The following is a 140,811-nucleotide window of genomic DNA, read 5'->3' as shown; positions in this document are numbered from 1 at the left end:
CATCGAAGACACTCTGTATGGAGTTTATCTTCACCTTGGCAAAGATGGCCATTCGGGCAAGAAACTGTTCTTGCCTGGACTGCTTGATCGACTGGACATGCAAGACCCATGGAAGGATGACCACTGAACTTTGTTTGACAAGATGGTCCTTCAGGTTCCTGCATTGCAGAGAAAACTGCCAGACATTCTATGGGACACTAAAAAAAAAAAAAAAAAGACGGAGAGACTCTAGCCCTGTAAACTAAAGACAGATGCCACAACTTTACAAAGAACATTAGGTGACTGTCCAGGCTGTCAGCTGTCGCTCTCTACCCTGCAAAACTCCCAAAAGTTACATACATCCTTCTCCCATTTCTCAGGTAATATTATATCCTTCTGAGGTCTTTGATGTGGTTAAAGACTAGATAGTTGTAATTTCCTCAGTTATAATAAAAGATAAGTTAGATATAAAACCTTAAACTCGCAAATATAAGATAGATAGGACATCTTCTTTAATACTGTAACTGTAATTCTTGCTCAATAATTTTGTTATATGTAATTTTACCATGTTAAAGTTAAAACCTTCCTTTTTAAAAAAAAGAAGAAAAGGGGAAGGGCTATGGATATTGCTCTATGTAAAGAAAACACTGATGGCCAATGACCAGGCAGGAAGTATAGGTGGGACAAGGAGAGAGGAGAATTGGGGAAACAGGAAGAAGGAGGAAGAGACACTGCAGCCACCGCCGGGACAAGTAGCATGTAAAGACGCTGGTAAGCCACCAGCCACATGGCAAGGTATAGATTTATAAAAATGGGTTAATTTAAGATAAAAGAACAGTTAGCAAGAAGCCTGCCATGGCCATACAGTTTATAAGTAATATAAGCGTCTGAGTGATTATTTTATACGTGGATTGTGGGACAGCGGGGCTTGGTGGAACCTGGAGAGAAGCCCTCCAGCAACAATTCCTCTCTAAGTTTTGCTTCTGCCCATTCAGGGGAAAAGGTTAAAGATGTAAATAATCATTGTCTTCATGCTTTTGCTTACATGGGAGTGCCAAAATGCATAAAGACTGATAATGGTCCCGCCTACAGCAGTACCGGATTTTCAAAATTCTGCCAAGATTTTTCTATCATTAATAAGACTGGTATTTTTTATAATCCTCAAGGGCAGGCTATAGCAGAACGCTGCCACAGTACCTTAAAAACATATATTGCTAAAGTAAAAAGGGGGGAGCTAAGGGCTCATCTCTCCTATCCACATTCTATTCTTTCCCTTGTTTTATATATTTTAAATTTTTTATTGGTGGATTCTACTGGAGTATCTGCTGCAGATAAGCACTGGAGGGCTCCTGCTGCAAATCATCCTCTGGTGCGATGGAAGGATCTTTCTACTGGCACTTAGAGGGGACCCGATCCAGTGTTGGTGCAGGCCCAGGGATCTGTTTGTGTTTTCCTGCAGGACAATGAGGTTCCTCTTTAGGTTCCTGAGTGCTGTGTGGGCCCTGTGGCTGCTGCTGAATCCCAACATGGCAGAGACCTATTGAGCCTTCGTGAAGAACTCTCCCCTTCTGATGCTAATGGGGATTAAGAGCCCAATATCACCAGCCTTGGCAAGCATTAACGTAAGCCTAGGAACTGTAGCCATGCGGTTGGGTTCTCCAGAAGGTAATGTATGGTAACTGCTTTTTCAAGTATATTTGAGAACCTGTCACCCAGACACCTTGGAGATTAAGGATAGCCCTGAAGGTCACTGACCTCCATTTGTTAACAGTAGCATGCCAGCTAAGCCTTTTCACATTTTGCAACCCTCTTCAAGCTAGTGTAGATTCTACTTTTCAGGAGTGGCTCTGTGCAACATTTATTGGCCTCCTGAAATTCATCTAGCCTCCTTTGAAGATACCTTTAAAATTTATGAGCCTAAACATAGCCATTATTGAGACCATTAGTTATGCTCCTTGTGAGCTGCCTGTTTTTTCTTTATGGTTCTTAGTAGTTCTTTTGCAGAGCTGCCAGCTTAAGTCGTGCTTGGATCAAGAAAAATGGGCCTTGGTGGTTCCTGTTCCTGGAGTTGTGTCCATGCCAATGGATGTTCACATGCTCCAGAAGAGAATTTGACATCGCTTCTTCCTTGTTGCTGTTATAGCAGTGGTGGCCACTGCTGCTACTGTTTCTGGTATTGTTATTTCATAATTGGTTACTACAGCTAGGACAGTGGAGACCCTGGCAGCAAGAGTAGCTACCACAGTTAATCTTTCATTCTATTTGGCATGATAAATCTAATTGAGTAGTTATATACATTTCAATTGGCTTTGAAAGTTATAAAATTTATAAAACTCAAGTTCCATTTGCTTTTGGGATACCATCTTACAAGGACTCCAATTTGCAGTAAGGCTTGAAGGAAGGGAATGGCTCAGTTGCCTTTAGTCTACTGGCTATGGGTTGGTTAGGACTTCTGTTGGTCTTTTCTGTGTCAAACCCACAGATTGCAAGCCCAGCGCCACTTTGAGATCTTTGGCAGTACTTAACTTTACAGCTCACGTGGTTGAGCCTGTATGATAATGAGTATTCAGAGACGGGTAATGCTTGGGGAGCACTCACTAAACTAAGACAGAGTGCCTGTGTGGCCTGTGCTGTGGGATGGTCTGGATGTCAAATTACTCTGGTCAATAAATAAAACACTGATTGGCCAGTGGCTAGGCAGGAAGTATAGGCCAGACTAACAGAGAAAAGAAAGAACAGGAAGGCAGAAGGAGTCACTGCCAGCCACCGCCATGACACACAGCATGTGAAGATGCCGGCAAGCCACGAGCCATGTGGCAAGGTATAGATTTATGGAAATGGACTAATTTAAGCTATAAGAACAGTTAGGAAGAAGCTTGCCACGGCCATACAGTTTGTAAGCAATATAAGTCTCTGTGTTTACTTGGTTGGGTCTGAGCGGCTGTGGGACTGATGGGTGACAGAGACTTGTCTTGACTGTGGGCAAGGCAGGAAAACTCTAGCTACAAATGGTGCCCAACATGTTGGCAAGTGTTTCCATTTAAAACCTGAGTAAAAAGATTCTAAAATGGAGCTAAAAACAGTTCCTAGTTTTCTCTTTCAAGTTAGCGGCAGCCTGTGTGTTTAAGCTACTACGGTGGGTTCCTGGCGTGTGCGCTCAACCTGCAGTTTGGCGGGAATGAGGCCTCTGCAAGTGGCACATTAAGCTGCATGGTGGATTTAGCCTTTGCTAGTACAAAACAAAAAGAGGTTTCTGGGCTACATGCTGCTTTGATAGAAGCATAGACCCACTATTTCTGAGAGTTGATGGCTCTCAGAGCTGGCAGAAAACATACCACCGCCATGTTGGGAAGCTGAAGTGGGCAGAGCCAGCAGCCACAGCACCAGCACTGTTTTAGACTTAGAAGGCTGCAGTTTAAAACAATAGGCTAAGCTAATATAAAAAAATAAGCCACGGAAAGATGGTTACCACACAGAGAATCTGGATTATGTTCTCTTTGATATTCGTAACTGAAGAAAAACATTTGATTGCAAAAGCCATTGAATTAAGCCAAAATGTATATTTTAAAGGTACCTTGACTTCAAAATTTGGATGTAAGGATATGTTGCTTTGGAAAGGAGGCTCTGCTTTTGTTTCCACAGAAAGACAGAGGCTATGGATGTGTTCCAGATTAAGATACATCAGGTTTGACCAGCCAGGACCCCCTGAAAGGTCTCTGATGACACCAAGGCTCAGATGATCTAACATCCAGAACTGTTTCAAGGCAACTGGCTCAGACGATACACATCACAGACTACTCCATGATCCTAAAATTTTCTTTGTGTTCCCATAAGATACAGCGCCCCACTCCAGCAGGAAGTAGTAGGAGAAGCTACACCCAAATTCCCAAATTATATGTAATTTTACTATGTTAAGGTTAAAACCTTCCTTTTTATAAAAAGAAAGAAAAGGGGAAATGCTGTGGGTTGGTCTGTATGTCAAATTACTCTGATTGGTCAATAACACTGGTTGGCCAGTGGCTAGGCAGGAAGTATAGGCCGGACTAACAGAGAGGAGAAAAGAAAGAACAGGAAGGCAGAAGGAGTCACTGCCAGCTACCACCATGACACACAGCATATGAAGATGCCGATAAGCCACATGCCACGTGGCAAGGTATAGATTTATAGAAATGGGTTAATTTAAGCTATAAGAACAGTTAGCAAGAAGCCTGCCACGGCCATACAGTTTGTAAGCAATATAAGCCTCTGTGCTTACTTGGTTGGGTCTGAGCGGCTGTGGGACTGGTGGATGACAGAGATATGTCCTGACTGTGGGCAAGGCAGGAAAACTCTAGCTACAAAGGCCTGGGCAGGTGTCTCCACGAATGGTAAGGTGACCTACTGATGTCCCACACAACCAAAGTCAGAAGCTCATTTTTTAGTAAAAAGGGGGACCTGTAGGGCCCTGACACCATTTGGGTAGCTGCTGCCTTGCTTGCCGACCTTGATCTTGATGTCTTCCCCATGCGAATTCCCTCCCGGTTTCCACCCTCCTGAATGCTTAAGGGAATTTCCTTGTTTGTGTATCCTGCATATTGGGCATTAACAACTTAGATGCAAGATTGTAAACATCAGTAGCAAACTTCTGCCCTCTGGGGTTCTCCCATTGTCCTATAAGCCTATATTTAAGATTTCCTCCCTCTTTCAATAAACAGAATTCAGAATTCTGTTAATATGAATGACCGGATATCATTTGTCTGTTTTTCGATCCACATTCCCTCACTCAGACATGGTGAATGGATGGTGGTAGCACTGAGTTATCACTACAACTGCTGGGGCAAGGGACCAGCAGCTGGAGACACCTGTGCTGTCTTGTCACCTAGGCTCCTGTGAGTCCCCTTCCCCACAGCTCCCTAGTTCCCTAAGACAGAACGGGTGGACCTGTTCCTTTACTCTGGCCTTGGCACCCTTTTTGGGCTAAACAACTGTTTGGCAATATCTTCCCTGGAGAAGACACCCAAATGTTCCCATCCCCTGTGACTGAGAAGCCCTACCCAGGGGCAAGTGTGGTCACATCAAACCTAAGGATAAGGAGATCTGAACTCCACTGGGTTGACTTCCATGGGCCAGCAAACAGCATTCTAGGTTTGGAGCAAGACTCAACACGGCTTCCTGGAAGGCACGGAGAGCCTGCCAGAAGTCTATGTCTTCTCCGAAATCTGGGGTGCTTAGAAGGAGAGGTGTGTCCAACTACTTGGGAACTGAAACCCTGATCACTATCTCCCTCCTAGAGGGCTGGCAGCGGGCCACCCTGCGGTCTGGGGGCTACATGGGTGGTGGCAGCCCAGACCAAGACCAGATGGAGAAGGCTTGTGAGCAGCTTTAGCAGGGATTTAGGACAGGACTTTCTTTTCTTTTCTGTCCTTTTTTTCATCTTTTTTAAAGTTGTGACCTGAAAGACCTAGGTGGGGAGAGGAATTCATCCAATTGTACTAGTTCCAATGGCTGGAGGGGAGGCAGGAAAAGTCAAGTCCCTTAGTTTCCTCAGAGCTCCTCCACATAAAAGGGGCTGATACAGCTGGTCCCGATTTACAGCTTAATGGCTGTTCAGGTCTGGGCCACTCATTTCTGCCACTCTGGGGTCCACTGCTCTGGGGTCCGAGTTTTCTGCTCAAAGGCGTGGATGTGCGGGAGCTCTTCAGCTGGGCACTCATTCACCCGCCCTTTAACATTTCACAGATTCAGAGAAGATACTCCATCATTTATCCTATTTCTGTGAGTCCAAAATGCTGCACTTCATTCACTTTCTCTCCTAACTTGTATTCCAACCGAAAACTATCTCTTGATGTCTCCAAAGTTATACACTTTACACATCTTCAGTGAGGTTCTTTTCTGGATTTGATAACAAGGAAAACAATAACTATAACTATCTAATCTTCAACTCCCTCAGAGACCCGAGAAGGAAATAATATTACCTAAGTAAGCAAGAAGTTCAAACAAGTTTTGACTTCCAAAAACTGTGAGAAATAACAGAAACAACTGGCTGCCTGGGACACTCACCCAAGATTTCTTTGCAAAGTTGGGCATCCATCTTTGTCTACAGGCCTAACATATCTGACAGACTCATCTGTGAAGCAGGATTTTCTAAAGGGCTTCCCTACCTTGTCTTGGCAAGGTTTGGCATCCTCTCTTTTCTGTCCTATTTTGGACAGCATACTGTCAGCAGGTAAGGCAAGGGCACTTTCTTGCCAGTGACTAACTTTTGCCACAAAGAAAATGAACTCCATATAAAGTTTCTTTGATGCCCATCATCTTCCCTGAAGTGGATTGGTGCTGCTGAGAGCAGACAAGTCTCAAAGTCATATAAAAAAAAAAGAATCTAGGTTATTAAACCATCTTAAAAGCCATATTCTGTAGATCTCTGAAGTGTTTGAAGATGACCTGCTTATCTACAATATAACTCTTTTTGACCTTAAACACATACCTAACCTAACTACATGTTCGATTGTAATAGGTGACTAAATACTAACTTGGGTTCTTTTATATCCTAATTAGTAATAACTTTCAAGGAATAGCAATTTGCATTACATTGTTAAATGAGCTATAAAGGTACAGTACCTTGAATGACATTAGAAGTATACATACTGTATTTTTTAACAAAATTAATCTCAAATTTGTATCAATATACAAAATCTGTATACAATATACAAAAATCCAACCCAATGTAAAGTCTTTAAAACTAGTAGTTGCTATCTAAAGGTAGATGCGATAATCTACCTTTTTGTCTTCTCATATCTATACCTTCATTTTCTTTCTTTTCCTTTTTTTTCAGACAAGAATCCTGAATCTAACCTCCTCAGTTTAGCTTTTTTCCTGACCATCACCAATAACAACTTCCATCAACCACCAAAACAATGACAAATATCCATAACTCATCAAACAACCAACAACCACCCACCCCGCCTCTCAGCAATGTGTGGGTCCTGTTTTCAATTTACTTCCTGCCATGTGAGGGCGAAGGCATCTTTGATGGATCCTGAATAGAAAAATTTGGGGTTAATCGTCAAATCACAGGAGAGGTGGCTGTATCATTTGTTGTCTAGTCTCTGCATAATGGGGAAGTACAGGGCTTGTCTCAAGTCCTGGCTATAGTAGTGTGTGAGCGTTGATCATTTCAGCTAGATGTCTCAAAATTGTCCTGAGCAGTTTATAGTCCAGAGCCAATCTTTAAGCAGCGTTGGTCAGCTTGATGTCATTATCATAGTCCATGTGCAATCTTCGTCATTGGATCTCATGATCTTTTTGGAGACTTCAGAGATCTCATTAGGTCAGATTATCCCTTTTCTTGCTGATTTTTTTGAGGTAGTTTTCCCTTCTTCTTTGGATGCTTATTTGTCCTAATGTCTTTAAATTCTTTAATATGGTTGTTTTTATTTTTCCTGAAAAGATGAAAAAAAAAATCCTTCCCCAACCCTAACTCTGGAGAGTTACTAAATCAAATCTTTATTAATTTTGATTTATGGTTTCTCCTGATTTTCTGTTTTCTCTTCTATAGATGTTCTATTATCCATAGCAGTGTGGTTTTTCATAATAGGTATAAGGTCCCTTAATTGCTCTGGGAAGGAGTTTCTTCCATGATGGCAGGAAAGGACTGAACAGAATTTGACATGGGGGACTCCAGGAGGACCTTGGAACGTTTCCCTACAACAAAAGCAAGGGATTACCTTGTCTGTCTGTCCATTGCTGATCTCCATTCATTAGTCCAATGTTTGCCTTTGCCACACCTTCGGCATAATCCAGAAAAGTGGGGGGGTGTTTGGTTGGAAATTATTCCTTGAAAAGTCATTGTTTCTAACCCTTAGCTGTTGGCACATGCTTATAATCCCAGCACTCAGGAGGCAGAGGCAGGCAAATCTCTGTGAATTTGTGCCCAGCCTCGTCTACAGAACAAGTTCCGGGACAGTCAGGGCTACACAGAAAAACCCTGTCTGGAAAAGCAAACAATAACAAAAGATAAGGAAAATCCAGGTTGGGATCAACTGGGGAAGGAAGGGAACTGGTTGTGGGGGAGACACAGGAGGGGAATACGAGAGAGAACCATGTGAGAAAAATGTTTAAGGACATCACTGTGACAACGCAGGAGGAAACTTACGGCTGTATACCAGTCATAAATCAATGAAGCTGGGCATGGGGGTCCATACCTGTAATCTTAGCACTTGGGATATCAGGGCAGGAGGATCCATGTTCAAAGTCATCCTCAACGGCAGAGCCATATGAGGCCAGTCTGGGCTAAATGAAACTGTGTCTTGAAATTCCCTTCTGAAGGGAAGATTGAAGCTCCTAAGACTCAGAACATTAGTGAAGCTTAACAGGGGCAGGAGGCTCAAACCCTAAACGGCACCAGGCCTCCATGATGCTATCCACAGTACCTGCTGCTGGGCAAGGGACCAGCAGCTAGAGACACCTGTGCTGCCTTGTCACCTAGGCTCCTGTGAGTCCCCTTCCCCACAGCTCCCTAGTTCCCTAAGACAGAACGGGTGGACCTGTTCCTTTACTCTGGCCTTGGCACCCTTTTTGGGCTAAACAACTGTGTGGCAACATCTTCCCTGGAGAAGACACCCAAATGTTCCCATCCCCTGTGACTGAGAAGCCCTACCCAGGGGCAAGTATGGTCACATCAAACCTAAGGATAAGGAGATCTGAACTCCACTGGGTTGGCTTCCATGGGCCAGCAAACAGCATTCTAGGTTTGGAGCAAGACTCAACACGGCTTCCCGGGACGCATGTAGAACCTGCCCGAAGTCTGTATCTTGTCTGAAATCTGGGGTGCTTAGAAGGAGGAGAGGTGTGTCCAACTACTTGGGAACTGAAACCCTGATCACTATCTCCCTCCTAGAGGGCTGGCAGCAGGCTACCCTGCGGTCTGGGGGCTACATGGGTGGTGGCAGCCCAGACCAAGAGCAAATGGAGAAGGCTTGTGAGCAGCCTTAGCAGGGATTTAGGACAGGACTTTCTTTTCTGTTATGTTCTTTTTTTTTTTTTAAACTGGGACCTGGAAGACCTAGGTGGGGAGAGGAATCCATCCAAGTGTACTGACACCAATGGCTGGAAGGGAGGCAGGAAAAGCCAAGTCCCTTAGTTTCCTCAGAGCCCCTCCACATAAAAGGGGCTGATACAGCTGGTCCCACTAACTTCGTCCATTTTTAATTATTTTCTTAATTTGTCTCTTTGTGTTCTCTTTGAAGTCATTAATTTTACAAGTAAACTTAATTCTTTAATTAAATACACTATATAGCCACCACTCCCAACTTTTTAATTCATATATATATATATATATATATATATATATTTTAAAGATTAAAAACAATTATGTGTAGGAATGTATGTTTTCATGAGTGCAAGTGTCCACAGAGAACAAAACATCACACCTCCTGAGCAAATTGTAAGTGCTGGGAATTGAACTCAGATCCTCCAGAAAAAAATCAAGTGTTGTTATCCACTCAGCCATTGCTATACTCAATTCTAAATTCTTCCTCCAGCTCTTTACCAGTTTCAGTATCTTGGATCTGACAGTTAAGGTGTTATAATCCTTTCAGGGACCATGCTACCTAGTTTTTGAAATTCCTTTGTTATGATCTGTGAGTCTGTTGGGACAGATGCGACCTCCATCTGAAGACTCAATTTCCCATATTCCACAGAAAAATAATAAACAGCTGAACACCCAATCAACAACAGTAGGAAGTCAAACCAGATATACAAACACATTTTAGCCAGGCCTTGTAGCCTATGCCTTTAATCCCATCACCTGGGAGGCAGAAGCAGGTGGATTTCTAAGAATTTGAGGTCAGTCTGGTCTACAGAGAGAGTTCCAGGACATCTAGGGCTGATACACAGAGAAACCCTGTCTCTGGGGAAAAGAGAAAGCACTTTAAATCTACTGAAGTCAACTATGATACCACCAATAAGTAGAGAAAATAACCTACCAAAAATGTGTAATTGAGTATGGTGTTATTTGCTTTAATCCCAGCACTCAGGAGGCGGAGGTGGGCAGATCTCAGTTTGAGACCGACCTGCACTGCATATCTAGTTCCAGGACAGCCAGGAACACATAATAGAGAGATTGTCTCAAAACACCACAAAATAATTGGGTAAAGGTTGAAACAAGAATTGAGTGAAATAAAGGAAGGAGGCACAGAAAAAAGAAAGTAGATTCTATAGTTAAACAAAGAAACAAGAGAAGCTTGTTAGGGAGCAGGAGAGGAGATAGCAAACTATAAAATAAACGTACAATAAGGAAGAGTACATGAGCAGAATTAGAATCGTAAGGAACAACAAAAATCCCTATACTTTAAAAAACAAGATCAAACTGGGGGTGGTATCACAGGCCTCGATCCCAGCACTTGGTAGTGGCAGAAGGATCAAGACCTCAGTACATGCTGGGGGGTGGTGGCGCACGCCTTTAATCCCAGCACTCGGGAGGCAGAGGCAGGCGGATCTCTGTGAGTTCGAGGCCAGCCTGGACTACCAAGTGAGTCCCAGGAAAGGCACAAAGCTACACAGAGAAACCCTGTCTCGAAAAACCAAAAAAAAAAAAAAAAAAAAAAAAAAAGAACTCAGTACCATCCTCGACCCATGCTACACAACACCTCTCAAAAATAAAATAAACTTATCAGGAGTACAGAAAGAGGGAAACACAGGGGCCGGGGGAAAGAAAATGCAGGAAAATGTCCTGGGTTTGGAATGAAGCCCACCAGACAGGAGAGCAGGCAGTTACTTGGAGATTTTCCTGTTTTATCCTGTTTAAACTGGTGCTGAGCCCAGAGTATGCAAAGGTCAACTGCTCAGCAGAGCTAATGCTCCTCAGAGACCTCCCTTCTTCGTGTACTAGGAGAGACTGGAGTCTCATCCCATCCCAGACTCCCCCGTTTGTATACTTCAGGGTTGCTGGGGTCTAAGCCCAAGTGTGTTCCCCAGTGACTGAAACATTATCAGAGGACCCATCTTAGCCCTCTCTACTCTCCCTGAGCATGAAACACTCCTGCAGGAAGGAGAGACTCCATAATGTGACCTAGAAATCTGCATGGCTGAGGCCATCCTGGAGTTTACACCACCTGCTGCCTCTGTCCTGGAGCTTCTGCCCTCAGAAGTACCCAGCCCCCTTTCCTACAAAACTGCATGTGAAGAAAAAGGTGGGTGATGTCCCTGACCTCTGTCTCAGAGTTGCCAGTGTTGAGTTACCTTCCTCTAAGGAGGGCGGGGCCACCACTGCCAAGCTTCTCATGGAATCTGTCCAGCCTTCCCCTAAACCACAACTCCTGATACAGCCACCCTGTTCCAGGAGCTGAGGCTGGGGAAATCCAGGGACAATTGACTGTGATCATTTCCTGTTTCCAGGCCCCAAGCAATATGCCCCTTCCAAGACAGAACCTGCCAGGATGGACTTCTCAGTTTTGCCTTGTCACACAGGAGTTCTCCCACACAAAATGCTACAGCTGGATTTAAGGTTTAAACTTGTTCTGGGGCTAGGAGAGATTACCTTCAAATAAAAAAAAAACACATACACAACACACATATGTTGTGTGTACCTGTGTATACACATGTGCATTCATGCTGTGCGGGGGCGGGGGCGGGGGGGGGGCGGTCCAGAATACAACCTGTAGGAGTCATTTCTCTCTTCTCACTGTAAGGGTCCTGGGAATGATCTCAGATTATCAAGCTTTGGCAGCAAGTGTCTTTTTACTCTGAGCCATGTTGCTGGCCCAAACTACCCTTTGGGTCTCCAGTCTTCTTTCTCCCCGTTCACTGGCTGCAGGTGCGCTGGCAAAGAGACTTTCCAGAGGCAGTGACCTGTAAGCACACTGTTGGGACTGCTACAGCTCTGAGTTGCAACTAGACACTGTCCCTCCAGAGATGCTGCTCTGTTTGTGACCCTTTCCACAGGTGCCGAGTTCTGAGATGGATCCCCTCTGCATAGACACCAAGTTCAGGGAGTGGATCCCCCCTCTATAGGAGCCAACTTCTGTGAGTGGATCCCCTCTCCATAGATGCCAAGTTTTGTGAGTGGATCCCAATCTCCATACGTGCCTGTTAGTAGATCTCATGTCTCTAAGGCCTGGCATTGGATCCTAATGCCCACCCATAAGATAAAAAAGACATAATTCATGGAGAAATGAATTTATAGTTTTCTTAAAAACTGAGAAATGCTCTATAGCTTGCCTAGAGAAACTTCTCACAACTACCGAATCCTCAAGCTGAATAGAAGTTGAGATTCTATCTTGAGGAATCTCTGATTGAAAGCCTCTGAGTCCTCAGCTGAAAAAGCATCTAGCTCTTGTCTCCTCACGCCTTATTGCCTTTCTCTGTCCAGCTATTTCACCTCCTTTCTATACAGGGATTAATGGTGTCTGTGATCCCAAATACTGGTAGGAAAGGCATGAGATCTCAAGTGCTGGGATTAAAGGTGTGTGCCACCACTGCCTGGCCTGTGTTTAATCTAGTGGCAGGCTCTGTCCTCTGCTCCTCAGGCAAGCTTTATTTGATACACAATACATCACCACAGAGTTCCACCCCATCTCCACCCCCATCCACACCCCTTGATTTTGGAGAACAGTCAGTCCTAGTACTGATGCCACTCCCTCCCACTTGGGACCTACAAAATCTTCAGCTCAAGGACAATTCTGCATTCCCCACATTGCAACATCTACACAAAGATCCCCACCACTGTGCACCGGGGAGGAGAGGCTCAGAAACTCAGAATCAGGTGAGTGGCAGAGTGGGGTGGCCACCGTTGCCCTGCCTGGCTACAGACGGGTTCCAATATTCTCCCAAGGCCAGCTACTTCCTACACCTTGATTAATCTGTCTGACCACTGCCTGGGCCTCTAGCCTCTCTGTTCTTCCCGCCCCAACACACACTCCACTTCAGAAAAGCTTGTCTGAATCCCCCTCCACCCCGCCCCTCTTTCCTGGGTGGTTTTAGAATACTTTTTAGTAGAAAATCTCTCCCCGGCCTAAAACAGGCTTAGTAACCAAACTGGTTATGCTTGACTCAGAGCAAGAAAGGCATCAGGTCTGGATGGTGTGGGGCTCGAGGAAAATTGAAGAGAGGCTCCGATGTGCCATGGGCTGACCTTCCAGTTGCACCAGGGAGGTATAAGAGACACATGGCCAGTGCTCAAAGTTTCCTGAGGTGCTGGAATCTTCCTCCAAAATGTCAAACCCTGTATTGATTCTACCTCAGAGTGCTTTAATGTCTGGACTATGCTTGGGCACCAGGGACATGCAAAGTTCTGCAGGTGAGCAGTGATGTAGCCACAGTAGTGACCTTTGCTGGAGTTAGACTTGCTTCTGATCCCAGGTCTACCTGCCACCTCAGTGACCTGCCAGAGCCTCAGGATCCCAATCTTAAAGCAAGAATTCAGCACAGTATTGTGAACTTGTTGGAAAAGTGAGTCTTATATTCTGTTCTCAATGCAGCAACATGGAATTGATTGAGGATTTCTTCCGTCCACCACTTGTGCCTGTGAAGGGCATCCCACTCATCAAATACTTTGCAGAGGCTATTGGGCCATTGCAGAACATGACAGTGTGGCCTGATGACTTGCTTATCAGCACATACCCAAAGTCTGGTGAGCAGTGGTTCCCCTAAAGTCTTGAAGACCTTACTTTGGCAAGCAGGTCCAGACACTGAGACCTCCACAATTTCTGTTTGTTTTTTTGAGACAGACTTTCTCTGTGTGGCTTTGGAGCCTGTAATGGACCTCACTCTGTAGACCAGGCTGGCCTCAAACTCAGAGATCCACCTGCCTCTGCCTCCCAAGTGCTAGGATTAAAGGTGTGCACGGAACAAGACCAACCAGCTCCTCCTCAGCTCTTGTTCCCTTCTTTCCAGGTACTACCTGGGTAAGTGAGATACTGGACATGATCTACCAGGATGGCCAGCTAGAAAAGTGTCGCCGGGCCCCCATCTATGCCCGAGTGCCCTTCCTTGAGTTCAGTTGCCCAGGAGTTCCCTCAGGTATGATCACCAGAGTGTGAGACACAAGTGGAGAGAGGTAGGTCCTTTTAACAAAGTTCTTTGTTCAATTGTAGGTCTTGAATCTTTGGAAGAGACACCAGCCCCACGGCTCATTAAGACGCATCTGCCCCTGTCCTTGCTTCCTCAGAGTCTGCTGGATCAGAAGATCAAGGTAAAAACGAAAAACAAGAAACCCCAGTTATGGTGGTACCTTCCAGCATTTGAGAAGTAGAGGCAGAAGGATCAGTTTAGGGCCAGTCTTTGCTACACAGTAAGTTCAAGACCAGTCTGAGCTGTATCTCACCCTGTTTCAGGAAGACAGAGGAAAAGAAAGGAAAGGAGGGAGGAAGGGAAACAGGGGGACACAGGGGAAAAGGGGGGCTAGGGGAGAGAATTCAAGGGCTCCTGGGATCATCCTACCCTTGATCTGTTCTGCTGGGAATTGTGGGACTACTCAAGCCCGGTTTCATCTTGGATGGAGGATCTCTGGCTGTCACTCTGGCAGGGCTCAGGTAACAAGGAAAATGAATTCTTCAGTGTGAGCTACAGAAGCAGAGTCCAGGTGCTCACAGGACAGAGATGGAGGGGCGGATGGAACTCTGACCTACTAGGTGGATGTGTTGATAATAAAGGAGTCAGATAAAATATAGTTTATGGAACAGACAGAACTGTAGCATCAAAAGTGTAATCTTAAGTAAGTGGTGCTCATACCATGAAGTCTCAACAACTCAACTTCTAGTCCTGTGTTCTCTTCTGCCATCCCCAAAAGAAGTGCTGAGAGTCCCCATTGCTAGAAAGTATGGCACCTCACTGGGTCCTGTGAAGGGTAACAGGACAGCAGAAGGGACCAGAACAATGGATCCTCTGCCCTTGCAGGTGATTTACTTTGCTCGAAATCCAAAAGATGTGGCTGTCTCCTATTATAATTTCTACAACATGGCCAAGGTGCACCCTGATCCAGGCACCTGGGAGAACTTCCTGGAGAACTTCATGGACGGGAAAGGTGAATCTGAGTCTGTAGCCAGGAGGGGGCTGGGCCCAGGGGCAGAGCTGGAGCTGACAGGCCTGTGTCTGTGCCGTCTTGTCCCCAGTGTCCTATGGGTCGTGGTTCCAGCACGTGAAGGAGTGGTGGGAGCTGACACACACCCACCCTGTCCTCTATCTCTTCTATGAAGACATGAAGGAGGTGAGGCTGCCTGCAACCACCTCCTTCTGGGTCCCACAGGCAGGACCCTCAGGAACCTGGTCCTGTCCTGGCCCTGAGCCCCATCCCTATCCCAGCCCCACCCCAGACAGCACCTCCCATCTTACCTCCTGGCTCAGGACCCCAGCACAGCTCAGCAGAGAGCATGCTCAGCCCTTATCTTGGAGTAGGTGTCAGTCATGTGCCAGGACTGACCTGGTGGCTTGCTGCTCTTGCTTCTCCCTGCTCCAGAGGTGCCAAGTCTGGGCACCAGTGATCAAAGTCTGTCCCTGTCCTCTCCCAGAATGAACCCAGAGATTATGCCAAGACAGCAGGGTAGGAAACTACCTACTTTGCATCAGGGCAAGAGGCTGAGTCAAGGAATTAGTTCTGAGAGTTCCTTGGTAGAAGTGGCCAGCTCCCTGTGGGTCACACCCCAAACTCATCCCAGTGAGCAATCAGAGATCCTCTCTACACTCTAGAACCCCAAACGGGAGATCAAGAAGGTCCTAGAGTTTTTGGGGCGCTCTCTACATGAGGAGACTGTGGATCTCATTGTTCATCACACATCATTCAAGAAAATGAAAGAGAACCCGATGACTAACTACACTACCCTCCCCTCTGAAATCATGGACCATGGTGTTTCTCCCTTCATGAGGAAAGGTAGGTAGTGGCCTGGATGGTCATTTGGAGTATTTGGGGGAGGGAGGTTGGATGCACCAACAATACTGTAGTCACGTGGTCCTGTGGCTGTGACTCAACAGTCTCTCTCTTCCTCTCTCCCTCTGCAGGTACCACTGGGGACTGGAAAAACACCTTCACTGTAGCCCAGAATGAACGCTTCGATGCCCATTATGCTAAGATGATGAAAGGCTGCAACCTCAAGTTCCGTTGCATCTGTAAGTGGGGGTGGCTATATTGGGAATGAAGGCAAACTGACATAACCCATTATGGCCTCAAGACTAAAACATGACGCATCCTGCTGTATTCCTACAGGAAATCTGAGCTAGGAGAATGAACAGGACTGAGGACGTGTCTGAACGAAGATGGTTTTATCAACGTGTGTCAGGAAAGCAATGGATCCGAGCCCTGAAGAGGAACCAAACATTCAAGAACGGAAGACAAACTGTATTTTACCTGAAAGAATAAATGCCCTGCGAGCTGACTGGGCCTTCTCCCTTCTGCGGCCATCAATCCCATGTGTCTGATGGAGGAGGGCAAGAAGGTCTGAAGCATTGAGGCCCAGGAGACGTGGTGAGAGGGAAGAGTATTTATTTCATTACAGGACTCCTTTGTTGCCTTCTCCCGTGAGGTCGGCAGGGGCAGACTCTAGCCTGCCCCCAGCTTCACTTTTTCTTGGGCTCCTTACAAGCCACCACGTACCTCTGGGCCACATTGAGAGGAGGGGAGTAGCCATCTGCATAGGAGGTGTCTTCAAACAGGACTGAGTAGTCATCCTGAGGCTGTAGGACACACAGGAAGGGCTGGTCAAGACATTTCTAGGTCAGGGCAGCCTCTCCTTGCCCAGAGTCCCAGCTGATCTCCTTGTCTATCCTGCTTCCCTCTCTACTCTGGAGACAAGGGATCTGGTGCTACCAGGAAAGCCTATGTTTAGGGGATGAAGGACAAGAAGATAGCAAGAAGGAATCCTGAAGAACGATTAATGGGACCAACCCTTAAGGTTCTGGTGCCATCAAAGGCTTTCTATGGCGGCTCCTTACCCGCTGTGGGGGGGTGTGGATCAGGGCACGGTAGAAGCAGGTGGTCTGGGGATATAGGGCCAGCACCAGCTGCTCCTTCTGAAACAAGGCCTCGGGGTCTGTCTCGGGGTTAGCTTTCCACTGGGGCAGTGGGATGATGCGCCGCCGGCTCAGGGTGTGTCTCCTGGGGGAACAATATAGGCCGTGACCAATGGAGGCTTCTTCTCCCCCAAGCTTGGTGACCCCACTGCTCCCCATCTGGACACTCACTCTTTCCCTTCTTCATCAATGTCGTCTACCTCATACCTGCGGGCAAACAAAAGGGAGACAGTGCTGGGACAAGGGGCACAGTCTGCATCCAGGAGGAAGGATGAGAGGATGAAAAGAGCCTGAAGCAGCTTGAGGGAGCACCCCCCCACAGCCTTTGCAAGGGTGGGGGGGTCCTCCCCCAGGCGGCAGAAGCCAGAGTGGTGAGAAGGCAAAGTCAGGCACACACTCACTTGTTGGTAGCATGGCTGTAACTGACTACTTCAGCCAGGATCCACTGCTCATCCCCATCCACAGCCTTCACTCTAGCAGCCACCTTGTCTCCAGGTTTGGCCACATAGTCCCCTGAGGCTGGAATGGCTCCACAGAGCGGTGGGGGCCTAGGAGAGAAAGCCTGTTAGTCTGGCCCCCTGACACCAGCCCTCTCTGGCTAGTTCCTGCCCTCACTTGTCACCAGGCTTCCCGATCCAGAGGGGCAGGGTCATGGCTGACTGCTGCAGCAGCGTCATCAGCACCCCTCTGCGCATGGTCTTCCGTGGGGGCTCCGAGTCATTGTAGAGACCTGCGATCTTGGCCGCTGTGGGAAGCAAGTGAACCCCTGAGGCCACGTGGATGGTACCTGACCCAGTCACACCCCAGCAACTGCTCTGAGCTGGAGCACTTGATACCAGCATCCCAACACCATCCACGCCCCTTCTTAACAGACATCTAAGGGTGGGAACTGACAGGCCTAACTCTCAAACGGGTGAGATGTCAGGACAGTGGCCACCATCATGGAGAAGAACTAAAAAGGAGGGTTCCCAGGAAGCAGGCTACATTCCATTTCCTGATCAGGGTGCTGGATATGTGAATGTGCTGGGTCAATGAAAATCCTGGAATGAGGTGCTTAGGTTGATCTCCTTTCTACTAGTGTATGTAATTTCAGTGAAAGGGGCACAAATTATCTCGTGGGGATCACTGGACCCACCAGCCATGGCTCACCACACTCTTCAACTGAAAACAAACAAAAATGGTCCCGTGATGACGCTAAAGGGTGAAGAGTTGCATCTGGGGCAAGACAGAAGTCAGGAAGCCAAGGAGGTGGCACCTGAGGGGACCCACAAGGCAGGGAGCCAAGCCAGATTCACATGTGTGGCTGGCTTTGGGGCACAAAGAGTGACAGATTGTCACCAAAGCATGTCACACAGGGAGCAGTGGTAGGAAGGAGAGAGATGACCAGTCCTGGATAGAGTGAGCAAGGGCAGTGGGAAGGCTGGGGCAAAATGACTGGGTCTGGGCAGAGAACTAGGCACACTCTTGGCCTCTGAGTCTGTCTCCGACAACTGTTGGGTGACCCCACCAGATCATGTGCCATGCTCCCTGCTGGGCCGTGACTGCTTCCCCGGGCCCCCACCATGTCTGGTCAAGAAATGCCCTGCATTTCTCCCACTCACCGATCCGCCTCTCTTCCAACAGAGACTTGATCTCAGCTATCTTATCCAGCGCTTTGCGGAGGATGCTAGGCAGGGAAGGGAGAAAAGAGTGCTCGGTGAGGAGCCAGCATAGGTTCTTGGCCACTGGGCTCCCCAGACCAAGTCTATGCTGCAGACTACAGATCCTGTTGTATGTGGTGGCTGGCACCTGTAATCCTGCCACTTAGGAGGCTGCAGCAATCCTGTAGTGAGTTTGATGACACCTTAGCTACACAATGAGCTCCAGGTCTGCCTAGGCTAGAGAGAGACCTCGCTTCAAACAAAAAAGGAGAAGCTATGGATATGGCTCAGTGAATTAAGTACCTGTTGCCCAAGCTTGAGGATCTGAGTTAGATTACCAACACCCATCTGAGAGTCAGACATGGTGGCATGTGCCTGCAATCCCGGCACCGGGTTAACGTGGAGACACCTGGATCCTCGGGGCTCATTGGCCAAACAGCCTAGCCTAGTCAGTTCCAGGTTCAGTGAGAGACCCTGTCTCAAAAACTAAGGGAAACAATAATCAAAGAAGACAACAAATATCAACCACTAGCTTACATATTCACTCTCTCCCATGTACATGCACACTCACATGCCTGGGAACCTACACAAACATATATACATACTGCATAAACATATATACCACATATACACACAAAATATTAATAAAAAACAAAGAGAAAATATGAGACCATAGACCCTAAGTAGAAATAGGAATTACCCCAGATATCTCAGTCAACAAGTCTGTATATGTCACAATCCTGGGACAGTGGCCCCACAGGATTATAATGGACTTGAACAACTTTTAATGCCTCATGGCACCACTGCCATTTAATGTCATAGTGCACATATTACATTCTCTGCAGTGACAGTCACATACAAGCAGGGCACATACAATCATATACACTCAATAACATTTGATTATAGTATTGACTATGCTACTGATTTAGAAATTTACTGAGGCTGGAGGGATGGCTTAGTAGTTAACAGCACTGGCTGCTCTTGCAGAGGTCTCAAGTTCAATTCCCAGCACCCACATGGTGACTCACAAACACCTATAATGGGATTTGATGCCCTCTTCTAGCATTCAGGTGTATATGCAGATAGAACACTCACATACACAAAATAAACAAACAAAAAACCAAGTATTTATCTGGATAGTGATGGTGCAGGGCTTTAATCCCAGCATTTGGAAGGTAGAGGCAGGCAGATCTCTTGAGTTCTAGGTCAACCTGGACCACAGAGCAAGTTCCAGGACACTCAAGGTTACACAGAGAAACCCAGTCTTGAAAAACCAGAGCAAACAAAACAAACATTTACTAAATTATACTTTTGAGAAAACACATGAAACACTGGTGGCTACATCACACATCTCATGTTCAGAGAATGTCTTTATTGTGTAAGAGGCCACAGTGAGTGGTCAATACTCCAAGTTTGTGTCAATGCTCTGTGATGTTCACGGTGGGATTCATCAACGACAGGGCTCAGAATGTTAACTAACCAATGATTATAAATTTTAGTCAGTGCTCGGGATGGAGCCAAGTGCCACGTGAAAGCCTGGCAACTGCTCCCACGCTGTTTTCCACTGTGAAAGCGTAAGGGCAATGCAGGAGAGAGTGGCAGGACAAGCCCCTGAGAGAGCAGGTGCATGAGGTCCCGGATACTGCTTTGGCCAGTTCTGTAGAGATCCTGCCAAAGCTCTGACCCCGTCCTGAGATGACAGGAACGGAAGCTCGGATCTGAGTATGCCACGTCCCTAATAGGCTCCTGTGTTTGAGCAGGTGGTCCTGAGTTGGTGGAGCTTTATGCAGGGTTGTGGATCCTTTAGGAGGGGGGCCTGGCTAAAGGAAGGGGGCTGGTGAGGTGCAGACCTAATTTAGTGTCCTGCCTGAGCTCTCTGCTTCCTCAGTACAACGCAGGGCAACCAGCAGCCTGGATGGAGCTCCTGGTGCTGTGCCTTCCCTTCCACGACAGACAACCTTCTCACCATGAAGCCAAAGGAACCCCTCTCCCTTAAGCTGCTTTCTTGTGGGACTTTCATGACAGTAAGGAGCAATAACAGGGAAGCTCCAGGGGCGGGGCCAGGTAGCAGAGGGGGAAGCAGAACCCCAGAGGTGGGGGTGGGGGTAGGCGTGGGCCTAGGGAGGCCAGGCAAGGTCAGGGCAGCCCCAGTGGCAGGGACTCATTCCTCCAGGACTGAAGCCTGGGTAGGCCTGTACCCTGAGCCTCCAGAAGTCAGTGGACAGGGGTTCCGGGCTGGCAGGCAGGCCAGCAGTGGACATCACTGTACAGGTTCTCCAGAAGCCTCTTCTCTCAGATCTTGTGACATCTTCCAGAGAAGGCTTCACCCTTAGTCAACAGGAACAACTCGACTGTGGGCCACTTTTTCTGTTTCCTCAGCAAACCCTGAGCAAAGCTGTAGCTTGGGAGTGTTGGGACTCAGACAGTGAGGGACCCAGAAAGCTGACAAAGAATGATGGTCAGGAGGCCAGAGATACTGTGAAAGGCTGATATTGCTGCTGGGCCTCTTTGGAGAACATAGTTTTCTGTCCTACATTCAAAGTTGCAGTCTACATAACATCAAAGGAACAGCAAAACCCACCAAGAACCAGCCCAGTGATTTGGGAACAAACAGAAAGGGATACTAATCGGTGATGTGAAGTGGGATATTCAAAGAGTCGCAAGACCTTGCAGATGACACAGTGGGAAACACACCTGAGAGATCCCACATCAAGTAAGGAGACATAGCATCTTGGGCCTTCTAATAGAAAGCTACTACTGTGTTACCACTGCCTGAGGTGCCAAGCCTGAGTCTAGAAGCCAGGAAGTACTAAACACTCCCATGGGAGGGACATGCCACAGAATAAGTAACCTATAACCTTCCCAACGTCAAGTCATAAACGGCTAAGAGATTGAAAAGTGGTCCAGATCAAAGCCTGGAGACTTGAGCAATGGAGATCTGCACCAGAACAGGCCTCTTTCATGAGGAAATAGGAATAAGCCCTCTGGGTCACAGTTTTATATCTGCACTGATATCCTAATTTAAATGCTGTATAAAAACGCTATGGTGTTTATTACTAATCACCCAGATGGATTCAGTAACCCCGGTGGCATGGGTTTGTCTGATCTAGATGGAGAGTAGCTTCATCTCTCTTGCTTCCTTTCTCTCTCCCAGCTACTGAGTTGGGAAGGTCTGGTTGGGTATCTGTAGGGTGATGAAAATCTAAATTAGCAAAAGCATTTCAATGCAAGCCCATGTTTACCAAACAGGCTCCTAAGTGTTGAATGCTGGGTAAGTTGTGCCAGAGTCATTCCATACCAAACTCGTTTGAGTCTTCACTCTGTCAGCAGTTAGGACAGAAAGGGCAGTTGACTTTTTACTGCCAATGAAGATCTGGAGTCTGCAAAGGCGCTGGGTCCCATCCCCAGCACTACAAAAGGAAAAACCCACAAACCAGAAAAACAAACTTGAGCAGCCATCTGACCTACAGGAGCCACTCCAGTCCAGAGTGGGCGGGCTCGGCTCTCAGAAGAACTCATGTGTTTCTTCTGTAGGAGCAGAGCCCACTCCTCTTTCTGTTCTGTGCTCCAGCCTCACATGGGGAGCCACACCAGACGCTTCTGTCTAAACTAGAAACTTTGCCATCTTGAAACTCCCTTCTGACAACTATCTCCCTAAATAGATCTCAAAAACTGCTCTATTGAACTGGCTTTTGCTCTCTACCCTTCTACCACGGTCCACTGACCTCCATCGCCACCATGGACTTGGTCTCTAACTGGCTTTGAAGTCTTCCCCAACTCTTCTTTTTTATTGCAACTTTAAGTCTTATTGTTTCCCGAGGCCTCTGGAGTGAGGCCTGTGGCACTCGAGGCCCTTATGGACCACCTCCCCTGCTTCTGAGCCATGTAGGCTTCTCTGGTCCTTACCCCACAGCTGGCATTCTGAGGGTCCCTCAACATACAGCCACTATTAAAAACAGCAGAGTAAGACTTATTAGGAAGGCTTAAGATTATCTGCCTACAACTTGCATTAAAAAGTGAAGAGGCTGGGCAGTGGTAGCACACATCTTTAATCCCAGCACTTGGGAGCCAGAGCCAGATGATCTCTGTGAGTTCGAGGCCAGCCTGGTCTACAGAGAGAGTTCCAGGACAGGCACCAAAACTACACAGAGAAACCCTATCTCGAAAAAAGAAAATAGAAACAAACAACAACAACAAAACTGAAGAGAATTGGCTACACATAAGAACACATTAACTTCTGTCAGAATCCTGTGAGATGTGTTCATTTAAAATAAGTTGAGCTGTAAAAAGGCCCTGTTCAGCAACCTAGCAGAGTACTAACTGTGGACTTCTGCCTTAGAAACCAGACTTTCCCACTTACTAGCTCAATGAGTTTTAAAGATTCATTATCCCTCTATGATTCAGCTTCCTTAACAGTAAATTGGTACAATACTAAAAACTACATCAAAGGAATGCTTTGAGGACCAAGTGGAGTAAAGAAATATATAAAGTGTTTGGACCAGGTACGGTGCAGCACGTCTTTAATCCTAGTACTAGGGAGGCATGGGCAGGCCAATCTGGGAGTTGGAGGCCAGCCCGCTCTACACAGTGAGTTCCAGGACAAGAGCTACATTGTGTGACTCTGTTTCAAAAAATAAAAAATATTAAAAAAAAAAAAATACTTGGAATGGTAACATGAGCACAGCAGTACCATACAGTGGTCCTGGTTCCCATTACAGGCACAGCAGCGCCATACAGTGGTCCTGGTTCCCATTACAGGCACAGCAGCGCCATACAGTGGTCCTGGTTCCCATTACAGGCTGCAACAATCAGCATATTCCCACTGGGGAAGAATAGTTTATAGAATCCAGCATTCTCTCCACATTATCCCACAGTCTGTTCACAATCCAGTAGGAGTTACCACCCAGATTTTAATGGCAAGGCAACAGAGTTTCAACTGAATTGACTGCAGGGTCACATGACTAGGAAATGGTATGCAGGGACATGACACTGATTACTGCATCTATAAAGTAGTGAACTAAAGGGGGAGAATGGGTAATAAAGGTAGGGCTTGGGAAGGTTCAAGCAATGGGAGAGGCAGAGCAGGAGGACCCTCTTCACAGACAGAAGGCAGGCTGGGGCTGTGGCCTCCAGTCACGTGTGGTCCAGAACAGAGGTCAGGGATGGGACGGCAGCCCCGGGGATGGTACTCACTTGCACTCAGCCTCCGCATCAGCCTTGGCAGTTGTGTAGAGACCACGCAGCTTTGTCCGGTAATAAGGAGAGACTACAAACACAGGAGGAGGAGGCGTGAGCAAGAGGAAGTGGCAGCGTGGGACCCCAACCCAGGACATCAGAATCAGCTTGAAGAGGCTCAGAGGCCAGGGCCTGGATTCTAAGCTTCAGGAGTTCAAACATGCTCCCAGGAGGTTAGTAAGAAGGCTCAGGATGGAAAGTACTTGCCTTGCAAGGACCAGGAACCAAGCTCAATCACCAGAACCCAAGAAAAGAAAAGCCAGGCACCTCACATGTGGCAGCATTTGTTTTAATCAGCACTTTCAGAGGAAGGTCAATATCAGCAACCTGAAGGCCAGTCTGGCTTACACACTGAGTTCTAGGCCAGCCAGGGATATATAGTGGACCATTTCAAAAACAAAAACAAAAACAACAAAAAAGTGCAAGATACCTGAGGAATGAAACTTGAGGTTGACCTCTGCACACATGCACATGTGCATATACGCCCCCTTACAACACACATTAAAAAGGTGTTCCCTGATCATCAGGGTCACATTTCCATGTGGTGAAGACACCACCATCATTCTTTTTTTAAAAAAAAAAATAATAATTTATTCCTGCTTTAGATGCATTGTGTATGAGTATGTCAGACGCCCAGGAACTGGAGTTGCAGATAGTTGTGAGCTACCATGTGGCATGTGGGTGTTGGGAATTGAACCTGGGTCCTGGAAGAGCATCCAGTGCTCTTAATCATTGAGTCACCTCTTTAGCCCCCGCCATTCTTAGAAAGCACTTCTAACCTGACACCTGTCCATACCAAGACAGGTACAGAGAACCAAGGAGAAGCTAGTACTGTCCAAAGTTACTCTGAGTTAGAAAGCACCAAGCACAGGGTGGGGTGAGCTGCTTTCCTGCACATGCAGAGGCCATGGGGGAATTCTGCTCCAGAAAAGCCCTGTGCCCATGAGCTCTAAGGTAAGGGTGAGTTTTCCTGCACACAAGGCTGCCTTTCCAGTCCTGAGCTGAGAGACTCTGAGGTCCTTTAGTGCAAGGCAGTCAGTCATCAGTCCCTGTCACTTTAGGTCCTTCAGCCAAAGGAACAACAACCCTGAAGAGCAACTTTGGACTATGCAGATACAAGCAAAAGTCCCTTGGAAGACACAGTAAGGCCATGCTCCTGGTCTCAGCCCTTCCCACCTCCTTTCTCTCCTGCCTCATTTACTCACTCTTGTTCTCAGTCTGCATTCGCTCATGGGTTTTCTGGATGTTCACCAAGTTGTGCTCGCTCCTCGAACGCTCTTCCTGTAAAGTTGAGGTCAAGAGGCCATGAAGTTGACCCTTTACCCTAACGACAGCCCACTGTTTACATTACGGCTCCCTCTGCGTTGTGCTGCCCTATGGTTGAACAGCCACTGCAGTTGTAGACCTCTCATTACAGCATCCTACACAAGAGTCCTACCTCCCTAAACCTCCTCCACGGCCCTCCTAGCCTTTCATCCCACCCCAGGTCTCCCAAGGCTCTGCCATTCACATCTCTTTACTTTCTCTAATGCGTCTTTTCTGGAATTTGTCACACAGTTTGAATGACGCATATAGTATATAACATACTGGGATCTTTCACTTAGCAAACATGCACCAGTATTTTATGATTCTTATTTTTCAGGGTACACCAACTAAGGGTAGGTTCTGAAGAGGAATTTCTTGGAATTGCTCCCTACTGGCTCACTGGACCATGTGGTCCAGAACAACTAGTGTGTAGCTATAAACATCAATAAGCCATATGTGGTGGCACATGACTTTAATACCAGCACTCGGGAGGCAGAGGCAGATAGGTCTCTGAGTTCTAGGCCAGCCTGGTTTAGAGAGCAAGTTCCAGGCCAGCCAGGACTACACAGAGAGACCCTGTCTCAGAAAAACAAAACAACCACACATACACACACACAATCTTCAGTGAGCAAATACTTGGGAAATCGTAGTGGACAAACAGAGCAATGGCATGCTCAATATGCTACGAGTATGCTATAGGAACAAACACATAAGACTCTTTATTTGTGAATGAGAGAAAAGCTATTTGAATATATAGGAGGAAATGGGATTTCAAGCACCCCATGGGGCTGGAGAGATGGCTCAGTAGTTAAGTGCTGCTCTTCCAGAGGACCCAGGTTCTAGCCCTCGCACCCATGTGGCAGCTCACAATTGTCTATAACTACAGTTCCAGGGGATCTGATGACCTCTTCAGGCCTCCAGGGACACCATGTATGCATGTAGTAAACAAACATACATGAGGGTACTCACCCATAATCATAAAGTAAAAATAAGTCTGAAAACAAAAAGATTAGAGTAGTAGATATCATCTGGCAGATGCAATTCCTTGGTACTATACTCAGGACAAATAAATGTGCATGTGACTGTGACCGGTTTAGTCCTAGAATGGCCACTGTACATATTCTGGAATGAAACATGTACCCTGACTACACCTAGGTCATCAGTATATATCTGCAATGTGAGTGGCAGGTCAACACTGACCCACAGACAGAAAAGGGCTTTGGAAGAGGCAGGTGACAGCCTATGCCTTGTGGGACAAGACAAATACATGATGAATGAGGAGCTGCATTCAGAGGAAAAGTATTTGTTAATTAGGATAAGATGATCGACGTGAGTTCTCTTATAGGAAAAAAGCCAAGAATGGAAGTCAATTAGAAATGGGGAGGGACTCTAGAGTCAGGCAGGACCAGCACAAATGCTAGGCAACTCCAAAACCATCCATCGTGGGGAAAGAAGGGGTTCAACACTGAACCAACAGAGCAGGTTTGGTACTGTGAACAGACAGAGGCCAGAGAAGCCACAAGACAAAGGCCTTCCACCCTCATTCCTGTAGCCTATGGACATCTCCAGGGTACTTGTAACACAGTGACGTATCATGACTACACAGTAACAGAGCAACCTAAGCTATGTCCTGAAGCACTGTCAATACCGGTAAGAATTATGCTAAATACCACCTGTGTCTATCTCAGAAGAAGGTGGTAGACTCTAGTACATAATGCCATGGTAATCTGTCTGGACTGAGGCAAGGTGACTGGCTTTATTTTCAGCTGAGCTGCAGCCCAGAAATATATGGTCATGGGCCAGGGTAGTAATCTGGGCAGCAGAAGGTGAACAGGGTTAACTCAGTAGACCTGGCTTGTCTAAACCCCACACATTCTAAAGTGCTTTGTCCTTTGACCAGATCCTGGAAGTTATCTCTAAATCCTTTGACTACCTTACCTCGTAATAACATCTGTGTTTACTTGGAGTTTGGGGATAGAGGAAGAAGAGTTTGGGGGTGGAGGAAGAGGACTTTGGGGGTGGAGGAAGAGGACTTTGGGGGTGGAGGAGGAGGAGTTGGGGTGGAGGAGGAGGAGTTGGGGGAGGAGGAGGAGTTGGGGAGGAGGAGGAGTTGGGGAGGAGGAGTTGGGGAGGAGGAGGAGTTGGGGTGGAGGAGGAGGAGTTGGGGTGGAGGAGGAGGAGTTGGTGGAGGAGGAGGAGTTGGGGTGGAGGAGGAGTTGGGGTGGAGGAGGAGGAGTTTGGGGTGGAGGAGGAGGAGTTGGGATGGTGGAGGAGGAGTTGGGGTGGAGGAGGAGGAGTTGGGGAGGAGGAGGAGGAGTTGGGGAGGAGGAGGAGGAGTTTGGGGTGGAGGAGGAGGAGTTGGGGTGGAGGAGGAGGAGGAGTTGGGGTGGAGGAGGAGGAGTTTGGAGTGGAGGAGGAGGAGGAGGAGGAGTGATCACCTTGAGTACGGCTCTAGAACTGACTGTGGTGACAGTTATACAACTGAATTCTAAAAATCACTGAATTGTGCACTTTCAATAGGACCCTGTGTGGTCTGCGATCTGTCTTCAAAGCGCTGTTAAACAACGGTGAGATCTGTACTGGACAGAAACCCCACAGGAATGGCAGTCAGACTCGAGTCTCCTCCCCCCGCCTCTTCTATGGTATCTTAGCTCATGGAGGGCTCTGAACATAAGCCCCTCCTCCTCACAGCGTAACACCACAGCCCATGCTTCACTTCGCCCCTACCTGGGTTTGCTTGATCAGCTGATGGAGCTCTGTGAGAAGCTCTGCAATTCGGGAATCAGCAGAAACGAGGGCCATGGGACGAGCCTGTGACGGGCATCTGGTGAGAGAAAAGAAAGGCAGGAAAGCCGTCACTGTCTGCTGTGGGTTGAACTGTATTTCTGACTCACGGAGTCCTGATCCTTGGTGCATGTAGATGATGTCATTGGAAACAGGATCTTTGCAGACGTAAGTCAAAAGTAAGACGAGACGGTCACCTGGAGCGACTGTGTCCTTATAAGAAGAGACAAACGTACACAAAGGAAAGACAACCAGAGAGGCAGAGATGGAGGGATGCAGCAAGCAAGCGACAGTTGGCCTTACACTTGAAAGCTTTTGCCTTTGCCTGCAGAATGGCCAGAATGATAGCCAAGTACTACCACTCTGCTTCAAATAAGACTTTACATGAAGATGATTTCCAAGTCAAAGAGATAATTATTTTCTCACTAGAGAAGAGAAATCACTAAAAAAAAAAAAAAAAAAAAAAAAAAACCTTTTTCAAGATAAATTCATTATAATAAAATGTTTTTGCATAACAAAAATTAGAAAAAATGACAATAAAGGGTAAAAAGAGAAAGTGATGACTAGTTGAAGACAGATACATCTAAAATAAAGGTTTACTTGAGATGAGGAACATTCTTTTTGGAGGGGTGCTGGAATTTTGTATAATAGCCGCCTCTTAGAAGGGTTGATCTGGTGCCAGCGATGGTGGTAGATACCTGCAATTCCACCTACTCAGGAAGCACAGGGGAAAATTCCACATTCCAGGCCAGACTAAGCTACATGAAAACTTATTTCAAAAGAGGAAAGAAAACAAATACTGGGTGTGTAGCTCAGTGGTAGTGTTTGCCTAGTGTGCACAGCCTAGGTTCCATCCTAGCACTGGGACAGGGAAGAAAAGGGAGAAAAAGGCTTTCACGGGACAGGACCCTGAGGGTGCACAACGGGGATCCTAAGGAGGCAAGGGACACATGGCCTCATGCCCACTCTTTGTATAACCTCACCCAGAGGAATATAAGCAGAAGCTCAGTGTTTTCTAAGAAAGGCTCAAAGAGGTAGAAGACCATGTGGGATGAAGACAAGAGACAAGGTTTACCATGAGAAATGATCTGGTACCAGAGGAGCCCCCTTCTGAGTGTGAGCAAAATACACACCGAAGAACATCTTCCTAGGCATTGGGGGTGTAACAAAGAAACAGAGAGAGCTGGGGAACAACCCACTGAGGTGACAAGCAGCCTCTTGAAAAACAAGATGTTGAGCTCAAAGAATAATACAGGTATATTACTGCCGACTGGGCTCTATAGGAAAACACTATGCAAAAGGGGTGTGCAGCATGTGAGTGAGTGCATGGGTGCGTGCATGTAGGTTTAAAAAAAATAAACAAAAATGTCTTGTGGGGCTGGAGAGATGGCTTAGAGGTTTAGAGCATTGACTGCTCTTCCAGAGGTTCTGCGTTCAATTCCCTGCAACCTAATGGTGGCTCAGAGGCATCTATAATGAGATCTGATGCCCTCTTCTGGTGTGTAGGCCAACATGCAGACATAATGCTGTATACATAATACATCTTTTATATATTATATTTTGTTGGTTGTCTTCTAAGTAGAGATTTAAGAGTGCTTCTCATTATTTGACAATGCTGGAGACAATCCTACAGATTCTACAGACAGTAACATTATTAACCTGGAAGGAAACCCAAGGCAGCGGTGCTTTCAAGAGATTCCTACACTGGCAAAGCTACTGATCATTTTTGGTCTTAATTGGCACACCACCAACTTACAAACATTTGAAGGTCATGCCGGGGTCACTACATTCCCTTCTCAGTGTGACTCTGTACCCTCTGTGACCAATCTCTTTTTGGTGATGAATTTAATGTCTCATTTGATGTTGAGTTGTTTGAGATGTTGTACAAAGAGCTGTGCAACCATCATGATCAAACTGCAGTGAAACTCAAAACACCATCTAGAACACTGAAGAGGTCTCCAGATACACAGAAGGACATCAAGAAATTCCTTGACTTAATTATTCTGATGCGCCAAACAAGAAAATATAGCTTGGGAGACTATTGGTCAACAGATCCTTTGATATGCACCCTTATATTTCCACAGACAATGAGTCGCCATAGATTTGAGCAAATATAGACATTCTGGCATTTCAATTAGAATGCCAAAAAGGACAGTCTCTTGGGGATACTTTTTAAGTTCCAACAGGATTATTTCCTGCATAAATTTCCAACAATATACAAACCAAAGCAACAGTTGTCTTTGGATAAGGGAGTGATTCCAGGGAGAGGGCGTTTATAATTTCCCACACACAACGTAATGGAAATTGATATTGAGGCCATTTGGATTATACTTCCTGCTCTAACTTATCCTTCTCAGATGTGATGATGCTGATGACTAACTGTGGCTTTATCAGTTTAACAGATGTAAGCAAACCAGTTCCTCCTCCCAAGGCTACAGTTTCTTGGTCAGTCCATGTGGTGGTTTGAAACAAAATAACCCCCAAAGGGAGGGGCACTATTAGGAGGTGTGGCCTTGTTGGAGTAAGTGTGGTTTTGTTGGAGGAAGGGTGTCACTGTGGAGGCAGGCTTTGAGGACTCCACTCATATGCTCAAGTCATGCTCATGAGACAGTTCACTTCCTGTTGCCTTTGGATCAAGATACAGAATTCTCCAGCACCATGTCTGCCTGCATGCCACCACACTCCCAGCCATTGTGCTCCCCACCATGATGCTAATGGACTGAACCTCTGAAACTGTAAGCCGTCACCGGAATTAAATGTTTTCCTTTATAAGGGTTGCCATTGCCATGGTCATGGTGTCTCTTCACAGCAACGGAAACTCTAAGACAGTTCAGTTCAGTTCATATGTAAAAATTAGGCCTCCCTTTTCTACAGCTGTAGGTCTCCTACTAAGAAAGGCAGAAAGTTTACCTTGCTTCACACTAAAAGAGAGAAACTCACAAAACAGGTTTCAGTGTAAACTTTTATTATTCCTTTATTTAATGAACTTGCTTCATTTACAATGCTCTCAATAATCCACCACCTGTGTTTCATGGTGTTTGATTGGATGGAAAGAAAAGGTTTGAAATGTATGTAAGTTGTGAGAATCTAAGAAAGTAAATGAGAGTTGTGAAGGTCTAAGAATGTGAACGTTTAAGTAAGTTCTGAGGGTATAGGAAAGTGACATAAAGCATGTAAATGCAAGCTATAAAGGTCTGAGGAACTGATTTAGGGTATGTGAAAATGAGAAAGGTTTCAGATTTCTTCTCCTCTTTGCTACTGTTATATTAAGATTTCTAAAGTTCAGAGTTTTAATATTAATCAGTGGAGTTCTGATAGGCTATTTATCCAGCCCTGGTAAAGCAATGACTGTTACCAAGTCACAAGCTCAAAACTGTAAATGTTCTTGGTTGTCTTCTAAGTAGAGATTTAAAAGTGCTTCTCACTATGCTGAAAACATCTCTGTCCAATCTACACATCCAGCCCTCTGGAGAGAGGAAAGTGTGTTCGCGCTTTAAACCCCAAACCACAGCTTTTGCTATGACTCAACTCTTTACAAACACAATGAGGATCTCAGTACAGATCACTAACAGTGGTAATGCTAATACATCAAAAACTTGTACCCCTTTTTGTAAACATTAAAAAAAAAGCTCATGTAAACTTCAGTGAGCTATGACTTGTACCTACCTGTCACAGGTCAAACTGACTCCAGGTGAGTACTCTTGTCAACCAACAGCCTAAGCCTCCCTGCCTACTGCCTATTCCTAAGGGTGGGATATCTATCTCTTCCCTCACCCTACACACACCCAATGCCTGCCTTGGGACTACTTCCACATCCCCAACTACCAGGACTATGGGCCTGAAAGTTTCAAAAGTACACCTGAGATAAAACACTTTCCCCTACACTTAACTTCTGTCCCTACTCTGTATCTGTCCCATCTGTTTCCATCACCTGGAGAGTGCAAACTGTTCCCAGACTGCCTGCAATGCTCCAGCTGTCCAATCGTTCATTCAGAACCTGCATCCCAGACTGCTCCAAAGGGCCTGCACTTCACTAGCCCCAGGTGGTCCCTCAGGATCTGGGCAGTGATGGAAACAGATGTGACCCCAGCATGCACTTCTCTCTCCCTTCTGGGCCTTGACCAGCACTCCAACCTCCCTGGGCTCCTACTACCACACCCCAATTTCAGCTAAGAATCAGGTACACAGGAGATTATGTCACTTTTTATTATCAACAAAAAGGCTGCAAGGTTAGGTCCTAAAGAAACTCAGGACAAATGGCTAACTGTGTTGTCTATTAGCACACAAAGTGTCTGCCTGGACTCCAGGCTCACTCAGCACCTGTGGCTTCTCAGCACTTCTCACTTTGGCCCTCCCTAAACCTCTCTAGCCCAGGAGACTTCTCTTCCCTCTCCCAGCTTCTTGTACCTATATAACCATGCCATTTTGGTCACGTGCTCTTTTGGTTCTCTCTTAATCCTCTTGGCCCTCTCCCCCCATCCCACACCCATCTCCTCTCATGACCCAGTTCAGTCTGGATCCTTCCGGATGCCCCTGGCGTATTCTCTCTCCTATCAACACTACAATCCTTCTCCTCAGCCCTACACTGGGGTGCCATGTCCTCATTTCCATTCACAGCTGTCTCTCCAGTCCTGTCCTTCACAGAACACAGCTTGTTGCAAAGGCTCAGGACAGCCCCATTCCAGAGCTGCTGCTGTCCTTGGCAATCATCCCATGATCATGGCACCTCCAAATAAGCTGGTGTCTCTACTACACTGGGTGGCACCGCACCAATAGCCTCTCCTGGGCTCTCTTCAGGGCCCCTGCCACACGGTGCCAAGCCTCAGCCGCCCTCCAAGACCCCTTCCATCCCAGAGTTTCCACTGCAGCTGAGGCTGCACTTAACCAATGGCTTCTCACATGCCAGGCCTCAGCTGCTCTCCAGGATCCCTTCAAATCCTGAAGCTCTCATGCCACCACAACCAGTGATGCAGGGAGATTCTTACATAGTATCAAGTTCGGTTGCCGGCTGGAGATGCAGCCTTGGCTCTCTCTGGATCACAGTTTCTGAAGCTGGTCTCTTATCAACCACTGCTTATTTCTCAACTCCAGCTCACCAGCACTGATTGTCCCACTTTAGTGGGTTGGTCTCTGACTCTTCAGCTCCAGCTGACCAGACACCGTAGATTCTTAATTCAAATATATTACACAAACTGTCTATATTACACTATACAAACTGAAAGGCTTTGAGGGACTCTCAAGCTTTACAAGCCAGGCCTCCATCATTGGCATCTCTCCAGAACGCCTTGTCTCCCAAGCTCCACAGAACAAACAGCCCATGAAGCTCTAAGCACCCAACTGCTTTTCCAGCCCCAAAGTTCCTAAGTCCATAATTCTCCTGAAGACATATATGTAGGTCTGTCACAGCAATATTCCACTCCTAACACCAATCTCTCTTAGTTAGGGTTCCTTTTATTTTTTTCTTTTTATTTATTTGTTTATTCATATATTTTATGTATACGAGTGCTCTACCTGCATGTACGCCTGCATACCAGAAGAGGGCATCAGATCGCACCATGTGGTTGCTGGGAACTGCACTCAGGACCTCTGGGAGAGCAGCAGGTTCTCTTAACTGCCTTGCCCTTTCTCCAGCCCCATTAGTTAGAGTTTCAATTGCTAGGATTAAAAACACCCTCATCAAAAACAACTAAGGGGCCAGGCGGTGGTAATGCACACTTTTAATCACAGCACTCAGAGATAGAGGCAGGTGGAGCTCTGGTCTACAAAGTGAGTTCTAGGACAGGCTCCAAAGCTACACAGAGAAACCCTGTCTCAAAAAAAGAAAAAAGAAAGAAAGGAAGAAAAACAAAAACAAAGAAACAACTTAGGGAGCTGGGCGGTGGTGGCGCACGCCTTTAATCCCAGCACTAGGGAGGCAGAGGCAGGTGGATCTCTGTGAGTTCGAGACTAGCCTGGTCTCCAAAGCGAGTTCCAGGAAAAGTGCAAAGCTACACAAAGAAACTCTGTCTTGAAGGAAAAAAAAAAAAAAAAAAAAAGCAGTCACAACAGATTTATTTTATTTTGTATTATTACTATTATTATTTTTTTTTTTTTTTTTTTGGTTTTTCGAGACAGGGTTTCTCTGTGTAGCTTTGCACCTTTCCTGGAACTTGCTCTGTAGCCCAGGCTGGCCTCGAACTCACAGAGATCCACCTGGCTCTGCCTCCCGAGTGCTGGGATAAAGGCGTGCGCCACCACCGCCCGGCGATAATTATTATTATTATTTTTTTTTGAGACAAAGTCTTCTCATGTAGCCCAGACTAGCTTCACTCTCATGATCCTTCTGCCTTAAGCTCCAGGGTGCTAAGATTACAGGCATGTATACCATGTCCGGCTGTTTGTTTCCATTTATAAGAAATATCCAGAATATGCAAATCTGAGTAGGGAATGAATAGTGAGAACAGAAAGAGACTATTAAAAGGGTACATGGCTTTTTCTGTTGGGTGAGAAATTGTGCTAAAAAGATGCATAACCACTGGGTGTTGGTCGCCCACACCTTTAATCCCAGCATTCGTAGGCAAAGGCAGGAGGATTTCTTTGAGTTCCAGGCAAACCTGGGCTACAGAGTGAGTTCCAGGAAAGTTGCCAAAGCTACACAGAGAAACTCTGTCTTGAAAAACCATTTTAAAAAAAAAGTATAACCCTGAATATACAAACAACACTGACCTGGGTGTATAATGCCAATCACCCTACTCCTGGGCAAACACTCATCTACTCTGTTTTCTTTTGTTTTTAAGATTTGCCTACATTACACTTAATTTCTTCCTACTGCTGAATAATATTCCATTATTTTGATATACAACATTCCATCAATTTGTCAACTGATGGATATTTGATTTGTGCTAACTTTTTGGCTACTGTAAATAATGTACCTATGAAAATTCATGACAAAAATTACAGTTTTGCTATTGGCATGGTAAAAACAGACCTTAGCGTTAAAAGGAATGTTAGGGTTAAAAAGTGAGGCTAGAAGCACTGAGGAAGCCAAATTAAAAGGTTTACTACAGGGTAGGAAATGGCAAACTGATCAGGTAAGAGCAAGAAGAGAGTGCTCTTAGCCGATGGGCCACCTCTCCATACTCTGAAACTGATTGCATATTTAAATATTTTGAATTAAGTGGAATATGTTAGTAAAATAAAGTTCACCACATTTACTTTCAGAAAAAAAAAAAGAACAAGTGTTTTTAACTGCTGAGCCACCTCTCCAGCCTCTAAACAGTATTTTCAGCACCACAGGATTATTTATTTTCACATGAAGAAGAATTATGTGCCAGAAAAGAAAAGCTGGGTGTAGGGGCAAATACCTTTAATCCCAGGACGTGGGAGGCAGAGGCAGGCAGATTTCTGTGAGTTCTCTCACACTGGTCTACATACTGAGTTACAGGACAGCCAGAGCTACATAGTGGACCCTGTACAAAAAAAAAAAAAAAAAAAAAATGTATAAAGAGCCATGGTGGCATGCTTGTAATCCCAACATATTGGAGACAGGGGCAGGAGTAACTTGAATTCAAGGTTAGCTGGGGCTATTAAATAGTGAGACTCTCCAAATCTGATTGTCCTCAAAATTGAAATGTCAAAAAGTATAAAAGGTCTAATTACGGGGCTGGAGAGATGCTCAGCAGTTAAGAGCATTTGCTGCTTTTGCAGAGGACCCGGGTTCAGTTCCCGTACCCACAAGAGGGCTCACAGCTGTAACACCAGTTCCAAGAAATCAGACATCCTCTACTGACCTCTGAGGGGCCCAGACATGTACATGATGCACATACATACATGAAGGTAAAATACTTGTAAGTTAATCTTGAGAGAGATAAAAGTCTAGTAATGCTAGGCATAGTGGCATGTTCCTTTAATTCCAGCACTCTGGAAGAAGAGGAAGGCAGGTTTCTGTGTTTGAGGCCAGCCTGGTCTACAAAGCAAGTTCAAGGTCACTCACGAGAGTGTAGGTTGTGAAAATGGTTGATAAGACTCTGGTTCAAAAAAAAAAAGAAATCTTGCATTATTAAGAATAGGATGTAGTGAATCAGGAGCTTGGATTAGAGATGACTGGGACAAATATAAGAACAATCATCCTCCAGGCGTTGCTAAAGCCCTAGGAACTAGTGGGAAAGAGGCTACCTGCTGAGTGAGAAAACCAGAGAGAGGATAAGGCCCCACTGAGCTACCAGAGAGAAGGTTCAGGGTGGACAGGTGAGCAGGGGAAGACCCTGGGAAAGCATGGTTCTCTGCTGCTCAAAGTGAGAAGTTAAGGCAGTAACTCAGGAACACCAGTAAATCACATTCCAGCTCTTCCTCTAAACTCAAGTTTTGTTGCAAACTCAGCATTTTCCATAGGAAAGGACATCATGGAAGAAACATTTTGTCTCCTGTAAGCTGCTACTTGACCAGCCTGTCACTATGGTTACACAGAAGCCATCACCAGCATGCCCATGGTCAATGTAGCAATTGAAAAGAACACAGGGCTGCCAGGTGGTGGCAGCAGGTGCCTTTAAACCCAGCATCTGGGAGTCAGAGGCAGGCAGATCTCTGTGAGCCTGAGGTCAGCATGGTCTACAAAGTTACAGGAAGGCCAGGGCTACAAAGAGAAACCCTGTTTTGAAGGGGGAAAAAAAAAAGAACACATGGGTCCTGCTGGAAAGTGAACACAGCTTAGCCTACCCAAGGCCTGGGGTTTGAGTCCCAGATAAAATATAATGGCTAATTTTATGTGTCAAGCTGGTTGTCCTATAGTTACTAAAACTTTATTTTTGGGAGTTTGTGAGGATGTTTCCAGAAATGCTTATCATCCAAACTGCAGTTCTCAGGCTTTTGGGTTTAGACTGGACCTATTTTGGCTTTCTTGGGCCTGCAGCTTGTAGATGGTAGCCCATCAGACTTCTCAGCTCCATTCCCCATGACCCAACCAACCCATGCTAACACTCTCATGTACCTCTGTGCTGCATCCTACTGGTTCTCTTTCTCCAGAAAACCTAACAGGGAGAGGCATCCTACTGGTTCTCATTCTCCAGAAAACCTAACAGGGAGAGAACAGCTGTTCCTTACTAAGCACTACCACATGCCAACTGCTTTTGTTCAGGTCATTTTCCTAATAACCCCACAAAGGACTGTTCATTTAGTACTTGTGGGAAACTGAATCTAGAGAAATAAATTACCAAGGCCCATAAGCAGTAAGTGGCAAAGATGGGGTTCAAATTCAGATTTTTGTGACTACAACCTGAGCTTGAACGTTCAAGCAACCCTTAGGAGCATCCACATCCACTCATAATGGTAAATGTTCACCAAACTACCTTCTGTTTGGTTGGGACCTCCAGCTCCCTCCTGCACGATCCAGAAAGATCCATTCCTGTCTCTCCAAGCCCCGCCCACTCAGAATCTCTGAACAAAGGGAAGGCACCAAAAAGCCCAGTTCTGAATTTTTGGAGGCTACAGCAGCTCCTCCGCTGAAGTTGCCAGCTGCCCAAGACCCCCCACCTAAAGCACTCAGTTTTTGATCATACTTGGGCACAAACCCAGCTTATGATGGACACATCAGCAACCCTCACCTACAGGTTATATAACTTTCCTACTTTAATTTGGGCGGGTGACTTCTCCTGCCTGGATCTTTGGGACTGGAGAACTCACCCTGGAGTTGCTCTGCTCAAATAAACCTGTTCTTTTTTTTTTTTTTTTTTTTCTTCAATTTGGCTTGATCTGGTTTACCAAGTTAGCGTAGAAATCTATTATCTTCTACTTGATAGACTTTGGCCACAAATTTTATCGATACCAATTTAGTATTTTTTTTTTCTTTTTCTTTTTTTTCAAGACAGGGTTTCTCTGTGTAGCTTTGTGCCTTTCCTGGAACTCACTCTGGAGCCCAAGCTGGCCTCGAACTCACAGAGATCCACCTGCCTCTGCCTCCCGAGTGCTGGGATTAAAGGTCTGCGCCACCATCGCCCGGCCCAATTTGTTTTTTTTTTTTTTTTTTTTAACACAGATGATCCAATTTAAAAACCTTTGTAAGAATCTTAGCCGGGCGGTGGTGGCGCACGCCTTTAATCCCAGCACTTGGGAGGCAGAGTCAGGTGGATTTCTGTGAGTTCGAGGCCAGCCTGGTCTACAAAGCAAGTTCCAGGAAAGGCGCAAAGCTACACAAAGAAACCCTGTCTTGAAAAAAACCAAAAAAAAAAAAAAAAAAAAAAAAACCTTTGTAAGAATTTTAATACACACACATTTAGAAATGGGAGGGGGTGTATCTGTTCCCACTTCTAACTTCAGAAAGTTGGTACTAAAACTATAGATTCTTTTGACCTTTCCTACTGACCCCACACTATCCTAGAACAACCATAAGGAATCTAGGCACTCTGTACCAAACAAGCACACACTTTCCTCTATTCTCTCTGCCTCAAGTACCTCTGAAGTACCCTTCTTTTCTTCCTTTTTAGGTCACTCTAATTTATTCAACTTTCAGGATTTAATTACAGTTGTCAAAATAAACTTTTAGTAGGGCAGTGGTTGAATGCCTTTAATCGTAGTGCTCAGGAGGCAGAGGCAGGTGGATCTGAGTTCAAGCCTGGCATGGTCTACAGAGTAAGTTCCAGGACAACCAGGGCTACACAGAGAAAAACCTGTCTTGAAAGGCCAAAAACAAACAACAACAAAAAAGAACTTCTAAAAGTAGAGCCTATCAATTACTTTCACACCAAGAACATGTTTATATAAGTAGGGAAGAACAACACTGCTCACAGACAGACACAGGCTCCTCCACTTAACACAAGGCCAATCAAAATTGGAAAGTTCCTAAGGCCTGCATATGAACTTTATTCTTGTTATGTTTTTATTGCTGTTGTTTTGAGACTGGAGTCTTGGTATGCAACTCTGATTGTCCAGAAACTTACTATGTAGAGCTGGCTAGCCTGGAACTCCCAGAGATTCACCTGCCTCTGCCTCCCCAGTGCTGGGTTTGAAGGTATGTGACATCATGCCCTGTGGAGGCCCAAATTACTCAGGGTCTGAGAATCTGAGCTTGCTTTACCCAGCAGGGCTGCATAAGGGGATAATTTGGCCATGGGCATGGTTAACAGGTGTTTGGAAGGGTCTACACTTGGCTAGGCTGTGTGCTTTGATCTAGCAAGGGGGAGGTCTTTTGCTCTGATCCTTGGCATTGTTATAAAAAGCCTTTTTGAATAGCTGGAAAAGGCTGTTGGGTTTTGAACCAGGTTCTCCCGAAGCTATCCTGTGTTTCTGTCTTTCTCCCCTTTGCTATCTTTCTATCTAATGTTTTCTTATCCCACTCTCCTCCTCATTGGATCCCTGGGAAAGGTGGGAGCTGGCCTCCCACAATGGCCAGCTTATTTTCTTGCCTTTGAGGTAGGGTCTCCCTGTAGTCCAGGTTGGCACTGAACTCCCATTTCTCCAGCCTCAGCCTTCAGAGTAAACTTCTGTTATTGTACTTGGCATTCATGCATACGATGAGCTGTCTCACTGACAGCTCTCCTACCAGATCCCGAGCTCTGAATACAGATGCTACTCTAGTCACCTTCCTGATCTGCACAGGCCTTGGCACACAGTGCTTTCAATCAGATTGCTGAATAGAGCTGAGTCCTGAACACCCCTTGGAGCAGTCTTTCAGCTTAGATCACTGCAACAGTTTTTAATCTAAACTATTCAAGTTCTCCTGTCTCCAGAAAAAGCTGGTAAACACCAACATCTTCCAAGAGAGACTTATCTATTTCCCACATATGTAGAAGAGGTGTTGCCCCTTCATAATTCCACTCAGTAGTATTTGCTAATTATCTAAGACATGAAGGATGTGCAGTAGTGAAAGAAAAACATTGCAGAATGGACATTAAACAAATATAGTCACATGCCAAACAATGCCAACACCCAACAACAGACCAAACACACGACAGTGGTCTCATAAGATTATAGTCCAGATTTTTATATTCAGCTCTAGCATTATATCTCCTCTTGAATGTCTAATATTAATATAAATCTTACTATAATATTATAATACTTATTATAATTGCCAGGCGTGGTGGCACTTGCCTTTAACCCCAGCACTCAGGAGGCAGAGACACAGGTGGATCTCTGTGAGTTCGAGGCCAGCCTGGTCTACAAAGTGAGATCCAGGACAGCCAAGGCTGTTACACATAGAAACCCTGTTTCAAAAAACAAAACAAAGATTATAATGCTCAAAAAATATTATAAGCTCAAAACTTCCATCACCTCATTACTTCTATTAAATATTTTATTTATTGCGTGTAGGAGCCCATGTTCCACAGGCTTACTGGTTTTCTTCCTACCACGTGGGTCACACTCAGGCTGTCAGACTTAGTGACAAGTGTCTTTCCTCTCTGAGCCATTTCCCTGGCCCTCACCTAGTATTTTTATTGAACTTTTTCTGTGTAGACACAAATACTTTTCATTTTATGAAGACTACCTATAGTATTTGTTATAGTAATATGCTGTATATGGGTATAGCCCAAGAGTAACAGGTATGTAGTAGGCTACACAATCTAGGATGTATAAGAACATTCATATGACAAAATCACCTAACAGAGCATTTCTTAGATTGCATTCCCATCATTATGTGATGCATATGTTCCATATACTTATTATTAAGGTGAAATAAACACTAAAAAAGATAAAGACATGTGATGATTAGTTTTAACTTGACATCTAAATCACTTGGGAAAAGATTCTCAATGTTGGCCTGTGAGAGATTATCTTGATTATGTTAACTGGGATGGGAAAACCACCCATCCTTGATGGCATGATTCCCTGGGTTTAGGTCCTGGACTGTGTAAGTGTAGAGGGGACTGAACACAAGTGGACATTCGTGCATTCATCTCTTTCTGCTCCTGACTGCAGCTGTGACCGGCTGCTTCAAGCTCCTGCCTTGGCCTCCCCACAGTGATGGACTATAACCCAGAATGGCCAGCCGCACAAACCTTTCTCTTCCAGGTTGCTTTTTTTGTCAGGGTGTTTATCACAGCAGCAGAAAGGAAACCAGTACAATATATAAATGGATAAATTAGAATACAAAAGGACAATACACAGTTCAGTACCGAGACAAGAATAATCCTGTTCTAACACACTGATGGAGAAGAGTGGGGGAACCCCACAAATACCTCTCAAGTTCCTAGCCTGAGTGGAGGACGGGAACACTAGTGAAAGTATGAGCATGTGAGGATAAAACCAAAGATTTCAGTTTGGCTCACATCTGAAATGTCTATTTGACATATACTAGAGCTGAATCTAAAAATCTGCAGCACTCACAGGACCAAGACAGGAGGATCACCATGAGTTCAAAGTCAGTCTGGGCTACAGAGTAAAACCCTATCGCAAAATAATAATAATAATAATAATAATAATAATAATAATAATAATGAGCTAAAGCAATGGCTCAGTGATCAAGAGCACTGGCTATTCTTCCAGAGGACCCAGGTTCAATTCCTAGCACCCACATGGTGGCTAATAACCATTTGTTCCAGTTTCAGGAAATCTGATAACCTCTATGGTCTCTGCATGTGGTGTATAAACATCAGGCAAAATATTCATATTCACAAAATAGAAGTAAATAATCTTTAAAAAACAAAATGTTGCTGGGCATAGCAGCCCATGCCTTCAATCCCAGCACTGAGGAGGCAGAGGCAGGCGGATCTTGAGTTACAGGTCAGCCTGGTCTACAGAGTGACTTCAAGGACAGGTAGAGCTACATGGGGAGACCAGTCAAAAAAAAAAAATTAAAAAGTTGCAAAATATTTTTAAATTAATAATAAAAATACACAAATAAACCTAAATAAAAATAAAAACAGAGCCGGGCAGTGGTGGTGCACACCTTTAATCCCAGCACTCGGGAGGCAGAGCCAGGCGGATCTCTGTGAGTTCGAGGCCAGCCTGGGCTACCAAGTGAGCTCCAGGAAAGGCGCAAAGCTATGCAGAGAAACCCTGTCTCGAAAAACAAAAAAATAAAAAATAAAAACAAATCTTGAGTTGAAGGTAGAATTGTTGGAGATGTGACAGCCAGCACTAACCTGATGGCATTATATTATGGCCTGCTCTATCCCGATCAATTAGTGACACTTCCCCCAGAGTGCTCAGATCTGTGTAATAATCTATACATAACTCTCCTGTGAGAGCCAAAGAAACCTAATATGGTACCAGGCATCCCTTAGGGGCCCTTTACCTTTGCCCAGACATGCCTATGATATCCTAGTGGCCTGCAGGTGAGATAAGAATAGGATAGTGGTGTTCCTGCTTTCTGCTTTTGTAAACTTGCTTATCGCTGTGGACTGAGATGAAGTGGTCTTTTTATTACTATACAATGAGAGAGAGAAACAATTGAGGGTTGTAAATTTTCTTTAGAAACCCTTCCTTTAGCCCCTTCAGCAGGCATGCTGTTTGGTTCTAAGGTTGCTGTCCTTCTGCTAATAGTAAGAATAAACTCGGGGTTGGGGATTTAGCTCAGTGGTAGGGCGCTTGCCTAGCAAACGTAAGACCCTAGGTTCAGTCCTCAGCTCTGGGGGGGAAAAAAAAAAATAAACTCATTTAATCTAAATTTGAATTGAGCGTAAGTCCCAATGGATTCAAATGCCACAACAGAATACTGAGCTAAAAATATAAGTGCGAGGGGCCAGTGAGAAAGCCCAGCAGATGTAAGTGCCTACACCAAGCCTGATGACCTGAGTTCAATCCTAGAAGCCCACAAAGGAGAAGACCAACTCCTGAAAGCTGTCCTTGGACCTCTACACAAGTGCCATGGCATGAACACGACTGCCTTCACACACACACTAAATACTTTTAAAAGGTAGGTAGGCCGAGCGGTGGTGGCGCACGCCTTTAATCCCAGCACTCGGGAGGCAGAGCCAGGCGGATCTCTGTGAGTTCAAGGCCAGCCTGGGCTACCAAGTGAGTTCCAGGAAAGGCGCAAAGCTACACAGAGAAACCCTGTCTCGAAAAACCAAAAAAAAAAAAAAAAAAAAAAAAAAGGTAGGTAGAATCAAAAGCCAGGCAGTGGTGGCACAAGCCTTTCATTCCAGCACTCGGGAGGCAGAAGCAGGCGGATCTCTCTGAGTTCAAGGCCAGCCTGGTCTACATAGTAAGTTCCAGGACAGCCAGGGCTGTTATATAGAGAAACCCTATATAGAAAAACAAACAAACAAGCAAAAAACAACAACAACAAAGAGAGAAATGAGTTAGCACCAATATAAATGTTATTTATATTGAAAGTGTTCCAGGAAGTGAAAAGAAAGGAAGGCAAGATGTTTATGTATTTCGATGGTACCACCATTAAAGATAAAGAAATGGAGCAAGAGTTTTAGGCGATGAAAGAGGATGTTACAAGCCTTCACCGCTTAATTTGGCAACTCGGAAGTCAAGGAGGCTTTGGTGGAGCTGTTTCTCTGGAATAACACGAGACAGGGCTTCCCTGGAGAGAGCTGAATGGTGGGGGAAGATGCTAATGAGTAGAAGCTGACGCCCTAGGCTGCCGTGTAAACTGACAGATGAGTGGGCTGGAGGGTGGATGAAGTTATACTGTTGTGTCAATGGACACCTCTGGGGAATGAGTCTGTAAGCTCAGCACTCGGGGCTGGGGCAGCACTCGGGGCTGGGGCAGGACTGCAGCGAGCTCAAGGCCGGGCGGAGCGAGACCGTCTCAAAATCCAATAAGCTTTTGAGCAAGTAGGAAAAAGTGCAGGTGTCCGGGGCCCAAGCTCAGGCCGAGTACCTGCCCAGGTGCCCGCCCCGAGCTAAGCCAGCGCCAGCCGCTTCCCACCGCGCCGGGCACGTAGGGCGCACGCGCAGACCCAGGGAGCCGGGGCGCAGGCACCCGCAGCCCCGCCCCCTTCCCCGTCCAGGGCGCTTGCGCGTCTCCTCCGAAGCCGCCTTAGCGAGCCGGGCGCCGGGCAGGAGCGCTGGCCCTTCGTTCCCGCGCTGCTTGGAAGTACCTTGCCATGGTCCCGTCCCACCTACCGAGTCTGGGGCGAAACAGCACGTCGCGCTGGTAACTGAGGCGGTGGGAACAGGAGAGTCGCTGGAACGCTTCCTCACAGGGTGGTCCAGCGCTGGTGTTCGAAGGTTCGCGGCACGTCAAGAACCACACACGCTGTTTCTCTTATGAGCGCGGTCGAGCGCGGAGGACTCCTTTGCGCATGCCCGATACTTCTCTGTGACGTGCTGCGTTGCATCCTGGGAAACGTAGTTTTTACTTTGACACCTGTGCCCTAATCTATTTAACCATGAACTTAATCGATCAGAGTGCTTGTTTGTTTTCTGCGGCTTTGCATATTCCCCCGAAAACTTCCATATAAGTCAAGCGAGCCGAAAGGCATATATGGAGCCTTGCCTAGCATGTGGGAGGTAATGGGACCACATCCTCAGCACCAGAAAAAAAAACAACATCGGATTGTGGAGGAGAGGAAAAGAAGCCCTCCAGGAGGCATATGAGAACTCTGAACTTTAAGCTACATTTTGTTGGGAATCTAAAATTAAAATATGGTTTTTCGAGACAGGGTTTCTCTGTGTAGCTTTGCACCTTTCCTGGAACTCGCTTTGTCGACCAGGCTGGTCTCAAACTCACAGAGATCCGCCTGCCTCTGCCTCCCTAGTGCTGGGATTAAAGGCGTGTGCCACCACCGCCCGGCCCCAAAAATATTTTTAAATTATAAATAAGCAGTTTTGAGCTCAGAAGTAACATTTTTAGAGAATCTTCCCAGGAAATAAAAGATGTAGACATGCAAACGTTTAGCTATAAACATATTCCTTGGAAGCCTACCTTGTGGCCTTAGCCTGGTCCTTGTTTCAATCCTCAGGACTGCACCCACTCCCAAGTATCTGTACTGTTATTTCATACATAACCCCTAAAGGGTCAAGATGGTTTGGTGGTTAGGAGCACTTGCTGCTCATTCACGAGGACCAGAATTAGAATTCCAGCACCCACTTCAGGTGGCTCACAACTGCCTGTAACTCCAGTTCCAAGGATCTGATGCCCTCTTCTGACCTCCAAGAACACACACACACACACACACACACACACACACACACACACACACACACACAAAATCTGTTTTTTTGTTTGGTTGGTTTGGGTTGTTTTTTTGTGTTTGTTTGTTTTGTTTTGTTTTTGGCAATGTTTCTCTTTATTGCCCTGGCTGTCCTGGAACTCACTCTGTAGAACAGGCTGCCCTCAAACTCAGAGATCAGCCTGCCTCTGTCTCCTAAGTGCAGGGATTAAAGGTGTGCGCCACCAGCACCCAATGAAAATAAGTCTTGTTTGTTTTGTTGCTTGACAAAATTCCAGCATTTTGATATTGCAAATCATAACTTTTCAGCACCTTCTTGCTTTCTATGATTTTTTTTATGCTCATTGTTGTTTTGCCTGCATGTATGTCTGTGTGAGGGAGTCAGATCCCCTGGAACTGGAGTTACAGACATTTGTGAGCTGCCATGTGGGTGCTGGAAATTGAACCTAGATTCTCTGGAAGAGAGGCCAGTGCTCTTAACCACTGAGCCATCTCTCCAGCCCATTTACTTCCATTTTTAATGATTCTCACTATGTGTTAAGGGAGTTTCCCTATGCCTGTTCCTTTGGGAAATTTTGCGTGAGCTTTGGTGAAGGATAAGAATATATACAGTGTGCAAGGCCAACCTGGGCTACAGAGTGAGTTCCAGGAAAGGCACCAAAGCTACCCAGAGAAACCCTGTCTCGAAAAACAAAAACAAACAAACAAAAAAACAAAACAAAAGAATATATACAGTGGCAGTTTCTTTAAACAGACAAAAAAATCCCTGCCATATGGAACTATATAGCATAATAACTCTGCCTACTTCCCACACAAGACTCCCCATTATGCACCCCCCTCCAATTACACCAAGAATAGAACGGTTAAAGATTTATTAACTGGGCATATCTGGTCCCAGAGATGAAAAACACAATCAAGAGAAACAAGGAGTGCAGATTCAGAGCCTGCGGCCATTTAGGGCAAGGGTTCAGTTAATTAGAGAACAGTGCCCGCTATTAGTGGCCTACTGCATGTATGGCAAGATCTGGTATGCTCCACTGTGAGCAGATTCTGTTAAGAAGTTAGACTGGCCAGGCAGTGGTGGCGCACGCCTGGCAGAGGCAGGCAGATCTCTGTGAGTTCGAGGCCAGCCTGGTCTACAGAGCTAGTCCAGGACAGGCTCCAAAGCTACAGAGAAACCCTGTCTCGGGGGAGAGAAGGAGGAGAAGAAGGAGAAAGAAGGAGAAGGAGAAAGAAGGAGAAGGAGAAGGAGAAGAAGAAGTTAGACTGGGGCTGGAGAGATGGCTCAGTGGTTAAGAGCACATGCTGCTCTTCCAGAGGTCCTGAGTTCAATTCCCAGCAACCACATAGTGGTTCACAATCACCTGTAATGAGATCTGGTGCCCTTTTCTGGCCTGCAGGGACACATGCAGGCAGAATACTGTGTACGCAATAAATAAATAAATCTTTAAAAAAAAAATCTACTTTCAAAACTGTTCCTATCACTCTATTCATCCCCCCTTTATTTAAAAAAAAAAAAAAAGAAGAAGTTAGACTGGGGTCCCCCTCTGCCATACACAGGAGCACACAGTGAAGGAATCAGAATGGCGTGGTATAATGGAAAAAGAGTAAGATGTCAGGACCTTCCCTTTGGGAGCTTACAAGAACAGTTCTATATTATAAGACGGGCACAAAGGAATACAATCAGGAAACAGTTCAATGCTTGTGCTACACTGTACAAATGCTGCATCATACCCCCTGAGGAATGAAAACTGCTCTTACGGGTTTGTTTCTCAGGATTCAATGTCTGACCCCTCCTGACCACAAAGACTGAGACCATGCAGGAGGAAGTGTAAGAGGGTGCCTAGTGGGGTTACTGAACCTTAGACAATAGGCATTTAGATTTTTGCTTTGTGCTTCTAGAAAAGTCCTGGTAGGGTTACTGAACCTTAGAGGACAATAGGTGTTTAGATTCTTGCTAAACTTATTGTTTTTATGCTTCAAGAAAAATGCTGTAATGGCACTGACGACCTCTTTCACCCCAGAATCACTGTTTGCTTTCAATATTGACTGCTCAAACTATAATGCAATTATAGGGTATATGACGTGCAGCCTGTTTTCAGCAAATGGTCAGCCATGCTGATTGGCCCTTAGGTCCTGTCAGTCCCTTTCCCTCACCAACTCCACATCTCCTCTTTGGGACCTGAACCCCACTGGAGCTGGACTCTGGCAGTTTGGTTTTTCGAAACAGGGTTTCTCTGTGTAACAGTCCTGGCTGTCCTGGAACTAGCTCTCTAGACCAGACTGGCCTTGAACTTACAGAGACCTGGCTCTGCCTCCCGAGTCAAGTGCTGGGATTAAAGGCGTGTGCCACCACCGCCCAGCTGAAAATAAGTCTTTTAAAGTCGATAATTACATACTGTTATTATCTGATAGAATTTCAGATTCTATAAGGTCAAGATCATAAGTTTCATTCATTTAGGCATCCCTAGATGCAGCACTGTGCCCAGCACACAGTAAGCTATCAGATATTATTCTATTTTTTAATTTTTATTCATTTTTTATTTTATGTACATTGGTGTTTGCCTGTGTGTTTGTGTGAGGGTGTCAGATCTTGGACGTACAGACAATTGTGAGCTCCCATGCGGGTGCTGGGATTTGAACCTGAATCCTCTAGAAGAACAGCCAGTGCTCTTAACCACTGAGCTATCTCTCCAGCCCCATCAGATATTTTTCTTTTAGGGAACATTAAATTTCAACACTGGAACTATTTCAGTCCCCAGACTAACAAAAAAAAAATTTAGAAAAATGATGAGGCTACGTGTGGTGACCCACAGAGGTTTCTTGGTGAGAACTTACACAGGGTCAGAGAATCTGGACTTGCTTCACCCAGCAGGGCTGCATAAGGGAATGATTTGACCATGGGCGTGGTTACCAGATGTTTTGAAGGGTCTACACTTGGCTGCATGGTGTACTTTGATCTTGCAAGGTGGGAGGGTCTTTTGCCGCTCCCCTTGGCATTTGTATAAAAAGCGCCCCCCTTTATTTTCAATTTAGAAGAGGAAACGGTTCAATTCATTTTATACTTCCAGGTCATGGGCCACCATTGAAGGAAATCAGGGCAGGAACTGAAGCAGAAACCGTGTACGATTTTTGCTCGCTTACAGGCTTTGTTCTCTGTCTCATGCTCAGCTGGCTATCTTCCTTTTTCTTTTTTTCTTTCCTTTTTCTTTTTTTCTTTCCTTTTTTTTTTTTTTTTTTTTTTTTTTTTTTTTTTTTGGTTTTTCGAGACAGGGTTTCTCTGTAGTTTTGGAACCTGTCCTGGATCTCACTCTGTAGACCAGGCTGGTCTTGAACTCACAGAGATCCTCCTGCCTCTGCCTCCCAAGTGCTGGGATTAAGACATGGGCCACAGTGCCCATCTTCAGCTAGCTTTCTTATACAACCCAGGCTCACAGAGGGCCTGGCCCTCCCAGGTCAGTCATCAATCAAGTTAATTCCTCTCAGACATGACTACAGGCCAATCTGATACCCCGATCCAGCTGGTGGCCCTATAAAACCTACGCTCAAACCTGTTGAACGTTGTCTTCTGTCCATCCGTGTAGCCCTAACTTTCTTTGAAATGAGGGGATGTAGGGTGATATGGGGAACAAGGAAATGGGGTGTCAGTGTAAAAGGATGGCCTACAGACTTTATAGGAGGGTCTTTCCACTTTGACTGCACAAGGTACGATTTTTTTTTTAAAGCCCTTTTGAATAAATGCCTAGAGCAGCTAGGTATTGACCCAGAGCCCTTCTGAAGCTACCCTGTGTCTCTTTCTCCTCGTTGCGTAGTTCTATCTTTGTTGCTCCAATTCTAAAATGGTCTTTTGATAAAAATCCCAGAGCCTAGGCCGGGCGGCGGTGGCACACACCTTTAATCCCAGCACTCAGGAGGCAGAGGCAGGCAGGTCTCTGTGAGTTCGAGGCCAGCCTGGGCTACCAAGTGAGTTCCAGGAAAGGCGCAAAGCTACACAGAGAAATCCTGTCTCGAAAAACAAAACAAAACAAAACAAAACAAAACAAAAAAAAAAAAAACCCAAAAACAAACAAAAAAATCCCAGAGCCTGATATTGGGGTAAATGCTGAAAGATCAGAGAGACAAAGGAACAAGCCACTGCCACCTTTTACCTCTAGGACTCCTCAGCCTGTCAAGGCTTTTAGTTTCTGTCTCCTCACACCTTATATACATTTCTCTGCCCAGCCATATCACTTCCTTCTTGGTGCTAGGATTAAAAGCATGTGTGCTTCCCAAGCAAAGGCATGAGATTTCAAGTGCTGGGATTAAAGGTGTGCCACCACTGCCTGGCCTCTATTTAATCTAGTGGCTTGTTCTGTTCTCTGATCTTAAGGCAAATTTTATTAGGGTACACAATATATCATCACATATCTTTCTACCTAATATTTCTTCATTCCTCTTTCCTCCACCCAAGAACCCTTCAAAAGGTGGGAGCAGGTCGGAGATGGACGCCCACAGAGCCCCACAGCTGGAGAGATGTCCAGCAATTAAGAACACATACTGCTTTTGCAAAGAGCCCAAGTTCAACTCCCAGTGTCCACATTGGTGACTTACAATGACCTAGGATTCCAGCCCCAAGGGTATCTGATGCTTCTGTTCTTCTCTGGTACCTGCATTCATGTGCACATACCCACACAGAGACATATTCTTTTCTTTCCGAGACAGAGTTTCTCTGTGTAACAGTTCTGACTGTCCTGGAACTCACTTTGTAGCCCAGGCTGGCCTCCAACTCACAGAGATTCACCTGCCTCTGCCTCCCGAGTGCTAGGATTAAAGGCATGTGCCACCACCACCCAACCCATTTCATTTTTTAAAGATTTGTGGGGTTTTTTTTTAAGACTTATTTATTACGTATACAAGTGTTCTACCTGCATGTATGCAGGCAGGCCAGAAGAAAAAATATGGAACGCTTCACGAATTTGCGTGTCATCCTTGAGCAGGGGCCATGCTAATCTCCTCTGTGTCATTCCAATTTTAGTCTATGTGCTGCCGAAGCGAGCACTTGTTTTTATTTTATATATATGATATATATGATTGCTTTGTATTTAAGGAGGCCAGAAGAGGGTATCAGATCCTCTAAAACTAGACCTACAGACAGTTGTCAGCCACCTCATGGGTGCTGGGAACTGAACTGGGGTCCTCTGCAAGAGCAACAAGTATTCCTAGCTGCTAAGCCATCTCTCCAGCACCAGCCTTGCATTTCTTATCATCACTCAATGAATGGCACTACCACCCGTCCTGTCCCATTTTAGAAAATTATATCATGAAGAATTTCACAGCCAGGTGTGGTAGTGTGCCCCCTCACATTTGGGAGGCAGAAGCAGGAGAATCTCTGAGTTTGAGGCTAACCTCCTCTATGGGGAACTCCAGGATATGTGGGACTACATAGAAAAACAGATATATTGTCTCAAATAAACAAAAGAATTCTATAATTTTTACTGCTTAGTTTTTCTTGTTGTTGTCTTAGACAATATTTCACTGTAGCCTTGATTGGCCTGGAACTTGATCTGCAGACCAGGCTGGCCTCAAGCTCAGAGATCCGCCCTCCTCTGCCACCTCCCTGTTTTGATTTTAGAGGCTGGTGGGGCTTGCACTCCTGATCTCACTGCAGCTGCCTCCTAGATGCTGGGATTACACATTTACCCACCAGGCCCTGCTACAAATTTTCCATTTTTAAAGGTCACAGAAACTATCTCTCCTGAAAGTCAAATATGGACATAGTTGCTCGTTATAAAACATCTAGGTTTCACAATTGTGGTCTTCATTACTTTTCCTGTTGCTAAGAGTAAAAATACCCTTAAAAGGGCAATATAAGGAAGAAAGAGAGAAGTAGACAGATTTTTCTTTGGACTGCCAACTCACAAAAAAGTGACATGGAGACATTATTAATTATGAAAGCTTGGCCTTAACTTGGGCTTGTTTCTAACGAGTTCTTATAACTTAAATTAACCCATTTTTATTCATCTACATGCTGCCACGTGGCTCATGGCTGTTACCTCTCCTTCTGCAGGTCCTGCTTCCTCTCCATCTCCTCTGGCATCTCTCCCAACTAGATTCATCTCCTCTTCTTTTCTTTCTGCCCGGAAGTCCCACCTAACCTCTTCCTGCCTAGCTATTGGTCATTCAGCTCTTTATTAAGACCAATCAGAAAGCACCTTGGCAAAGACACATCTTCACAGTGTACAAAAAGATTATTCCACAACAGAAAGGTTTATTTGGGTTTAGTGTTTGGTCAGGACTGATCAAGGTGATATGAAAATAAAGAAAGACACCTACCTCAACAGAAGGTTGTCTTTAATGAGAAGAATGAAGGGCAGCAGCCTGTCTTAGAAGTGGAGACTTTGCAGAAGTACAGGGGTTGGGGGTGTTTGGAATTTTTGTAGTAGAAAATTTCATATGCAGACACACACACACACACACACACACACACACACACACACACACACACACACAACCCCGTCCGACCGCCCACAAAGTCTCAAAGTCAAACAACCTTCTCAGGAGTTTACTGGCTCCCAACTGTTTGCAGATGTTATTAGCCTGACAACTTTCCAGTCAGGGTTTCTCAGCTTCCCTGAGGCTTTTAAGTCATTAATCCACACTTACAATTCAAGATACAGTCCATCAAGTCACAACAGCAGGAACAGAGTCACAGAAACCTACAGTTAAGAAGCAGAGATGCCCAGGTTGGCCTCAAACTGGTGATCCTCCTGCCTCTGCCTCCTTCAGCAAATCCCACCATCATGCTGCACCACCACCACCACCACCACCACCACCACCACCACCACCACCACCGGGACTGGAGAGATGGCTCAGCAATTAAGAGCACTGATTGCTCTCCCAGGGAACCCAGGTTCAAATCCCAGCACCCGAATGGCAGCTCAGGCAAAACACTGATACCCATTTTAAAAAAAAGGAGGAGGGGGAGAAGGAGGAGGAGGAGAGGAAGCAGAAACAGAGATGCAGCTGGGCATGGTGGCACATGCCTTTAATGCCAGCTCCTCAGGAGGCAGAGGCAGGTGGATCTCTGATTTCAAGGCCAGCCTGGTTCACACTACATAATGAGGTCCAGGACAGTCAGGGCTACACAGTGAAACCATGTCTAGAAAAACAAAAGCAGGACTGGAGAAATTGCTCAGTGGTTAAGGGCACTGGCTACTCTCCCAGAGGTCCTGAGTTCAATTCCCAGCAACCACATGGTGGCTCACAATCATCTGTAATGAGATCTGGTGCCCCCTTCTGGCCTGCAGGCAGAACACTGTATACATAATAAATCTTAAAAAAAAAGAAAGAAAGGAAGGAAGGAAGGAAGGAAGGAAGGAAGGAAGGAAGGAAGGAAGGAAGGAAGGAAGGAAGGAAGGAAGGAAGAAAAGAAAAAGAAACAATGGAGTACTGATGGATCTTGCTAGTGCTCAGTCTGGGATCCCTGCCCAGGACTCACTATGGAGTCCAGGATCCTGCCCACAGTTCTGCCCAAGATTGAGGTGGGTCTTCCCATAGACGTGCCCAGAGGTCCATCTCTTAAGTGATTCTAGACCCTATCAGGTTGACAATTAGCATTAACTATTACAGTTGTTTTTAAAATTTGCCTTCAATTCCTGATTTTCTATATATGTTAGTCTTTTGGGTTTTTTTGTTTTACATAAGTCTTACTGTGCTGAAGGGACAAAAGCACCTTGGCCTGAGTACTGCCATTTTGACTTCAGACTCCATTTTACCTGTAGGGTGAAACAAAGTTCAGGCTGCCAAGCCTTAGGGGAGCTGAGAACTTTCCAATGGCTGATCGACCTCCTCCTTAAACAATAGAAATAGTCTATTCTCTGAAATATTATGGCTGTTCCTAACAACAGAAAGAACAAGTGAATCTGATTGGTTGGACTAAAAAGCTTACATTCTGTGCCGGCTGACAAGGATGGAATTCATAAGGAAAGTCCCTAACTTTTAACTTCTGACTAGCAGAAATTTAACTGTAACTTGGCAACAAGTGTGATTTTTGTGGATATAAACCCCACTTCTGCCCCTGTTCAGGAATGCCAGGAAAAACAAGGCTCCCAAGTCCTTGTCCTGCAGCCCTGATTAATCAGCTGCCCTGATTATGTGATGATTTATTAAAAACTTTGGAACCCATGAATGTTGTCTCTCTCCTTCCTCATGGCACGCAATGGGCAAGGTGTAACTGCACATCTGCAGTCCCAGCTGCTATGAAGAAGGAGGCAGGAGGATCATTTGAGCCCAGGAATTAAAGGCCAGCCTAGTAGGAGAGTCCAAGGAAGAGGGAGGAAGCAGGGTGTGTGTGTGTGTGTGTGTGTGTGTGTGTGTGTGTGTGTGTGTGTGTGTGAAAATTCTGTCTTCCTTGTCACATCCAAATGTCTCAAGACAAACAAACACAAAATCAAACCTATTTGCCGGGCATGGTGACACACACCTTTAGTCCCAGCATCTGGGAGGCAGAGCCAGGTGGATCTCTGTGAGTCTGAGGCCAGCCTGTCTATATAGCTAACTCCAGCACAGCCAGGGCCAGAGAGAGATCCTGTTACAAAACAACCTATCATCCCATCTTCAGTTTTGTTTCACTGCCTCTCATTTGATGTGCTCCTCAGAACCAGAGCCTGAAGGTGGTCCTTAAGACCCCCACTTCCGAGAGACACTGCGGCCACCGCCAGGACAAGCAGCATGTAAAGACGCCGCAGGAAAAAGATTGCTGATATTGAACAACCAACAAAATCATGGAAATATATTCCTGGAGTCATAGCTTCCCTGGCTGTTGGTGAGATCAAAAATTCTGATGGCATCAGTAAAGAAGGGGATGTGGCATACACAACAAGAGGAAGCTTTTCTAAGGGAAGAGTTATGCTCTCAAATACGGAGTCTCAGACTGAAGGAACAATCAGAGACAGAGCACTTGAATCTTCTGCTGTATTTCAAGATTCTGTGTCTTGGCAGAGAAAGAGCGCTTCACAGGGTATCTGAGTAGAAATGTGAACTAAGGATGGACAGATCTATCAGGCGTAAAATCGGTAGGCACATAGCTGAACTCAGCAGCACCATCAGTCAACTGGATGTGTCTGACATCTATTGACTACTTCATTCAGCAGCACAGAATACACATTCTTCTCAGGCTCACATGGAATAGTCACTGTGGTAGACTTTGCTCTGAGCCATAGACACAGTTGAACCTTTGCAAGGAACAGAAGTTACACAACATTTGCTTTGAGAGCACAGTAGTACTAAATCGGAGTCAGCAGCAGGAATGAGTGGAGAATACGCAACACTTCTAGATATATGTGGACCAGAGGAGAACTTTCAAAAGAAAATTTAAAAGAGTTTTAACCAAGAAAATTAAAAACATAACTTATGGAAATCTGTGGTGTTCAGTAGAAGTACAATTTACAGGGAAAATGATATCACTGAACTCAGAGATTAGAAAACAATAAATTAGCTAAGATTCCACTTTACAAATCTAGATAAAGAGGAGAAAATTAAATGCAAAGTGAGTTGAAGAAAATAAATGCAAAGAATTAAGTCAGAATTCAGTTTAACTAAATTTGGGGATTCAGCACAGAAAAATCAATGAAACCAAAAGCCGAGACCTTGAAAAGACCAGTTAAACTGAATGAGCCCCTAGTTCGGTCAAGGGAAAAAATAGCAAAATGACTACTATCAGAAATGCTAGAAGACATATTGCATACAGTCCAATTATATATCAAGATCCGATGAGATTGAGTCCATGAATGCAAGATTATTCAACGCTGAACAAAAGAATAAAGTCCTTCAGAGTGGGAACGAGAATACTGTGCATGGACAATGTGTAGCTGTGATGCTCAAAATGAGAACACTGCTCATGGACCACCTGCCTCTGTCATATTCAGTAGAATGGTAACATTGAACATGGGCAACATGCAGCTGTTATACTCTGAGAATGGAATACTGCACAGGGACCACCTTCTGCTGTCATATTCATGAAGGCATTGAACCAACCTACTAAGGGATAAACATGAGGGATAGAAAATAAAGACTGGATTTGGCTTCTAACAAAAAAAAAAAAGACCCCCACTTCCTTCCAGTCTTCCAAGTCAACCTGCCACTAAGTACCTGCAAAATAAGACACATTTGTCAGGCACCCAGCCCTGCTGGGAATGTTCTGCATGTATATTCATTTATAGAATAGAATTCATGAACTTTCCCTTACCATGTCCACTCAAGTCCGGGGGCCTCCTCTGCTGCAACCGAAGAGTTATTCTATTGTTTTTAGCCTGGTGTGGTGGGTCGAGCCTCTAATTCCAACACTCAGGAGTCTGAGCCAAGAGGCTAGCTTTGATACACAGTGAATCCCAGAGTTCTATACCAAACTGGGCTACATAGTGAAACCTTGTCTCAAAAAAGGTCCCCTAAAATGCGTGTGTGGCGGGCTGTCTTTCAGTTTGCAGAGTACTTGCACAGCAGGTGCAAAGCTTCCCAACTGCATAAACTGGGTGTGATGCTTAGGTGGGGGATGTATGAAGATCAGAAGCTTAAGGTCATCTTCAGCAACAGGGAATCCAGGACAGTCTGGGCTCCAAGAGACCCAGTCTAAAAATAAAAAAGCTTCCTATTGTTCTAATCCCAGTTACTGTTTGTTTTTTTTTTTCCTTATGCATTTTTAAGCCACATTGTACTTTATTGGGGCCCTGTGTGGGCATGCATTTTTAAGCCACATTGTATTTTATTGGGGCCCTGTGTGGGCATGCATTTTTAAGCCACATTGTATTTTATTGGGGCCCTGTGTGGGCATGCATCAGCCACAGCCAGGCAGCTGTGCAGAGTTCACAGTACGACCTGTGGGAGCAGAACCTCACTACCATGTGGCTGCTGGCGTTGAATTTAGGTCAGCAGGCTTGGCAACAAGTGCCTCTACCTTCGGCTCCATCTCACTGTTCCCTTATCTGTTTTTGACTCAGTAAGGCCAGCCTTGAATCCCAGGGCTAGAGCCATCCTCCTGCTTCAGGTTCCTGAATAGCATTAGCCTGTTTGCTTGTTTGTTTGAGACATTGTCTCTCTCTATGTAGTCCAGGCTATCCTGGAGTTAGATCTGTAGACTAGGCTGGCCTCCAATTCACAGCGTTCCACTTTCCTCTGCCTCCGAGGGCTGGGATTAGGCCTGGCCTCCTTATTTGTCTTTTCAATTGGTTTGTCTCTAAGACCCGTCCTTTTGTTTACATTTCTTCATTTTTTTGTTTTTTTGGGTTTTCAAGACAAGTTTTCTCTGTGTAGTTTTGGTGCCTGTCCTGGATCTCACTCTGTAGCCCAGGCTGGCCTCGAACTCACAGAGATCCACCTGCCTCTGCCTCCCAAGTGCTGGGATTAAAGGCATGCACCACCACCGCCCAGCTCATTTCTTCATTTTTATATGTATGGGTATTTTGTCTTCTTGTATGTCATGCCTGGTGCCTACAGAGGCAGAAGAAGGGGTCACATCCTCTGGAATTGGAGTCATATGGCCGTGAGCCACCATATGGGGACTAGCACCAAACCTGCCTGGAGAGCAGCCAGCACCCTTAACCACTGAGCCATCTCTCCAGCCCCCATGTCCGCTCTGTGACTTAGAACAAGTGTGCCATCAGTTTTTTTCCTTATGTTTGAGACAGATGAGCTATGTAGTCCAGGCTGGCTTTGAATTTGCTAACTCTGCCTCAGCCTCCTGAACGCCTGTTACAGGCCTGTGCCACTGAGCTTAGTTTAGTCAGACACCCAACATTTTGAAGCTGTGTAGACCCCTGATGATGGATCTCTGAAGTGCACCCAACCATTGGCAGTCACATACACTGTCATGGCGTACCACCTCATGCCTGCCCCCTTGTGGCCGGTGTGAAGATTTCTCTAGAATGTATATTCACTAGTTAGAGAGAAGAATACCTATCTTATATAGTCTCTGAGAGTCTGTTCTAACCAGACCGGTCTCTCTAAAACACAAATGTGTTCATGCCCTGGTACAACTATTTCCTGCTTGGGTCTTCTCCATTGCTCTCCCCCTCAGAGCTTCTGTAAATGCTCAGAGAGCGTTCCTCTTCTTCCCCTCCTCCTCTTCCCCTCCTTCTAAGATTTATTATTTTTTTAAATTTTATGTGCATGAGTGTTTGTATGCACACATGTACATATGTGTGCAGCATCCACAGAGGCCAGAAGAGGGCTTTGGATCTTCTGGAACTAGAATCACAGATGGTCATGAGTCACCGTGTGAGTGCTGGGAACCCAACCCAGGTCCTCTGGAGAAGCAGCCAGTGCTCTTAACTGCTGAGGCATCTCTCCAGCCCCTTCTCTTGTTTCTTTACCTCCATGGCTCTTACTCACTGTGGATCTTCCTGACTGGGTCATCCTCTCTGCCAGTCTCTCACAATATTGTGTAGATCTCTGTCACTGTGACAGTAACCCAAAAGCCACAATTTTAGGTGATGGGAGAAGTGGTGGTGGTGGTGGTGGTGGTGGTGGTGGTGGTGGTGGTGGTGGTGGTGGTGGTGGTGGTGGTGATGGTGTGCTTGTACTTCTGGAAATCAAACCCAGGGCCGTGGGCATGCTGGGCAAGTTCACTACCACTAAGCTACATCCTCAGCCCAACAGGTGTGGCATTTGATTCAGGTGTGCCCTGTCTTTTATTCCTTGGATATTAAAATCCATGAAGGTTAGGCTCTCTTCTGTGTTCTCAGCTTGGCATTTGATATAAGTATTTCTTTTTTTTTTTTAAATTGGAAAGAAAAGGGTTTATTTGGATCACACATCCACATCATAGCCCATCATTGGAGGAAGTCGGGACAGGAACTCAAACAAGGTAGGAACCTGGAGGCAGGAGCTGATGCAGAGGCCATGGAGAGGTGCTGCTTACTGGCTTGATTTTCATGGCTTTGCTCAGCCTGCTTTCTTATAGAACCCAGGACCACCAGCCCAGGGGTGGTCCCACCCATAGTGGACTGGGCTCTCCCCCATCAATCACTCATTAAGAAAATACCCTACAGCCAGATCTTATGGAGGCAGTTTCTCAATTGAGGTTCCCTCCTTTCAGAGAACTCCAGCTTGTGTCAAGTTGACACAAACTAACCAGGACAAAAGGGTTTGTTTCATCTTACAGTTTACAGTCTGTGATCCAGGGGAGCGGGGAAGAGCCTGGAGACAGGAGCTGATGCAGAGACCGTGGAGGAACGTTGCTCACAGTCAGCTACTGTCTCTTTTAGGTGAATGTCACTTTTTATTTGTTAATTATGTGTATGGATGAGTGCAGTGCCTGTGGAGGCCAGGAGAGAGTGTTGGATCCCCTGGAACTGAAGTGACAAGTGATGAGGAGGACGAGGCAGGTGGATTGCCATGAGTTCAGGGCCAGCTTGGGTGACATTGGGACTTACTAGCTGTCCTGGCAGACAGTGATACCATATACTTTCAGAGGTTTAGTCCATGATCATCGTGGTGGGACATGGCAGCATGCAGGCAGACATGGTGCTGGAGAAGGAGCTGGGAGTGGAGGAGCTGCATCTTGGTCCACAGCCACAGGAAGTGAAGTATTTAAGCCACAGGAAGTGAGGATATAAGTATTTCTTAAGTAAGCCAGGCAGTGGTGCACTCAGGAGGCAGAGGCAGGCCAGTCTGTGAGTTGGAGGCCAGCTTGGTCTACAGCTTGAGATGCTGTCTCAAAAAAAAATTTTTTTTTAAATAAAAGAGCAAATGAACTGGACCTCCCTGGACTGAGTCTACCAGGTTGATCGCAGTCCTCGGGGGAGGACTTGTCCTGGAGGAGGTGGGAATGCAGGGTAGGCTGGGGGTAAGGGGAGGGGGGTGGGAGGGGGGAAAATAGGGGAACCCATGGGTGATATGTAGAACTGAATGGTATTGTAAAATATATATATACATATATGGCAAATGAAGGTGCCATTTCTTGCTTGGGAAGGCTGTGGCAGGCAGCATTTTGGTGGGGTGACTGCTACAGTCTTTGGTCCACAGCTTTGCCTGACCAGGAATTGCGTTCTATCACCAATTTCTCAGGTTAGCTTCCCAGTGATGCAGCCCCCAAGAGACTGAGTCCACAGAGTCATTTGGGGAGGACAGTGGGGCTGGCCAGAATATTCTCCTTTCCTGGAAAAGTCTCAGCAGGTGAGGCAATCGGGGTCTCCATGCACTCACCTTTCATCTTCTCCAAAGAATCTTGAAACACCTCAGAGAAGGCAGGCATGGCAGCCCACATCTGTGGTCTCAGCACCTGGGAGCCAAAGTCAGGAGGACTGTGAGTTTGATACCAATCTGGGTTACTCAGAGAATTCCAGGCCAGCCTGAGCTACATAGCAACACTCTGACTCAGAGAGGGTTGGGGTTGTAGCTCTGTGGGGGAATGCAAAGACGTGTGTTCAGTCCTTAGCACTGGGGGAGGAGAGGATACAGAGATCTACACGGAAGGACACTGGAGTTCCAGAGCACAGCTTCCCAAGGCACACTTTACAGAGCCCCTCCCACTGCAGAAGGGTAGCGCAAAGTGGGGAAGGTCTTTTTGCTTGGAGGCTGCAGGTGTCTCTCTCAATTTCTCCCTGATCATGCCCACTCAACACGTTTGATGGAAGCAAAAGGCTTTCTCTCCAAATATGGCCTGCCTCGGCAGGCAGGTAGAGGAGACTGATTTTAATTGAGTGAGTCTTGATCCTGGTGCACACACAAAAGCCACATTATAACCAGAAGGTGGCAGAGCACGCATGGAGTCCAAGGACAGAAGGAAGGAGTGAAACACAGGGGGTCCTGGCAATTGCTTTACGTCTACTTAGACGTCACATACTGTGACAAAGTCTGAAGTCCACACTATATAACGGAGAAAATGAGCTTCTCCATGACCCCAGTCCAAGCTATATCCACCTTGCAGAGTTTGGTATATGTTTTGCTGTCTCCCCTTTTCGTGCTCAGTAAATAAAACAAATTTTCCTACCAAACCATTACAAAGCCAGGTGTGGTGGCACAAGCCTATAGTCAATCCCAGTGCACTGGAAGCTGAGGATCAGAGTTTGAGGTAGCCTGGACTACCAATCAAGACTGTAAAACACCGACAGACAGATAGGTTGTGGAAGCCTGCTGGGTGTGCTGGGTGCGCTGGGTGATTGATGCTGGGCTCAGGGTCACCCTCTGACGGCAGTGTGGCTGGACTCCCGGGTGTGGGAGCAGTGTCTGGGACAGGTTCCCCAGTGCTGCCCTGGGGCACCCCTAGCCTCCAGACATGCAGCCTGGCAATGTTGCTGGCTCGCCTTGCTAATGTGGGAGTTAGTAATTAAACCTGCATTGTTATCCTTTCCAAGAAGCCTTCACCAAAAATTACAGTACCATGCTACCCACATACCTCCTGTCCCGGCACTAAGCATTTAAATTCCCTCCAAGATGGGGCAGGGTGGCACAGGTCTGTAATTTCAGCATGTAGGAGGCCAAGGGGGAGGATAGCTGTTTAGAAGGTAGCTTCAGTCTGGGCATGGTGGCACATGCATTTAAACCATGGTGGCACATGCATTTAAATCATGGTGGCACATGCATTTAAACCTAGCACTTTGCAGACAAAGGCAGGTAGGGCTCTGTGAGTTTGAGGCCAGCCTGGTCTACGTAGGGAGTTTCAGGACAGTCAGGACTACATAATGGAGAGATCTTTTCTCAGAGAGAGAGAGAGACAGAGAGACAGAGAGAGGGGGCATGGAATAATCCTTTTGTACAGTGTGAAGATGTGTTGCTCTCATTGGTTTAATAAAGAGCTAACTGGCCAATAGATAGGCAGGAAGAGGTTAGGCAGTAGAGCCAGACAGAGAATGCTGGGAGGAAAAAGAACAGAGTCTAGAGGAGACTCCAAGAGAAGCAAGATGAACATGCAATGTTAAAGAAGGTACTGAGCCATGTGGTAGAATGTAGATAAGAAATATGGGTTAATTTAAGTTGTAAGAGCTACTTAGTAACAAGCCTAAGCTATTGGTTGAGCATTCGTAATTAATAATAAGTCTCCGTGTTGTTTATTGGGGAGCTGGTAGACCTAATGAAAAACTCCACCTACATGAGAGCTGTGTTTCTCAGTCCAGAAAGTGTAATCTAAAATCTAAACATAACCTGAGACTGTAGCTTCCAACTCTATAAAATCCACCTAATTGCTCAGAAAATGTAACTTGGGGTAGAAACCCAAAAACACACCTGCAGATGTGAGATTACTATATATAGGCTCAAACCTATATAAGCTGTGGGAGATTTCTGTTCATGGCTCAAATCCCATAGTCATTAGCCAAACCACAGACTCATGCTTTTATTAAGGAACTCTCCTTATCAATCTCTGTGGTGCTTGGAGTGATTTCTCACTTTGAAGGCTTAATTCTGCCCTTAGGAGGGAATGGCAGGAATGTGCTTGGTTAACCTGGGATCAAAGAGGCAAACACAGTAGACGTTAGATGCCATTGGCTACACTGGAAGCAGATATGAAATTGGAACCAGATAGCATTTTAGGAAAATAAACATTATTTTTCTTTCTTTCTTTTTTTTTTTTTCCCAGGTGGGTGTTGGGCATTGTGGCATATACCTTTAATCCCTGCAGAGGCAGGGGAATCTCTGTGAGCTAGCATGATCTACATAGTGAGTTCCAGGCCAGTCAGGGCTGCACAGTGAAACCTGCCTCACACGAAAGTGGTGGGGAGGGAGCTGGAGAGATGGCTCAGCAGTTGGGCCACTTACTGCTCTTGCAGAGGACCCAGGTTCGGTTCCCAGGACCCACGTGAGAACTCACGACCACTGTAACTCCAGTTCCAGCCAATCCAATGCCTCCTTCTGGCCTTCTCAGTCAGCAGGCACACACAGGGTGCACATGCACACATACAGAAAATCTTCTTTTAAAAACATAATTTCTTTATTGATTCTTTGAGAATATCACATCATACAGCCTAATTCTGCTCACCTCCCAGTCACCCCCTATCCTCCCCTTACCCCTGCAGTGCCCCCCAAAATAAAAATAAAAATATCAAAACAAAGCAAGCAAACAAACAAACAAAAACAAAACAAAACAAGTCTTCGATTATCCATCTTTCCTGCCTCTCCAACACCTCTCCACTCATCCTGGTGGCATTGGGAGTGCTGTGTCACACAGTATGCCCTTTTGTCCAATCGGCTTTACTAGCAAATGTTCATTGCAATGAGTCATTGATCTGGAGTAAGGCCTCTGGCGTCTGGTACACCACCATCACTGGATCTTCACCAAAACTGCTCTGGGTATCTTTCCACAGGGCTGCCTTGGAGATCCTGCGGGTATTGGGTATTGTTCGGCAGGATCAGTCCCTTCACGAGCTCCAGCAGGTCCTAGATGGGGCAGATGTTAGGATGGGCCAACCCAAGGCCCAGCTGTGGGCCTGGGTAGTAGCTGAGTTGGTCAGTCCGGGCACTGAGGCTGCCCTCCTTGGGCGAGGGGGTGGAGTCAGCTCCCCTGTGCTCCTGCCATCGGAGTCAGGGTCAGTTCTCCCTCGCCTGTGATGAGGGATGGGGCCATCTCTCCCAAGTGCTGGAGGGGTAAGGGAGGAAAATAGGGAAGGAAGACAGCTGTCCTATGAGGGTTGGGGCCAGCTCTCTTGCTGCAGTGTCCAGCGAGAGGCGGAGCCAGCTCTCCCAGGGCCAGCGAGGGGCGGGACCAGCTTTCCCAGGGCCAGTGAGGGGCGGGGCTGACTCAGCATGGCCCTGGGATTTCATCATCTATGGTTCCTATGGCCCCTGAGGTGACACAGGCCACAGACCCAGCTGCAGCTGGGCCATGTCTGGCCCTTGGCGGCAGCTTAGGACAGGAAGACATCCTGGCTCTGGGGAGAAGCACTGGCCACTCAGGATGGCTCTGTCAGGGGCATGACCCCCAGACACCAGCAGGGCCACAGCCCCAACCCTGGATTTCCATGTAACCTTTGGTGGCAGCATGGGCCTTGGACTTCAACAGACTCCATTAGGACCACGGACCCAGACATGGTCCTCAGCAACAGCCAGGTCTGCATGTCACCATTGCCCCAGGTCACAGTGCAGGCCACTCAGATTGGCCAGAAAATCTTTTTAAAAGGTGTGTGTGTGTGTGTGTGTGTGTGTGAGAGAGAGAGAGAGAGAGAGAGAGAGAGAGAGAGAGAGAGAGAGACCAAATGAGTGCAGAGGCTAGAAGAGCTAAAACATGTCACACTTCATGAAGCTGGAGTTACAGGCTATTGTGAACTGCCCAGGATGGGTTCTGAGAACCAAACTTGGATTCTCCTAAGAGCAGTATGTACTCTGACCTTCTGGGCCATCTCTTCAACTGCTTTTTGAGACAAGATCTCACTATGCAGTACTGGCTTCAACCTCTCCATCCTCCTGCCTCCACCCCTAATGAATGTTGGGAATGCATAGGAACACCACCACACTTGCTGTTAGGATTTTGTTTTTTGGCTTTTTTTTGGGGGGGGGGGAATAATAAATGTTTGAAATTTATCTATCTATTTATTTGTTTGTTTTTTTGAGAAAAAGTTTCTCTGTGTAGCCCTGGCTGTCCTGAAACTGGCTTTGTAGACCAGGCCTGCCTCTGCTTCCCAAGTCCTGAGATTAAAGGCATGTGCCACCACCCCCTGGCAGGGTGTATTTGGTTTGTTTTTTTGTTTGTTTTCTGCCCTCGTGGATGATTTTGATAATCAAGCTGTTTACATTTACTACCATGTCCAGATGTTTTTATTTATGTGTATGTGTGCATTCATGGGGGGGGGGGTGGCTTGTGGGTGCATTTTTTTTTTTTCCAAGACAGGGTTTCTCTGTGTAGCTTTGTGCCTTTCCTGGATCTTGGCTGGCCTCAAACTCACAAAGATCCACCTGCCTCTGCCTCCTGAGGGCTGGGATTAAAGGCATGTGCCACCACTGCCCAGCTGTGGCTGCATTCTTGAACCAGAATCAGAGTAAGTGTGTGTGCAGGTACCCTTAGAGGCTAGAGGGGGCGAAAGATCCCCTGGAACTAGAGTTACTGGTACTTGTTAGCTGCCTAAAGTGAGTGCTGGGAACCGAACTCTTCCTTGGAAGATTGGCACTCTTACTTACTAACCTAACCGTTGCTCTTGTCCTGGGGATCTGCTTTTATGACTATGCAGATATGTACAAAATGCAATCGTCCAGTAAGGCCTGTGGGGGCAGTGTACCCTGGTAGAGAGCATGTTTCACAGGGACACCGCTGAGAAGTGAGGGTGGATGCAGATCGATTCACATCAGACTTAGGAAGCTCTTGCCAGGTGTGAGGTGACTCAGGCTGCGACACCAGTTACTTAGAGGCTGAGCCAGGAGAGTCACGAGATTCGAGGCCAACCTGGGCAACCTAGAAATACCGTTTCAAAATCAAACAAGGTTAAGTTCTCTGTAAACAGCAGCCTCTTTATTGACTGCAATAGGGTGGCTGACTGTCTCCACCTCCTAACCAGTGTTCCCACTGCCGTGCCACGGTGTTCCCTTCCAGAGCTAACAAACCTAATGAATGCAAAAATTTTTAGCTCGAGTAAAAGTCTATACTATGATAGAACTACTTCTCTAATTACATATATATGTATATATATGTATGTATATGTATATCACATTTGAAATTAGAGGGTCTGACAATCTTCATATCTACCCCTGAGTTAGTACAGACCACACAGCATTGATGGATGTGCTGATCACACACCTTGTCTGCAGGTGGAGAGAGACAGCACTTTTGTATTGTAGTGGTGATTGGTTTATTTATTTTGTGAGAGTCTGTGGATTGGGGGAACCTCATGTCACAGCACACATATGTGGAGGACAGAGGACAATTTTCAGAAGCTGGTCCTTGCCCTCCCCCTAACAGGGGCTTGGTAGCCAGCACTTACCCCCTGAGTCAACTTGCTGGCCTGGTTTTTTGTTTATTTGTTCTTACTTTTTTTTTTTTTTTTTTTTTTTTCAAAATAACCCTGGCTGACCTCAGACTCACAGAGATCCACCTGACCCTACCTCCTGAGTTAAAGGATTAAAGGTGTATGTCACCATGCTCAGCCTCTTTTTGTTTTTGTTTTATTTAATTGGTTTTTTGTTTGTTTGAGTCAAGATCTTGTTAAGTTGCCCAGGCTGAACTTGAATTCATGATCTTGCCTCAGCTTCCTGAGTGCTGGAATTACAGGTGAGTGTCACTGTGGTGGACTTGACAGGCTGAGGTTTTTTGTCTTGTTTTGTTTGGTTTTGGTTTATTTTGGTTTTTTTTTTGTTTTTTGTTTGTTTGTTTTTTTGTTTGTTTGTTTGGTTGGTTGGTTTTTCAAGACAGGGTTTCTCTGTATAGCTTTGGAGCCTGTCCTGGAACTCACTCTGTAGCCCAGGTGGGCCTCGAACTCACAGAGATCCGCCTGGCTCCACCTCCGAGTGCTGGGATTAAAGGCGTGCGCCACCACCGCCCTGCTTGACAGGCTGAGTTTTTAGAGCATTCCTGAACTGGGGTTGGGTTATTGTCTCTAAATCCAGGACTAGAATTCCCTATACCAAGACTCCCTTCCTTGACTAATCCACCTCCTTTACTTCCTGGGGCACTTCTGGGATGTCCTGGTCCAGCTGACTTCCAACTGTCCTTTTCCCGTGGCCCTCTCTGGAACAGTGGCACCAAGCAGCCTATTCTCCATTACTTACCATGCTGTGCGATAATTTCCTCACTGGACACTGTTTTCCACTGTCCAGTCTAGAAGTTCCTTGAGTACAAGGTACTGAGTGTTCTCCATTTTGGGTTGTTGTTTTGTTTTTGTATCCTCAGCACCAAGCAAGGGCACCCGTGCCTAAACATTCGTGCAATAGAGAATGCTTGCCTCTCTTCTCGTTTTCTTCTGCTGTCATCTTGTCTTGCAGGTCTAGGCATTGACCCCTGGTCTTCTCAGAGGCTAAGGACATGCTCTAGCCCTGAACTCTACCCTCGGCCCTGGTTCGTTCTTCTTCTTTTATATGGGATTCGATTTCTTTATCTGTTAATGAGGCCTTGAGGGCTGGAGAGATGGCTCAGCCTTTAAGAACTCTCTGGTTTGTTTTGTTTTGTTTTGTTTTGTTTTCAAGACAGGGTTTCTCTGTGTAGCTTTGCGCCTTTCCTGGAACTCGCTTTGTAGACCAGGCTGGCCTCGAACTCACAGAAATCCACCTGCCTCTGCCTCCCGAGTGCTGGGATTAAAGGCGTGTGCCATCACCGCCCGGCTTGGTTAAGAACTCTTATTCTTTCAGAGGACCCAGGTTTGATTCCAGTACCCACTTGGTGGCTCACAACTGCCCACAATTTCAGGATGCACATGATGCAGACATACATTCAAACAAAATATTCATACACATAAAGTACAATAAATAAATCTTTTAAAAACAAGATTAAAAGGGGGTTGTGATTGCTAGTCTCTGGAGTTAAATCCAGGAGTTGAAATGTTTATTCTACATTCTTCTATTCTGTTTTTTTTATTTGTCTATTATCTTTTTAGTTACCAGGAAAAATGTATGACATCTTTATTAAGCTAAAAACATGTATAACTCATAGCCATCATTACAACAAATTTCATGCAAATGGTATTACCTGTTTTGTTTTGTTTGTTTGTTTGTTTGAGACAGGTTTGTTTGTCCTGTAGCCCAGGCTGGCCTGGAACTTGCTGTGTTGTGAGTGACTGTCCTCCCAGCCAGGCAACTGCTCCATCTTGGGGCGTTCCACTCACCCCTTGTAAAAGACTTATCCTGGCCAGGCTTCTTGACTCTTTCCCCCTCCTCATGGAGGGGTGAGGAGGTCTGAGACCCTCACCTGTGCATCCAGGTGACACACCCTGCCACCTGTTGTATGCCTTAATTGCACATGGCCTGGGAAGAGGCTACAGTGCACAGGCTGGGGCATGGTAAAGGGAGAACTCGGCCCTGCTGGGGGTTGTAGGGCAAGGAGCACCTACCCAGGCAGGTAACCCTCCTTACCTCTGCTCCGGAAGGAAGCCCTCAAAACTCACTGACTCCCTGGGGGAACCTCGGCAGAGTCACGCCTTCATTTGTTGTTGGGAACTTGGGAGAAGAAGTAGGCTTTGTGTTTCTATCTCCTACGAAGGAATTTTAGCAAAAGTAGCTGGGGTAAGTTTGAACTTCTGATCTGGGGTTACAGGTGGGCACCACCACATCTAGTTTGTGAAGTGCCGGGTGGGGTGCGGTGTGGAGGGGGAATAGAACCCAAAGTTCCAGGAATGCTGGGAAAGCACTCTGCCAAGTAAACCCCATCCCCAGCCCTGCCCCCACCTCTTTATTAACTTCTTTACTTGCTGTAGGAGAAATTTCTGCAAGTCATCCCAGAGTGTCAGGGAGGTATGCACATTTCAGCATCTTATCAGTATTTCCCCAAGCACTTGTTAAAGCCAGAATTTGTTGCTCAAAATGAGTTCACAAAACCTAGAGAAGTTCCCAGCGCAGCCTAGGGTTGAGGGTCCTGTGGACCAAGCACAAGCTGTAATTACTGGGTTGTACTGGGTATTCCTGGCCACCTCCTGGGAAGTTATAAAGGTATAATAAAATGATAAAGAACAATTCCCCCAAACAAAACAAAACCCCACAAGAATTCCTTGTGGTTCACTATATACATACCTGGAGGCCACAGGATGTGAAAACTTACCTCTTGATTTTTCAAAGAGTCACTTTTGAGGTCCTACTGATGTTAGTGGAATTTTAGATTTTTCTGTAAGTCCCTTTCTCGGGTTCCTATTTCTTCACTCAGCTTTCTCCGCAGTGTTTAAGTTTCTTTTCATTCCTGAAAGATCTCAGCCAGGTACATTTACCCTTACTCCATCACAGAGGATCTTTGTGGTCATCTGTGAGGCCGGGCTGGAGCAGCTTTTATTTTATGCTTCAGAGCAGAGCATTCAGAAGCTACACACAACGGTATTGACCAAACTTGTCAAAGTTTGTGCATTTGGGCTGTCATTTGCTGAGCTGGTTGGTGTTCAAAGAATGGAGGACAGGCAAGATGCCTGCCCTAGAGAATAACAATACTATCTTCAAGGCACTGTACTAATAAGGGCCTTCCTATTTTTCCTTCTAAGATGGAGTCTTAGCTGGGTGCAGTGGCACACACCTGTAATCCTAGCCCTGGGGGAGCAGCAGAATCATGAGTTCTAGGTTAGTCCGTGTTTAAAAAAAAAAAGCAAGTTGGGTGTGGTGGTGTATGCCTTCAATCCCAGCACCCAGCATTATGGAGGCAGAGACAGATCTCTGTGAGCTCAAGGCCAGCCCGATTTTTGTAGTGAGTTCCAGGGCTATGTAGAGAGGAGAGAACCTGTCTTACCCTCCACCCCCATAAAAGCAAAGTTAGGCATCATGGTGAACCCCTTTAATGCCGGTACTCAGTGTTAGACCAGGATTGATGAGGTGATGTGAAAATTAAAAGGAAGGGGGAGACAGACCTCATAGAGGCAGACTGTCCTTCATCAGGACCAAGAAGGATGGCAGTTGCTCCGAGGAAAAAGAGACCTGAAGGTTCAGGAGGCTGGAGGGATTATAGGGCCGAAAGGGGAAGTTGTGAGGTGGAAAGTTCCCTCTGCGCCTCCCTGTTCCCTGCAATCTCAAGGTTGTAAATACCTGCTGTTGACTTTCTTCCCAGATACCTGCTGGCTCCCCTTCCACGTGAGGAGGAAGCCTTGCACTTATCTTTATCGCCTCCTTTCTAACAGCCAGTTATCCCGGAGGCTTGCTATCACACTTGTCTACCCCACAAGCAGCCTCAGCCATGAGTCCCCGCCCCCTTTTATCCAGGTGCTAACAGCCAATTATCTCATCGGTTTTCTATCAACCCTAACCCTTCCCATAAAAGGAACCCCAAAAGTCAGTGAGGGGCTGCTCTCTGAAACCTGACAGGGTGAGGCAACCATCTGGCCAGTCCCATGTGTACCTCTGAATAAAGCTTGCTTTAATCCGACAGTCGTGGAGATGGTTTTTTCCTCAGGTCTGACACCAGCTTGGTCTACACAGTGAGTTCCAGGCCAGCCAGGGGTGCAAAATGAAACCGTCTCAACACAAAAGGGAGAGAAAGGATAGTTTGGAAAGGAGGAGACAAGATCTTGCTGTCTTTTAGACTGGCCTCAAACTTGTGAGGCCTACCTTCCTCAGCGTCCCAAACAGCTGGGATTTCAGGCATGCACTGTAACATGAATCTTAAAATGGTCTTTTAATAAAAAACAAAACAAAACAAACCCGGAGCCTGATATTGGGGTGAAAGCTGAAAGATCAAAGAAGCAGAGCAAGCCCCAGCCACCACCTCTTACCTCACCAGCTCCTCAGCCTGGAAGATTACAGTGCACCACAGCACCAGGCTGAGAATTCTGGCCCCTTGGAAAGGATAGATAGATAGATAGATAGATAGATAGATAGATAGATAGATAGATAGATAGATAGATAGAAAGGGTGTAGTGTGTGTATTGTGAGAGAGACAGATGGACAGAGAGAGAGAGAAAGAGAGAGGGAGGGAGGGAGGGAGGGAGAGAGAGGTTCACAAGTACTCCACAGAACTTATATATAGGTCAGAGGACAATCTATGGGAATTGGGTTTTCCTCCCACCATGTGGGTCTTAGGAATTCAGGCCCTCAGGCCTGACAGCAAATGCTTTTACCTAGTGAGCCATTTCATAAGACCCAAGAATTGTCCTTTTGATGCTCACAAAGACCCCACTAGCGTCTAGACATGAGGAAACAAAGACATAGGTTAAATAATTGGTCTTGATGGCACACAGTCGACAAGGGGAGGAACTAAATTTTCTTTTTGGTTTTTCAAGACTGGACTTCTCTGTGTAACTGATCTGGCTGTCCTGGAACTCACTTTGTAAACCGGGCTGGCCTTGAATTCACAGAGATCCACCTGCCTCTTCCTCTGAGTGCTGGGATTAAAGACTTAATGCCACTACTATCTGGCCTAAATGTTGGATCCAGGCAGCTGGGTTCCAGAGCCTTTTGCTTTAACCACTGATTAAATAACCAATAATTTGATTCTAGTAGAGACAGATGATGAAAAAATAAATAAGTGGAAAAGATACTTTATCTTGATTTTCTCTGTGTAGCCCTGGCTCTCCAGGAACTGGCTTTTTAGACCAGGCTAGGCTTGAACTCAAAGATCTGCCTACCCAGTGCTGGGATCAAAGGCCTGAGCCACCATGCCGAGCCCGGCAAGATTCTTTTGCTACTGTCAAGTGGACGCTGGGAAGAGAGTAAACTAGAGCAGGGCGACAGCATGAACGGTAGTGTTGATGTGCTTGGTTTGCTCTGGTATTTATTATTTATTTTTGACAGGCCTCACTATGTGCCTCAGGCTGGTCTTGAACTTGAGATCCTCCATGGCTGGCGTATGTCTGGTGCTTAGGACAGGCATGTGTACCGCTGTGCTCAAGAGCTATCTCCCCACAGCACACATCTCCCCACAGCTTTCCAAAGGCATGTGAGGCTCTCCACATGCTCGGTACAAGGCCTGGTCCAGCGAGGGCACAAATGCCTGGGGAGGAAGAGAGTGCAGGGGGAGGCACCTGGCACTGACCACGCATCACCATGCCAACCCTTGCCACTGTGTGCCCCGTGAGGGTCTGCGCAGACCATGGGTCCTTTATCAGTCATAGTGCTGTGACCTTGAAACAGACACTCCTAGAGCCTCTGTTTTCCTTCTCCGAGGAATAAGGAAATAACAGGATGTCACATGCTGGCCCCGGGCTAAGCCCTGTCATACACAGGCAGGTGTGCTCTTTGTCCTGGATTTGCACAGGAGCAGACTGAAACTAGGAAGTTGACGGCTATCATGGTGTGTGGTGAGGAGGCAGGGAGAGCTTCGTGCGTCTTTGGAAAGCTCTGCGCCGTAGAGAGATGGCTCTTCAGCGTAGCCACACACATCCCTTGTCCAGCTGCCCAGGAGCCCAAGGACCCCTGGCAAGTCACCAAGGAGGCTGGTGGCAGAAGTCAAGGAATGTAGCATCTACCTCTCAGCAGGGCTAGGACTGCCCCTCAGGGGGCTTCCTAGGGGGTTGGTGTGGCTTGTCATAAGGAGGGGGAGGGGACACAAGAGAAAAGTAAAGGGCTAGGGGTGTGTCTCGGCGGCAGAACTCTGTGCAAGGCTCGGGGTTCAGAAAGAGGAAAAGAAAAGTAGGGCAGTTGTGCGTCTGTGCGTCCCACATCCTGACTGTACTGCTGTCTTGATGGACATCAGGACAAAAGCTTATTTACAGCCCCTTTCCCCACAACCTGACTCCAACCATGTCGCAGTAGAGGGATTATTTTGCTGTCCCGGTGATAAAGCCCTTCAGGTCCCGGGAGCCGTTTTCTGCGCCTTTGTCTAGACGCATTAGCTCCAGTTTTTGTTTCTTTGCTTATTGTGGGCGTTGTTTTAATGGTGATTTGGGGGAGACAGTATCACCGTATAACACAGGCTGGCCTTGTGGGAGAAGAATAATCTCAGTGTCACACAAAGAAATACACAAACAAAGCAAACACGAACTAGCAGGGCACTTTCTTTTTATTTTTTAATTATTTTTTGGTTTTTCGAGACAGGGTTTCTCTGTGTAGTTTTGGCGCCTTTCCTGGAACTCACTTGGTAGCCCAGGCTCGGCTTGAACTCACAGAGATCCGCCTGCCTCTGCCTCCCTAGTGCTGGGATTAAAGGTGTGCGACACCACCGCCTGGCTTTTTCTTTTTCTTTTCTTTTTTTTTTTTAAGATTTATTTATTATGTATACAATGTTCTGTCTGCATAATGCATGCAGGCCAGAAGAGGGCACCAGATCTCATTACAGATGGTTGTGAGCCACCATGTGGTCGCTAGGAATTGAACTCAGGACCTCTGGAAAAGTAGCATGTGCTCTTAACCTCTGAGCCATCTCTCCGGCATTCTTCTTGTAGAAAGAGTGTGTCATGACCGTACCCAGGCTAGCAGGTACGGTGGGACACAAAGTTCACTTAAGTTTAATTCTAACACAAGTGGTCACTTAGTCTCATCCCACTGGTAGGAGCGTGACCTCATAATCTGACACTATTGGCTAATTTAGGATCAAGCCTAAAGGAAAGGAAAGAATGGAGGAAGGCTCTGTGTCTGTTCTGAGATCAGCGGGGCCTTTGCATCAAAAGAGTTACATCAGTTAGGGGAGATTAAAGATTTTCACAAACATTTACAGTGTTGGGGAATCTATGGAATATTGGCCCCTGGCAGGCTAGCTGCCTTAGAAAAAAACAAAGTTTCTCAGAGCCTTGGCTTTGAAATCCTGCTGCGCCAGCATCCAAATGCTGGGATTCCCAGCCTGCACCACCACACCCAGCAGCTCTGTTCACTGTTTCCTTCACTTGTGTTTCTTTTGTTCATGTCCACACTGCGGGTCGGACCCAGAGCCTCAATTATGCTAACTAAGCAAACTCTCTACTCTGAGTTCAATTCCTAGTCTTCTTTTAACTTTTTTATTTTGAGAGTCTCACCAAGTTTCCCAGGCTAGACTTGAACTCACTCTGTAGCCCAGACAGGCCTTGAATTTGCCTGCTTCAGTCTCCCGGGTAACTGAAATCTCTCATCAGCTACCGGGGCCAGACTCCATAACGGTATTCTCTCTTTCCTGTCATCATGAGGTCTGTAACCAGACCAGTGCTGCTCTGGTTCAAGCAACCTTCTTACTTTTTTTGTTTTGTTTTTCGAGACAGGGTTTCCCTGTGTAACAGTCCTGGCTGTCCTGGAACTTGCTTTGTAGACCAGGCTAGACTCAAACTCACAGCTGGGATTAATGGTGTGCACCACCACCCAGCCTGTTCTTACTTTTATGTGAGACCAAAATGAGCTATCTTAGAAATGCTTTCACCCCAAAATTAAGGCCTAAGATTTCTCCTTTTGGGAATAGGCCATTAGTTACTGAAACCAGTCAGTTCAGATTCCAGAAACCAGGAAGTGTAAAAGTACAGAGTCGCAAAATAGTCACGAGGTAATGCCTGCCAGACTATGGAATGTCCTCTCCGTGGTTTCCAGGGTAACTGACCACAGAAATGCCCCCCACACACACCTGAGGGCAGCCAATGAGAAATGGTGGCGGGCAACCACTCCCTTAGAAGTAATTTCTAGAAGTCCCTAGAAGCGAGCCAATCAGAATTGTACCTGTACTAGCACCCCTAAATGATGTAACCTTGTGACTTTTCCCTTTAAAAACTGAGCTTGCAGACAGGTGGGCACTTCCTCCAGCCTCCACTGCGTTGGATGTATTGGACGAAGTCCCTGCCTAGGCTTGTATTGCTTTTGGATATCCAGAATTAAACCTTGCTTTTGCATTCCGGCATGCTCGTCTTTGGTGGTCTCTCTGGGAGTCACGATCTGGGCACAACATTTATATCCTAGGTTTACATTTTCTTTTACTCTATCTATCCTCTATCTCTCCATCTCTCCATCCATCTGTATGATTATATGTGTTTATGTATGACTGTGATGTAAACATGCGTGCCCCCTCTGTGTGTGTGTGTGTGTGTGTGTGTGTGTGTGTGTGTTTCATGCATGTGTGCATGCAGAGAACGCCTTATTCTCTTGACACAGAGTCTGTCACTGAGCGTGGAGCTGGCAGGCAGGAAGCTCCAGCAGTCTCTGTGTCTCTGTCGTGACTCCACAGTGCTGCGGTCACAGGTGTACACACAGCCTAGCCTGGCTTTTCACTGGGTGCTGGCATCCTAGCTCAGGTCTTCTTGTGCCGCAATCAAGCGCTCTCACCCCCACGCCATCTCTCTAGCGGTATCCTGGTCACTGGAATCTGGAAAGCAGAGCCTTGGTTTGGTTGTTCAGCGGAGGGAGCAGCAGTATGGCTTCTTCTTCTCCTTCTTTTAAATTTTTACATTATTTCATGATTTTATTAAATGTACATAAATATTAGCATGGCTTCTTCCTACCCAGAGTAACCATGGTCCTGTAGCAGGCTTGGCGGAGGATCGAATTCAGGTGATACTGAGACGGAGGGGCAACTAGGAGGCTCTCAGCCTGTGGAATCCGGCCGGGGAGCAACATCTGGCTGGGTTGAGAGGTTTGGTTTCACTGGAATCCAGTTTTGTTTTGTTCTGAGACATGGAATGTTTTGTCTGTCTAACTCCCTGCCTAGAGACAAGGAACATGGAGTTGATGTGGGCACCCTTTCTGGGCTAACATGACTCACAGGGTTCAGATCCTTCCATCAAGAGAAGAAAATTCCCCTCCCCTCAGGGATCCGGGAACTATGCGGAAGGGGAAGCGGAAAGATTTGTAAGGGCTGGAGGGCATGGGGGACATGAAGGAAACAGTGTCTTCCAGACCCAGAAGGACGGATGCACACATGAACCCACAGACTGGCAGCATGCCAGGGCCTGCCCAGGTTCAAACCCGATGGGGTCCCAGCGCTGGGAGAAGAAAGTGGACATGGGTTCCCACCCCTAACCAAACTGACATCTGCTTACAGAGGAAAAATTCATTTTCTCCAATATCGTCTCTCTGGTTATATTAACCACAGTTAAGGGCAGGCCCGTGTGCAGCAGTAGACAGCCAACACAAGGGTATTTTTGTAGACTTTCTGTCTCATATTGTTTCGTTTGGACATTTTTCTGTCTCACTGGTCTTTTGCTTGCATATTATAGTTTCTGATTTTGTGTTTTATGAATTTTTGTGTGTGTGTATTTTGTTAGGTCTCAGCACCCCTCCGCCCATCACCACCACCACCACCACACACGTACAAATGGCTGAGGTACCTAGTAACATATCAAAGCAGATGCTGTCTCCAGCCTCTCTCCGCTTGCCAGTACCTGGCTGGCATAGCCCTGTCCTACCCTAAACTCTCCAGCTCATCTGGGCTCCCCCCCACCCCCCACCCCGGCTTCTCGGATTCCTATACAACCAGCCTTTTGGCCACACCAGTCCCTTTGCCCTTTTTCCTCTTGATCTCCAGATTCCCAGGACTCTCCCGGCCTCTTGGCCACGTGGTCAAGCCCTCCTCTCCTGTCTCTCCTCACTTCCTCCCTGGGTCTCCCCCTCCCCCACAACCCCTGTTGAGTCTGCCAGCACAGCACGTTCACTATGGACCCTTCCAGATGCCTCTGGCTGTGTTTCCCTCATGTCTGCAATAAATCGTCTCTATCATACCTAGGAGCTGTCATGTCCTCCTTTTAAATCTTTTTCATTCATATTTCTTCTTCTTATTATTATTATTATCATAACAAGTATTATTATTTATCCATTTGTTTCCTAAATAGAGAAAGAGTGAGGAGTCGGGTGAGTGGAGAGGACCTGGAAGCAGTTGGGGAAGAGAAACCTTGATGAGAATACATTGTATAAAAACCCTTTAAAAAAACTTTTATATGCATTGATGTTTTCCTGCATGTTATGTCTGTATGAAGATGTCAGAGCCACTGGAACTGGAGTTACAGACAGTTGTGAGCTGCCATGTAGGAGCTGGGGATTGAACCCAGGTCCTCTGGAAGAGCAGCCAATGTTCTTAACCCCTAAGTCATCTCTCCAGCCCCAAAACTTTTTTTTTTTTCAATTAAAAAAAAAAGTAGAAAACTCCATTTCACATGTTTCTTTTTTCTTTTCTTTTTTGGTTTTTCGAGACAAGCTTTTTCTGTGTATCTCTCGCTGTCCTGGAACTCGTTCTGTAGACCAGGCTAGTCTTGAACTCAGAGATCTACCTGCCTCTTTTATCCTTGAGTGCTGGGACTAAAGGTGTGCTCCACCACTGCCTGGCTTCTCATATTTCTTATTTGAACTTAAAATTCACACTAATTCCTATCAAGTTCACACCTAAGACTTGGCATGACGATGTATGTACACTAGCAGCCACTGGGCTCAGGAGGCCGAGGCAAGAGGGTGATTCCAACCCAGAACATTAACTTCCACTTGAGCAGCCTAATGAGATCTAGTCTTAAAAAAAAAGTCCTGAGCTTGGCATGGTGGCACATGCCTGTCTGTCATCCTAACACTGGGAGGCCGGTGTGGACTGAAAAATTTTAATATTTAACTCAAGCTTAAATTCCTGCTGGCTGGGTGTGGTGATGTGGGCCTTTACTCTTAGGACTCCAAGCTCAACACCGGCCTGCTCTACACAGCGAGTTCTAAGCCAGCCACAGCTACAAAGTGAGAATGCCTGAAATAAAGGGAGGGGGCACACGTACCTGTTTATTTCATCATGCCTTCCACACCTATGTATTATTTTATTTAAAATAAGAGTCACATTTATATAGTATGTATATGTGTGTCCGGGCATGTGAAGGTCAGAGGACCATTTGGGAGTTCTCTCCTGACTCCGTGTGGGTCCTGGGGACCCCCGAACTCAGGTCGTCAGTCTTGGCGGTAAGTGCCTTACCCACTGAGCCACCTTGCCAGCCCACAATATATTATTTTATTCTAAATTCCTCTTTTTCCACTCTTCTTTGTGCCACCGTGAGGGCACCGTACGGGACATCATGGGAAATTGTGACTAACCCTTTACGCCGTTGGCATCTGTTGCCAGGGCCTTTCCAGGCATTCTGCCCCTGGAGCCTCTCACCAACCAAGGTTGCTAGGGTGATCCTCTGTTAAAGGGGAAACTGGAGCAATCAGAGAGGGAAAGTGACATGTCCAAGGTCACACAGCAGACGCTGGATCTCAGCTGACTTGTTGAGTTCGTCATCCCAGCGTTTGGGATGCTTGAGGCAGGAGAATTACAAGTTCGAGGGCCAGCTCTGCCAGAAAGGAGGGCAGAGGAAGGTGGGTCAGGGGTCTCTGCCAGCCAGCTAGCCTCCAGCTCCTCGGATGAGGGGGAAGTCCCTAGGGACTCTATTGCAGCACAGTAAGGGGACTTTCCATACAAATAGCCTTGGGTGTGAAGGGATAGGAACTGCTGACCTGGTGTGCAGTGTGCCTGGGACCCCTCCTGTCCCCTTTCAGTTTGTATGCTGCCACCAAGTCGTGAGTCTGGACCAGACTAGAGTGGCGTGTGGGGGCAGTGTGTGGCCATGACCCATACCCAGGCCTGTGGCAGGGGCTGAAATGAGAGGAAGGAGTGGCCCATCTGAGGTCTCGGCTCTCCCTGGCCGACATCCCAAAGACGGTTTGTGCCCAGATCCTATCTGCTCCCTCCTCCCCCAGAGGCGGGAACCTTCCACGTGGAAAAACACAGCTTGGGCCTGGGTGAGCCCCGTGGGGGAGGAGGAAGGGGGAGGGTGCGCCTCTCTGCTCAGGGCTGGTGTCTATGGGCCCAGCTCTGGGAAGAGGCCAGATTGCATCAGACAGGACACGGAGGGCGGGAGCCAGCCTGAGTCTGAGGAGGAGACAGCTGTATAAGTAGAGGTGAGGGAGCTGGGAGAGGGCAGACAGTTGGAAAACACGACACAGGCAAGACCAGAAAGCAGACCAGGCATGACGACCACCTTGCCGCCACCAACCAGTTCCTCCCAGCAACCCCTAAACCCAGAGGATGAAGACGGCATCCTGGATGAGTACGACCAGTACAGCCTGGCCCATCCTTACGGCGGTAACAGCAGCTCTTCTGGTTTTCCTGCTTGGATTTAGATTTTCTCTCCCAGATTGCCTTCTCTAACTAATCTGTTCCCTACCCCCAAAGTGACCCCATTCTAGCCTTACCTACTGAATTCTGTCTTCCTCAGCCCTGAGAACTCACATCTGAGCATCTTTCATTCTATGCATGAGTAAACAGTTAGCTGGGGTAGAGTGTCCCAAACTTACATGGTGACCGCCGCCCCCTGGCCCGTCTGCCCTTCCCACCCCTGTGCTCCTGGTCCCATTTGTCTGTCCTCTCAACCTCACACCTCTCCTCTGCCCGTGTCCCACCTACCTCCTGCTCCACCAGTCGGGGGAGGTCGGAAAGGTCGTACCAAGAGAGAAGCTGCCGCCAATACCAACCGCCCTAGCCCTGGTGGACACGAGAGGAAGCTGCTGACCAAGTTCCAGAACTCCGAAAGGAAAAAGGCCTGGCGCTGAGGCCGAGCTGGAGGTGAGGAGCCAAGAGCCAGAGAGCCAGTCAAGGTGGCTTTGCGTAAAGCGACAGGCCTAAGTGTGCTGCTGAGCAGGAAGTGGGGAATCAAAAGTGGGTGCCGGGCTGGTGGGACGGCTCAGCAGGTAAAGGCACCCGCTGCCAAGCCTGGCCACCTGTGCTTGATATCTGGGACCCACATGATGAAAGGGGAGAGAGTCAACTGCAAGTTGTCCTCTTAGGGAGACCCTGCGGGTGTCACACAGGGAAGTGAACCTGAGAAGAGACGAGAATGAGAACCCTGTGCAGACGGACTTCATCAACCTGGGTCAGACTTCAGGCCTCTAATGCCAGGTGGTTCACAAGCAGCAGATTTAAAACATTGTATACTTGGGGGAAAGGTTTCCAGGCAACAGTCAGTCCAATTCCAGGGCACAATAAAGCTTAAGGTGTGGCTACATAGAAACTCTTTTACATAGTACATGTGACCATGAGGGTGGGTTCCATAGTTAAAAGACCTGGAATCTAGTGTGGTGTCTGACCAATAGCATAGAAGTCAGCAGGCCATGAAGCACATGTGACATCTCCCCTAAGGATGGGTAATGGTCTAGGGAGGGAAGAGTCTGAAATGATCATTCTGAGGAATTAGGGTGAGGTCTGCCTCCACAGACAACAAAAGGATCACCAGGTCATTAACAAAATCCACTCTCAGCTTTCTGGATGGAATGCAGGTATTTGATCTTCTCCGTTGAGGAGACACCCCTGCATGATTGACATTTGTGATTCTCATAGTGCTTCTCTGTGAGGACAAGGACCATGCCTTCAATGTCCTCTGACCTCCCCATGCTCACAGTGGCCCAAGGACATGAGAATACACATGTGCACACACGTGCATGTACATTCACATACCAATAAATGAGAAAAAGTAGTGTGTCATCTACAGCAAGAATAAAATGAGACCCATATTTGACTCTGGGTTCCCTGGTGACCAGAGGTGGGGAAAGTTTCCCATAGAGTCCTCCCTTCGGGAGGAAATTTGGCTTACAGAAAGGGAAACTGAACCTGGACAGAGTCAAGAACTTCTCAGGTTACAGAAAAAAATGAGAAGGAAAGCCAGAATTCAAACCAGGTGTCCACCCTGGTTTCACCACCTGCTTTCCCTCCCCACAGATGAGGCCAGACCACAGACATCACACCCAGCCATGGATACAGGACAACCACACCCAGCAATGGATACAGGACCTTGGAGAAATTAGGAGATACAGGCAGGACCGAGGCCTGCTTGACGCCTTCCCACCCAAGTGAGGTTCTGGAGAGGGGTACCAAAAAAGCCCTTCCAGACCCAGCAAAAGGGCAAGATCAGAGCAAAGAGCAGGGGAAGGATGGGGGAGCTAGCACCCCCCAAAAAGAAATGTGCACGAAACCAGATGCCTCTGGAGGGCAGTGACAATAAACAGTACGGCAGCAACAGCTTTCGGGTGTGTTTTGTGCTGTCTTTGTGTGTCATTGCGTCTGGCTGTGTCGGTGGTGTGTCTGTCTTGGGAGCATGTATTGGAACGGCAGTTTCCTTGTTATGTAGGACTGGAGCCAGTGAGCAGGTTCCTGGTGTTGCTGCCTTTTCATAATGTATGCAGATACTTTGGGGGGTTTTGGGGGGCCTGTTTCAGCAGCCTCTCCTGGGGAGATGGCTTTGTTTCTCTGCAATGCTGCCCCAGAGACAACCTGCAGCCAGCCCTACACATTCTTGAACAGGATGAGGTCATGTTTATATAAAACTGCTTTTTGAAGAGAATGTTACTATTAATACTATTTGCAAAATGAAAAAAAAAAAATAAACAGCCGGGCGGTGGTGGCGCATGCCTTTAATCCCAGCACTTGGGAGGCAGAGCCAGGCGGATCTCTGTGAGTTTGAGGACAGCCTGGTCTACAGAGCAAGATCCAGGACAGGCACCAAAACTGCAGAGAAACCCTGTCTCAAAAAAACAAATAAATAAATAAATAAGCAACCAGAAATTTAAAACATGGGGAAGACTGGCTGGGCAGTGGTGGCACACGCCTTTAATCCTGACACTTTGGAGGCAGAGGCAGGTGGATCTCTCAGTTCGAGGCCAGCCTTGTCTACAGAGAGATTTCCAGGACAGGAAGGGCTACACAGACAAACCCTGTCACCAAAACAAAATAAAAGACAAAAAAAAAAAGGGGGGGAGGGGGGAGATTGGTTTTAAGTGACCCAGGGCTCAAATCCAAGTGTGGAGTAACAGGCTGGCTTCTAGGACAGGATGCTGGGTCAGCTGGGCAGAGTTCCAGGACTGTGGAGCAAATGAGAAGATGGTTGGAGCTAACTGTATAGTTGACTGAGGTCTGAGTGTGGGCTGCAGTAATGACACTCAGACAAAACAAGGTAGAAAGTTCTTTCTTTCACAAGAACTTCAAGAGTAAAGATTCTTAAATTACAGACGGCAATTCTGTTGTATCAGGCACACCCCATACATTTCTACTCTGAAGCCCCAAATAGCTGCTTTAGTACCTGCCATCATATCAGCATCTCAGCCTGTCAGGCAGGAGAGAGATTAGAAGAAGCCACACATAATGTTTTCCCCTCCCTGAGACAGAGGATCTCTGTTTCTCAGGCTGTTCTCAAACTCCTGGACTCAAGTGGTCCTCCAGCCTCGACTTCCTGCATGCTGGACTCAAGTGGTCCTCCAGCCTCGACTTCCTACGTGCTGGGATTCCAGGCACATGCCACGACTCCCACTTCACCTCCTCATTTTTTTTAATAATTTATTTTTTATTTTATGTGCACTGGTGTTTTTTTTTTTTTTTTTTTTTTAAGGTGTAACCTATTTTCTTTCTTTTTATTTTTTGTGATATATATTTTTTATTTTACAATACCATTCAGTTCTACATATCAGCCATGGGTTCCCCTATTCTCCCCCCTCCCACGCCCTCCCCTTACCCCCAGCCCACCCTCCATTCCCACCTCCTCCAGGACAAGTCCTCCCCCGAGGACTGTGATCGACTTGGTAGACTCAGTCCAGGGAGGTCCAGTCCCTTCCTCCCAGACTAAGCCAAGTGTCCCTGCATAAGTTCCTGGTTTCAAACAGCCAACTCATGGAATGAGCACAGGACTTGGTCCCACTGCCTAGATGCCTCCCAAACTGATCAAGCCAATCAACTGTCTCACCTATTCAGAGGGCCTGATCCAGCTGGGAGCCCCTCAGTCTTTGGTTCATAGTTCATGTGTTTCCATTCATTTGGCTATTTTTTTTCAATAATTGAGTAAAACTGAAATTTATTATATGGTGCACTGGTGTTTTGCCTACATGTAGATATATGTGAGTCAGCTCCCGTGGAACCAGGGTTGTAGGCAGTTGTGAGCTGCCATGTGGGTGCTGGGAATTGAACCCAGGTCCTCTGGATGAGTAGCCAGTGCTCTTAACCTCTGAGCCATCTCTCCAGCCCCTTACCCCCTCACGTTTAAGGACACCATTTGAAAGTGGAGCATACAATGCTTGCTCACGGTTTAGTCACATGCTGCACCCACCTTGAAGAGAGGCTGGGAAGGCCACCCTGAGCTGCTCAGCCGTGTGCTAACCCAAGCTTGGGTGGAGGTGGAGTTTTATAGAGGAAGGAGAGGGAGAACACTGGCAGAAACGAACAAGAAGCCTCACTTATCCTCAGGCCCAGCCAAAGAGGGAGGAACGGGGCCAAGCTCCAGCCCTGGGCTCAGCCTTTGGTTCCTTCTCCACATTAAACCTTGTAGAGCCTGGAGCCCATTGCACTTTGGTAGGGCCAGGGACTAGGGTACCAGTTGACTCAATGACATTACAGGAGGCTGTGTCCCAGCTGGAATTCTCAGGGGCCATATTCAGCCACCTCTGAGTCCAGACCAACAACAGAGTCTCTCCTGGACTCTGGAAATAGGAGTATTAAAAAAACAAAACAAAACAAAACAAAAAACCTGCTGGCCTGGCTGGGCATGCTGGCACACATCTTTAGTCCCAGCACTCAGAAGACAGAGCTTTGTGAGTTTGAGGCCAGCCTGATCTACAGAGTGAGTTCCAGGCCAGTCAGGGCCCCATAGTGACAACCTGGCTTTTTTCAAGACAGGGTTTCTCTGTGTAGTTTGTTTTTCTTTTCCTTTTTTTCTTTTTTTCTTTCGTTTTTTTTTTTTTTGTTTGTTTGTTTTTGTTTTTGTTTTTCAAGACAGGATTTCCCTGTGTAGCTCTTCGCCTTTCCTGGAACTCACTCTGTAGACCAGGCTGGCCTCAAACTCACAGAGATCCACCTGCCTCTGCCTCCCAAGTGCTGGGATTAAAGGCGTGTGCCACCACCGCCCGGCTCTGTGTAGTTTTGGTGCCTGTCCTGGATCTCGCTCTGTAGACCAAGCTGGCCTGGAACTCAGAGATCTACCTGGCTCTGCCTCCCAAGTGCTGGGATTAAAGGCTTGCACCACCGCCACCACACTTTTTTTTTTTTTTTTAAATAGTCTTGACTGTGTAGACCAGTCAAGCCTTGAATTCATAGAGATCTACCTCCCTTTGCTTTTCTCAAGTGCTGGGATTAAAAGCATGTACCACCATGCTTAGCTCATTGTTTTAACATTTGCTAGTTGCCTGTTATTTTACCAGGGCAGGCCTGAAGCCCAGACTTTGCAAAGAGTGACACATGGTGCTACCGTCAGCTCTAGAACCCGGAGCACAGTTGGTAGCAGCACCTCTGGGCAGTGTGCTGGCAGCAGCACACATCTATCTGGGTATGGGCTTCAGAAACCATAGCAACAGCGCCCATGTTTCAGGCTGCTGCCCTGGGACAGGTTCTGTTCATTTGTTTGTAGGGTTTCTTGTGTTCTGGCCATCAAACGTAGGGCTCCAGGTTAAGAAGGCAGTCTGCCCAGTGCCAGAACTTTACAGGAGTTCCTCCTTTTAATCCTTACAGTAACTCAATGGGACAGATTACTAATGCTCCCATTTTTCCAAACAGAAATGCAAGGCTCAGAGAAGTTAAACTTCGCCTTGTAAGTACATACTACGTTATATAGAGTAAGTTATATTGTACTTCCCAGTTCACTTAAGAGCCATGCAGCTTCAACCCGTGGGGCAGCCGACTATGAGCTCAGGTCTATCCGATTTCTAACCCCTGACCTTTTTCCTTTTTATGGTATGCTTAAGAAACACAGAGTCCTGGCAACAGGAGACCCTAGATTGTAGATCTAAGGATAGGTTTTCTCACCCATCGAAAGGTGAGAGCAACATCCCTCTGTCAAAGAGAAAATGAAGGTCAGGGATGCCCTGTCCCAGCTTTTGTAGCCAGCTCCAGCTGGTGGGCCCTTCAGCACCTGCTTCTTAGGAGACACCCCCCACCCCGCTAACTCTTGGCTCCTGATGGGCAGCCTTCTGCCTCACCTGTCCCTGGCACAGCCTCTGCCTGGGAGGCCTTTCCAGGCTGTTCTAGGAACTGTTATAGCAGTTCTTGAAAGCTCAGCTATCTCAGATCAGGAAGGACCCTGAGAGAATGTCCCTCTTCTTCACCCTCTTTTTACCCCCTTCTTCTGGGTACGTATAACGTCTATTACCACAATTTCGGGGATTCCTCACTAGAACTAGAGAAATCACTGACCTCTTTCCCTTCAGGGCCTTCCAGAAACTTCTCTGAGATTTCCACAACTGAAAGGATTCCCAGCCCCTTGCAGAGAATTGAGAAACTCACTATTTCTGCCTTCTAATTTTTCTATAAAACCAACCCTTTCTCAAAAGCCAGCTCATAGTACATATACATGTGCATACATTCATATATACACATACATTTAAATTTCAGGATGACTCAAAGTAAATTTTCAACCAGCACCCCTTAAAGATAATGCTAGTAATAGTCATAGCTGTAGCCACCGCTATGTTGGGTGCTCAGGGCTTCCCCAACCTCATCTCTCCCACACTGTTCCTTCCAGTTCCGCCCCTGGGGCGCTCATGACACGCTGTATTTACTTAGCATTGGAAAATCACCCCTTTACCCTTTTTACTCAAATGCGTTTAAAAAGGAAAGTGTGTAACCATTCTAAATAGGAAGCCGTAGCTAAGTATCACAAGCAGAAATTAAGTCTGGCCTAGAATGGTGTCTTACAAACCCAGCCCTTGGGAGGCTGAGGAAAGAGGTTTGCAGTCCCCAAACACAAAACAAACACATAAATAAAGCTTAACTGTACGATTAACTTCTTTAAGAAGTTCATCTAAGCCGGGCATGGTGGCTCCTGATTTTAATCCCAGCATTCAGGAAGAAGAAGCAGGCAGATCTGTGTGAGTTGAGTTCAAGGCCAGCCTGATCTACAGAGTGAGTTCCAGGTTAGCCAGGGCTACACAGCAAGGCCCTGTCTTAAAAAAAAAAAAAAAAAAAAAAAAAGTCATGCCTGGCCTCGATTTATTTCTCACCCACTTTACAGTGGTACAAAAGCCATACACACTCAACAGAAAGTGTACTTTGTTTTGAGACAGTTTCTCGTAGCCCAGGCTGTGAACTTGATATGTAGTTGAGAATGACCTTGAACTGCTTTGTTATTAGTGTCAGGGGAGGCCTGTGTGCCACAACGTGTGTGAGGTCAGAGGACAACTTTGTGGAATCACTCTCTCATTCTCCTTTCCGGGGTTCTGGGGACCAACTAGAGTTGCCAAGATTGCCTGACGAATGCCTTTTGTCCACTGAGCCATCTTGCTGTGCTGAACAACGAACTTGGGCTTCTGATCTTCTCGCCTCCTCCTTTTGAATGCTGGCATTACAATGAACACCACTGGCCCAGCATGAGGGCCACACGCCTGGGAAGCAGGGACAGGCAGATCTCTGTGAGTTCAAGGCTGGCCTGATCTATATAGTAAGTTCTAGGACAGCCAGGGCTATGTCGAGAGACCCTGTCTCCCTTCCACTCCAAAAGGCACACCACTGCTCCCCATTTTATTAGGTGATGAGATCAAGCCCAGGGCTTCATGCATTCTGTGCAAGTTCTCTACCAACTGAGTCACACCCCTAACTCAGCATTTTAACTTTCAAAAATTACTTCTACTCATTTATTCATCATTTATTTATTATTTACAGTGTGTGTGTGTGTGTGTGTGTGTGTGTGTGTGTGTGTGTGTGTGTGTAGCATGCTACATAGTACAAGTGTAGAAGTCAGAGGACATCTTGCAGAAGTCAGTTCTCTCCTTCTACCATGTGGGTCCCGGGGATTGAACTCAGATTGTCAGGCTTGGTGGCGGGCACCTTTACCTGCTGAGCCATTTTGCTGTCCTGCCTCTCCCCATTTTTTTATTTTATTGATTTACTGGTTTTTCCAGACAGGGTTTCTCTGTGTAACAGCCCTGGCTATCCTGGAACTCACGGAGATCCTCCTGCCTTAGCCTCCTGAATGCTGGGATTAAAGGTGTGTGCCGCCATGCCCGACTTTCACTCCATTTTTAACATTACATTTATTTATTTACTTATTTAACATGTGGAGAGGTTATACATACTACAAAATACATGTGCAAGTCAGAGAGCAACTTGTGGGAGTTAGAAGTCGACTCAGTTCAGCTCCTCAGACTTGGCAGCAAGTGTTTTTACCCTTGGAGCTAGTTCACTGGACTTATTTTATTATATATTTTTAAATATTTGTTTTTATTTTTGTGTGTATGAATGTTCTGCCTAACATGTGTGTCTGGGACACATGTATGCAGTGTCCACTGATGCCAGAAGGCATTGGATGCCCTGGAACTGCAGTCACAGATGGTTGTGAGCTGCCATGTGGGTGCTGGAAGAGCAGCAAGCATTTTTTGCTTTTTTTTTTCATTTTTATTTATTTATTTATTTTTCTATTATCAGCTTGATACAGTATAAATTCTTATCCTCATAGTGAATTGTTTCATTGAGGCTTGCCCAGTAATTGAGTAAAACCAAAACTTATTCTAAGCCACAGTCATCCTAGGATCCCCCCTGCTATGTAGCCTCCCTGGTTCTGTGGGTTGCATCTGCTTGTTCTTTGCTTTATATCTAGTGTCCACTTACGAGACAGCATGTGTTCTTAACCACTGAGCCATCTCTCCAGTCCTTTTAAAAGTATTAATGAATTAATTACTTAGATTTCTAGAACGGAAGTCCTAGTTTTCTTCTGCTGTTGTCAGGAACACTATGACCATGAGCAACATAGGGAAGATTTCTTTCATCTTCTCTTTCCGGTCACAGTCCACCCCTGAGGGAAGTCAGTCAGCTCGGGAACCCAAGCAGGAGCAAGCAGGAAGCATGCAGGAGCACTGTTTACTTCTTTCTCCCTCTGGCTCGGGCCCAGCCAGCTTGCTTTCTTCTTTGTATAAAGTTATTTTTTAAGTTTGGGTATGTGGACATGGCAGTGTGTGCACATGAGCGCAGGTGGTGGAGCTGGAGCCCCTGCGGCTGGAGTTAAAGGTGGTCATGAGCCGCCTGCTGTGGGTGCTGGATGTGGAGTCACCTGCAATAGTAGTGTGTGCTCTCAACCATCGGGCACAGTCCTTCAGTCCCTCAGCCACCTTATACAGCCTGGACCCAGCTGCCGAGGGATGCACTCACGGTGAGCTGGCCCTCCCGCACCAATTAGCAGTCAAGAAAATGACCCGCAGACGTGTCCGCAGGCCAGTCTGATCTAGGCAATTCCTCAGTTGAGGCCACTCTTCCCAGATGACTCTAGTCTGTGTCAAGTTGACAAAAGAACTAACCAGTGCACAAGGTTTGACAGTGTTGCCCAGGCTGGCCAGGAACTCGGGATCCCCTGCTTCAAGCTCCCAAGTGCTAATGTTGCAGGTGAGTGATTCCATGCCCAACATAAACATTTGCATTTCCTATTTATATTTCCAACTTGCAGTGGCCTGACTCATCAAGGCATGAAGCCAGCATAAACTGTGGAGCACCTGCACCCATTAGGTGAAGTGTTGGGTGCCCCTGCTGCCACTCAGGTTTTCTTTATATTGTCAGTAATGTATTGCCCGGTTATGTGTCTGGGAGGATAGCCTTGGACTGGAGTATGTCACCAGCTGATTCTGTACTTCTCTGTGGACACCTACAGTGGGTCCTGGGACTTAATCTGATGTTGTCATCATATGAATTTAGTGCAGACTCCACAGGATAGGAGTCCAAGACTGCCATCACCATAGAAACCAAGCTAAAGCCTTGGCCTTCTGCACTTGTGACCCCTGGAGACAGGTCAGGGATGACCACAAGAGGGCACAAAGGCAGGTCAGCTCAGAGCCCAAGCAACGAAAGCACGATGTGTGATCTGCCTTCCTCCTACACTCTCCAGGAGCCTTGTCATAAGACATTAGATTGGGCCGTCAGGGAAGAATTCTTACAGAGTAGAGAAGCCCCTTGTGATAGGTCCAAGCTAAAATTAGGCTTAGAGATGGTTATACAAACGACAAAGACGGAGGGGAATTGTCATTGAGGAAAAACTTTGTCCCATAAAATGCCCTTGGTAAACCCCCAAAATCAACTCAGATTTTGAAGGATTTGTCAGAGCAAAATCTACAAAACCTTTGTGTGTGTGTACATGTGTGTGTGCATGTGAGTGTGTGTGCGTGAGTGTGCGTGTGTGTGCGCGTGTGTGTGTGTGTGTGCATGCGCGCGCGCGCGCGCGTGTGTGTGTGTGTGTGTGTGTGAGTGTATGCGTGTGCACATGTGTGTGAGTGTGAGTGTGTGTGAGTGTGTGTGTGTGTGTGTGTGTGTATGGTGCCAGGATTTGAACCCAGATCTTTGGCACACACTATGGCTCACACCACTGAGCTATATTCCCAGTCCTTGTTTCCTCTTAGTTGACCTTAAAATCACTGACTTTGGAGGCCACACACTGGGCAACACATTACGGACTCCCGTCAGCTTGGACATCTTTGGCCTGAAGGCTATGATGACGGTAGTTTGGGCCTCTTTGCAGAAACTTGAAGGCTGCTTTTGCTTGTAGCATCGAGATCTCTTGAACCTATGGATGGACCATAAAAATGAGATTAAAAAGTGTGGTAATTCTCTCCTTGTAATGCTTCTGTCCCCTTTGCTACCTCACACTTCAAATGAAATTCTAATCTGCTCTACAGCTAGACATGTTGCTTACGGGAGAAACGTTTAGTCCAAGACCAACGATGACATAGGCAAACCTGGCCCATTTCCCATCAATCATTTCTTCTTCCCCACTCTTGGGTTTTCTCAGCAGCTCTGCAGCTGAAGAATGTACAGTCCCTCAGCCTTACCCTTAGGCCCAAACCGAACCCTGAGAACAAACCATGTATGGAAGAGGATGACATCAGGCCAGGTGTGGTGGCCTGTGATCTCAGCCCTGGGGAGGGAGAGACTGGAGGACCAAGAACTCAAAGCCAATCCACGGCCAGCCTGAGTAGCATGAGACCACTGCTGGCCATGGTGGTGCATGCCTGTAATCCCAACACTCAGGAGACAGTGGCAGAAAGACTGCCATAAGTTTAAGGCAAGCCAGGACTACACAGGGAAATTCTATTCAGAAAATCAAGGAAGGGAGCTGAGATGTGGCTGGGTTGGTAGAGTGTTGACCTGGTATGCTCAAGGGCCTGTGCTCTGTTCTCAGCATCTCATAAACCAGAGGTGGAGACCAGAGAGTCACAAGTTCAGGGTCATCTAGCTACATAGTGAGTTCAAGGCCAGCCTGGAATACATGAAGCCCTGTCTCAAAATAATTAATAATAATAATAAAAGATGACATCAACAACAGAAGGAGATGAACAGTTTTGGGGTAAAGCTACAGCCACTAGCCTGCCCCAAGGTCAGAATAACTGTGCAGAGGAAGGAAAAACGCCTTTCCTTTCAAAACCATGCCCCTGACCAGTGGACGGCAACTTTAGTTCCATCCAGAAAACTGAAGTCTGCTCTTGTGTTTACTAATGAGCAGCTTGTTCACCCCTCTAGTCTACACCAGTTCCCTTCGACTCCAAAGCTGAAGTGCCTTCAGGGAGACTTGTCACTTGTCACTTGTGTATACACGGCATGCCCTCACTTTTAGTCCCCACGGCATCAGAGCCTGCCACCCGGCAGCAACAGCAGCTATAAAAATCCAGGCTTCCCAGAACCTTCTCCTTGGGTTCAGTCATTTGCCAAAAGGGCCCACAAAACTCAGGGACACGTCTGCCTCTGTGGAGTCGCGTAGACAAAGGTTACCACGCAGAAACAGCCCGAACACAGGGGAGCTGATGAGGGGGTAAAGACACTCCTGAATGTCACCTTGCTGGGCCCTCCCCCCACATGCCACCTTCCTGCCCTCCCCCACTGTGTACCCTCCAAATCTTCTTTTAGTTTTTTAATGTCAGTTCTACCTCACAGATCAGCTTATTTGCCTTTGAGGCTCAGCTCAACTTCTGGTCCCTTCCCCTCTCAGGGGCTGTGGGGAGGTGAGAGCCAAACCCTCTAGTGTGAGGCTGGTTTGGCTGCCAGCCCATTCTCCAGAAGTCACCTCAGGAGCACAAATGCCGCTAATGACTGAAAAGGGCGGGAAAAGAATCCTAGCCCACGTTCCTCTCGCCTGGCAGAAGACGCAAGGGCTTCAGGAGCTCTGAGCCCAGCACTTGGGGAAAAAGACTTCCTTCCTTCCTTTTCCTTTCTTCTCTCTCTATGTCTTCTCCATCATCCCCTCTCTCCAGGGCATTACTATGTAGCCCAGGTTAGCCCCTAACTCTCCATTTTTCTGCTGAGATTACAGGTTTGTGCCACCAAGCCAGGCTTATAAATCGTCATTTCTTTCTTTTCTTTTCTTTTTTTTTTTGTTTCTGTTTTGTTTTGTTTGGGACAGAACCTCAGGTAGTCCAGACTGGCCTTCAACTCCCATTGTTACTGGAAATTTTGGGGAGTCCCACCAGTGTTGCCACTTATTACCAGGGAAATCGGGGTTTCCCACTTGGAGTTCTTAGTCTCATTAATAAAAGAGTTTAAGAACAGACTCAGAAGGAAGTTCTAGGTCAATTTTATTAGAGTTTAAGAGAAAAAACCCCAGGGCAAACCGTGTAAATCTCTCGGCCAACTGCTTGAGGGAGGGAGACAGAGAAGAGGGAGAGAGAGAACCGTATTCTCTGAGTTACGCATGGAGGTGAGGTACGGTAGACAAGCAGCTGCGTGAGAGAAGCCCACAGTTATAGGAAAGCATGCTTAGGGCAGAGACAGACAGACTGAGGAGATGGCTGGGCCTAAGGGTACGTACCGTTCTCGCAGAGAGCCAACTCCAGTGGCTCTCACACCGTCTTCTGGCCTTCGAGGCCTCCTGTGTACAAGTCAATAAACCCACACACACATACACAATTAAAAAAAAAAAAACTTAACTGAAAAGAGATAGAAGGAAGAAAAGGAAAAGTTACGTTTTTCTGAAAAATTTAAAAAAACAGCAGACTCCTGAAGTTGCTTAGCTTTGTAGGAATTCTGGGAAGGAAAGCTACATTGTATCGTTAGAGGGCTAATTATTCCTCCCACCTCATTCGGATGGCTTAAGGTGGATCCACTCTCCTGACCTGCCCAACTGGTAGCTTGGAGGTAGATTTGCACACAGGCAGAAGAAACAGCTCTTCCTAATGGGCCTCCTGTGTGGTCCAAGTTCTGACTCCAGGAAAGGAGGAGGGTTACAGGAGTTGGGGAGATTGAAGAGATTTCCAGGAACTGCAGGCAAGTAAGACAGGTTTTATCCACTCTGGGTGAAGGTTGACAGGCAGGCAGCCACTGGTCAGCCTCCAGCCAGCGCCCGGGTAAGCTGCACACAGGCAGACAGTTGAAATTAGAGAAGATGGACTTCCATCTCGAGGCCATATTTATGCAGAATCTCATAAAAGTAACACCCTGCCAAACTAAAGTTAAGCCATAGCCGCATCCCTACACGCCTATGCTAGTTCTTACCACGATGTAGTCCCAGCACACAGGAGGTAGAAGCAGGAGATTCAGGAATTCAAGGGCAGCCTGAGCTACACAGACCTTGTTTAAAGTAGAGAAGCCCGGGCGGTGGTGGCTCACAGCTTTGATCCCAGCACTCGGGAGACAGAGACAGGTGGACCTCTGTGAGTTCGAGGCCAGTCTGGTCTACAGAGTTCCAGAACAGACAACTTTGTCTTGATAAAAGAAAAATTAAGGTAGAAAAGGTTGGATAAGGTGACACATGCCTTTGATTCCAACATTGAGGAGGCAGAAATAGGTGGGTCTCTGTGAGTTACAGATCAGTCAGGGCTAACCATATCCCAAAATCACAGGAATAGTGTTATTAAAGTGGAGAACAATTGAGGAAGAAGCCAGACATCAACCTCTGACCTCCATGCAAACACACACACAAACATGTATGTGTACCTGCACATACACAAACATATACATACAAGATAACAACGAAACTCCAAGGGTTGGGATGTAGCTCAGTGGTCATTCCCCCAGTATGTGTGTTGGGAGAGTTTTCTCCATGAGGGTGGGGAGAGAGAATATAACCCCCCTTCTAATGTCCCAGTAACAAACCAGCATTCAATCCACCCACCAAAGCTCCTTCTGGCGAATCAGTGAGTTTATTAGGTTTATACAGAGTGCTGTGAGGGCTATGGGCAGGAGCGTCTGGAAGGTCTGTAGTCAGCATGAATGATGGTTTCTCCAGAGTCACATAGATGGAGCCCCTTTCCTCTAGTCTTTCCCAGCCTATAGACTCCAGCTTCTCCCCAAGACCTCAGGGATGTGTACAACTAGGAAAGAACTCCATACAGCTGGCTGGGAGGAGGGGCTGGTGACCATTCCCACCCTCCTGTTGTGAGGGGACTGCAGTAGTCAAGATAAAGCCTGGCTGTGAGGTCTTTGCCCAGCAGACCCGGCGGCCTTAGGGAGAGGGCAGCTGGGCTTTTCAGAGGACTGTGCTGTGCCACACTGTAGACATCCCCAAGTTTGCTTCCCAGCGCTGTAGAGAAGGAAATAAGAGAAGGAAAGCAAAGCTACACAAGAAACCCTGTCTCGAAAAACCAGAGAGAGAGAGAGAGAAGGAAACCCATGCATTACCTTACACTCCAGAGTCCTTGAAACTTAGCTGTTATGATAAAAAAAAAAAAAGTTCAAAATGGCACACCCAGAGACAACATGGGAAGGCCACAGTCTAGCTGAAGTCCCAGCTGAAAGCTCCTGGACCATTGTCACCCACCAGACTTGTGACTGAACAGAGACTGCAAGTGAGTTGAGTCCCCGCTGGGCAGTCACTGCCAACAACTGAATCTTCAGAGAAGGCCCAAGACGTCCCAGGCCTAGTTCTTGACACAAAGATCCACAAAGAGTGTAATAAAATGTTTACATGCTGTCTTACACTGCGAGGTTTGAATCCCCTGTAGACCTGTGTTGGTGTGAGAAAGATTGGCCCCCATAGACTCATATTTGAATGCTTAGGGAGTGGCATTAAAAGGTGTGGCCTTGCTGGAGGAAGTGTATCATTGGGGGGGGTGGACTCTGGGGATTCAAATGTTCAAGCCAGGCCCAGTGTCTCTCTTCCTGCTGCCTGCAGATCCAGATGTAGAACTCTCAACTCCTTCTCTAGCATCATGTCTGATGCCATGTTTCCCACAATGACAATAATGGACTAAACCCCTGACTCTGTAAACCAGCCCCAGTGAAATGTTTTCCTTATATGAGCTGTCTTGGGCCGGGAGGTGGTGGCGCACGCCTTTAATCCCAGCACTTGGGAAGCAGAGGCAGGTGGGGCTTTGTGAGTTCAAGGCCAGCCTGGTCTACAGAGCGAGATCCAAGAAAGGCACAAAGCTACACAGAGAAACCCTGTCTTGAGAAGGAAAAAAAAAAAAAAAAAAAGAGTTGTCTTGGTCATGGTGTCTCTTCACAGCAATAAAAACCCTAACAAAGACACGACCCATACCCAGATTCTATCTGCAAACTTGACCTATATGTATAAAAAAATATTAAACACAACCAGACATAGGGGCCCTCATCTTTAATCCCAGCACTTGGGGAGGTAGAGGCATTCAGATCTCTGTGAGTTTAAGGCTAGCCTGCTCTACATAGTGAGTTCCAGGCCAGCCAGGGCTACATAGTGAGACTCTGTCTCCCCCCAAAAAAAGAAAAGAAATATTGAATATTATTTATTTACTTATAACACTGTAAAACTTTTGTTTACCACACGAAATTCTAAGTAAAACCTTTATACCAATGTTTTAACCCCCGACTCATAACCGTGTGTTTACACAAGGCCCACTGCATGCATCCTTATGACTTTCCTGACTGACCCCTCCCCACTTAATGTTTTCTTTTGTGCTAATTCTTCTCAGACTAGCCAAATTTGAGAGACAATGAGGTCAGACCCCATTTAGTCGGGAGAAGACAGTCTTTAACCTGTGTTAGAATAAAAATCAAGCTGGTCGGTGGTGGCACACGCCTTTAATCCCAGGACTCGAGAGGTAGAGGCAGGCAGATCTCTGTGAGTTTGAGACCAGCCTGGTCTACAGAGCGAGATCCAGGACAGCCAAGGCTGTTACATGGAGAAACCCTGTCTCGAAAAAAGGAAGAAGAAAAGGAGGAGGAGGAAGAGGAGGAGAAGACGAGGAGGAGGAGGAAGAGGAGGAGGAGGAAGAGGAGGAGGAGAAAAAAATCAAGGGCTGGAGAGGTGGAGAGCACTTGTGCTTCTTGCAAAGGACCCTGGTTAAATCCCCAGCATCCCTGTGGCAGCTAATAGCCATCATAGTGTAAGCCCAGTTCTGGGAACCTGATGTCCCAGAATTTGCTGAATTCTCAAGGACAGGAGTCCAGCTGCAAGTGCTGAGATTGCTGCCTCGTTGCCCAGCTACATGCAATAAAGTCTTTCTGTTCAACTCTATAAAACACACGCTGAGCTTTAGAGGTCCTGCACCTTCTCCACCAGAGCCGTTCCCCCAAACCCAGCTTCTCTGTGTCCGCTGTGTGGGTCCTTTCTGCATGCCCTTGCTACCTCGGTTAGGTGTGTCCCTGTGTCATGCAAGGACTCAGCGCCTGACAGTGTAGCCCAGGCTAGCCTCAAACTCAAAATCCTATCTCAGCTGGGTTTATAGGAGCAATCACAACCAGCTGGGTGTTTCCTCCAAATGACCTCTTTGCTTGATGTAGAGGAGGGGTTATAGTCACTATCCACCACGTCTTTGCCCGGCCTGCTTCACACTTAGATTTTTATGGTTCTTGTGCCTTGAGTACCTCAAAGCTGCTGACTTAAACTGAGGCCGTAGTGATATCCTGCTATGGCCTGTCCCCTGCGAAATTCATACTGAATTGCAGTTGAAACCATGTTGCAGAAGGATGTGGGGGATACAGGCTTGTTTTTTTTTTTAATATTTTTTAGAGTTTTATTTATTATGTATACAGTGTTCTGTCTACATGTAGACTTGAAGGCTAGAAGAGGGAACCAGATCTCATTATAGATGGTTGTGAGAGCCACCATGTGGTGGCTGGGAATTGAACTCAGGACCTCTGGAAGAGCAGTCAGTACTCTTAACCTCTGAGCCATCTCTCTAGCCCCCAGGCTTGTTTTTTGTTGTTTTATTCAAAACAGTGTTGCAGGAGGATGTGGGGCACAGGCTTGATTTTGCTGTTTTATTTGAAACAATGTTGCAGGAGGGTGCCATGGGATGTTCGGCATGCTGTGAATGTGTTGCTCTGATTGGTTGATATTATTTATCAATGCTGATTGGCCAGTAGCCAGGCAGGAAGTATAGGTGGGATAAACAGACAAGGAGAATTCTGGGAAGTGGAAGGCTGAGTCAGGAGGTGTCAGTCCACTGTCCAGGGAGAAATGGGCTGAGTTTAAATGTAAGAGCTAGTCAGTGGTAGGCCTGAACTAATGGCCAAACAGTTTTAATTAATATAAGCTTCCGAGTGATTATTTTATAAGTGGCTGTGGGGTCTGTGGGGCTGGGCAGGACCAGTGAAAACTTTTAGCTACAGGAGGGTCTGGTGGTACAGGCTTGTTTTTGTTGTTTTGTTTGGTATTAATTTACTTATTTAGAGACAGTCTCACTATGTAGCCTTGGCTGACCTAGAACTCTCCATATAGACTAGGCTGGCCTCAAACTCACAGAGAATGGGATTAACAGTGTGCACTACCATGACCTGCTACAGTCTTGAATTCTAGCACTTGGAAAGTAGAGGTTGGAGGATCAGAGGTCCAGGCCACCTGGAACTATGTAAGACTATCTCAAAAAAGGCTGGGATGAGGCTGGAGAGAGACTCGGGTTAAGGGCACCTGTTTTTTCAGAGGACTTGTTCTGTTGCAGGCACCCCCAGGTGGCTCATAACTGTCCATAATTCCAGTTCCAGGAGATCCAGTGCCCTGGAGCAAGATGGCTCAGGAGTTAAAAGTGGGTACTGGTCTTGAACAGGATCCGAGTGTAGCTAGAACCTCTTCTCTGACCCACTTGGTCCAACAGCAGCTTATAAAATAATCACTCAGAGGCTTAATATTAATTATAAACCCTTTGGCCAATGGCTCAGGCTTATTACTAACTAGCTCTTACAACTTAAATTAACCCATTTTTATTAATCTAAGTATTGCCACGTGGCTGTGGCATTACCAGTCTGCTGGCATGTTGCTCCTTGGGCGGCTGGATGGCGTCTGCCCCTGACTTTGCCCTTCTTCTCCTGTATCTCTGCTTGGAATTCTTGCCTGGCTCCAGCCTGCCTTACCATAGGCCAAAGCAGCTTTACTTATTAACCAATGGGAATAACACATATTCATAGCATACAGAAAGACATCCCACATCATCCTAGTTTAGTTCCCATATCATGTGACCCACAAGAACCTGTAATTTCAGATTCAGACGATCTGACAGCCTCTTCTGTGCTGTTCAGGTATCTGCACTTCCTATACACATAGCTAGGAAAATAGCTTAGAGGTAGAGCACTTGCTTAGCAAGCAGGAAGCCCCAGGTTCAACCTCCAGTAATTTAAAAGAAAAAAGCTTGGCGGGTGTGGGTATTACAAGGCCTGACCCACAGGAAACAGCAAAAAAATACCAGATTTTTCTCATCTGAGATGAGAGTCAGACCAGGCACTCAGCTTCTCACTTGCTGGGAAACCCTTGAACGTCACCTTCTGATCTTTGTTTCTTCCCTTGGAGAATGGGGCTCGGCAAGCAGCAGCTGCCTTCCCAGAGGAGCCAAGGGCTCAGAAGAACAGAAAATGCTACATAAGGAGACATCCTGGGAAAGGGACCCAAGACTAAACACATTTATTTCGTTCATATGTGCCTTATATACACAGCTAGAGCCGGGTGGTGGTGGTGCACACCTTTAATCTCTGCACTCAGGAGGCAGAGGATCTCTGTGAGTTTGAGGCCAGCCTGGTCTACAGAGTGAATTCCAGGACAGACAGGCTACACAGAGAAACCCTGTCTCAATCAATCAAACAAACAAACAAACAACCCCCCCCCCCCCCGCCCCCGTAGTGGGTAGCTGTTCCAGCCTGGCGAGATGGCTCAGAGGTTAAGAGCACTGGCTGCTCTTCTAGAGGTTCTGAGTTCAATTCCCAGCACCCACATGGTGGCTCACAACCATCTTCAAAATCACCCCAAAAAAGTTTATTATCAATTACCCACCTAGGTAAAGTGGCACATGCCTGTCATCCCAGGACTTGGGAGGTTGAAGCAGGAGGATCAGGAGTTCAAGGTCAGCCTTGGCTATAAGATTGTTTAAAAGACCAAGAAGGGAGGAGGGGCTCCTGAGACCCTTAGTTAGCTGCTGATGTGGGAAGGACATGTTCTTCAGTGGTGTAGCCGCTGGCATAAGGCGTCCATGTTCCTGTCAGCAACACACAGAAAAAAGGCATGAAAACAAAGGGACACTATTTGGGAAACTGAAGGAGATCAGTGGGTGTGGGAAAGGGACAAGAGATGATAATGAGCGTGTTAAAGAAGGGGAAGGGGCCCTAGAGGGCAAAACAAAACAGGAAATGGCTTCATAGTCTGATGAACGCTCGTGTATGAGAACGTTCAGACCACACCTCTCCTGGAGCCTTCTTTCTTCCCCCTCCCTTCTCATTCTGGACATTACTAATGAGTAGGGACTTATGCAGAGGCAAAGGGTTATCTAGGAGAGTAATTTCAGATCCACCACTGACTTAAACCAGGAATGCCCCACTACCATCTTTAAGTGTGCTATTCCTACCCCCAGCACTCTTCAGGGCGGAGAGGAGAAGTGTCTCTGGATATAGAAGACACAAACCCTCAGAAACAATAGTCCAACATCAGGGTTACTCTAGATCAGAACTCCAAAAGCTAAAACAAGACTTTTCCCAGAAAGGAATTGTAGGCGAAGTTTCTCTGTGTTTCAGCAGCTGCTTCTAAATAATCACAGAGGCTTAATATTAATCATAAATGCTCGGCCAATAGTTCAGGCTTGTTACTAGCTAACTCTTACGTTTCAAACTAACTCATATTTTATCTATGGTCTATCATGTGGCTCACCACCTTATCTTAGAATGAAATGTTCATGTCCTGCTTCCTCTGTGTCTCCTGGCGACTCCTCAGACTCTGCCCTTCTTCTTCCCAGCATTCTCCTAGTCTGGCTCTCCCACCCAATCTTTTCCTGCTCAGCTATAGGTCAGTCAGCTCTTTATTAGCCAATGAGAGTCATACATATTCACAGTGTACAAAGATTGTTCCACAGCAAGGAATGACTGAAGGGGACTGGTTACTTAAAATTTAGCAAGAAGGACAAACTATAATAGTTAATAGAGATGAAGCATTGCAATGAGTAGCAACTGTAGAACACTCTTTTACTCAGAACTGTGGCCATGAGAAAGGCGAAGGAATTGAGGAAACTGACCTCTTTCCTTGAGTTAATGTACGGTGCTTTCTCAGCTACACCCCCTCAGCTAGATGCCAATGCTATAAGGCAGTCAAAATAAATGAGAAACTCTTAAGCAAAGCATTACAATTTAGAAAATGCTTGCAATCTTATACATGGTATATGAAATATGAAACAGAAAAACATCCCTGGCCACTAACCTATTTCAGAAAGATCACAGTAACAGTGTACCTTCACTTGGGGAGGAAGACAATAGGCCTTCCAGAGACTCCCACAAAGACATAAAACTAGCCCAGACATTGCTTATAGTCTATTATCAGAACAACTATCAGAAATTAAAACGCAGAATGAAATTCTATCCTGCGGGGGCAGGGTGGGGTGGGGTGGTGTCCCTGGAAGCATCACAGCTGGTGTCACTTGTCTCCCAGTGAGAACTCAGTTCATTGGTACTGAGTCAAACATCTGGAGAGTCTGATGCCAGGCAGTTTATTGTAAGCATATCCAAACACAGTACAATTTGGAAAGAAGTTTCCTGGTGAAAGACAGTCCCTAGTGCACAAGGAGTCAGAATCACATTGGAACTCTTTTTTTTTTTGTTTTGTTTTGTTTTGTTTTGTTTTGTTTTGTTTTGTTTTTCAAGACAGGGTTTCTCTGTGTAACAGTCCTGGCTGTCCTGGAACTCACTTTGTAGATCAGGCTGACCTCGAACTCACAGAGATCCGCCTGCCTCTGCCTCCCAAGTGCTGGGATTAAAGGTGTGCGCCACCACCGTGGCTGAAACTCTTTTACATGTGACCATGAAGATGAGTTCTATAATTTAAGGGTTAAGGATCTGGTGTGATCTCTGACCAAGATATCATAGAAATCAGCAAGCTAAAACCAGGCAGTGGGGGTGTACACCTTTGATCCCAGCACTCGGGAGGCAGAGGCAGAGGCAGGCAGATCTCTGTGAGTTCGAGGTCAGCCTGATCTACAAAGTGAGTTCCAGGAAAGGCTCCAAAGCTACACAGAGAAATCCTGTCAAAAAGAAAAGAAAAAGAGAAGAGAAGAGAAGAGAAGAGAAGAGAAGAGAAGAGAAGAGAAGAGAAAAGAAAAGAAGTCAGCAAGCTATAAATACCTGTGATATCTCCCCTAAGGATGGGTTCTAGTGACTGAGAAACAAAGCTAATGATAAATGTCTAGGGAGGGAGAGTCTGGGATAATGTTCTGGGGAATTTGGGTGAGGTCTGGCTCTACAGATAGCAAAGGTCACCAGGTCATTTACAACATCCACCCCCAGCTTTCTGGGTAGAAAACAGGTATTTATTTTCTTCACTGAGAAGACAACTGCCTTAGTTATGGTTTTTATTGCTGTGAAAAGACACCATGACCACAGCAACTCCTATAAAGAAAACATTTAATTGGGGTGGCTCACTTACAGTTTCAGAAGTTCAGTGCATTATCATCATGGCGGAAAGCATGGTGGCATGCTGGCAGACGTGGTGCTGGAGCTGAGAGTGCTACATCTTGCAGGCAACAGGAAGTCGAATGACTGTCACACTTAGGGAAGCTTGAGCAAAAGAGACCTCAAAGCCCGCCCCACAGCGACACACTTCCTCTAATAAGGCCACACCTCCTAATAGTGCCAGTCCCTTTGGGGGCCACTTTCTTTCAAACCATCACAGCCACCCTGTGTGATTAACATTCCTGATTTCTACAATGTTTATCTGTGAACTCTTGTGCCTACTATACAGTCCTACACAGATGATATAATTACTTATGGTAATGATGAACAAACCTTAGAAGAAGTCAAGGAAAGAGAAATTAGATCTAGGACATGGACTACTAATGAATCTAAAACTAAGAGTCCACCCAGCCGGGCGGTGGTGGCCCATGCCTTTAATCCCAGCACTCAGGAGGCAGAGGCAGGCAGATCTCTGTGAGTTCGAGGCCAACCTGGGCTATAGAGTGAGTTCCAGGAAAGGTGCAAAGCTACACAGAGAAACCCTGTCTCGAAAAACCAAAAAAAAAAAAAAGAACAGAGAAAGGAAAAAGGTCCAAGGCAAAAGGCAGGCAGGATAATTTAAGTTAAGAAAAGCTGGCTAGAAATAAGCCAATCTAACGTCAGGCATTCATAAGTAAGACTAAGTCTCTGAGTATTTATTTGTGAACTGGGTGGCAGGCCCACCAAAGAGCAAGGAGTTATAAAAACAAAAACAAACCCAACTACATCCAGGCAAAGGAACTCCGACAGGGTGGAGAAATTTTGCTGTTATTGTTTGCTTTTATTTATATGCAATGGTATTAAGAGATATTATTCCAAAACCCCTAACTATTATGTATAAGGTATTCTGGGAACATTGAAGAAAAATATTGGGTACCTCAGATTGTAAGGTGTACTAAATGGATGAGAGGAAAAAAAAAAGAAATAACAAGGAAAGGAAAGGGGGATGGAGAGATGGCTCCGGGGCTAAGAGCACCGCTGCTCTTCTAGAGGTCCTGAGTTCAGTTCCCAGCAACCACCTGGTTGGTGGCTTACAACCATCTGAAATAAGATCTGATGCCCTCTTCTGGCATGCAGGTATACATGCAGCACACTCATACATCAAATAAATAAAATTTTAAAAATAGGAAGGAAAGGAAAGGACATGACTGCTCCTAGGTATGGTGAAGAGAAAGTTTATTATAGATAAAAGGGAGAGCATAGCCAGAGGAAGAGACATTTGTGAGAGTCCAGAGTGGACATGTCCCTGAGCCATGTGAGGAGAGGGGGGAGGGAAGGGATGGGGGAAATGGGGAACTAAGTGGCAGCAGCCGGAGGCCATAGCTACAAAAAGGTTTGGTAACCAAAATGGATTATATAGGAAAGAGCCTCTGGGGGAGGGCAGCCCAGCTCCTGGGCTGGAGAGTTCAGGGTAGAGGGCCAGGTCTACTTTGACATCTCAATTGTTTGTCCCGGGTTTGAAACTTAACACCAAATGCTCTTTTTTGGTTTGTTTGTTTGTTTGTTTGTTTGTTTGTTTGTTTTTGAGACAGGGTTTCATCTGTGTAGCGTTGGCTGTCCTGGAACTCACTCTGTAGACCTCTAACTCACAGAGATCCACCGGCCTCTGCCTCCCAAGTACTGGGATTAAAGGCATGTGCCACCACGTTCTACATGTCCAAATGCTCTGATATTTGCCTTGACCAAGACTACATAGCACAAGGTGTATCAAGGGGATGGAATGTAAGGAATATAACTTAAAAATCATTTTGTGGGATTCAAAAATCATTTTATGTGACTTGGGATAATAGAATGCATGTGAGATAGAAGCTTGCCACCAGGCAGCTTGGATAAGAGCTGGGCCTCAGAAGCAAGCCCCTGACAGGCCACCAGGCAGCTCAAATACCAACCCAGAGCAGGAAAGACCGTGATATGCTAATGAACTACCCCCAAGGTGGCATTGATATGCTAGTGAACCAGCCCCAAGCTGTGCTGTGAGCCCAGGCAGTACAGTACTGCTTACTGCCCAGTGAAACAATAAAAAATTGCAATTTGGGGAATGGTCTCTAGGATTGCATAGCTGTGCTCCCCAGATACCGATTCTCTAACCTCTGTGTTGATACCCATCTGCTCGAGGACTCAGACTCTGTGTGTGGCCCAGGACGCAGTGACCACTGAACTTCCGCTGCTGCCGCCGGGCTGTCAGTGCTAGCCACTGACCTACGCTCTCAAGGACCTCCTGAACCTCCACGAGGGCCATCCTCCCAGCTTGCCACGGCTGAAGGACTTGTCGAATGTGGGTTCAGCCTGCAAGCTTTCGAAGCATCCTTCCCAGAGAAAATTCCCCAGGGGAACCCTGCAGCAGTATTTCTGCTTAAACAACTGTTCCCCACTTGCTGAGATGTCTGTTTAACTTTTATATCAGCATGATATTATAAGCAATAGGGAGACAGAGACAGACAGATCTCAGAGTTTAAGGCCAGCCTGGTCTACATAGTGAGTGAGTTCTAGGACAGCCAGGGCTACACAGAGAAACCCTGCCTCAAAAACAAAACAAAATATAAAACAAACAAACAAAAAGACATTTTTGTTTTTCAAGTAAAAGCAAAGGGGATGATGTAACCGGTGATTATTAATGGCTGGGATATCCAACAGTCTGGGATCAATGTCTGGTGGATGGCTGCTGGCTGTGTCACAACATGAAGGCTGGCCTCACGTGGGGCAGGCAGAGCCCTCACATGGTCAGAGAGGAATCAAGGGATGAGGTGTAGGCTCCCTCTTCCTCCTTCTTTAAGGACGAGATCTCACTAGGCAGCCCAGGCTACCCTTGACCTCCTAAGTCACACTCCTGCCTTGCTCTCCACCATACCCCCAGGCTTGCTATTATGTAGCAATCACCCTTGCAAGCGAGTCTTCCCTTCCTAAAGCGCCACCCTTTGCCTTATTCTGTTTCTTAGAAGTAAGTCACTCAAGTCTAGTCTGCTCCTGTCACTGTCTGCAAAGCACAGCACCGTGGATGCGCAGTGGACCGTGTAGGCCACATAAAGGCCCTTACCACACTCACAGGGATAACCACTGGTCAAAGGATGCAAAGAGCCTGGCTTCTGAGGTTCCACCAACTGGTGCTTAAATGGGGTGGGGAAAGAGAGAGAGGGAGCCACGTGCCACTATCTGGACAAGAATGAGCCTGAAATAAGTGGCCTGTGACACAAAAACAATGACTTTGAGAGGCTATCTGGCCAGCACAGGACACAGCAGCTGTTTGGCCCCTCTCCACTGCTCTGGCCATTTCTAAAGCCTGTGGACCTCAATTCACATCCACAGACAACTCAGACTAGAGTGTGCCAATCGTTGGGCATGAAAAGGGAACCTAGTTTGGGCTGAGCACTAGGGTAACTATAGATAAAACCAGATACTGCTTTCCTCCTGCCTCTGCTCCTGATTCCTGCCATAAATGAGCTGCCATGGCAGCTGGCCATTTAATTTAAGGGATTCCCATGAAGTGGAGACCTGCCCAGCCCAGGACTCTCCAGCAGTAGGCCAGTCCACAGCCTCTCAAACTACACGGTGGTCCAGCGCTACTTACAGACTTCTTATAAACTTAGAAACTGATCCTGCAGCTGTTTCTTCATTCTGAGGCAGGACAGAGAGTGGGAAACTGTGGGATCGTAGAAAGGAAAGGGGCCTCACTCCAGAGTCTGGTTGAAGCCTCCCACCAGCTGAAAATCAAACGTTCTAACACAATTAACAACATTCGTTGTGAAAGCTGCTGGCCTAGGGAGAATATAGGGCTGACAGGATGACTCAGTGGGCAAAGGTGCTTGCTGTCCTGCCCAGTGATCTGAGTTTGATCCCCAGAACCTATGTGATGTAAGGAGGAAACTGACCCCTATAACTTGTCCTTCGATGACCACATGTGTCCCCCCAGAGATCGATAGATAGGTAGATAGATAGATAGATAGATAGATAGATAGATAGATAGATAGATAGATAGATAGGTAGATGGACGGACGGACAGACAGACAGGCAGACAACAGGCACTAGTTAGACTAGTAGGGTAGATTTTGTTTGTTTCCATAGTACTGGAGCCTAAACCCAGAGCCTCAGAGATTCCAGGGAAATGGTTTGTCACATCTCAGTCCTGATAGGAACAGATCTGAATCAATAAGGAACTATTGCAAGACAGAAAGCAGGCCAGGACGAACTGAACCCAACTCTGGTTTCTGCAGAGGAGAGCTAGGCAACTAGGAAGAGGTACAGAGTGAGCTCCAATTCAAAAACTGGAAAGGAAGTGTTGGTTCATGTGAAACCCATTGGGGTTTTGTTAAGTGGTGGTTATAAAGTGAGGTTCCTTCAAGGCGGGGAGACAGGGCTCTGTCTTCAGATGGTAGCTGTAACAAACAATATTGTCCTCATGTTCAGACAAGGTCTTCTTATGTAGCTCAGGATACCCTAAAATGTGTAATCCTCATGCTAGGTTTATAGGAATATACATATACGTACCTGATGAATGTACTTGACTCCAACAAGACAGACAGACATATAGACAGATAAAACACAGGTACCTATATCACACACGCACACACATTTGACTTTTTGAGTCAAAGTCTTTCATGTAACCAAAGTGAACCTACAACTAGGCATCCTCCTGCCCCAGCCTCCTGGGTACTAGCATCACAGGTGGGTGCCTCCATGCTCAGCAGCAGTAAATTCTTGTGGCTGCCTTCAGTTTTCTGGGGCAGGTACTCTAAGTCGAGATGGGGTGATCCTAGAGGTCCTACCTTGAGCTGTTAGAAACTTAGTATTTGCTCAAATCTTTACAAGTTTGGGTTCTAGAGGAGAAACAGCTCAGAGGTGTATGGCTAGAATTTGGACACAGATCTGGACCCCGGTTTAGGCCATCCGGGCTCTTTCCTCCCATCTGAGGTCAAAGGCTCAGAGATCAGGGTGCCTCCTCCTCTGAGTGGCTCCGTCTTCTCACTGAACTCCAGGTCTGTGCCCTCTTTGTTCGACATGGCCTAAGTTAGGGTGCTTCGTGTCCACATCTTCCCTTTTGAATGAAGAAAAAAAATCTGTATTAGAATTGCTTTGTGGCTTCTGTAGGAGTTGGTAGGGCCTGCTCCTTCCTCCTCCTCCAGTAACAAGTGGTTTTCCAGAATCAGACCAGCAGGGATGGCATGAGGCCCTGAAGTCCTAACTAACCAGTCCTGGGGGTACAGAACCAGTCTATCCACAAGACCTGCAGAGCAAGTGTGACCCTGGACCAGTGTGTGTGTGTGTGTGTGTGTGTGTGTGTGTGTGTGTGTGTGTGTGTGTGTGTGTGTGAAGGTACAGGGGGGAGCTTGATGTAGCTCCCTTCCCGATGGCCTGGTCCCTCTCGTTCATCTCATTGTTACTGGTATTTCCGGTCAAAGCTTGAAATGCATTTATGTCTTCATTTGGCCAGAAGAGCAGTAGCAGACTGAGAGGGGATGGCTATGAGAGTCCTGCTGGAGAATGTATGGGTCCCCAGGTACTGAGAGACTCCAGGCTTCACAGTCTCCTTTGCTCACATTGTGCTTCCCAGTCCCCCGTATGCTCTGCCTTCTGCTGACCATCACAGTCATGGCAACCACATCTTCAGTGATGAGGGAACATGAGTGGTCTCGCTGCTGGGCCTGGAGCAGGGACAGGGTGAGTAAGGGTCATGAATTTTCAGAATAATACAGAAATGGACACCTGACAATGTTGTTAAAAAATACTTGCTTTGTTTATTGGTATTTTTGAAACAGGATCTTGCTACATAGCCCAGCCTGGCCTCAAACTCATGCCAATTTTAGTGCTATGGCCTTCTAAGTGCTGAGATTACAGGCATGCCTGCAAGGTTTTTTTTTTTTTTTTTTTTTTTTTTTGCTTTTTCAAGACAGGGTTTCTCTTGTGTAGCTTTGCGCCTTTCCTGGAACTCACTTGGTAGCCCAGGCTGGCCTCGAACTCACAGAGATCCGCCTGTCTCTGCCTCCCGAGTGCTGGGCCTGCAAGGTTTTTTTTAAAAATAATTTTTATTATTATCATGTAGGAGCCAGGAGTGGTAGAACACGCCTTTAATCCCAGTGCTTGGGAGGCAGAGGCAGGCAGATCTCTGTGAGTTGGAGGCCAGCCTGGTCTACAAAGTAAATTCCAGGACAGCCAGGGCTGTTACACAGAGAAACCCTGTCCTGAAAAACAAAACAAAACAAAACAAAACAGAAAATGACCACATAGGAACTGGAAAGATGGCTCAGTGGTCAAGAGCACTTACTGCTCTTGCAGAGGACATAGTTTCATTTCCCAGCACCTACAGGGTGGCTCAAAGCCATCCGTTACTCCAGTCCTAGGCGATATAATGCCCTTTTCTAACCTTTGTGAATACCAAATACTCACATGGTGCACTCACAAAATAAAATGAATAAATAAATATGATAATAATAATAATAATTAATAATAATAATAATAATAATAGCTTGGGCTGGAGAGATGGCTCAGTGGTTAAGAGCACTTAACTGCTTTTCCAGAGGACCTGGATTCAATTCCCACCACCCACATAGCAGCTCACAACTGTCTGTAACTCCAGTTCCAGGGCATCTGATACCCTCACATGGACAAGCATGCAGGCAAAACACCAATGCACATAAAATAAAAGTAAACAAATAATTTTTTTTGTTTTTTCGAGACAGGCTTTCTTCTCTGTGTAGCTTTGAGCCTTTCCTGGGACTCACTTGGTAGTCCAGGCTGGCCTCGACTCACAGAGATCCGCCTGGCTCTGCCTCCCGAGTGCTGGGATTAAAGGCGTGCGCCACTACCGCCCAGCACAAATAATTTTTTTTAAAAAGAGTATTTTTGGCTGGGTGGCGGTGGTGCATACCTTCAATCCCAGCACTCAGGAGGCAGAGCCAGGTGGATCTCTGTGAGTTTGAAGCCAGCCTGGTCTACAGAGCAAAATCCAGGACAGGCACCAAAACTACACAGAGAAACTGTCTCAAGAAAGAAGAAAAAGAAAAAGAAAAGAGTATTTTTGAAAGTCTGTGGTGGCACATGCCTTTAATCCCAGCACTAGGGAGGCAGAGGCAGAGGGATCTCTGTGAGTTGAGGCTAGCCTGGTCTAACGAGTAAGTTCCAGGCTAGCCAGGGCTCTTCCTGAATAGGAAGAACTTTTTAACTTAGCTACAAGGACTTGTAGAGAAAGAGTAAGACACACTCAGGGTGTGTGGAGACTTTTCAAGGGGGAATCCCAAGTGTGTCAGTGATAGCTAAGGATAGGAATTGGGAGACTTTTGAAGTTTCATTGCTCAGGAGGTTTCTAAAAGTCTCCTCTCTGCTGTATTTTTTCTCCTTTTCAGTGCGTGGGATTACAGGGTAGTTCTGGAGGTGCCTTGGACAAAATTGTAATTATATAAGATAAAACATGGAAGCATGGAACAGAAAGGTCCCACAAAGGGGTTGGAATATGTCTTTTCCTGTAAATGGGTTTTCTTGTGAGATCCTAGAAAATTACAGGTTTACAGTTGGGGAAAGAGAAAGGCCACAGATGCTTAGGCCTATAGCATGATTCATCGCTGTTTTAACATTCATTTGAAATATCTCTGTGTGAAAGAAACATTGTTTCTATAGCAAATATTGACAATAAATGTATTGGAATTTTTTTAATGTTAGGTTTTGTGTGCGTGCGTGCGTGCGTGCGTGTGTGTGTGTGTGTGTGTGTGTGTGTGTGTGTGTGTGTGTTTGTATGTCATGTAGTACCCATGGAGGTCAGAAGAGGACATCCTGATCTCCTGGACCTGGAGTTAACAGACAGTTGTGAACCACAACATGTGTACCAGGGATTGAACCCAGGACCTCTAAAAGAGCAACAACCACTGAGCCATCTCTCCAGCCCCATATATTGGAAGTCTTGACTCTCAGCTGGCAAGATAATTCAACCAGATTTCCAGACTCTTTTCCATCCCCATGTTCCTTAAATTTTTTCTTTCTGTCCTCAGTTAACAAAGCCAGATTGCTGGGTTCAGATCCCAAAGCTACCGCTTGTTAGCTCTGTGAGCTTGGGAAGGTCTTTCTGAGCCTTGTCTGTATAAAATGAACATAGGAATTTTGGGAGGCGGAGTTGTTAAATGAGGAAATAGTTGAAATATAAGTCCAGGTGAAAAAGTTACAGACCTCCAAGAATATAAGGCTAAATCTTTTATTAGCTATCAGCAAGAGCAGGTTCTTGCCCTAAAAAGCTCTCGACACTAAAGCCCAGAAGTACAGAGATTTTTAACAGCAAAACTCACAATTAAACCATTGTCAGGTGTAGGCCGGAGAAACCTGGTAACATTTGAGTTGACTATAAATTCAGCAGCTATTTTGGTTATCATCTGGGCCATGATCAGGGTCATGAAAAGTCCCAAATGGGATGTGAATGTGTTGTTAAGGTGGATATGACTGTTCGGGGGGATTTAGGGACTGAAAATTGCCTGAGCAGACACAAAAATGGAGCCAGGGTAAGATCACAACAATGTCTTAGTCACTGTTCTATTGCTGGGAAGGGAAGCCATGACCAAGGCAACTCTTATAAAGGAAAGCATTTAATTGGGGACTTGCTTACAGTTTCAGAGGGTTAATCCATTATCATCAAGATGAGGGCATGGCAGGGTTGAGGTGATGCTCATGGCTTTGGAGCAGTAGCTGAGAATTACATCCTGATCCAGGGAGAGAGAGAGAGGTTTGGCTGGGTGTGAGCTTTTGAAATCTTCAAGCCCATCCCCAGTGACACAGTTCCTCCAACATGGACATGCCTCCTAATTTTTCTTAAATAGTGCGACTCCCTGATGACTAAGCATTCGAATCTGTGGGCCTATGGGAGCCATCCTCATTCAGGCCACCACACAGAACAAGGCCGTTCGTTATCTTGGTCACTTCATAAGCATTTGACGACATTATAGTTCTATTCCACTACATTCATCATGAGCCTCAGTAAGAATGACTAGGGCTGTGATTACGGCTTACCCAGCCCAAGGCCCTAGATTCAATCCCTAGAACATTAAAAATAAAATAATAGACAAAATTTAAAAATAAAAAATAGAGCAATGACTGGGCCACACTTAACTGATGTTCCATCAATATCTATATCTACCCATCTGTCTAGCCATCCATCCTCTGTCTCAGTGCTGAGGATCACACCCAAAGACTTTCTCTTTTCTGGAGAGGGTAAGGGTAGTTGAGACAGGATCTTTCCTTGTAGTGCTGGGATAGGCATGCACAACCATGCTCAGCTCTACGCATTTGTTTTTTACAAAGGAATGGAGGACAGAAAGGAATGACCTGTCGACTGTATCCCGAAGGCTCTCCTCACTCATCCACTCCCTGGACAGTTGACAGGTTTTGATTTATTTATCAAGTAGGTTAAACATTCCTAACTCAAAAATCTGAAATCTAAATATCCTAAATCCTCTGTGTGTGTGTGTGTGTGTGTGTGTGTGTGTGTGTGTGTGTGTGTGTGTGTCTGAAGGTGGGGCAGGGGAAATGCCCCACACCACCAGAGCTGGAGTCAGTTCTTCTTCCGTCATATACATCCTAAGGATCAAGTTCAAATTGTCAGGATTGACATCATAACCCATTGAGCTTTTTTTTTTTTTTACATTTATTTATGTATGTGTGTCAAAGGCCAAAGAGGGTTATATGATTCCTTGGAGTTACAGGTGTTTGTGAGCCACCTAATGTGAGGGCTGTGTTCGAAACCCAGGTCCTCTGACAGAGCAGGAAGCGTTCTCCACCACTGAGCCATCTCTGTAACCCCCAAGCTCCCAAGCCATCTTTTTTAAAGTCTTTTTTTCCCCCATGAGAGGGTTTCTCTGTGTAGCCCCGGCTGTCCTAGAACTCACTTTTGTAGACTAGGTTGGCCTCAAACTCACAGAGATCCACCTCTCTCGTGCTGAGAGTAAAGGTGTGCGCCACCACCGCCCAAAAGCTTTTTTTTCTTTCCATTCTGAAACAAGGTTTTTTTGTGTAGCACTGGTTGTCCTGGAACTTTCTCTGAAGACCAGGTTGGCCTTGAACTCAGAGATCCAACAACCTTTGCCTCTTAGGTGCTTAGATTAAAGGCAAACCGCCAGGGTTTTGGTTTTTCAAGAAAGGTTTCTCTGTGTAGTCCTGGCTATCTTGAACTCTCTCTGGACCAAGCTGGACTGAAACTTAGGGATCCAGTTACCTCTTCCTCCTGGATGCTGGGTTAAAGGCATGTGCCACCATCACCTAGCTAAAAAGCCTTTTTATTGTTTTTGTGTGCATGGATTCGGTTTTGCCTGAATGTATGTCTGTGTGCCATGTGCATGCCTCGTACCTGGGGTGGGGGACAGAAGAGGGCAAAGGACCATCTGAAACTGGAGTTACAAACAGTTGAGTTGTGAACAGCCATGTGGGTGCTGAGACTTGAACCTGGCCCTCTGGGAGAGCAGCAGATGCTCTTAACCTATGATCTGTCTCTCCAGCCCCCAGTGAGCTATCTGACAGACTCAATATAATCCTTTTGAGTGCCAATGTGATGCCGCACTGGGATGTTCCACACTTGACCTTATGTGACTCCAGACAAAGTGTCGGAGCATTGGAAATACATAACATTGCTTCTCCATCTTGTGAGATCAAATGTAAACAATACAACATCACTTCTGGGTGTGTGGATTTTTTGTTGTTGTTGTTTTTGGTTTTTGTTCCTTTGTTTTTTGGGGTTTTTTTTTGTTGTTGTTGTTGTTTTGTTTTAGACAGGGTTTCGCTGTAAAATGGTTCTGGCTGTCCAGGAACTTGCTTTGTAGACCAGGCTGGTCTCAAACTCACAGAGATCCTCTGCCTCCTGAGTGCAGAGATTAAAGGTGTGCACCACCACCACCCGGCTCTAGCTGTGTATATAAGGCACATATGAAAGAAATAAATGTGTTTAGTCTTGGGTCCCTTTCCTAGGATCACTTTCTGTTCCGCTGAGTCCTTGGCTCCTCTGGGAAGGCAACTGCTGCTTGCTGAGCCCCATTCTCCAAAGGAAGAAACAAAGATCAGAAGGTGACGTTCAAGGGTTTCCCAGAAAGTGAGAAGCTGAGTGCCTGGTCTGACTCTCATCTCAGATTAGCAAAATCTGGTATTTTTTGCTGTTTCCTGTGGGTCAGGCCTTGTAATACCCACTAATAGCTGAACCCCAGTCTTACCAATGCAGGGCCCCATGATTACTGCTTCACATACAACGGCTTGGTGAGCCCTCCAGGTGTATCAGTTTGCATTCTTTGTCTCACGTGCAGACGGTACAGATAGGAATCTGACAGTTGAATAACTTGCTACCCAGTGCCCTGCTGACTTATTTATTCATTTTTTTTTATTTTTAAAGGGAATAAGACATAGTTTATTATGGAGCCTTTATGAGTGACCATGATCCTGGAACACAGGTTTAGGTTACCCCAAATTCCTTGTTCAAACATGGAAGCAGTTTCACAAGGATTTTATAGTGTTACAGAACAAAGAAAGTCATAAATCAAGGCAAGTTTAAAATACATTGGTGGGTACAGCAGACAAGAAGACACATTGAGATGGGGGAAACTTATAAAGGTCCAAAATGATATTTGATGACATTCTTAGCTTTCCACAGTACTGGATTCCAATCTGCTTATCAGTCTCTGCAGACAGACTCCTTCCAAGAGACTTTTTTTTTCATCAACTCATTTTACATCCTGGCCACAGCCTCCTCCACCTTCACACCTGCCCACTCCCCACCCTGCTTCCATCCCAATCCTTCCTCTTCCATCTCCATCCAGGAAAAGGGCAGGTCTCCCATGAGTATCAATAAAACATGGCATATCAAGTTGCTGTAAGACTAAGCACCTCCCCATGTGTTAAGGCTGGGCAAGGAGACCCAGTAGGAGAAGTAGGGTCCCAAAAGCCAGTGAAAGAGTCAGAGACAGCCCCTGCTCCCACTATTAGGAGTCCTACAAGAAACCAAGCTAAACACCTGTAACATGTATGTAGAGTGCCTAGGTCAGTCTCATGCAGGCTCCCTGGTTGTCAGTTCACTCTCTGTGAGCCCTCGTGAGCCCAGGTTAGTTGATTGTGTGAGACTGACCCCTCTGGCTCCTACACTCCTATCTCCTCCTCCCCCACAGGATTCCCAAACTCTGCCTAATGTTTGGCTTTGGGTCTCTGCATCTGCTTCCATCAGTTGATGGATGGTGCCTCTCTGATGACAGTTGGGCCAGGCACCAATCTGGTCACAGGAGATGGCCAGTTCAGACTACTTATCTGCTATTGCTAGGGATCTAAGCTGGGGTCCTCCTTTGAGACTGTCATTATATATCCTTGGTTGTCCTGGAACTCACTATGTGCCTACCATCCTGTGCCTAAACATGTTGTCATGGAACCAACAACCTTGGAGGACAAGAGGTAAAGTCTTCCTTTTTCCCTGTAAAAGGACATTGTAAAGTTAGGTCTAGGAATGCAGGTCTGTCTAGATGCGGGATGGTAGGCAGGAGAGAGCTGGGCAATGAAGTCCCTTGTTCATTCTGTGAGTAGACACTGTAGGATTTCTCCTGGTGGGCTCTCAATGACAGAATGTGCGACACATGCCTAGAATCCCAGAACTTGGGAGTCTCAAACAGAAGGATGGAAAGTTCCAGGCCAACCTGGGCTATATGGCAAAATCCTATTTTTTTTTTAAGTGTGTGTGTTGGGGGGTGGGGGAGAGCCTGGCATTGTGGCACATACCTTTAATCTCAGCACTCAAAAAGTAGAGGCCAGTCACCTGTGAGTTCTAGGCCAACTTGGTCTACATAGCAAGCTCCAGGCCCACCAGGGCTACACAGTGAGACCCTGTCTGAGAAGGGGGAGGGAGCTGGAGAAATGGATCAGCAGTTAAGGGAGCTTACTGACCTTTCCGAGGACACCAGTTCACTTCCCAGCACCTTTGTTACTACAATTGCCTGTAACTCCGGTTCCAGGGGATCGAACACCTTCAGTTGCTATTAGCACCCACATGCTATAAACAAACCCCAATGCAGACATACACATATAATTAAAAATAAAACAGATGTTTAAAAAAAACAAAACAAAGCCCCCAGATGGAGTAATACAGCCACATCCACCTTACTGTTGGAGGGCGAGCATCAGGGGCTCTCCACCTGGCTCAGAAGCCTCCAGGTGAGGCTCAACTCCAGGCCTTCCTGCCTTCCCCACAGGCCATCTTGATGGCACCATGGGGCTAGTTCTGAGCTTTGGCACTGATGTCACATGACCTAGGGATTTCCCCAGTGAAGCACAAGCTGGAAACACAGGAGCTGAGTTCCAGTCTCCATTCTGTTACCGCTCTCCACGTGCCTCCGGTAAGACTTTCCTTCCCATGGCTCCGCTGAAATCAGTAAATACTGCCCCCCGGTTCAGGGTTCCCCCAGCTCTGGAGAGCCCGCAGGGTGTGGGAAAGAACGAGAAACTTGGCAGATGGCCCTTTCACTCTTGCTCTAGGTTTTAATTTCCCTGTAATCAGTGGCTGACTTTGAAACCAACTGTCAAGTCTCAATGAGGAAACTGAGGTCCAAGATTGGCAAGTTACACACGAGAAGCCACACCCCCAGCTTCCTCAGTTCCATTTCTCACCTCTTACCACATCCCTTCCATTTCCTACTGGCTCCAGGCTAAGCCATAGCACCTGAGACACTGAAGTGGGAAGAGTTCAAGTTTGAGGCCAGCCTGGGCTACATGAGACCATGTCTTTTTTTTTTTTTTTTTTTTGAGGCAGGGTCTCTCTGTACTGTAGCCTTGGATGTCCTTGCAGACTATGCCAACTTCATAGAGATCTGCCTGCCTCTGTTCTGAGTACTGGGATTAAATGTGTGTGCCTCTGTGCCTGGCTTGAGGTCCTGTCTTACAAAACCTTCATAGCTATAGATAGACAGACAGATAGATAGATAGATAGATAGATAGATAGATAGATAGATAGATAAATAGATATAGATAGATAGACAGAAGACAGACGATAGATAGATAGATAGATAGATAGATAGATAGATAGATAGATAGATAGGTAGATAGATAAAGAGATAGACAAACAGACAAACTGACTGACCGACCAAGCAGTAGGTGAGGTTCAAAAATAAAGCATTAAGGGCTAGCAAGATGACTAAGTGAGGCCGGGCGCCTGTTGGTGCACGCCTTTAATCCCAGCACTCGGGAGGCAGAGGCAGAGGCAGGCAGATCTCTGTGAGTTCGAGGCCAGCCTGATCTACAAAGCGAGTTCCAGGAAAGGTGCAAAGCTACACAGAGAAACCTTGTCTCGAAAAACCAAAAGCAAAAAAAAAAAAAAAAAAAAAAAAAAAGATGGTTGATGGCTAAGTGAATACAGCATTTGCCATACAAGGCCGAGGATCTATAATGGATTCCTAAACCTGAATAAAGATGATATAAGATAACTGACTCCACAGAGTTTTCCTCTGACTACCACATGTGCGCTTTGACACACATGCCCTACACACACGCACACAAATGATAAAAAATTAATAATAATAATAATAATAATAAAGCAGGGGAAGGGCCGGGCGGTGGTGGCGCACGCCTTTAATCCCAGCACTCGGGAGGCAGAGGCAGGCGGATCTCTGTGAGTTCGAGGCCAGCCTGGGCTACCAAGTGAGTCCCAGGAAAGGCGCAAAGCTACACAGAGAAACCCTGTCTCGAAAAACCAAAAAAAAAAAAAAAAAAAAAAAAATAAAGCAGGGGAAGGATAGAAAATGCAGAGACAACTGGATGCTTTGGGCTGGGTTTTGAGGAGAATTGTGTAATTCTCCTGAGGGAATTCTCTCTCCTGAGGGAGAATTTTATTTGTGGTGGGCCATCTGAGAAGGTGAGACAGGAGTTAGCCGGGACCTTTCAAAGAGTAAACTCTTCAGATACCTGAGGAGAGGAAGGAGGAGCAGCAGGTGCAAAGGCCCTGAGGATCTGATGTTCTAAAAGCCACGAGGAGGCCGGAGGAGGCCGGTGTGGCAGAAGCATTGCGTGGGAGTAGAGTGAGCAAGACACACCCACTGCAAAGCCCCCGTTTGCGATAGGATCCGTGTCAGGAGGGGATGGCCGTGACCCCAGGGGAGCCAAAAGGGAAAAGGTCCAGGGCTCAGCATTCGGACAGGCGGAGTCACTTGGGCAGTACTGGGGACAGCATTCCAGGTACAGCACTCCAGGTGCTAGAGCCGGCATAAATGAGGGCGCCTCCAGCTGGCGGTCAGGGGAAGTGATGAAGGCCAGAGGGACTGGCAGGGAAGGCCAGGGTCCCGAAGGCTGTAATCAGAGAGGTGATTTATTCATGAGGGGGACAGGCAGTGGGAGGGCCAGTGGACAGAACGGAGGGAGGACCAAGGGCTGTGCTCCATGATGGGAGTGGGGTGGCTGTGCAGAAGACCAGACCAGTCTCTGTTCTTATCATCCCCTAGCCCCGCCTCCCAATCAGAAATGGTGGATGAGCTGCTGCTCCTGGGACACGACAGCGGACACTTGACTGGACCAAGGTGTTCTGGTCCGGTGTCCCTTTCCTTCCCTACAGCACTTGAACAGATTCCACGACTTGGTATCTCCCTGGCACTGTGTCGCAGGCATCTCTGAGTGGACAGTGCTTAGGCAGAGCTGAGGAGGTGGGGTACCCGCAGGGGAAGCCCCCTTGGTTTCTGTCTCACAGCAGGAAGCCAGTAGGGAAACCCCACAAGTCCCAAAAGGAAAGTGGGAGTTTGGGGAAGAGCAAGAAACCCCCATGCTCTCTCAGAAGATGGGAAATCAAGGGTGTGGCTGACAGCAGGGTTGTGCCAGAAGGGACGTTGTGGTTAGGCTCCATCCCTGACCATGATCTTCATGGTGCTGAAACACGGACTACTGTGGGTGGTGGCTGAGGCTTGAATCTCATACAACCCCAAGCTGGCCACAGGCTGAGCCTCAGTTCTGGTCATTGGTTGAGATCTTATGCTAGCCTAAGCTTTCGCCTCACCTGAGTCACAGCCTCAGTCAGAGGCTGCACAACTCTGTCACTGATGAAGCCCTAAGCCTAACACTGACCAGCCACAAGCAGAGGGTTCACTGATAGCCCCAAATACAGAGAGAGCACATACACTCACCCCAGACTAGGTACTGAGTTCAGCCCTAGTCCAAGTTCTGACCCTCGATATGGACTGAGCCATAATCCTGTGTGACTCTGCCCATAGAGTGAGCCATTGTCTGAATAAAGCTGATCATGATAGCATGGCCTTGAGATGGGTCTCCTTCAGCCCTGACACTTGGTCACAGACACCTGAATACCTTCTCTCAGTGCATCAAACTAGTCCCCGCCAGCCCCACGCAGACTCATTCCTCACTATGGAGCTATGATTTCCCGCACACTCTTCAGCCATCTGGTAAACCAAATGAGGGGATGGATGAGTCAACCCCACCAAGTCCCCTCTTATGGGTAATTCCCTTACCTGGCCATCTGTCATTCAAAGGACAATGGACTGGCAATGGCCCTTGGATACTAGTGACAGCAGAGATGTATGAGGAGGCTGGGTCTTTTGGGTCCCACCAATGGACAGAGCTATGTGAGTGGACAGAGTCCCAGAGGTGCGGAGCTGAGGGAGGGGCTGGACCTGGGAGCCCAACCGTGGATCTGGAGCTCAGATGGGCTGAAACCCTAGCTTCCCGCCACCCCCATGGTTCCCCCTCTAGGAAGGGAAATTACATTTCCCCATTTTAGAAGGGAAGACTCAGTGACAGAAAGCTGAAAGTACAAGCAGGACAGAAAGCGAAACTGGGCGCAGCCCCCAGTATAAGACCCCCCTGCCCAGGAGATGGCTGCACACAAAGGCTGGGCCCTGACATGGGCCAGGTGACAGGAGGCCTTGGCTGGCGTGAGTCGGAAGCTGGGACTGGGCAGAGGGGTGGGAGGTTTGGTGGAGCCTGGGAGAGTTTAACAGGTAGAGTTGGGGCAGAGGGCTGAGGGGCAACACTTTGGCCAAGCTAATGGACACTGCCGGCTGACAGTGGGAATGAGCCTGGTGTGAGTGGGCAGGGGCTAGAGCAGTGAAATTACAGCTTTGCCCAGGCTGGACCAGTGATGGGACCCCTCGGCTGGGAGGTGTGAGGAGGACTGGATAAGCAGTCTGGCCAAGAGTGGGACTATGTAGACAAATGAAGACTGAGAGCTGAGGACAGTCGGAGGAACATGGTGTGGGGGGGGGGGCGTGTGCTGAAACAAGTGGTGACTGGGACCAAGGGGGCAGCCCCTCTTGAAGCTTAGAAGGTTGCCAGTCTGCAGCTGGTAGCTGAGGAGCTAGGGACAGAACTGTAGGGAGAGAGGCAAGTGGCAGGACGGGGCGGGGACCAAGAGCTGGAGGACCAGGGCAGGATTCACTACAAAAGGGGTCTTGGAGTGTCCAGAACCTAGAGCGGCGGTAAGTGGGTATGAGTTAGAACAGCTTAGTCTGGGGTGTAATATTTACCAGGGCCCAAGGGTACATGCTTTGTCCTCATCCTAGAGCTAGGTAGAATTGTGTTTTGCTTTACTCTTCAGGATGCTAGAGAGTCAGAATGGTTCCCAAGCCAAGAAGCCTGAATGCCAGGGATCTCAGGCACTGCCTACTTCTGAAAATCTGTTAACCCCTACCGAGGGCACTTAGAGGCAGCTTAGAGATTATGAATGGACAGAGAAGGGGCCTGGGGAGGAACAGGAGTGGGGCTGGATTTGGGGATGGTTTTGGTTTGGGTTTCGAGGGGAATTGTGTAACTCCCAGTTGAGAAACCTCTGAAGACTGCCCTCTTCCCAGTGCCCCACTCCAGAGCCCTGCTCCCCCTTGGGAGCCTGGGACACAGAGATAAGAAGTGACCTGCTCAAGGGAGGACTAGGAAGCCAACCTCCTCCCTCCCCTGAGTGCCACCCCACCCCACGTCCCTTTGTACTATGCTGCTGGTTTATCCCAGAAGGGTTCCAGTGCATGATGGCTTACTGCCTTCCATCTGAGTCCCTGGAAGAGAGCCACTCACTGGCTTGGCTAGGTCTTCCCCATGGCCCTAGGTCAGTTCAAAGCACCAAAGCTGCCTGGGTGTGCCCAAGGAATCCTTGGCAGAACACCGTGTCCCCACTTCTGAGGCAGGTGGCTATTTTGTCTGAGTTCCCTGGGGAAAGCATACTGGCCTGTGATTGGACGGATCTAGAATCTAATCCTGCCTCCCTGTTCCTCTCACTGTCCAACTTTGGCTAGTCACTTTACCCAATCTCAAGGTCTTTCTCCACTGTAAAATGGAGAAAGTACTAGCGACCAGGCTACATGCATGCAGTTATGCAGGCAACTGACCAAGGGTGTTAGTGGGTGGGTGGGTGTGTCAAGATTCTACCTTTGTCTTCTTACAACAGTGGCACTTGTGCAGAGATGACACAGGGCAGCCTCTGTGGTCCAAATGGGGCTTCTGAGGGGGCAGCTTGAAGATGCCAGTGAAAGGGACAGAGCTTGTATAACTTGTCCTTTTCTCCAGGCGTCTCCATCTTGTCCCCTTTCCTCCTCTCTCCAGGGCTCAGCCTGCTGCTGCTACCCTTGCTTCTGGTACAAGCTGGTGCCTGGGGGTTCCCAACAGGCCCCCTGAGCCTGCAGGAGCTGCGCAGGGAATTCACAGTCAGCCTGTACCTTGCCAGGAAGCTGCTCTCTGAGGTTCAGGGCTATGTCCACAGCTTTGTGAGTCTCCCTGAGGCAATCGGGTCTGGAGGTAGGGACACCCCCGTGTCCCACTGGGCCCCACTAACAGAACTTACCCTTCAGGCTGAATCTCGATTGCCAGGAGTGAGCTTGGACCTTCTGCCCCTGGGACACCATCTCCCCAATGTTTCCCTGACTTTCCAGGCATGGCGTCATCTGTCTGTGAGTGAAGGGCACGGGCTGGGCAGACTGGCAATGAAGCATTGACATGGACAAGGGTTTGAGTGAATGTGGATCTGCAGATTTATGTAGTTACTATGCCTCCATAGCGGTGAAGCTGGAAGCCGAGGATAGTGGCACACATCTGTAATCCCAGTACTTGGGAGGCAGAGACTTCACTTGAGAGAGAGATAGGAGAGGAACAAAGGGAGATGGAGCACACTGGAATTTGAAAATGGGAGCAGGAAGAGGGTGAGAATGACTTTGGGTGGAGGAAGAGGTGGGGCTGGGACTGATTTGAGATCGGGAAAGGAGGCAGTTGTGGGAAAGAGACGGGCTGGTCACGGGGATGGAAGTTGGAGGTCAGGTCAGAGATGAGAAGACCGATGTGGACATGGGTGAAAACTATCCCTGGGATGGAAGAAGGGGGTGGAATGGGCAAACGATGGAGACTGCAGAGGGAGTTGGGTTGGAGTGGGAACGAGGTAGCAGAGCAGGGATAGATGTTGGAAACAGGATGTGATTGACAAATTGGATAGAGTAGCAAAGGAAGGAGTGGAATGAGGCTGTGGATGGAGGGGGATAAACTGAGTTGAGGCCAGAGAAGAGTATGGGCCAAGAAGGAGACGGGATAGAGCTCAAAGCAAAGGTGGGGGAACCCAAGAATAAAGCCAAGGAGGCAGCAAGATGCTCAGTAGATAAAGGTACTTGCTGTCAAGCCTGGCAACCCGAGTTCAATCCCTGGGACCCACGTGGTGGAAGAAGACCACCAGTTCCAGCAAGTTGTCCTCTGACCTCCACAGGTGTGTGCACACACACATACACACATGCTAAAAACAGACACGATGTAATAATATTTTGTTGGTTTTTTTTTTTTTTTTTTTTTGAGACAGGGTCTCACTATTTGCTCTGGCTGTCCTGGAACTCACTATGCAGACCAGGCTGGCCTCGAACTCACATCTACTTGCCTCTGCCTCCTGAGAGAGAGGGTTAAAGGCGTGCACCAATACAGCCAGCACAATCAATTTTTTTTGTTGTTGTTGTTTGTTTGGTTTGGTTTTCGAGACAGGGTTTCTCCGTGTAGTTTTGTGCCTTTCCTGGGACTCACTTTGTAGACCAGGCTGGCCTCGAACTCACAGAGATCCGCCTGCCTCTGCCTCCCGAGTGCTGGGATTAAAGGCGTGCGCCACCACCGCCCAGCACAATCAATTTTTTAAAGAGTAGATTTGAGGATGAAGTGGAATCTGGAATGAAAAAGAGACCCACACAAAGCTGGGGCTGGGTTTGGTGTTCTGCAGGTATCTCTTGACCATCCCCACTCCCTTCAATAGGACCCAGAGAGGCTCTGCTTCCTTTCCACCACACTTCGGCCCTTCCCCGCCCTGCTGAGAGGGCTGGGGAGCCAAGGGACCTGGAGAAGCCCAGAGAGGGTGCAGCTGTGGGCCACGAGGCTGGATCTCCGCGACCTCCACAGGCACTTACGCTTCCAGGTAGAGTGCCCACTGCACCCTTGACCCCTGGGATCCACAAGCAAAATAGGCTCCCTGGCTCCCTTCTGAAACACCCCTGTGAATCAGGCTGGGGAGACATTCCAGATCCTGTGAGTGAGCATCAGAGCCTGGCTCTGCCCCAAAGTCTCTGCCTGCTCTTGGGGATTGGACTCCAAGGAAAGAAGAACCCGGGGTCACCCAGGACAGACGCTGTCATCATCAGGCCCAATATCTGTTCTCCTCTCCCTCCAATTCTGACATTACTCAGATTCTCCTAGACATTTCGGAGGGCAATAGAATTTTTTCCTTAGTAAAAGGAGAATAGAAAACGCAAGCAAGATCGAGAAGTAGTTATGTCATACCTGCTGACCCTGGGGGAAAAAATCCTAAATAGCAAAGAGGGACTTCCTGAGCAGCGGCCCCCCAGGGTGACCCAGGAGATCAGTCCCACCCTGTTTGTAGCACCTTGCTCTACTATGGCCATTTTTTTTTACATAAAAAAAAATAGGTAAAGAGACTGGAGAGATGGCTCAGTGGTTAACAGTACTGGCCTCTCTTCCAGAGGCCCTGGGTTCAGTTCTCAGCACTTACATGGCAGCTCACAACCATCAGTTCCAGGGGATCTGGTGCTTTTTCTCACCTCCTTGGCACTAGGCCTGTACGTGGTGTACAGACACACATGCAGGAAAACACCCATACACAGAAAAGGAATGTAAAAGTTGATTTTTTTTTTTTTTAAATCTAGTAAGCCAAAAGTGTGGTGATGCATTCCTGTAGTCCCAGACACTTGGCAGGCTGAGGCAAGAGGATTGTGAATTCAAGGCCATGCTGGAGTTACATAGGAAGATTCTGCAAAAACAAACAAACACAAGAAGCAGAGCTGGAGAGATACCAGTTAAGAGCACTTGCTGTTCTCTCAGAGGATAAAAGCTCACAAACATCCACAGTGCCAGTTTCAGGACATCCAGCACCCTCTTCTGGCCTCCAAGAACACCAGCCATGCAGGCAGTACACATGCTCCATACATGCACGTAAAAATGCTCATACATACAAAATAAAAATAAACAAATCACTGAAAATTAAAAAAAACACACACACTTTTTTTTTGGCCTGCAAAGATAGCTCAGCAGTTAAGAGCACTGTTTACTCTTGCAAAGGACCCTAGTTTGAGTCCCAGCGTCCACACGGTGGCTCACAACCATCCTGAACTCCAGTTCCAGGGGACCTGATGCCTCTTCTCGTCTCTTCAAGTACTGCGCACATGTATTGCACATACATAGAGTACACACACACACAAATGAATAATTTTAAAGGAAAAGCAAACAGAGTAGCGGACTCAGATAAGATGTGAGACGCTGACACCAGAGGTCTGAGGTAGAGGCTGTCCAGAGCAATCATGGCCTGTGGTCATAGATGTCATTAGGAGGTGACGGGTAACAGAAGGAATGGACTCTTAGGTTTGTGAGGTGGCACTGTGTGACCCATGGATTTATTCTCACAGGTGCTGGCTGCAGGGTTCAACTGCTCGGAGGAGGAGGAGGAGGAGGAGGAGGAGGAGGAGGAGGAGGAGGAGGAAGGGAAGGAGCTGCTTCTAGGGGCTCTGGATGGCCCCAATCAGGTGTCATCCCAAGTGTCCTGGCCCCAGCTGCTCTATACCTACCAGCTCCTACACTCCTTGGAGCTTGTCCTGTCTCGGGCTGTCCGGGACCTGACGTTGTTGACCTCGCTCCAGCACCCAGGCCCGGCTTGGGGTTCCTAAACTAAACTGAAAAGTTCCCTCCTAGAGGGACTTTTAAGCTCCCTTCCCACATCCACTAAGACTCTAAGGCTGGGGTCTGGCCGACAGTGCAGGACAGTCTCTGGCCCATTTGCCTTAGACCAGGCAGAGTTTCACTAGTCCCCAGCCCTGACCCAATAACTTAAAAGCCCAACAGACCTCACCAGATATTTATTTCTTGGATATTTATTTATTTTTAGAAAATGATGGTTTATTTATTGTTTCATTCTTGAGTTAGGCCACCATGCTGGGTGACTAATAAAGCCCTCTGGCCCACTTTGTGTCTCCACATCTTCACAGGAATGTCTGACACCCACTGAGCAGGAGAGCTTGGGGACAGTCCGAAGCTTCTGTCTAGCCAGAACCTCTCTCTACTCCTATGTTCTTGGAGTTCCTGCAACGTTCCCCAACTCTGGCCTGGAGGTTACCATAGCAACCTGCGGTTGTGATGTTGAGCTATCATTTTAGAAGCTCAAAGCAACTGGTCTGCTGCCCATGGTCATTGACAAAGAAAGGCAGCCGCTCTTTCTTTTGGGGGAGGGCGGGGGCTTCCACCCCAGAGGTGTGTTCTCTTACATAGCTCTCTGTGGGGCTCTAGCATGATGGGTAATTGGGGGGGAGGGCGCGGCGATCATACAGGGAAGATTTAGGGGAGTAGAGTCTTTCCAACCCCGTCTTCCTTGTAGTCTCCTGAGCAGCCGAGACAGATGGGAAAGGTGACCAGGGCAGAGACCTATGATAGCTTACACTGGGGCATCAGACTCCTTAGAGTCAAGGTCTTCATAAACATCTGGTGTCGCTGAGGCCCAGAGGGTGAAAACGATGTGTTCCAGTAGCAGAGGGAGTCGAGGGTAACAAGAGTCTAGCAGAGCGTCCTGACCCTCCCGTAGGAGGTCTGTCTCACGAGGGCTCTAGGCTCTGTCACTGTGGCTTCGGCCGGCTCAGTCGGGCTTGCAATTCCTGCATCATGCCGGGATGAGCGAAGCCAAACCTGTAGAAGGAACAGACCCATGGGAGCTGGCCCCCAATGCCCACAGCCTCCTCACCAGCCCGAGTGTGGTGCCCCTGGGCCTACCCATGTCCCAGCACTTTTTTCCTGGCTGGCATTGGAGTCCCTTCAGGCCTTGGGGCACTTGGCTCTGAAGTTTCCTCCGGTTGAAGAGGTGCCGGCTCAGGGGACAGCAGCTCCTCTTGGGGTTGGGGGCTGGGAGGGTCATACTGCGGCTCAGGAGCAGAGATTCGACGCAAAGAGGGCCTCGAGCGCCGCCGTGAGGAATTTCGTGAGAGAAGCACACGACTTCGAGGGACAGAGACATCCAGGAGGGACCCGGGGAGCAGGGCCTACAGGGGGAGGGACACAGACAACTGTGGAGAGCTGACTTCCAAATTCCGCTTGTCCCTCTCGGGGTCCTGCGGCAGCCCTCACCTCATTCCAGTTGCTCTGAGCATCCCCTGGGGCACTGGCTATGGCCCCCGCTGATTCAGAGGAGCCAGGCACAGCTAACGTGGGAATCTGGTGTGTCTGCTGGCCTGAGGTGTCCTCCAGACCTTCTGGATCGTTCTCCTGGATCTCTGTCCTCTGTGCTTCTCTCACGGCATCCTCCGCGTCACGTAGCTTTTGTGTCTCTCCCTCAGAGTTGTGGGCCCTCCGCTCTCTTGACAGCCCTCCCCTAGCCTCGTCTTCCAACGGCATCTGCTCTCCTAGGAGCCCCCCAGTCTCCACGACGGCTATAGACCTCTCAGCTCTCTCTGCCTGGGAGTCTAAAGTCACGCCATCCATTCCCCTCGTCCCTTCTGCCATCACAGATGTCCCCGTTTCTGCCTGCTCCCCCTCTCCCGTCCCACCAGTTTCTTGGACATCATAGCCAGTCGCCTTCTCCTCTGCTGCGCCTTCTGAGCAAGCTTCCTGCCCACTTGGCTTCTCTGGGGCCTCTCCCAGCTCGGTGACTCCCCCCGTCTCCCCTCTGCCCTTGGGATGCCAGGCTCTCCCAAACTCCCTCTCTGGAGCCATCCCAGCCTCCCACTCGGGCCCTTCCTCGGCCCCCACAGTCCTGATACCCAAGATAATCTCAGCAGCTGAAGAACTGGTCTGTGTGTCTTCACTGTCCTGTAGGCTCAGAGCCACCTCCTCCAGCCTCCTCTTCCTGCACGTTCCGTTTGTCTCCCAAGGCGCCGCAGCCTCCCCCTCACCAGCCTTGATTCCTGTGGGCCTGGACTCCCCCACTGACTGGCCTGCCTCTGCTTCCTGGCTTCCCTCCAGCTCCTGGCTCATTGCTATGGAGGCCAGTCCTGCCTCTGCTCCCCACCCTGGGACCTCGGGCTGTTGAGACTCCTGGCCTCCTTCAGCCTGGACCTCCTCTGCCTGCCCTGTTGCAATCTCTTCCTCACCTGCTTCTTCAGCGTCTGCTTCTACCTCCTGGGTGTTTGTGCTGTCCACATCCCTTCTCCAGTTTCCCTGGGCTTCTAGCTCAGGACCTGCAAACCCCACAGGTCTGCTGCCATAGTCCTCCAAACGTAGCATCCCCGCTGGGCTCAGGTCTGGAGCTCTCCTGGTCTCCTCCTGACCCTTCTGTCCTTCCTCAAGTTGTTCAGTCAAGGTCTGGGAACCTCTCCTCAGCTCAGGGTCCTGTCCTCCAGTGACCTCTGCTCTCAACACCTCTTGTCTCACCTGAGCTGCCTCTCTTTTCTCTCCCACATACGATTCCTCAGGCCTGGCTTCTGGAGATTCTTCCAAGTCAGGCTCCCCTTGAGCCTCCTTGTCCAGGGCTAGCACAGCTTCTGTGGCCCCAGTGCTCCTTTCCTCCCTGGGGGACTCTTCTGCCTGCACCTCCTCCTCCAGACTCACCCCCTTCTCTCCAGTGGCTGGGTCTTGCCTTTCCTCGTCCTCAGAGCTGCCCCGTGTCTCCTGGTCTCCCTCCGCCTGCTTCCCTGCTGTCTGGCCTTCAGTCATCTCTCTGGTTCTCTCCCTCTCCAGGGCCTGGGTCTGATGGCTAGCTTCAGCCTCTCTCTTCTCATCCATCTCATCCTGCTGGCCTCCCTTGCAAGCCTCTTCTAGGACCCAGACTTTCCCAGTAGCTTCTGGGATGCTGTCTTCTGGGTCTGGCTCATATTCTGCTTCCTGAATGCCCAGGTTATCAACCTCCTCCCTGCCTGAGGCTGCCCAGGCCTCTCTACCCAACATGGCCCAGTCCTCAGATTCTGCCTCTGGGTTTTGTGTCCCCTGTGCCTTTGCCTCCGTCATCAGGACCATCCTCTCTTCCTCCTTGTCAGCCCCTCTGGCCCCAAACCCCTCGGGTTCTGCATCCTTGGCCACCCAGTCTGTCTCTTTGCTGTCCTCCGTAACCTCCTGCCCATCGGTACCAGCATTCTCCTCGGGCTCCCTGGGCCAGGCTGGCTGTGACTCCACTCCCCTGGCCAACCCTGACTCTGCGGCTCTGACCACCACCACCTCCTTTTCTTCCTTCTGTTCACAGGTTCTCAGCGGCTCCCCACTGCTCACTTCCTGCTCACCGTGCTCCCAGATCTCCTGGGCTCTGTTACTGCTCCCGTCTCTGTGAGTCCCAGGCCCTGCCTCAGGCCTCAGCGGAGCACTTGGCTCCTGGCCCCTGGCACCCTCAGCTGCCTTCCTGGACCCAGTGTCCTGCCTTTCTGCTTGGGGCCTTGGGGAGCTGTCTGCTCTCCACCCCCAGGTCTGTTCACCAGCTAAACTTCCTTCTTGGCATCTTATGAGCTCTCCAGGAGCTCCTACCCTCTCGCCCTGGTCACTCCTAAATCCCTCCAGTGCCTCCTGGGCTTCCTCCTCTATAACCTTCTCTGGCTTCTCTGCGGCCACTTCCCCGGGCTCTTCAGCTGCCTGCGGCTCCCTCTCTACCGTGGGGACTGTATCTCCTATGAGGTACGACACAAAAGCGCTGAAGGAATCCTAGAAGAGAGGAGAGCAGAGTGAAGACACTCAGGGCAAGGCTAGCCCTTGCCCCGGGGGCACTACTCCAAACAAGCCCAGGTAAGAAATCTGGGGCTGGAAATCTGTGTAAGGTCCAACATAGGGTCTATCCTGGAGTACATGCACGCACTGGCGGGGGCGGGAGATTGAAAGCCAGGAAAGACTGGAGTCTGGCTAGGAGTCTGGCTGACTGTAGGAAAGGGACCCAAGCCTGAGGAGAGGCTCTAAGGGAGCAGGGAAGGTGGAACTACAGGGAATGGCCAGAAGCCTCTGGGATCTCCCCCTCTCACCAGCGCTCCCCGCAAGGCCTGATGCAGCCCAGGGAGACGAAGCCGGAGAAAATCCATCCTGTAGGTCTCTGTGTGTCCAGAAAGCTCACAATGACCATCAGTCCCCACCCACTAATGCAAGCCTGTCCTCCCCAGCACCCAAGACACTTCCTCTTCCCTTGTCTCTGCCTGACGTATCTCCACCCCAGGCCTTGTGCACCTCCCCCATGCTCTGGGATGACTTCCTGACAGGCAGGAAAATGGCTGTACGGTGTCCAGGTGACTCAGGCTCAGGTGCACATCTGGAGCTAAAGGGCAGAGGATCAGGCCAGAAAGGAAAAAGTGGGAACAGGAGACCTCAGAAGTGGGTATGGGGGAGGGGGCATGTGGCAAGTGCAGCCCGGATGAGTCAGGTCTCATATTCACACCTCAGCCATTTCCGTCTCCTCCAAGCCACAGCCTACAGAGAGAGGAAGCTAGGGTTTGTGGTTCCTGATTGATCTGGGGGAGAAGTCGGAGTGAGGATGGAGACTAGTGGAAGTGCTGGCCCCCCACTGCCATGCCATGAACACCTCTCTGGATTGGTGTCTCCGGTGCCCATGTCCTCAACTGTGGCTATTCTTGTACTGGAGCCATTGGTTACTCACAGCTTTCTGTGAGCTCCTAAAAAACAGAAACTGCAGAATTTCTAGAGCCCTGCATGGGTAGTAGGATCCCTTCTCTCACTGGTTGAATGATCTAGGAAGAACACCATAGAAGGGCGTATTTCAAACAGCAATCTTAATGACCGGGGGTTGAAAAGATCTGTGACAAATGGGCACAGGCTGCTGGAAGCCATAACAGAGGGATGGGCTGATAAAGAATGGCCAACATGCTACCCTACCATCGAGAGGAAGGTAAGGGACTCCTTAATTGGGACTATGTGAGGTGATGTATTCCAACTGCGCCCCCCCCCGCCCCCATTTTCCTAATTTCCAGTGAGGACAACTGGCTGACATCACAGAACAGGAAAAAATCTTTTTTTTTCTTTTTTATTTATTTATTTATTTATTTTTAATTAATTAATTAATTTTTAAATTTATTTATTTTTAAATTACACTCATGATATTAATCACATTTGTGGTATTCATAGATTACATTCGCAGGATTCGTCAGGGAAAATTCTTGCTCAGTGAACTCAGCACCTCTTAGTGCTAACTGGGTCTCTAAAGTCACCTACAGGTCTAATGCAGGATTAACACTGGGGGGAGGAGACCTTGGTTTTCTCATCTGTAAAACCAGGGGTTGGCACTACTTTCGTGATATTTGTTGGTTCTAGGATAATATGCCAAAGGGAATTTCTTAATGCCTTGAATGTTGCCACAGATAATTCATGAAAACCTGTTTGGTGGGTGTTTTTTAGCTTTCTAGGCAATCATTCTATTCTTAGCTGCCTCTCATTGCTTATTTTAGGTCTTTACAACAGTCTGTAAGGACAACAGATAAGAAGGACCCGAGGCTGGACGCCATTGCTTCGGAGCAGAACTCGTCCTTGGGGAGTCGGGTGGGTCGTGGGACAGGAGTAGGACAGTAGCCATATTTGTTTCAGGCAAGTGAGGGCAGCAGGAAAGGAGCTGAAGCCTCCCGCGCCATGACTAGTACTGGCACATTTGGTTTGGTCGGCGTCTAGAGTGCTGCTTTTCGTGGCTCTGCTTGTGGCTCCCACCGTTCCAGTTCAAAACCAGTGCTTCCAGGGCCCTTCCGAACTCTCCTTTTCTCACTCCCGAAATTTCGGAAGGCCAAAGGCGAAAACAGGACCCGGAAGTAGGGGGGGCAACTTCTAAGCATGTGATGGGAGGCGCACTGGTCCTGACACGTGACCCTCCGACCTGCTACTCTACCTTGCTGAGAGCTCAGCTGCTCTTAAAGGTACAGGCCCGGGGGCGGGGGCTTTGCTTTAGAGGGGCTGGGGGCGGGGTCGGACGGGTGGAGCGTGGGTGGCCACGAGATGGAGATCCGGGGATCTGTTGATGGACGGTCCTGTGTAGCAGACAGCCGGTCCTGGGCCTGACCACGGGGCGTTGATCCTTCGCACCCACCTGTGCCAGACTTTTATCTGTTCTCTTGAAGCCAACTCCGAACACACGCCGACTTTGGGCCCTTTGGGGGACCCGAACTCGATGCCATGGGAAGCTCTGCGGGCTCGTGGAGGGGCCTTGAGGATTCTGACAGTGAGTACCCTTGTTGGTTGTCATGGTAACGACCACCTCTGCTCCGCGACGCTCCTGGGGAGCTCGGAAACTGGCCGGACCCCCGCAACAGGATCCAAAACACTTGGGGCCTTCGCGGACTGGAGTGAGTAGTGGGTCACGCCTTCTCTTCCTCCCAGGGGAGGAGACCGACTCAGAGCCCCCAGCCCCTCCGTTGGATGGTCAGAGTGCCCAGTGGAAGAATGCGGTGGGCTTCTGGTAAGTGGGCTGAGAACTGTGCAAAAGCAAAGTGCGACTGGAAAGCGGGGAGCGTCAAGCTGGGGAGAGCAGTTGAATCCGCAATACTGAGTCAACTGGTTTGTCCTTGGCCACCCGTGAGCTTTCCAGATTCCATAAAATTACCACCGTCACCTGTTGAACACGGCCTCTTACCACCTGTAGCGTTATGAAATGTCTTCCTCCAACCATCTAGGTTGCAGCTTTGTTATTTTTATTTTTGTATGGAAGGGTCTTTGTCCCGGGCCAGCCTTAAACTCTATGGGCAGTGGAGGGCTTGCCTTGAGTTTAAGGCGCTTGCCTTCCAGACGGGAGATTACAGGCCTGTAGCACCATGCCCAGCTGCCCCTGGGGCTTTTATTTGCAGTGCAGGGTCTTGAAAGCAGGGCCTTCCCGATGCTCATGGCGCACTCTACCAGGGAGCTCTGTCCACAGCCCATTTGTGTTTTCCTAACCCTGAGCACTGCTCTGGGGAGATGGAAATAGAGCGATATGCTTTACGGATCAGAAGGAACCCTTGGTATTATTTTGATTCCTCCAGCACTCTCGGGTTAGGTGAGAACTTGCCCCCATTTAACATAGGAGAACACTGAGGCCACAGAAGTAGGGAGGAACTGGCTTGGATTTCAAGCCCTGGGTATTTCTGTTGTACCACAGTATATCAGTGCATCGATGAGAAATGTCCCCAGAACCGAATCTTAGTGCCAGCATAGAAGGAGTGGGAAAGAGCGGCCAGGGATATCTTCCTGGGAGAGGCCTTGGGCGCTCGGCATGAGCTGCTCTAATCTCAAAGCCTCTATTTCTAACTGTGACACCCGCAATGTTGGAGGGAAAAAAAAAAAAAGAGAGGTTGGCGTTTGAAGGGAATGGGTAAGGGAGAGATCTTTAAGGACTATCGGTGGACAGAAAGTCGGAAAGTGAAGACTCTCCTCATTCTAGGATCCTGGGTCTTTGCAACAATTTCTCATATGTGGTGATGCTGAGCGCTGCCCATGACATCCTTAAGCAAGAGCAAGCATCAGGGAACCAGAGCCATGTAAGTGAGTCCCTCTTCACCACCACCAACCAGGGCCAGAGGTCCCCTGAAAAGCTCATGAAGTAGCCAGGGGTCGACCAAGGGAGTTAAAATCCCTAGTCGCCCATATCCCCAGGGCAAGAGGGATCCCTGAAGACAACGGGTACCAGGTTGGTGAACTCAACTACTGGCTGGGTAAGACCTTGTTTTGTGGTGTGTTTTTTCATCTGGGCCCTGTTGACATTTGGGGCTAGGTGACTGTTGTGGGACTGGCCTGCACATTGTAAGTGTTTAGTAGCATCCCATGCCTCTACCCACTAACAACCAAAAGTGACAGCCAAGAATGTCTCCAGATGTTACAAATGTTGCTGGCAGATAAAATCACCCCTGGTGCAGAACTTCTGGTCGTAATGATCTAGAAAATTCATTCCCCAAGAGGAGCAGCTTCCACTTTTCAGGTTCAATAGGGAATTTGGCCCAAGATGAGATTTTCCAGAAACCCCGATTTCTATATGAATGCTCTTAAATATGTTATGTCCATCTTGGAGGGTTATCGTTGGCCTGTGGGCCAGTAGTTTGAGATGTTTATAAACACCCTCCTTCACTGTGCACGTAGAAAAACTAAGGCCCCAAGAAGTCCGTGCCTACCCAAAGCTATCTGTCAAGGTAGTGCATGCAGAGCTGGGACTGGGCCTTGTTTAACCTCTTGCTTCCTTGTAGGAAAGACTTTCTTCTCTCCCATAGGTGGAGCCGGGCCCAACACCCATGCCTCACAACAGCTCGTCTCGATTTGATTGCAACTCCATCTCCACAGCTGTGAGTACCCAGGAGGCCCCCACGACCCAGGCCTTTGCACCCCCATTCCCTCTGCACCCAGCTGGGACTGTCAGGATTGCAATGACCAAGACTGCCAGTTACCGGGGCCCCTTTCTGTGAGTGGTAAATATCAGCTCAGGTAACCCCCATGGTGCCTTTGTGAACTGGGCAGGGCACACTTTCCCTCTGGGGCTGAGGAAAATGAAGCTCAGAGCCTGTCAATGCCTTTACATCTGTCAGAGGAGCCCAACGCCGGGAAAGCTGGGAACAAACCCAGATCTGTCTAACTCGAGAGCCTCAGCTTGCAGCAGAAGGTCATCTCTGGGAGCGTCTGGGTTCTTACTGTGTTTTCCTGTCTCAGGCAGTGCTCCTGGCAGACATCCTTCCCACCCTCGTCATCAAACTCCTGGCTCCTCTTGGCCTTCATTTGCTGCCCTACAGGTCTGGGTCAGGGCGGCAGGAGGAAGGAGAGAGGGAGGTGGCGGGAGGCTGGCGAGTCTCACATGGAGGTGGCCTTCTGAGTTCCTCTCCATCTCTTCTCAGCCCCCGGGTCCTTGTCAGTGGAGTTTGCTCTGCCGGAAGCTTTATCCTGGTTGCCTTTTCTCACTCAGTGGGGTTAAGCCTGTGTGGTGAGTATGCAGCTATGTGAGGTGGATGGGCCTCGAGAAGCCTCCACAGTGAGCTGTGGGAGTAGTCTCCCCGGCTTCCCAGAGTAAAAGGGTATGTCTGGAACCCCAGGAGACTGCTAGTGGTGTTTGTTTGGGACACGCGCGCGCGCAATTCTAACACTTGAGAGACAGGAGGGTTGTGAATTTGAGGTTAGTCTGGGCCATATAGTTCAAAGCTACTCGAAGCTGCACAGCAAAATCCTGTCTAAAAAAACAAGGAGAGTACCAGGCCAGGCTGATCTACATAGCAAGTTCCAGGCCAGCCTGGACTACATACTGAGACCTTGTCTCAAAACAAAACAAAACAAAAACCTGCTAGAGCTTCCCAAACAAAGAGTGGGCTCTAGGAACAATTTGGAGGTGTTAACTTAGGAAGAGATGGGTGGACTGAGTATAGATTGGGCTGAGCAGGGTTGAATGATTGAGAGGATGAGGATGGGGGTATGTGGAGGAAGGTGTGACTCTTTGAGATGAGACCCTACCTGTCCAGTCTGTTTAGTGACAGATTTGTTTTTAGCTGATAGAGAGACGAGGCTATAATTAAACATTGTGGGGGACTGTGACCTTCAGTTAAAGGCCACCATATGCTTTTCGTCCTCCCAGGAGTGGTTTTGGCCAGCATCTCATCAGGTCTAGGAGAGGTCACCTTCCTCTCGCTCACAGCCTTCTACCCCAGGTGAGCAGGCTGGGCAGGAAGGAAAGGGAGAGGAGTGCCCCTGCTGGCTTCCATCTTCCTAAATGCTCTTGTGTTCTCCTCAGCGCTGTCATCTCCTGGTGGTCCTCAGGTACTGGGGGCGCAGGGCTGCTTGGATCGCTGTCTTACCTGGGACTCACCCAGGCTGGCCTTTCCCCGCAGCACACCCTGCTTTCTATGTTGGGGATCCCTGTTCTGCTGCTGGCCAGGTGAGTGTCCTTGGGCCCAAAGGACAAAACTATGGGAGGAGGAACTTGATCCTAATCCGATCTTCAGCTCTCTTCAGCCTTGTTGCGAGGGCATGTGGATTCTTGACTCTCGACAGCCCTCAGCTGGAGTGCCAGAGTGGGTATATGTTAGCGTGTGACTCTGGACAGCTTCATTCCTGACCCTCAGTTGTCCCTGTGTCACAGTGGGTCTCCTTTCGTGTCAGCTGATGAATGTGACGCATCAGCACACTGCGGTTCTGAGACTGGAGCTGGGACTGAGTGTACTCAGAGCACTTGCTCTGTGTGTGTTTGTGTGTGGTAGAAAAGAGTCTTAAGCCAGGAGTCGTGCACGCCTTCAATCCCAGCACTCAGGAGGCAGAGGCAGGTGGATCTCTGAATTTGAGGCCAGCCTAGACTACATAATGAGTCCCAAGGACAGCCAGAGTTATATAATGAGACCCTGCCCTCCCCCCCCCCAGAGAGATAGAGAGAGAGAGAGAGAGAGAGAGAGAGAGAGAGAGAGAGAGAACATTAACTAGCTAGTTAAACCTGTAACTTCATGTTATAGCTTAGGACTGTTGTGGGGTATTCACCAGAGAAGACTGCTCAGACATGAGTTTAGGTCAATAGAAAGTCCTTATTAGCCAGCTGACCACTGCACTGGGTGGTCAGGATCCCAGAGTAGCACTGAGCCTTTCTCAGGGTGAATTTTTAAGCATAAAAACCATGTCCTGGGTTGACATACTTTAGTTAACAGGAACAGTTAGCCAGAGGCGGAACTACAGAAGCTAAAAATTGAGGTTAGTACATTTAGAGACTTTCCCAGAACTATATGGACTTTGATGGATCAGGTCTTTGTTTTAGTTTTGACAGGTGGTACTGTCTGCATGTTGAGTTTTATAGCCTGAATGGCATTTCCATCATGGAGTCAGTCATGCTAAGGTCTGGGGCCCTGTTACAAGGACAAGGCCACATAGAAAAAAGAAGTCAGGATGTGTGTAGTGTGTGAAAGCCTAGAATCCCGGCACTTGGGAGGCTGAAGCAGAGAGATCACATGTTGGAGATCCTGGTTCAAAAGATAAATATAGATAATTGGATATGATGGCAAATGCCTTTAATCCCAGCACTCAGGCAGCATAGGCAGGCAGAGCTCTGTGAGTTCGAGGCTAGCCTGGTGTATATATATCGAGATCCAGGCCATCCAGGCCACATAGTGAGACCCTGTCTCAGAAAAACTAAATAAAGAAAAAAAAAGAAAAAAAACAACCCATGATCATGCAGGCTGTGGTTAAACTCAGTCACAAAATAAACAACAAACAAAAAAAGACATGAATATGAGAAAGGGACCTGTGAGGTGGGTGAGTTCACAGGTGTGGGAAGAAGACAGGAGAGGGTAGGGTGAGAGAAACCAGAGTGCAGTATGCACATGTATAAAAATGTCAAGGAACACATTGAATAAAAATTACTATGAAATGGTAAATATCCAAGAAGTGGTACTAGAGCAGTTGTTGAATAATGAGAACAAGGCAATGGGATTGAGCTGCTGGTGTGGACCCCGTCAACTGGGTCCCTGGGTGGAAACAAAGAGGATGCATTTGTCACCATTTGAGGCTCTCACAGCACAGGATTGGATACCTTCAAGGCTGTGAGTTCCTCATCTTCAAATACAGATGTGAAGGGGCCCCTGGAAGGGTGGCCTGCAGGACCTCTGGGCTTTTCTGTCGGAACAAGAGCTCGGGACTGTTGTTTTTCTATTCCCTCCAGCTACTTCTTGTTGCTCACATCTCCTGAACCCCAGGACCCTGGAGGGGAAGACGAGGCAGAGACTGCTGCCCGGCAGCCACTCATAGGCACCGAGACCCCGGAGTCAAAGCCAGGTAGGAGACAAAGGCCCTCCCAGGGTCACTTGCCCCTTGGGATTTTGGTCTCAACAGTGGACACAGTTGAGAGGGACAGGCTGGGTGTACAGCTTTGGGTCAAAGCAGTCATGTGTCATGTGTACTTACTGACCACATGCCAGACATTCCAGTTGCTGAGACCAGAGGTGTTCAGGATGAAGAAATGAACATTTTCACAGAACATAAAACAGTGATAGGGCCCAGAGTGGTGGCACACACCTTTTATCCCAGCGCTTGGGAGGCAGTGGCAGCTGGATCTCTGGAGTTCGAGGCCAGCCTGGTCTACAGAGCCCAGGACTACACAGAGAAACCCTGTCTCAAAAAAAAAAACAAAAACAAAAAACAAAAAAAACAGAGTCTCTTTGTGTGGCCTTGCTGGCCTGGAACTCACTCTGTAGACCAGAATGGCCTCGAATTCACAAGACCCACCTGCCTCTGTTTCCCAAGAATTAAAGACTTGTGCCACCATACATACCTGGCTAAGATTTGTTTTTATATTTATTTATGTGTATGTGTTTTTCTGAATTTACACTGTGGATGTGTTGAATGCCCGCAGAGGCCAGAAGAGGACATCAGATTCTTGGAGCTGCAATTACAGGCAGTTGTGAGCCGCCTGATGTGGGTGTTGGGAATTCTAATTCTGGTCCTCACCATGGAGCAACAAGTGCTCTTTTTTTTTTTCCTTGTTTGTTTCAAGATAGAGTTTCTCTGTGTGGCCCTGACTGTCTTGGAACTTGCTCTGTAGACCAGAGTGGCCTCAAATTCAAAGATCCACCTACCCCTGCCTCCTAAATGAGACTGTTTAAAAAAAAAAAAAAAAAAAGCAAAAAATAACCCTTTTAGAATCTGCCAGCAGCAAGTGATCTTAACCTCCTAGCCATCTCTCCATCTCTGAGAAAGCCTTTATTTATGTCTTTATTTAATGATTTATTTATTTTTATTTTATGTGCATTGATGTTTTGCTTGTGTTATGTCTGTGTGAGGGTATTGGAGTCCTTAGAACTGGAGTTACAGACAGTTGTGAGCTGCTATGTAGGTGTTGGGAATTGAACCCAGGTCCTCTGGTAGAGCAGCCAGTGCTCTTAGCGGATGAGCCATCTCTCCAGCCCCCAAGAGAGCTTTTAAAAACAACAAACCGTTGATTTACTGGGGATGGGGTGAGCTGGGGAAGGGCCTGTGCACAAATGCAGAGGTGAGAGGGTCCGGAAATGGAACTCCACTCCCTCAACCTTGACAGCACACGCTCTCCTCATCCACTGAGCCGTCTCATCAGCCCAAGAAGGCTTTTGGAAGGACGTCTTTGGGCTGAAACTTGGCTGTCAAGGAGTCATCCTTGTGAATGTCTAGGTGAACACGTTCCAGGCTCAGGAAACAGCTCTGCCTGAGGCCTTTTGGTAGAAAAAGAATCGGACTATTTTAGAAACAGCACAGCCAGAGAGTCTAAGATGGGGTCAACAGCTAAAAGCTGTACACTGATGTACAGTCTTACTCCTTTTTAAAAAAATCAGTCAAAATACACACACACACACACACACACACACACACACACACACACACGTGTATACATGTGTTCAAAGTATGAAATTTGTCGTTTTAGTCACTACTCAGTGTGCACCCCAGCACCATTTAAATACGGACACTGCTGTGGTGGCTGGTTGCTTGCTGCAGGATGGTGGCTAGCTAAGCATTCAGTGTACAACCTCCTCCCTCTTTGTCCCTCCTCTCTAGGTTCCAGCTGGGACCTCTCGCTCCAGGAAAGGTGGACAGTGTTCAAGGTTTGGATGTTGGCTCTGGGTGCCCTGTGAGGAGCCTCTGCCTCCTGCCTTCCGCTCACATCTTCCACTCTTCCAGGGCCTTTTGCGATATATCATCCCCTTGGTGCTGGTCTACTTTGCTGAGTATTTCATCAACCAGGGACTTGTGAGTGAGGGGTGCTGGGAAGGGGGTGTGGGAGGACAGTTAGAACCGAGGTCCACAAATCTCCACGTGTCTGGTCTTCGCTGCAGTTTGAGCTCCTGTTTTTCCGGAACACATCCCTGAGTCATGCTCAGCAGTACCGATGGTGAGAGAAGTTGGCAGGTGGGCAGTGGGCTAGAAGGATCCCTCGATGTTGGCGACCTGGGGTTAACCATAGGCACCCGGAGGAGCTTCCTCATCCTCCCTGCCCCCCCCTCAGGTACCAGATGCTGTACCAGGCTGGCGTGTTCATCTCCCGCTCTTCTCTCCACTGCTGCCGCATCCGTCTCACCTGGGTCCTAACCCTGCTGCAGGTACTGAACCTCTGCCCTGTTCTCCACTCTCAGCTTGGATCCCAGCATCCCTCACTCAGCAGAAGATAGTAGTGGGCCCTGGTGTCCTAAGTGTAGCACTGAACGTCAGCAGGGCTCCATGTGAAATGTGTGGCAGCATCAGAAGCCAGTCATACTTGTGGGCAAACACCAGTTTCTATACTGAACAGCTGTGTGACGTGGAGCAGGTATCCGAACCTCTAATGAGCCTCTGTTTCCCCATCGAGAAATCAGATGTAGTAGGGCAGGATGTGTCCCTCAGCGGCAGAGTGTTGGCCTAGTGTGTGTGAAGCTGTGGGTTCCATCTCTAGTACCTGCAAAATTTAAAATATTTAATAGATGTGGGCAACAACTATTTCTCATAGTGTTTGTACAACAACATTGAGGGGGAAAATGGAAGACTAAGATATTGTTTTGGTTTATTTTGGTTTCGTAGTTGTTTTATTTTTTAGGGTTTTTTTTTTTTCTTTGTTTTTGAGACAGGATCTCACTGTGTTGTTCTGGTTGGCCTAGAATCCAATATGTAGACCAGGTTGGCTTAGAGCTCTTCCTCACAAATGCTGGGATTGAAGGCATGTACCATCATTCCTGGCCTTTAGTTGTTTGCTTGTTTTTATGGTCCTGTGATTGAACCTAGGGCCTTGTGCATGCTGGGTCAGTGCTCTTATTGAGGTACATCTTATACTTTCAGACTTGTTATTTACTTATTTTTACAATTTAAAAATTTGTAATTAGATTTTTATTTACTTATTGGGAGCAGGGGAAGGAGGCAGTTGCCAAGTGGTGTGCATGGAGGTCCGAGAAGAATTTGCAGGATTGGTCCTCTTCCACATGTGGGTTCTAGGGATCAAACTCAGGTCATCAGGCTTGGGAGCAAGGGCCTTTACCCAGTGAGCCATCTCATCAGCCCAAGCTTTTTATTTGGAGGCAAATCATTTTTTGTTTCTTTTTTTTTTTTTTTCCGAGACAGAGTTTCTCTGTATAACAGTCCTGGCTGTCCTGGAACTCGCTCTGTAGACCAGACTGGCCTCAAACTCAGAGGTCCTCCTGCCTCTGCCTCCAAAATTGCTGGGGCTGGGATTAAAGGTGTGTGCCACTACGGCCGGCTTATTTATTTTTTAACTAATATATATGTGTTTTTATTGTATGTATGATATGTGGTGTGTGTGTGCACACAGGGGTGTGCATATACTGGTCTGAATGTGGAAGCCAGGGAACAACTTTTAGTTGTCTCTCCTTCTGCTGGGTTTTGGGGCTCAAATTTAGGTTGTCAGACCAGCACAGCAAATGTCTCGACTTGCTGAGCCATCTTGCCACATCCCACTACCTGCCCCCAACTTACTGGGTTTTGGTTTGAGTTTGTATGTGAATGGGTGGGTTGTTGTTGTTTTGCCTGCGTGCATGTCTATGCACCACAGGCATACAGTGTCCACAAAAGCCGGAAGAGGGCATGGGATCCTCTAGAACTAGAGTTACGGATAGGTGTGAGCTGCCATGTGAGTGCTGAGAACTGAACCCAGGTCCTTTGAAAAAGCAGCCAGTGTTCTTAACCACAGAGGCATCTCTCCAAGCTCCCACCTTCTGCTTTTTTAAGGCTGGGTCTCACTATGCTGCCCAGGCTGATCTTGAACTTGGTCCTCCTGCTTCCAGAGTGCTGGGATTTCAGGTGTATGTCCCTATGCCTGACTTCCCTGTGCCTGACTTGTACCACATTTTAATCAGTCGGAATATATTTCATGATAATCTGCCAATACTTTATGCAATGAAACATGTTTTCAAATCAGACAGAGGCACACTATACCTATAAGGAAACCCTATTTCTTTTATGTTGGGTTAGGTTATTTAGAGTAGAATCAGTGGCATTTTGGTCAAGTGAGTGTTCTTTTTTTTTTTTTGGTTTTTCGAGACAGGGTTTCTCTGCGTAGCTTTGCGCCTTTCCTGGGACTCACTTGGTAGCCCAGGCTGGCCTCGAACTCACAGAGATCTGCCTGGCTCTGCCTCCCGAGTGCTGGGATTAAAGGCGTGTGCCACCACCGCTGCCCGGCTAAGTGAGTGTTCTTATCAGTGAATAATTGCTGGGAGCAAGTGCAGCTGCCCTTAGCAAACAGAGATCTGTGGTTCTTAGTAAACATGGCTCTCTGTAGCAGTCTCCCAAGAGGAGCCTCAGACACCAGCGTCCATCTAGAGATATTCAGCCCTAAGGTGACCTTTAGACCTCTGACTGCAGGTTGAGCATCCCTAATGTAAACATCTGAAACCCAAAATGCAAAATGTACTGACTTGTATGGCACCACAAATGCAAAATCCCACACCATGACACTTCATTTGATGAGAAAAATTACTACAAATACTTTAGTAACTACCTTCAGGTCACATGTAGAGAGTATACATGAAAAATGAGTTTTACATTTAGACTCAGTTCCTATCCCCAAGATCTGTCATTATGTATATACAAATACTCCAAAGACCTAAAACATCTAAAATCCAAACTACTTCTGTCCCCAAGTGTGGAGGGATCCATTCCCTGCATTACAGAAAAGTACTTTACCCGTAACATTGAAGAACTCAATTCATGGGGCTAAAGAGACAGTTGAGCGGGTGTTGGTGCTTGCCACCAACCTAACCACCCAGGTTTGATCCTTGGAATCCACACGGTGGAAGGAGAAAAGTGACTCCCAGAAGTTGCCTTCTACCTCCACACAAATGCCATGTGCCACCCCTCAAAAAATATGTGTAATTAAAAACATGGTCCAGGAAGATGCTTCCGCAGGTAGGGGTATCTGTTACCACTCAGCCTAATGACCTGAGTGCAATACCAGGTCCCACGTGGTGGAAGAAGAGAACCAACTACTGAAAATTCTCTGATCTCCCCACACATGTGTACTGGCACATGCACACACTTGTACACTCAAAAACAAAAAATGTGCTAGGCAGTGGTGGCACATGCCTTTAATCCCAGCACTTGGAAGGCAGAGATAGATAGATGTCTACATCACCCGGCCAGTGTGTTCTTAATGCAGATCTCTGAGCCCTCCCAGACTGACTCAGTGATGACTTTAGAATGAGTAGACCTTCCTGGTCCTTGGCTAACACATCCCCAGTTAATTCTTTGTATATGGATCCCCAGTTAATTCTTTGTATATGGATCCTCTGAGCCACACGTTAGGGAGGGCACACAGTGTCCTTGAATAGCAGAACCCTGCTGAAGAACCTGGGACAGAGGAGGGATTGGCGCCCTCAAGTCGCGGTTCAAGGAGGCTTCTTGAAGTGAACATGAAAACTATGGTTTCTCAACTCCAGTACTCTTAAAAATTTTTTGACTTAAAATTTTGAGACCAGGTTTCTCTATCTATGTATCCTCGACTGACCTGGAATGCACTATGTAGACCATGCTGGCCTCAAACTCAGAAAGATTTGCCTGCCTCTGCCTCTGCCTCTGGAGTGCTGGGATTGAAGGTCTGCACATCACTCCTGACCCTCTTTTTTTTTTTTTTTTTTTTTTTTGTTAATTTATACATATGTTTGCCTGCATGTATTTATGCAAACCACCTGTGTCCCTGGAACCTTTGGAGGACAGAAGGGTGTCAAATCCTCTGGAACTAGAATTACAGATAGTTGTGAGGCATCATGTGGGTGCTGGGAACCAAACCTAGGTCCTCTGCAACAGCAGCAGGTGCTGTTAACCACTGAGCCATCTCCCTAGTCCAGATTTTTGCGGTCATTCTGTTGTGTTGCCATCCTGTACACTGTGGGGGCTTCGTAGTATCCCTAGCTGGATGCAGTGAGACAGCTGGTGAGGCCCATTGGTCTCAGTCCAGTAATTAGGGGAGACTAGGGTATGTTCGGGGGTCCCTGGGGCGCTGAAGATAAGACTCTGTCTGGTAGAGCACTTGCCTGTGGAGCACAAGATCCTAACTTAGATATGAAGGCAGGGTGTCTAGGTATAATGGTTCATGCCATTAAGAAAAACAGAACGAACACACACACACACACATACACACACAAAGGAAAAACAAAAAGAAAAAAAGAAGGGAATGAGATGACCAATGACCACAGTGGGAATGACCCCGACCCAAGTTTAGAGGTCATCAGTGAGGGACGGTTGAGGAGCATCCAGGCTAGGAGTTATGGGAGCAAAAGAAGGAGAGAAATCTACAAGGCGTGTGGGAATCGCATGGGGCCAGGGAAGGCCCACCAAGATCTCAGGGCCCTGCAAGGCCAGCTTGGCACTGGGATCCTACCCAGGCCTGTTAGTCCTTTCCTTCCCCAGCGTCTCCCATAGCCAGGCAGCTTTGAGACGTGCTACCTCCATGCTGTGCTGTCGCCCAGTCTCAAGTCTCCTCTCCTCTGCCCACAGTGCCTCAACCTGGTCTTCCTACTGGCAGACGTATGTCTGAGCTTCCTGCCCAGCATCTACCTCATCTTCATCATCGTTCTGTATGAAGGGTTCCTGGGTGGGGCAGCCTATGTGAATACCTTCCACAACATTGCTCTAGAGGTCTGTGTTAGTTGGGCAAGGGCTGTGGGTGGCCTCACCAGTCTTGTGGATGGAAGCCTAACCCTTGTTCTTTGCTCTCCCAGACCAGTGACAAGCACCGAGAGTTTGCCATGGAGGCCGCCTGTATCTCTGACACCTTGGGAATCTCCATGTCCGGGGTTCTAGCCTTGCCTCTGCATGACTTCCTCTGCCATCTCCCTTGATATGGGTTGCTCAGAACACACTGACATCTGTGAGCTCTGCCACAGACCTTCCTAGCTAGGCTGGGGAGTGGGTAGAGCCACAGTCCTGCCCTGCTCCAGCAAGGAGCCCCCATTGTTCCCCACTCCGGAGCTGGTCTCTGGGACTTCTCTCTCAGCCTTATGCCCTTCTAATAAATGCTTATTTTATCAGTGTACCTTTTGTGTAGCGTAGCAAGCTTTCTTGTTAGACTATCTTTGGATCACCAGCCCCCAAATAATGACATGGAGACAACTTATTAATTATGAAAACATGGCCTTAGCTTAGGCTTTTCCCCTACCAGCTCTTAGAACTCAATTAGCCTGCTTCTGTTAATCTACCTTCTATCACATAGCTCAGTTACCTCTCCTCCGTACTGTATGTCCAACTTGTTTCATGTATTCTTGGTGTCTCTGCCTTTCTTTTTCTCCTTCTCCCTGGAAATTCTGCCAGTTCTCTCCTGCCTAGCTATTAGCCATTCAGCTTTTTATTAAACCAATTACAGTGATACATCTTCACACAGTGTGTACAAATATTCCACAACATTTCCTCC

General features: G+C 47.3%; 6 protein-coding genes and 1 non-coding gene across 11 annotated transcripts; 4 read left to right on the top strand and 3 right to left on the bottom strand.

Annotated features, from left to right (window-relative positions):
* Positions 1-12,565: 12,565 nt before the first annotated feature.
* LOC121826716 (sulfotransferase 1A1-like) lies at positions 12,566-16,322 on the top strand. The gene is made up of 9 exons (XM_076552397.1): positions 12,566-12,718; positions 13,434-13,585; positions 13,849-13,974; positions 14,049-14,146; positions 14,851-14,977; positions 15,066-15,160; positions 15,640-15,820; positions 15,949-16,056; positions 16,154-16,322. Coding segments are annotated over exons 2-9 (885 nt in total). The 5' UTR covers positions 12,566-12,718; positions 13,434-13,437; the 3' UTR covers positions 16,156-16,322.
* A 90-nt stretch (positions 16,323-16,412) lies between these two features.
* On the bottom strand, positions 16,413-44,084 carry LOC121831689 (SAGA-associated factor 29). Its single transcript, XM_076552404.1, has 10 exons — positions 43,911-44,084; positions 27,864-27,960; positions 25,037-25,112; positions 23,790-23,862; positions 18,558-18,622; positions 17,572-17,701; positions 17,358-17,504; positions 17,128-17,163; positions 16,879-17,041; positions 16,413-16,620 (listed from the first exon to the last, which is right to left on the bottom strand). The coding sequence occupies exons 2-10, from the start codon at positions 27,936-27,938 to the stop codon at positions 16,504-16,506; spliced, it is 882 nt and encodes a 293-aa protein (XP_076408519.1). The 5' UTR covers positions 27,939-27,960; positions 43,911-44,084; the 3' UTR covers positions 16,413-16,503.
* A 5,806-nt stretch (positions 44,085-49,890) lies between these two features.
* LOC121826920 (U6 spliceosomal RNA) lies at positions 49,891-49,997 on the bottom strand. The gene has a single exon (XR_006069081.1). It is a non-coding gene; the product is annotated as a U6 spliceosomal RNA (small nuclear RNA).
* A 27,215-nt stretch (positions 49,998-77,212) lies between these two features.
* On the top strand, positions 77,213-79,370 carry Nupr1 (nuclear protein 1, transcriptional regulator). The gene is made up of 3 exons (XM_006980398.4): positions 77,213-77,441; positions 77,778-77,921; positions 79,071-79,370. Exons 1-2 carry the CDS (start codon positions 77,327-77,329, stop codon positions 77,906-77,908), a joined length of 246 nt encoding a protein of 81 aa, XP_006980460.1. The 5' UTR covers positions 77,213-77,326; the 3' UTR covers positions 77,909-77,921; positions 79,071-79,370.
* Il27 (interleukin 27) lies at positions 79,283-121,388 on the top strand. Its single transcript, XM_076562880.1, has 6 exons — positions 79,283-79,378; positions 86,289-86,466; positions 117,669-117,829; positions 117,914-118,012; positions 119,341-119,499; positions 121,001-121,388. Exons 1-6 carry the CDS (start codon positions 79,283-79,285, stop codon positions 121,256-121,258), a joined length of 951 nt encoding a protein of 316 aa, XP_076418995.1. The 3' UTR covers positions 121,259-121,388.
* Positions 121,389-121,446: 58 nt separating this feature from the next.
* Positions 121,447-125,660, bottom strand: Apobr (apolipoprotein B receptor). The gene is made up of 4 exons (XM_015998915.3): positions 125,510-125,660; positions 122,703-125,198; positions 122,352-122,617; positions 121,447-122,267 (listed from the first exon to the last, which is right to left on the bottom strand). Exons 1-4 carry the CDS (start codon positions 125,564-125,566, stop codon positions 122,198-122,200), a joined length of 2,889 nt encoding a protein of 962 aa, XP_015854401.1. The 5' UTR covers positions 125,567-125,660; the 3' UTR covers positions 121,447-122,197.
* On the top strand, positions 125,142-140,436 carry Cln3 (CLN3 lysosomal/endosomal transmembrane protein, battenin). 5 transcript variants are annotated; one of them, XM_076552370.1, is made up of 18 exons: positions 125,173-125,279; positions 126,231-126,384; positions 127,077-127,396; positions 127,598-127,698; positions 127,857-127,935; positions 128,893-128,989; positions 129,713-129,784; positions 130,146-130,225; positions 130,328-130,413; positions 131,056-131,128; positions 131,212-131,355; positions 133,120-133,232; positions 134,982-135,028; positions 135,105-135,173; positions 135,260-135,315; positions 135,430-135,523; positions 139,899-140,039; positions 140,123-140,436. In XM_076552370.1, exons 4-18 carry the CDS (start codon positions 127,653-127,655, stop codon positions 140,240-140,242), a joined length of 1,317 nt encoding a protein of 438 aa, XP_076408485.1. In that variant the 5' UTR covers positions 125,173-125,279; positions 126,231-126,384; positions 127,077-127,396; positions 127,598-127,652; the 3' UTR covers positions 140,243-140,436. The 5 variants fall into 5 exon arrangements, with proteins under 5 accessions (XP_042139432.1, XP_076408485.1, XP_076408496.1 ...); XM_042283498.2 differs by lacking the exon at positions 126,231-126,384 and having other exon boundaries at positions 125,142-125,279; XM_076552381.1 differs by lacking the exon at positions 126,231-126,384 and having other exon boundaries at positions 125,175-125,279; positions 126,941-127,396.
* The last annotated feature ends 375 nt before the right edge of the window (positions 140,437-140,811 follow it).

The sequence above is a fragment of the Peromyscus maniculatus genome, chromosome 1 (assembly GCF_049852395.1).
Source record: "Peromyscus maniculatus bairdii isolate BWxNUB_F1_BW_parent chromosome 1, HU_Pman_BW_mat_3.1, whole genome shotgun sequence".
NCBI classification, from domain to species: domain Eukaryota; kingdom Metazoa; phylum Chordata; class Mammalia; order Rodentia; family Cricetidae; genus Peromyscus; species Peromyscus maniculatus.
This window is presented reverse-complemented; position numbering and strand designations above follow the sequence as displayed.

Coding starts and splice junctions, on each gene's coding strand:
- LOC121826716 (XM_076552397.1), top strand. CDS start 13,438: ATGGAATTGATTGAGGATTTCTTCCGTCCACCACTTGTGCCTGTGAAG. Junction 14,147..14,850: donor TGCTGGATCAGAAGATCAAG/GTAAAAACGAAA, acceptor CTGCCCTTGCAG/GTGATTTACTTTGCTCGAAA. Junction 14,978..15,065: donor GAACTTCATGGACGGGAAAG/GTGAATCTGAGT, acceptor TCTTGTCCCCAG/TGTCCTATGGGTCGTGGTTC.
- LOC121831689 (XM_076552404.1), bottom strand. CDS start 27,938: ATGGCCCTCGTTTCTGCTGATTCCCGAATTGCAGAGCTTCTCACAGAG. Junction 23,863..25,036: donor AATGCAGACTGAGAACAAGA/GTGAGTAAATGA, acceptor CTGTGTTTGTAG/TCTCTCCTTATTACCGGACA. Junction 16,621..16,878: donor TCCACACCCCCCCACAGCGG/GTAAGGAGCCGC, acceptor TGTGTCCTACAG/CCTCAGGATGACTACTCAGT.
- Nupr1 (XM_006980398.4), top strand. CDS start 77,327: ATGACGACCACCTTGCCGCCACCAACCAGTTCCTCCCAGCAACCCCTA. Junction 77,442..77,777: donor CCTGGCCCATCCTTACGGCG/GTAACAGCAGCT, acceptor CTGCTCCACCAG/TCGGGGGAGGTCGGAAAGGT.
- Il27 (XM_076562880.1), top strand. CDS start 79,283: ATGGGGGAGCTAGCACCCCCCAAAAAGAAATGTGCACGAAACCAGATG. Junction 117,830..117,913: donor AGGGCTATGTCCACAGCTTT/GTGAGTCTCCCT, acceptor CTTACCCTTCAG/GCTGAATCTCGATTGCCAGG. Junction 118,013..119,340: donor AGGCATGGCGTCATCTGTCT/GTGAGTGAAGGG, acceptor TCCCTTCAATAG/GACCCAGAGAGGCTCTGCTT.
- Apobr (XM_015998915.3), bottom strand. CDS start 125,566: ATGGATTTTCTCCGGCTTCGTCTCCCTGGGCTGCATCAGGCCTTGCGG. Junction 122,618..122,702: donor CTCAGAGCAACTGGAATGAG/GTGAGGGCTGCC, acceptor CTCCCCCTGTAG/GCCCTGCTCCCCGGGTCCCT. Junction 122,268..122,351: donor AAAAAAGTGCTGGGACATGG/GTAGGCCCAGGG, acceptor TTCCTTCTACAG/GTTTGGCTTCGCTCATCCCG.
- Cln3 (XM_042283498.2), top strand. CDS start 127,653: ATGGGAAGCTCTGCGGGCTCGTGGAGGGGCCTTGAGGATTCTGACA. Junction 128,990..129,712: donor CATCAGGGAACCAGAGCCAT/GTAAGTGAGTCC, acceptor TCTCTCCCATAG/GTGGAGCCGGGCCCAACACC. Junction 135,524..139,898: donor GGGTCCTAACCCTGCTGCAG/GTACTGAACCTC, acceptor CTCTGCCCACAG/TGCCTCAACCTGGTCTTCCT.